This window comes from Cupressus sempervirens, chromosome 4, assembly GCF_028749045.1.
Source record: "Cupressus sempervirens isolate cs-2001-9-10 chromosome 4, ASM2874904v1, whole genome shotgun sequence".
Classification (NCBI taxonomy): Eukaryota; Viridiplantae; Streptophyta; class Pinopsida; order Cupressales; family Cupressaceae; genus Cupressus; species Cupressus sempervirens.
The window spans coordinates 514,059,199-514,203,377 of NC_143121.1; the positions used below are offsets into that span (position 1 = coordinate 514,059,199).

Consider the following 144,179-nt stretch of genomic DNA (forward strand, 5'->3'; position numbering starts at 1 on the left):
TGATAGGAAAAATACGATCAACCACTTGAATTTCCAATCTAAATTTTTTATTTCTTTCAAAAACCCTTCCCGGTTTAATTTTCAATTTTTAAATCTACTAAAAGAGGTTTTTAATGATATTTTTAATCCTCGCGTATACAAAAGAAATCTACATGCATACTAGTAATTTTAAAATAAAATATTGAAAGATTTGTCACAATGAAATTCAAATAAATAATTCACAGTCACAAAGAAGACAAGAATATTAAATAACATAATTAACTGGGTGAACAAAACATAAGAATCTACCTAGCTCTGATGCTAAATTTGCAAACACCCAAAGATTGTGAAAGAAATATTTTCTCTCAAAACCTTCTCTTTGAAAATTTCTTTTCTCCAAAATTCATGGTCCCTAGAAAATGGACCCTCAAATGCTGATAAGAAGTTCTCTCCTAAATTCAAGGCACTGATTATGCGATCACCTGAGTTAACTCCTTGATCACAACCTTTTAACTCTTTATTATCTTTTTTGAAACTTCATGCATACTTTATGCAATTTTAAATATCTTTTATAAATTGATTTTTTTTTCACTCTTTAATTTATTTTCAAAGTGTTAATTGATAAAATATTTATTAACTTAAGTAATAATAATATTTAGTATTTATTTAAAATGATCTCCTAAATATATTATTATTAAATTAAATAAATATTATTACGCTCTAAAATAAGACTATAATTTTCTCTTTAAATGTAATTTTTTTATTTAATTAATTTCCCAATTAATTAATTATAATTAAATATTGAAAATGTCATAATAATTTTCCATTAAATTAAATCATTAATTTAATCTTTTAACTTGACTTAATTAATAGAAAAATCACCAAAAACCTATAGGATGAAATACGAAAACCCATCATAAAATACCACATGCAAGATCAAACTCAAGGGTTATAATCATGAATTTACATCATACGACGCATTCAGAAGGGTAAAAATCACAGATACTTGTCCTAATTTTCTTGGACAATTGGTTTCAAGGTTAGGATTTGGACTCAAGAATTTATCTCCCCTCTCTTACCATTGAGATAATGCGATAAGATATGCTCATCCTAGAAATTTAGAGAAGTCGATACCTGGTACTTGCAATCTACATAAAATCGACAAATGTACAAGCACATATATTCTAAACTAAACAAGCAATGGCAAGAAGTGGTGCATTATGTAGATCCTGACTAGCAAGTGACTACGACTCCCTTCCTTAACCACATCAGAAATGTCATACATAAAGAAAATATACATGCACACCATACACATGCAATATGGGGTAAGTATCCATAAGAAAACACGTATAATAAACCATCTAACTAATCATTATCAAATAGTTGAAATCACTGTAATAATCATCATCAAGGTATAACTATGCATACATGAAGTAAATAGTACTGAGTAGTCTCATCATAAAATCAACCAAGTGTGAAACAATATTTGATAATCTGAAAGATAATGCTACTAATCATCAAGCATAAACTAGCCTAAAAGAGTTTGGCAATAATAACAAAATGTAAACTAGGGGTAGGCACTATAGGATTACCACACAATTCTATCACTAACTAGGATGAGTTAGGGGAGGATTATGCAATCATTTCAAAGATAAAAGTGATTGCCTATCACTTTTAGAACAACTAACTACCATCAAGAGAGCACCCCATGAATATATGATAGATTTTAATTATAGATTTCAAAAAACATGGGACAAAATACATGTTGCAATGAAGCCTACTCCTGGTAATGCTTTCTTACATTATCTTAGAGCTTTTAATAGTGGTATTACTACCATAGTACAAACCGTGTGAGGGGATACCTTTCTAGCTACATACAAAATTTCTATAAGAGCATAAAACATCTTGATATAAGGACAAAAACTAGCTCCAAGACCTCCAATGCCTTTCTTCCTGACATACCTAATCATCAACCTATAGTAGCCCCTATTCCTACCATATCTACATGTTAATCTCTTTCCATAACCCCAATAGCCTCTACATCCTCGAATGAGATAGATAGGACCAAGACCACAATTCAAAGGATGATGCAAAATATGGAAAAGAAGCTGCAAGATCAAAGTTCCAATCTATTGGAGGACAACTTCTTAGTGGTGCAAAAGATGAACAATGAATTGATGACTCTGAAGAGACAAAAAGCTCGAGGTAGCAAGCCTTTTTAGACCAACTATCAAAATCCTCCGCCCAATAGGCCTCCAAATTAGGGTCAAGGTTATGTACCATTGCATCAAAACAAACCTATGGATAATACCCCAATTGCAAATACAAGCACAAATCCAGTAAGGACATTAGTTCCTCAAAATAACCTTGCTCAGGAGCAGGATTTTTGTCCTTCTTACAACTATTCTTATGGGTGTTGTATGTGTCATAGGGCAGAATCATCTCAAGCACTAGCCACACAAGATCAAGCAACAAGACAACAATATAGTGCTAGCCAACCTATCGACGTCTCTCATCTACAATAGTAGGGTGATTGTTCTTTCATGAACCATCAGCCAAAAGAATACTGCCATGCTTATCATGATAACTATGATGTCATTGCCTATAACACCAAAATCAAAAGGAGAGCTATTGAAAATGCCACACCTTCTCCACCAAACCAAGCTTCAACTTCAGGTATTGCCTCACCTAATCTAGTTACAAGTGCACAATCAAAAAGAAGAAGCCTACTGAATCTCAGACTTTCCAATGCTAGTCATCAATCCCTATAGCTCCTAAGACTCCAGTCAAGACAGTTGGCACTCCTCTCAACATCATAGATCAAATGAAGAGGACCAATGTCAGTGTTCCTATGTCGGATGTTGTTACCACTATGTCATCACAATTGGAGCTACTACAACAAGAGTTGGAGAGTATAAAGATGAAAAATTAGTTAGTCAGAGAGGATGGTACAACAAGTCTAGTGTAGCCAATAAAATAAGGAGAAACAAGTAAGAAAAGCATACCTCCTTTTTATGTTTCTTTGATCATAGGGGATAAGCTAGTTCATAATTGCATAATTGATTTAGGGGCTAGTAGTTTTGTAATGCCCAGGTGTATAGTTGACCTCCTGGGAATCAAATATAAGCCAATGGTTATGGATGTTCTCCAGTCAGATGGTAGCTCTATCATGACAGAAGGAATCCTTAAAAATGTGAAGATGGTGTTGCATGCATGTCCTAGTTGTACTGTCACACAAGACATATTAGTAGCTGAGGTTGAGCCATATTTTGTTATCTACCTTTCTATGGATTTCACTACACAAGTAGGTGGCTATATTGCATCTAACTTGTCCTACATGTTTTTTAGAATGAAATATCGAACAAAAGCCTCCCTAAGAGCAAAGCCTTTAGCCCTCAACCATATAGAAACTTATACACCTAGTCCCATAAGCATGAATTACACAATCTGGGAAGAAGATGAGAAATGCATAACTCATGAGCATGTCACTTCTCTAGTAGAGATGCCTAATTATCTTTTGGATGAGTGGGTCACTACTTATCAATTTGATCCAATGCAAGAGGTTAAGGATATAGGTCTTGGAACTTATGGTATATTGGAAAGGGATACTCTTATCCCCAATCTCATAAAAACAAAAGGAGATAAAGGAGGATTGTGGGGCATTTTCTTTGATGGCTCAAGGAATAAAAATGGTTCAGGTGCTAGTGTAATGCTTGTTTCCCTTGATTTGGAGAAATACTACTTTTCATATAGACTCCAATTCAGCTGCACTAAATAATGTGGAGAGTACAAAGCCCTAATCCAAGGTCTCCAACTTCCACAAGGGAGAGGTATTAAGCTCTTGAAAGTATTTGGGGATAGTGAGTTGGTTGTGAATCAAATTAGAAATTAGATTTTCACAAAGAACAACCTTCTCAAGTCATACAAACATAGAGTTTGGGATCTTCTTAAAGGTTTCCAAGCATTCAACTTTTAGATTGTCCCTAGAAATAAAAATAAACATGTTGATAGGCTTGCAACCATTGGTGCTTATCATGATATACCAAAGCATGTTGCTAATGAGAAGGAACAATAGATCAGAATTGTTATAAGGCCTACTATCCCAAATAATTGCACTAATTGACAAGTATCTGATTCTATTTTGCAAATTGTTAATTTCTTACAAAATGAAGTGGAGTTCTCTGCTAGAAATTAGTCTAAGCTACAAAGTCAGTATTTGGATTAGATTGTGAACCTTAATTCCAAAAAATTGTCTAAAGGCCTAGTCACTTTGGAAGGAATATTCAATTATAATGATTAATCAAGAAGCAAAGGTTTAAACTTGACTGCAAAGAGGGATGACTGCACACATGTCACCATTGCTGATGGAAAGACTCTCAACTTGGGAAAGGTATGCACTGAGATTGAACAAGATTTTTTCATTAATTTATATCAATAATTCAATGATTTTATTGCTTGGACATATGAAGAATTAAAAGGTTTTGACCCAAGCTTATTTCAGGATACTATAGATTTAAATCATGATGTAAAGCCTATTAGACAAAAGCAAAGGCCAATTAACCCTGAGATTGAACCATGAATGAGAAAAGAACTATCCAAGCTCATAAAGGCTAATATCATTTTCCTTATTAAACACTCCTCCTGGGTGGTTAATCTTGTTCTTGTTAGAAAGAAGAATGGAGAAATTAGGCCATGTGTAGATTTTAGGGACCTTAATAAGGCTGCTCTTAAAGATCACCATCCCCTTCCTTCTATGGAACAAATCTTGTCCAAGGTTAGTGGTTCAAAATGGTTTTCTTTCTTGGATGGTTTATCAAGCTATAGTCAAGTGTTAGTCCAATATTTAGACCGATATAAGACAACCTTCACCACCAAATTGGGTACCTATGCCTATTGTAAAATGCCATTTGTACTAACTAATGCAGGTGTCACATTTCAAAAGGCAATGGAGATGGCCTTCAGGGGCATGTTGGAGAATTTTTTACTGGTGTATCTTAATGATATAACTATCTTTTCAAAACACACAATAGATCACTTCAATCATTTGAGACATGTATTCATTAGATGTAGAGAGTATGGTGTGTCTCTGAATCCAAAAATGTGTATTTTCCACTAGTCAAGGAAAGCTCCTAGGACACATTATATCAAGAGATGGACTAGCCATAGATCTAGAAAGTGTAGTAGAAATTCTCTCTCTCCCACTTCCTAACCCCAAGAAAGGATCGTAGATCTTTCTTGGTAGGATCAACTTCATAAGAAGGTTCATCCTTGATCTTGCTTCCATGGTGAAACCCCTCACAACTATGTTAAAAAGGAATCTAATTTTCTAATTTTCACTTGGACTAAGGAAGGGAAGGCTAGTTTCGAGGAGATCAAGAAATCAATTAAATCAGCTCCCACTCTCGTCAACCCCAATTTTGACAAGGATTGCATCCTCTACTCTCTTAGAGGGGAGTCAAGTATATCAACTATTCTAACAAGGCTAAATGATGAGAATTTGGAGCCGCCCATTGCTTTCTTTAGCGAAGGGCTTAAAGATTAAGAGGGTAGATATATCTATGTAGGGAAGAAAGTCCTTGCTATTGTAAGGGCTCTAAAAAAGCTTAGATATCTTTTGTCTCATAACAAGGTCTGGCTCTTGGTCCCACATGCAAGTATGAAGGAGTTCTTGTTGAACAAGGATATCAATGAAAAGAGAGTTGGATGGATTACCAAAGTCATGGAGTATGACATCGATATTAAGATCACCAAGCTTGTAAGGGGCAAGGGATTGTGTGAGTAGATGGCCTCATCATTTGAGATACCTAAAGAGGTTTCCCTCTTAATACAAGGTGAGTAACCAATAGAGAATGAGGATCAGAATGATTGGTTGCATGAGATGACTACCTTCTTGATGGAAGGAAGATATCCCCAAGGCCTAGACAGAGCCAAGAGAAGACAATTTAGATTTCAATATATCCCTTATGTCTTGGTGGATGGGATCTATTTACAAAGGATTATGATGGAGTCCTATTAAGGTGTGTCTAAACTGATCAAATATGTAGGTTATTGAAAGAGTTCCATGATGATGGCCCTGTTGGTGGTCATTTCTTAGCTAGGATCATAGTAATGAAGATAATGAGGGCCAGTTACTATTGGCCAACCTTATTCAATGACTATCATAAGTGGGTGAGGAAATGTGAGAAATGTGCATTCTTCTCAGGAAGGAAAAGATTGGTTACCCTTCCTCTCCACCCTATTCAAGTTGATCAACCCTTTGCACAATGGGGTTTGGATTCCATTGGTCTAATAAATCTAGTTCTAGCCACAAGTCGATCTTAGCTGCAACAGATTACTTCACAAGGTGGACAGAAGCAGTGGCTTTGAGAGGTGCAATAGAAGCTTCAGTGGTCAAGTTCCTTGATGAAATTATGACTAGATTTGGTGTTCCATCAATTGTCATATCAGATAAAGCTAAATCTTTTATTGGAAATCACTCTTGGGCTCTATAACATGGAATATATTTGAGCACTTCCTCAAACTATTATCCCCAAGGAAATGGCCTGGCCAAATCTTCTAACAAGAATCTCATCAGGATAATAAAGAGGATAGTTGAAGACAGCCAGAGATGTTGGCATGCCAAGTTAAAGACTACCCTCTAGGCTAATAGAATCATGCCCAAGAGAGAAATTAGGAACTCACCATTTATGCTAGTCTATGGATAGGAAGCAAGGCTTCCTATTTCACTTGAATTCCCCTCTCTTGAACTAACTCACCAATTGGAGCTAATAGAAAATGATGCCATGATAGTTAGGCTAGTAGAGCTGATGGAATTAGAAGAGAAGAGACAACAAGCTATGCATACACTTGAGGCACATCGACAATAGGTCCAAAAAAAAATTGACAAGAAGATTGCAACCAAAGATTTCAAAGAAGGGGACCTTGTTCTCAAGTGGGATGCAAATAGAGCTAAACCTGGAAAACACTCCAAATTTGATGCTACGTGGAGTGGACCATATGTTATCACCAGTTGTAAGGAGACCAACACTTTTTATCTATCCAGGCCTGATGGTGATGTTCTGCCAAATCTAGTTAATGAAATTCACCTTAAACTTTGCTTGTAAAGGAGATTAAGGTTTCCAGTATATACTAAGTAGTTTCTTGTTTTCGATAAGTGCTCAAGCACAGGTTTTTCTCTATGGGATGGCAAGATTTGAAATTTTGTAGTTGCAAAAGAGGCAGATTTTTGTGAAGATTCAGGCAACACACATGGTTCATTTTTTATGACTCCATCCCAATGGATTGCTCAAGTCCAATAGTCCATGTCGAGCAAGTAAGCATCCCCTCTAAGTCACCAAAAATATTCATCATTTCTAAACCTCCTAGAATATTCAAATATCTAGGGTGACAACCATGTCCACATCCATTAACTATTCATTTACTTCCTTGAAAGCCAATAGGGATACACCAAAACTTTGAATTTTCCTTTTATATATCCCTCAGTCCCTTTAAAAACTTTCACATCTTCTAAAGCATTTTAGTTGCGACGATGCGATTAACCCTCTTCACATGGTCGTAGCAAGTTAGAGCTTAAACATCAAGGTGATTGCAAAGGTGCAACACAATTATCTCAACAGTCAACACGACTTCATAGCTTAGAAGGCTAGCATCTAGTTCTAGGTTGCAATGATGCAATTAGCTTGAATCACATGATCACAAGCAACTTTAGATTCAGGGGATTCAAGCTGTGATTGTGCAAAGTTAACCATAATATTCTATTTTATGTGCTTTCGTAACATCACAAGTGGTCAAGACTTACCCCGTGTTAGAGTTACGATGATAAGAAATGCTCTTTTCACTCATTTGAGAGGTTAAAAGATGGGTTAATAGTTTAAGTTGCGACAACGTGATGATGGTTTCTGATGGTTTTGCATGATCATAATGGTTAGATGGAAGAAGCAAGAGACAATCATGACAGAGCGATCATGGTTAAGGGAAATCTTCACAAGGTTGCAGGTGTCCAAAATATAATCAAGCTTTAAGCTATGATCACGTGAAAGGCAACACAAGTGGTGAGGTTTACTTTGCTCACAAGGTTGCAGATATTTAATGCCAACTTGAGTTTCAAGATGTGAAAGGGCAACAAAGGAAAGATAATTGATTTCACATCACCACACGGTTAGAAGATTGTTAAGTCTAAACTGTGGCAATGGTGTGAAGATCCAATCTCATATCAAGCACAAGGTCATAACTGTTAAGGGGATAAAGTAAAAATGAGCAGCGATAACCATAAAACAAAGATGATCGCAATTTCGTGGGAATCAAATAGCTAACAGAGAAAATAAGTTGCGAGGTCACAAACAGATGAATGTGGGGTCAACATAACAATTAGACTACTAGGCAAGGTGGCAAAATGTTTCAAGAGTATGGAGCCATGAGGCACAAGAAATGATTGACTTTAGTTGACTTGTTGATTTGGCTAATCTAGCACAATGTAAAGGAAATGCATGCAATAGTTAAAAAAGAATGGAGAAATGATTTGATTCATCTGCAACCATTTCTTGATATCCTCAATATCACTACACCCCATGCTTCTTAAATGCATCTCATGATCAATTCTGATTGGATTTGATCTCTTACGACCAAATGCATGCCTTCCTTTGTTATGTCTATCATTTCTCGTGAACATTTTCACTTCATAATCAGATTTCTTCTAGATTCTCAATTATCGCTCTCATTTGTAAGCCATTCTATGGTGGAGAGAGTTCAAACTCAAGGTTGTATATGGATTATGTCTATACCCTATAAAGGAAAGTTTTTTTGTTGATGAAACAATCTCTCTTTTCTAGTCTTTTGCAGATGCTCTTTGTAATTGTTTTGCCTCTTATTCAATAGATATCACCTCTGTCATATCCATTCTCACTCAATTAAAGCTTGTGCAATCTATTATGTCTCACTTCTTCTAAATGTATTTTGACAATTGTAATACCATATGATTATGTTCATTCTAGTTAACTAATCTATTAAGTGAATCTATCATATTCCTTGTATGGTTATGTTATCTTCTTAACTTGTCTATGATATTGAGATTGAAGAAATGCAGATAGTGGTGTATCTTGTGAATTCTATTGGATTTTACTGTAGTTATTAGAAAGAAGTAGATCAAAAATACTATTTGGTGTATCACCCCCCACTCTCTAGATTAGAATAGGTAGTTTTGTTTTATGCACTCCTTCTCCCTTTTCCTCTCAAGAAATAGTTAGTTGCACCCTGATAGTAAGGAAGTCGATCTTCTCCAAAGATTTAATCTCTAAATTCGAAGTCCCAAACTTTTGAGATTGTTTCCATGTTACACGATGTTGCCTTTAGGTAAAATCTTTTGGCAAGGCTGCAAACTTTCGTGTCAACATTACTTTGACAGAATGGATAAAGGTAGGTTATGAAGGGTAGGTAAGTATTCTATGTATTTCTAATTCTTTAATACATGTACAATGTAATAGTAAGAAAATCAAAGAGTTTTTACTGAATGATTCTCAATATTTTCTTAAAGGATATAGTGTAACCTATTGTAATTGGTTCCCCAACTTTGATGAAATGTGCATTAGTAAAATAAATAAACCAAATCAGATAATAATAATTAAAATATTCTAGTGGAGCTAAATAATATCCAAATACTTAAAGGATTGATAACTCTATAGGTGATTTTATAGGATTGCAATCTAGTTTTTCAGATCATAGCAATGTCAAAATTCTGGTAAACATTAAGAATGAAATTTAGGAATTAGAATCAATTAAAATTATAACTAATAGATCAATATATAATTTATATCCTAGGATATACTGGAAAAAATCAAGAAAATATGTTGTTTGATTCAAAATTTAAGCAAAACAATTACAATTTCTACTCAATTTTACAACCTACAACTGATTTGCAATATTTGTTTCATAATAATAACAAATAATAAAGTCTGTTAGTAAAGAAACTAGGGGAAAGGGTAGTGAAATTATAGAAGATTTAGAATGGATAGGTAATCATCCAGTAAGTATTATCCGACCTATAGATTTAGATATTGAAAGATGAGAGATAGTGGAGGAGAACTTAAAACTAAGTTTGGAGACTAATCCAGAGCAAAATAATTTAGATACTAGTAAACTAGGAGAGGATTATTTAATAAAGGAAAATGAAAATGGTAATTCCAATGTCAACAAGATCAGTGACTTAATAGAGAAGGACAAAGATTCATCTAAAAATGATAAAAGGTCCTTAGTTAACACAAATCTTGTTCATATGGTGAAAAAGATGGAATCATGTGAAATATGTAAAAATCAAAATCTCTTAATTGAAGATATAAGAGATTTATTAGATGCATAGTTAATTGATGGAGGATATAATGTTAAAACATAATGACATTTGTGACCTACTTACCTTATGAGATAAGGCTCATAATTTTCATATAGATGGGAAAGAACAATCCTTGGGCAATGCCACTAGGTTAAATCTAGAAACATCTTTACTAGGGGTAATTTTGAGGATAGCCAAAAGATAGAAGATGTCCAAATAGAATTTGATCTAAACAATGAGATAGATAATTACTTATAATTTTAATATAATCAAATGAATAGTGAGATTCTATCTAAAACTTTGAAGCAAAACTTGATTAACAATTCTGAATCTAACATTGAACCAAGAAAGATTAAGGATTTAGCTTATTATCCTCCTCTTTCAAAGGAAAATACTTCAAATCAAGATAATGGTATTACCTATGATTTAAATTAATCTAAATATTGGGATGAACAAGGAGGAACAAAAGTAAATAAATCAATGAAAAGTAAAAATATAGTTGTGTTAAGTATATAAGGGGGAAGATGAGTAAGAAATAGTTGTAAAAAGACAAAAAAGAAAAAAAAAAAAAACATCACAAGGGAAAAGAGTAGGAAATTCACACTAAGGACTTCAATTCTATAAAGGAAAATAAAGAAGCAGATAATATAAATGAACTTAAGAATCAAAATATCCCAACAATTCTGGAAATTGGACGGATGACAAATAAAGAAAATTATGATATAAATAAAGAAAAATAAAAAAAGAAATGAAATTTATACAAGCTTTGGCAAACACCAATAGGAAATAAATTTTCTATTGAAGAAGATAATATGTTTTATTCTCAATTATGAGGACAAGAGGATCAAAAGGCATCTTCTAATAGTCAACTTGAAAAGGGAGTAACTGATACAAAAGATTAATTGATCTAAAAAATAGAAAATAATTAAACAAATTCATTTTTAACATCACCGAATATAGAAAACTCTTTAGATAGAATAATAGGCCCTATAATTAGGGAAAAATTTGATGAAAGTAAAAAGGAGTATTTTGAGGATGTTAATGATGAATAGGAGGAAGAAAGTGAAGAAGAAAGAAAAAGAAAAAGTTGGTTAATAGAAAGGACAATGAAAATGGATAAGGAAGATTTTGAAATAGATAAGATAGAGGTTCATAAATCTAAATACAATTTAGAAGAATTTACAATAAATAATGAATCAATATTAAATAATAGCACTAACTTAGGAACCTTTATATGAATAAGGGATGATAATAATTCAAATACATTATCAATAAAAGAGACTAATATGGATAGAAGTAACGAAACTTTTTTTTTTTTCACAAAATAAATTAATGAACGGTGGAAGAAAATGTGTATGTCTTCCTATAGAAGTAGATTTTTTTAAGAATCTGAATTGATAAGTCAAGAACAGAGTTAAGACAATGAGATTTTAGTTAATTATAATAGGATTAAAGTAGAAATGACTCAAAATTGGGAGGAGTTCAGAGTAAAGGAATAAGAAGAATTTTACCTTGACGTAGACTCAATTAAGGTAGGAAATAAACAAATAAATAAATAAAGATTCGAACAAGGTAGACAAAGAAATCAACAACATAATAATAAGAGAGCTTGAAAAAGAACATTTAGACAAGGAGGTAGATGAATCTATTTCTAAAATTATAAAGAATGCTAGCAAAAAAATTAGATAATCTTGGTATTATGGAAAAATTGCAAGGTATAGCTCATCTATTATGTGTAAGATGAAGTAGAAAAAGAGGAAGAAAAATCTCTAGCTAAACTTAGCGAAGCTATAGGACTGGCTGGAAACCAAAAAAAGATTAACTTTCTTATAAATGCAGGGAAGAGGAAGTGCCTTCCCTCAGACAAATGAAGCAACATCTTGGGATGTTTGGGGCTTAAATGCTCCTAACAAAAAGTTCTTATTCAAGTGTAATTTAACTTTATTCGAATCAAATGTAGTTGTAATACAAGAAATTAAACTTAATTAAGAAGAAGGAGAGAAATTCAGTAGAAAATTGGGAGCTTGGAAAATGGAATTGGTTGTGTCAACAACAAACTCAGGAGGGGTTGGTACCATTTGTGATCCAAGGAGGTTGGACTTTACTCCACTTGTATCCAATAGTAATTGGATGGGAGATATATTAAAAAGTTTTAAAAGTGAAATGTATTTCTTACTTTTAATGTTCATGGACCAACACCAACAATAAATAAAAAGAAATCTAGAATGAGATTAGTAATTTCTTAGAGCTAAATCCTCCAGATAATACAATTAATGGGGGAGATTTTGATGCATTTCTAGATCCAGGAGAAAAAGTAGGTGGGTCTATTACCATTACCTAGGTAATGCTAGATTTTAGAGAATAGTTTGCCAAAGATAATCTTATTGATATTCCTTTTGCTAACGGGACTTATACATAGAGTAATAGGCAAGCGAGCTTTTGAAATATAGTGGAGAAATTAGATAGATTTATATTTAAAGGAAATTGAATAACTTTTAATTATCCTTTAAATTTAGTTATCCTCCCTAATGCAAGATCTAACCATTATATGTTTAAGCTTGAGATAGGTGATCCTAAAAAACCATCATGAAATCCATTCAAATGCAAAAAAATGTGGTTTCAAGATCAAGATTTTCTAAAGAAATTACATAAATGGTGGGATGAAGAGAAATTTTAAGGATCAAAAATGTTTTTCTTCATAGAAAAACTAAAATCACTAAAAGGAAAAATTACGAAATGGAATAAGGATCCTTTTAATAACATATTTAAAGAAAAAATAGAGATTGAAAAAAGAATTGAAAAATTTATATGAAGAAATCATTAAAATAGGATTGGAGAATGACAAATATATCAAAGAAAAAGAACTCCTAAGTAAACAAGAAATATCCTAGCTAAAGAAGAAATATTTTGGAAACAAGAATCAAGAGATTCATGGTTGTTAGAAGGCAATATAAATACTTTTTTTTTTAATAATAGTAATATAAATAGAAGAAATATTAATAGAATAGTAAAGATTAAGCATAATACAGGAAGGGAAGTTGAAAATCCAAATGAGATAGCGAAAACCTTCATTAGATATTATTTAGATATTTTAAATAATTTTGAATTATCTAATTTAATTTCCTAGAAGGAGATGTTAGAAGCTATTCCTAAAATAATAACTGTAGAAGACAATAAAATCTACCATAAAACAAATTAAAGAGGCCCTCTTTCAACTTAATTTGAATAAATCTTCAAGCCCTGATGGGTTTAAGGCTTTTTTCTTTCAAATATATTGGAACATTCAAGGACATGACCCATAGGAGGCAATTGAGGCAACTACGAATTCTAGATCCCTTTTAACTAAAATTAATAATGCTTTCCTAGCCTTAATTCGAAAGAAAACATACCATATGGAACTAGGAAACTTTACACCCTTATCTTTATGTAACACTATACATAAAAATCTTTCAAAAGCCTTAGCTAATAGACTTAAAAAATTTATTACCAAAGCTAATCTCTGAGGAGCAAACATATTTTATTCCTAATAGGTTAATTATGGATGGTATCATTATTATCCAAGGATTAATTCATTTGGTGCAAATTAAAAAAGAATCTTGTATGCTATTAATTGGTGTTTTAACTCCAATTTTTGAACTTCATAACTTGGTCCCCTTGATGAATTTTTCATATTTAACTTTTCAGTCTCCTCTAATTCGTATTGAAAAATGCTTTGTGGAGTCTTATTTTACAATGACAATGTTCAGGTTAATTATCATATCAATAAATCAAAGGATATATGTGCTAAAGTTCAAATAGGTTTGGATGATACAAAGTGGTACTGAATCACTTCATACCTATTGAACTAGTTCAGTAGTTCAAAGGTTTAACTAGTTCAGATTGATTCCATAAGATTCATGGTTCAAAGATGAAATTTCAAGTTTAGAGTTTGAGTTTGTAGAGCCCAAGTTAAAGTTTTAGTTTTAGATATCTGACATTGTCAAAGTTTGAATTACAAATGTAGATTCAATGGTTCAAGAGAAATGTAGATTTTGATTTTCAAATTTTGGCTCAAAGCATGAAAGTTCAGAGACTATTAGTTCAAGAATTTGGCTTGAAGGTTCAATCCAGAGAAGTGCAGTTCTAGAATTTGGTGGTGCAGACCCAAAAGTATAAATTCTCATGAGCTCATTGGTCATGTCTAAACTCACTCTTATAATGACAAAATTTAAACATGGATTCTAGATATAGAGAATGATATTGAAGATTATGTTCATAGTTTCATTCCAAAATATGCTCTTGATAAGGTTTGTGGAGCTCATCCGGATGTGTGGCAATTCAAATCTAATGAGACATGCTATTTACAAATGAGAATTGTGCCATTATGGACATTCATGTTACAGAAGGGCTCTTTGACACTAACAATAGGTCAAGGTTCACATTAAGTCAGTCTTGGTGCCCCAAAAACACAACTTCCAATTATAGGCTCTCCCAATCCACATGATTGGGTATGAATATGAAGCCATAGATTGGACATAATGGCTTGAACCGGACAAAAAATCAATGATTATTAATACATTGAAAGAGAAATGGGCTACAATGAGTGTTTTCTTTCCAAAAGTCAAGCACTTGAGCATAGAGTCACAATAGATCATCTATATTTTTATCCATAGATAATCTAAGTAGGACAATTATACAACTTGAAGAATCATCAGTATGGATGGTATAGATAGTGTATGTGCCAAGCTTGGGTTTGAAGATGGATTTACACCAGATACAATGGAGAACTGATGGAAGTCATAAGAACTCATGTTCAATTGATAATTTTAAAGTGGTGATTGAAATGTGGAAGACATGGATGCTCTTCGTTGCTAGGTGTACTTGGTTGTAGAAGTGTACAAGTTATTTGACAAAATGTCAGTATGCATGTAGACATAAAGAGTTGGAGTTGAAAAGGATTTGTACCATTGAAGTCATTGACCTTGGCATGAATCTAACCCTTGCAAGTTCATTGATTGATCAAAATCTCAATACAGGCATCAAAGGTTCATATTGGACTGTGGTTTCAAAGAGACATTTTTTTTTTTTGAAAGTCATAGACTCGACGAGTCAAAAATTCATAGCCTAAAATCATAAATATAATGCCTCAATGGTCCATAAAACACATGGTACACCAAAAGCTTAGGGTGCTTCTGAGTGATTTGAGTGATCCATTCCTTGTCTTCCTTGAGGAAGATCGTGGGTCTGCCATGGTTGAGCATGCTCCACATGAGGTTGTCATAGCCAAGGCTAAAGATGGGTATATTTTAGGGGCTTCTCATCTCAAGCACTCCCACAGAAATGTTGATTTCCCTCATAGTCAAATGGGATGAAATTCGATACCAAAATCCAACTTCACCATTTCTGCAAGGCATAATCATGTCCACTAATGGTATTACATCATACTTATAATGTTTGAGCCTTGCATCAGAGTAGCAAAATTTAACAAGTCTCAACCCAACAAATACCCTCTTCTCTCAAGATACAAATATAGGTGTAATGCAAGAGCACATGGTCAATCTAGCATATGTCTAAAGATATGTATTAAACATAATGTCTAAAATCCATCTAGTAATAGTGCAAATAGAATCAAAATGAGAAGTGATTTTTGAGCCCTCCAACTAATAATGTTTGTGTAGTCATAGATGGAGTTTGGCGAATGCATTCAAAAATCGATGCTCATACATACAACAAGATCATGATGACATTTGAATCATAGCTAGTCAATGGTCGTAACAATCAAGAGGAATCTTATAGATAACTATTTGAATTCAAATAAGTGAACACACAAGGGAAGCATTCAAACTTCTTGATAGAATGCTCAGATGGCAAAAGGTAAATGATTTGTTTCAAAAGCCCAATCAATCAAGTGTATTATTTGGTAGACTGAATCACATTCATAGTAAAGCATCAAAGCCGCATAAATGTTTGACAAAATGGCCTACTTTGTATGATTCAAGAAACATGTGAGAGAGCTTGAGGACTTTATGGAAACCACAAAATTGGAGGTTTTTTGATCAAAACTTAAAGTCATTGGATAGGTGTCATGTATAGAGCAACATGTACTTCCAAATAAATACAAGTGTTATAGAGATCCTGGGCCAGAATCAGAAGGCAATTGTTGACTTGTGAGTTTGAAGGAAATGCATGTTCATGACACCTGTGGCTTGCTGCAAAGAAGTAAACATCATATTAGGTCCAAATCATTTTGATGATCGTGTAGACAAGGGGTCGGGTCACCACGAGAAAATTCTGACTATGAAAGTGAATCAACACTAAATATCTCTGCACCAAGCATATGCCTTCAAGTGAGGATTTTTTGAAGATGTCAAGCAGGAGTATATGTGGCTCAAAGGTCATGATTAAAACTCCCACCTAAGTGATGAGATGAAACCTAATTAAAATCATGTGCCAGTTATCTTCATTATAATTTTTATAGACAATGTTTATAAACTTTGGATCATATAAAGGGGAGGATGATGTAATTAAAGAAGTGAGCGCAACTCTTCTAGAATTAGTTATTTCTCCATAACAAAAATTACGGGAATGGTCAAGTGTTAAATAGGTGAGAGAAAGAAGAGAGAGAGGTTCTTGTTTTTTCGAAGGAGGCAGACTATGGGTTGTACGTGAGGGGAATGTAGAATGTTTAGGCAGGGAGCATTTTTTGATGGTGATCAGAGATGTCCTTTTTAATTTAGTTTTCTTCTCTAGGTTTCTGCAAGTATTTTTATTGTCAATAGTATTCAAAAATAGTATTATTTTTGGTTTGAATGATAACTCTATCATTTAGAAGATTGTCTGCTTCAGATTATTCTCATTCTTGGTTTAGTTGTGAATCAAGACTGAGTAATGGAATTAAATTCTACTATTATATTCATTTATTGCAAGGGTTTTTCCTTTTTGTTTAATCTTTCTATTTCTTTTAGAGTGCATGTATGGGTGGGAAGATTATATGTTTCCATCGCTATAGTTTGTCTTTTCTTTTTATTTCAGTTATAATAAATTTCCCCCTATCCAAGAATAGTGTGGGTAGCCTTCACTTTCAGGTTAAAAGTATTTCTTAAATTGCATTCTTTGTATATTCAATCGGGGAGCTATATCCTGCAAAATTTAGAGGACACTTTCACAATCCTATTGCAGTGTGATCCAACCATTGGTTCTCTTTTGTCTTCAAGTTCGCTCATCTTTGAGTCATTTTGCAAGCTTTTTGTGTGAAGACAAATCTGTTTACCAACATATGCTAATGAAACTAAAGATTTTGAAAAAGTCTATTATAAAGTAGATTGGAGATTCTTATGTAAAACATTATAAGTATTTAAATTTCACGACAATGGATCAATTTAATATTTAATTATATTTTGACACCAAAAATTTATCTCCTCGTTAATGGAACTCTTGAAGGGTTTTTCAATATATCTAGGGGCATCACCTTTTTTATTTATTATTAGGTAGAGGCTTTCAATAGAGCTATAACAAAGGCTAAATATGAAATAAAAATGAGAGGAATCATAGTAATAGAGGAAGTTCCTAAAGTAACACGTCAACAAATCACGAATGATACTATTTTACCAATAGAAAGTACTATGGAAGAAATTCATAATTTTAAATAAATAATAAATAATTATATGGAAGTGTCAAGCCAAAAAGTAAATGCTAACAAGTTAGAGATATTCTCTATGAATACCAAAGAGGAAGTAGAAAGAGAAATTCGTAGAATTATGGAATATAGAAAATGAACTTTTCCATGTAAATATCTTGGAATTTAACTTGAAAAGGGTATTAGAGAAGGAAAAATATGGGATCTAATTCTAGAGAAAGTAGATAGAAAATTAGGTAGTTGGAAAAGAAATGGTTAACAAAAGTAGGAAGAATGACTCTGATTAAATCAATTCTTACAGCTATCCCTACATATCATATGTCATGTCTTCCTTTACCTAAAGGTGTAAAAAGGAAATTAGACACAAAACTCAAAAAATTATTCTAGCAAGGCACATAAGAAAAGAAAAAATGATCTTTAATGAAATGGGAAAATATTTGTAAACCAAAAGTATTCGGAGTGTTAGGTATCAAAAATCTAACTTGGCAAAATGAAGCTCTAGGGGCAAAACTTATTTGGAGAATGTTCATAGAATATAATATTAAATGGGCCAAAATTTTATATCATAAATATTTAAACAATCATGATCATTTTTCATTGTTTAGAACTATAAACTCACCAAAAGGATCCAAAATTTTAAACTTTGTGTTGAATTGTCATCCTTTAATAACAAAGAATTTAACTTGGGATATTGGTTTAGGGCAGGATGCTTTATTTTGAGAAGATTCATGGGATGGACTTCCTCCCCCAGATAGTGATAATATGCAAATTAACATAACAAATACTCTCTCAACTCACTGGGGTCCAAATCTAAGTGACTATAAAATTAAAATTAACAATAATGAGTATGGAGGATGACAATGGTCCACAGATGAAAATTCTCTTTCGTCTAAGGAAAATATTGTTCTTAATTAATTCTTAAATAGCAAGTAGGTAAATCATAGAGTTAGGAGAGATAGGTTAATATGGGGAGATTTGAAGGATGGAAATTACAAATTCAAATTAGGGTACAAAAATATTATTAATTCTCAAAATTGAGATAAGATTAACATTCCTCTTAACTTATGTTAGGATACGACATGTCTTCCAAAAGAAGGAATTTTCCTTTGGGATGTTCTTGAAAAGAGAATTCTAACAGTAGACAGGTTTACCAAAATGAGTTATGAGGGACCATAAAAATTCCCATTATGTGAAAAAGAATCTAAAACTTCTAAACATTTGCTTTCAGAGTGTCCTTTTGCCAAGAACTAATTGTAGTGGTTGTCCAAGAAATTAATCTAGCAAACTCCATTCCTAGAAAATCTATTAAATTTAGTAAGAAGTTGTTAGAAACATGATTGTTCCAAGGTTTATAGTTATCTTTGGAAAATAACCCCTTCTTTAATCCCATGGTAATTATGGAAAGAAAGAAATAGAAGATTTTTTTGCAATGAGAAAAATTATCAAACATCCTTTTCTAAACAAAGTGGAGGCATGTATTATTGAGGTAACTAATAATAATCTAAAAATAACTTAGAAGGAGGAAGGTTAAATTTCAGACTAGGATATAGTGCGTAAATCTAGTTTAATTTAATCAATCCACCTATGATTTACACAAAATAGAATAAGATTGCTAGGAAAGAATGTAAATGGGAACCGACACCAATAGGATGGTCAAAATTAAACTTTGATGGGGCCTCTAGGGGTAATCTAGGATCAACATGATCAGATATACTATCCATTCAAAAAATGGAACATGTCTAACCAAATGTGCTAAACCGTTAGGATTTATGTCTAATAATTTAGCAGAACTAGAGGCTCTTATTGAAGGATTAAACCTAAGTAGGGAGATATTTATTGATAAATTAGTTATAGAAGAAGATTCCAAATTATTTTAAATGCAATACGAAAAAGAGAAACCCCAAATTGGATCCTAAATTCTAAAGTTGAATATGGGTTAATCTTACTAGATAAATTTGATGAGACAATTATTAATAGAGAAGTAGATAACCTCACAAATAGGGGAGCAAATGGTGAAGAGATTCCAATTACATAAATCAACTAGGAAAACATTAGATACTAAATTGACTTAACTTTAATCTATGGAGCCTTATAGGTATAAAATTTCCATTATAAAGAAGCAAAGGTCTAACCTTTAGCAAACAAGTTGGAAGTTTATACTGTAAAAATTATTTATTAAAGAATTAGTAATTTTCCAAAGTGAAAACTTTTTGCAAAAAAGATTAGGATTAGATATTAATTTTCTACAAGAAATAGGAAATCCTATATAAATGAAAGGACTTGTTGTTTAAAATATTCTTATAAGTAGAAAGGTACAAACTTAAAGGTATTAATGGATAATCTTAACATAGTTTTTGATTAAGTAAAATAGGTTTTAACGGGTGCCTGAAACCCAATAGTAAACAAAAGAAACCAACATAATGTCCTAAGCATGAAGCAATTCAACAGGAAGCAACATGCCAAAGAAGGCCATGAGAACTTGATAGAACAAAACACGACATCTGAAAGAGCAGGCAAGCCTAGCAAACAAAAAACTAAAGGAAAAACAGAAAAGCCAAGGGAACCATTTAGAACACCATATTTTTGACCATCTATATAGCCTTGAGCTCTAGAATTTCCATGGTCTCTGTTGCTTCACTCATCAACTATATGTCATCAGGAGAGCCATCCATGTCCCTCTTCTTCTTGTTCAATCTTGTTTGATTGCTTGAGCTCTCAACAAGGGGGTTGACATCCTCTTTTGTTTCCCTATTGTCCTTGTTAATCATGTCAATTTTCACCATTGTGCTAAGCTCCTTCATAGTATGCAGTTGTTTGATACTATCATTTAAGCCTCTGACAATATTGAAGCTCTAGTTAGTAGTGCAATGGAGAGAGCTCTCCATCCTTTCCATTATCTTTTCCACCTCAGTAACCCTAATATCCAAATTGTTGATTCTGTCAATCCTGTCTTCCCCTTACTTCCTTTCCAGACCCTGCAACTTGTTCTTTATCTCCTATGTTTCATGAGAAATCCACTTGATAGATTGGAAGCTATCTACCATGATTTATCGAGCATTGTTGAGGAGATTCATCTCCACCTCCCTAGCATTGTCACTGTGAATCACCATGGTCATATCAATAAGTTCCTCCAAATGAATTCTACCATCATTGCCCTCCAAGACCTTGGGCTAGTTAGTTTCTCTCATAATGCCCATTTTCATAGTCTGAGTTTCAAAGTTTCTCTAGACCATTTTCCTACCCTTAGAGCCAAATGTATAGGTGGTTTTTTCTATGCCATAATCCTCATTTATCTCCTCCTAGGCATGGAGAGGAGTCTCCTATCCCTTACTAGAATCTTGATCTACATCCATTCCATTGCCCATTCTCCTTTTAGCTAGGATTTCCACCTTGCCATGAACCAGGACCTTGCTAGTACCCTCATCTTTCACATTATTCTCCTCCTCCATTTCAAATTTTACCCACCGATCCTTTCCCAATCTTGATTATATTCTTTTTGGGTTCACTTTTCTTCTTGTTTTTACCCAAATCCTTTATAATATTGGCCACCTCCTCTTCATCATCTAAATGAAGCCTAACACTATCCTTAGTGCTAGATGGAAGATAGGAGCTTTCCATGTCCTTCAAGGACTCCACTTTCTGGGCTATGGATCTACTAGAGGTTTGAGCCTTAAACTTCTCATAAATCAGTAACAATAGGCCCTCATGGAAAGTTGTGCGAGCATAAAATTTCTTCTTATATCCCATGCTATTCTTATTTATAGAGAAGAAGATGTAGTAGGGGATGGAGATCTTAGTGTATATGAGCAATGTTAGTATGCTAATAGAAACCAAATTTAAATAAAGCTTCCACAAACTAAACAAAATTCATAAACTTCAAGATAGACTAAGATGAGCTCTCAATTGAGAATATGAGCCATTAATGGACTCTCTCAATGAGAAGCTCTCTTGTTGGGTGGCTTTGTCTAAATAGATAGGATGTATGCTCAAACTTATGCTTCAAAAAGGGCTTCAAATGGAGTTGGAATTTGGGTGTGAGTGTATGGTTTTGATGTAAAATGGCTTCTTAAAATGGCATTATGACTTTACTTCATGGATTGTGTTATTTTGCAAAGGGGAAGGATCCAATTTATAGGCAAGAGGCTTGAGGGATTGAGGGCTAAGATGCAAGGATGGGGAAAAGCTCATGGAGGGCTCAGATTGCATGAGAGGAGAGCACATGGATTGTGCTTCCTTACAGCCAATCAGGGAGTGACACATGTCACAGGGTGAGAGGATGGAGGAAAGGGGAAGGATGAGTCAACAAAGGAGGCTCAAGGGATAAAATCTTCATAAAGACCCTCATAATGGCTTGTAAGAGCAATAAAAGGGCTTGGAAGAGTCATTTATGGTCTAGTGGGCTTCATACAGTTTTATGGTTGGGATATTTTGAAGGAGATGAGAGGAATTTCGACTTGGGCTTGATTAGGAAGGTTTTAAGCTTGCTTAGGATTGTGAAAATGATTAGAGGATGGATTAGGATGGTTTAGGATTAGCTTAGGGATAGGCAAGTGGATGGCATTTAATGAGGGTGGGTGAAGGAGGAGATATTTGTTAACTTTGGCTTGGGTTAGTAAGTCTTAACCCATGTTTAGAGAATGTGACAAGGTTAGGAGGGGATTAGGATTAGGTTTAAAGACATCTTCTAGAAGAGTCTAGACTTTGGATAAGGATAAAGACTTTCTAGAATAGTCTAGAATTTCCTAGGATGAGGATGAAGACTTTCTAGAAGAGTCTAGAACTTCTTAGGATGAGGATAAATTAGATTTTTAGGAAATAAATAAAGTTTTATTTATTTCAAGGGTTTGGGTTGAGGAGATATTTATTAAAACTTTTTTAATAAACATGAGGATTAATATTTAATCTTAATTAAATATTTTGAGTTGGGATTAGGGGTAGGAAATGATGGGATTAGCCTTTAATCAAAATTAAAGAAGGATTAGAAGATTTTGGAAGAGGTTAGTGGTCTTAAGGAAATTGGCCAAGTTTTGGGCAAAAAATAAATTTTTTATTTATTTTGGGTTTTTTGGTCAATTTATTAATTAAATAATTAATAAATAAGGAAATAATGTTTAAATAAGATTTAAACATTTTTGGGAGGGATTCCTTAATTAAATATTTTTAATTAAGATAAAGGGATTTAATGGCATAAAAATAAATAAATTAATTAAATAATTAATTAATTAATAAATGATGATGTCATTAGGAATTTTTCAGAAAATAAAAATACTTAATTTTCTAAAGGTTTTTAGGTGTCTACACTTAGTGCCATATTTGAAGTGGTTAAGGATGACAAAGTGATGGGTATGGAATCCATCATACCTTGTGTCGAGCATAATGTAAGAGATAATCGCCCTAAGAACAAACCTCCATAGTTTTTTATTGAAGTTGGTTCTTAGTATGCTCTCGTCTTCACCAAATCCTTCATCTCCTTGACATTCTTGGCAAAGCCTTTAACAACATTGAGGGAAACATTCTTATACCTAAAGAATTTGATGTCCTCAGAAGGGGAGTCAATAACCTCCGCTATAACACCTTCATTAACTTGGAAATCAATTTTTTCAATATTAATTTTCCCTTCTCTCCAAGATGTGACCATAAGTTTAGTAACCTTAGGGTTCTAGCCATGCAATTTCTCAATGTAATTTGAAATGCCACCTTCACTTAGCTTCTCCCAAACCTTCAACCTCCTTTTTCATTTTGCTACTTCATCCTCTAGCTCTCTACAATGCATTTCTCCCATCATAGTGCTATTAACAGTAGGGAAAATTCTCTGCAAACTCTGAGGGTGAAGAACAAACCTTTGATACATGTCACTGAAACAAAAATTTCTTTTGTCCTTGGGAATACAAGAGCAATTAAGATTACAAAACACCCAGAAAGCGTGCCAAAAAGCCACCAAATTTTCCTTGTGTTTGGCCCAGTCTTAGATTTCAATGAGTTATATGTGGAACTGACAACATTATCTTTCGTCATTACCCTTTATACTACCTGTGCTTCCCTGGATTCTTTTAATCTCAATCATGCTTTTAACTATCATTGGGAGCCCATCACCATTGCTCCACCTATATGATGTGTCCCTTTTAACTGTCTTGCTAGCCATCCAGTCAGCTACCGAATTTGCCTCTCTATATTCAGGTGACACATAGACCCTCTCAAAAGTGAGCAAGATTTGTTTGGTTTCTTCCACCAAGTTCTTAATAGACCAAGAAGGAGGATGTTCATCTTTGAGGCACTTTATGATGTTATTAGAATCCACCTCAAGCCAAAGGCATTTAATGCTAATATCTTTTTCCAACTTAGTTGTCTGAAGGGAAAAACACGCCTCAACAAAGTGGTTAGTTTGATGCCCTAGAGAGAAGGTGACAACTACTATGCCATAACCAAAGCTATTTCTAATCACCCCACCACTGTTAGCTTCACTCAGATTACCTTTTACTGCTCCATCAAAATTCTCTTTGTGCCTTCCATCTGGGGGCAACAACCATTGGCATTCTTTTCTTCTATTATGTGTGTCATCACCTCTTCTGGTGTCTCCTACAAATGGGTTAGATCCTTTGCAAAACATACAATTTTCCATTAGGGTATTTAGAATTTTACCTAACACAATCTTGGCAGGAAGGTTGGCATCCCTAAAGATATGATTATTGTGTTCTTTCCATATTCCCCAACCAATGCAGGGAAGAGTCCATTTGTTGATTGCATAAAGACCTGCACCCTTCCAAGAATTGTCCCATTACCTAAAGAAGTCTGTAGTTGAGGCAAGGGTACACCAGTCCAAACCAAAACCTTTACTAAAACTAAAATAAACCTCTATTAAAAAAGTGCAATGAATAAACAAGTGGTCCACAGACTTAGCCTAGTTTTTGCATAGAACACATTTGTTAGGAATATAGAGTCCCCTTTTGCTGAGATTATCAATAGTTAGAACCCTATTCTGGAGGAAAAGCCAAAAGAAGATGTTGATTTTAGGAATAAGGTCGATGTACCAAGAATTCACTCATAAAGGTTTGGAATCCTGAATCATCAGAGCTTGGTACCTAGAAGTCACCGAGTAAATGCCACTAGAAGTATTCTCCCACACTAACCGGTCCTGATCAACATTCAAAATCACTAAGTGGAGGATAGTCATCAAAGGTTTTAGATCCTCAGAGATTAAAGAAAGGCCTCTCCACTCTTGGCCTAATCTATAGTCACTGACTTTACTACCAAACCTTTGAATGCAAGTATTAGCCTATCTATCAAAAGTAAGAAAATTGATGAGAGGACTCTGAAACAACTAATTGTCCTTCCAAAAAAGAAACTCATTACCATTTCTCACTCTTCACTTCACCTTACATTTGGCAGTATCTTTGAATTTGAACATGCCATTCCAAATATTTGAGCCATTGGGAATGGTTTCTTCATTGAAAAAGTATCTAATGGAAGTTCTCTAAAGGTCTTTATCCTCCATGAAATCTTGCCTATACCGCTTGCTGGAAAAGATTCTCCAAATATATTTAGCTTGAAGAGCTTTATTGAAAGTCTTAGTTTTCTAATACCCAAACTCCCATAGTGTTTAGGGAGGCACACATTATCCCAAGCAATGAGAGGAAATCTCTTGTAGTCTTCTGAACTAGACTATAGAAAATTCCTTTGAATTTTCTCCATAAGGTCAACAAACTTGTTGGGAATCCCATAAAGACTCAATGCATAGGTTGGAAGATTTTGAAGCATGGATTTGACCAATTGAATTTTGCTTGCTTGGCTTAGGGTGATACCCTTCCAACCAGACAATTTCTTATTAAACCTATCAATAAGACTGATCTAGAAATAATCAAGGGGTTTGAGGCCCATAGGAAGGCCCAAATAGGTTGAGAGAAGGCTACCTATGCCACATCCTAGAATATCAGCCATCTTCCTCTGTCTCACAACTGGAGTATTGATGAAGAAGACAAGGCTCTTATTCCAATTGATAAGTTGGCCCAATCCTCTAGTGTAAGAGATCAAAATCTTTTCAACCACCTTGGCTTCCCCAACCAAAGCTTCACCCCCCATAGTGGTGTCATCCACAAATTTTTGATGACAAAAGACTAGGGGACTAGAAGAAGGTTTGATTCCTTTCAAAGCCCCTAAAATTCTATTGGTTGAAATCATCCTTCCCAAACACTTAGCCAAAATGATAAAGAGAATGGGCAATAGGGGGTCCCATTGCCTTAACCGCTTTGACGGTTTGAAGAACATTGAATGAGAAACATTGACCAAAATAGCCAAAGAGGAAGTCAAAATTAGCTGGTTTATAAGCTTGCAAACCTTAGAATTGAACCCAAAGGCAATAAGAACCTTGAAGAGAAAAGACCAATCTACTTGATCATAAGCCTTGGACATGTCAAGCTTAAGGAGAAAGACTTCTCTCTTGCCTTCTTCCAAAGAGTGGATGAATTTATGAACAATCATGATAGAATCTAGGATTTTCCTCCCCAGAACAAAACTAGACTATCGAGGAGTAATAATAATAGGGAGGATCTTGATAATCCTATTAGCCAGGACTTTATAAATAATCTTGTAGAAAGAGTTGCAGAGGCTGATAGGTCTGAAAAGATCTATAACATCTGCCCCTAAAACTTTAGGGATAAGCATAAAGAATGTTGTGTTTAACCTCCTTAAGCTAACTTTTAGCTCTGAAAAGCTCTTGGACCCCTTTGATAACATATTATTGAACCACTTCCCAAAATAATTGGAGATTTGTTCGTAGGGAGGGAGAATATTGCTTGCTCGTTTTCTAGAGGGGAAGGAATAGCCTCAATCATAGAGTTGTGTTCTGGCTTGATCAAATCTAAGATGTTATAGATAATATCCTATTGATCATCTTCCAAAAGATTAAGATCTATAGTCAAAATATTAGAGAAGCAAGAGATGGCCTTTGCAGCTATATCTTTTTCTTCCTCCAAAACAACAACCCCTTCTTTTATTCTACTAATTTTGTTATAGACTTTGTGTTTCAAAGTAGAGATATGTAAAAATCTAGTATTTTGGTCCCCCTCTTTTAACCAAATAGCTCTTGATCTTTGTTTCCAGTAAGCTTCATCTTGACCAATAATATTGTGAAGCTCGAAAAAAATAAAATTTTCCTCCTCCAGCATCTCCTCATTATATCCCTCCTTCTAAATAACACCCTAAATGATGCTGAGGTCCTCAGAGATCTTTGCTTTGAATAGGAATATGTTACCAAATCTGACTTATTCCACTTCTTGATTTTGTTCTTGATATGTTTCAATTTCTTGGCCACCTTAAACATTGTAGTGCCTTATATGTGAATATTCCACACTTCAAGATACAAAGAGAGATATCTAGGAGGGAATTCCAATTTTTTTTGAATCTGAAGGGGAAGTTACGTTTATGGCAATGGGGTCAATAGTGAGATAAAAAGGAGAGTGACCTGAACCATTGCAAGCCAGTAAAGCAAATTGTAGTTGTTGGAATTCATCCAATCTAAAGATACGAGAGCCTTGTCCAGTCGCACTTGGATGCAATCTCTTTTGACTCTTCTATTAGACCAGCTGAAGAATCCTCCTTGAAGATCAACATCTAGCAAAGCCAAATCATTGATGAAGTTTGAAAGGTCTTGCCTACTATCTAGATTCAGAGCCAAACCACCGTATTTCTCATCATCCCTTAAGGGGGTATTAAAGTCCCCCATAATGATACAATTTCCCATTTGGAATCTAGATAAAATATTTCTAATATTTACCCAATAGTTCCTCCTACCAATCTTAGAATCAGGAGCATATACATTCAAAAGATACCAACTTTCATAATTTTTGATATTAAGTACTTGAATGCGAAGAATATTACCTTCACCGTATAAGACTTGAGGCTTGAAAATGTTAAAGTTGTAGAGGGTAAGTAGACCCCCCAAGGCCCCATCATAACTCGTAGCAAACCACTCCAAACTACTACTAAAAGATATTCTCTCCAAAGACTCCTTTTTTATTTTGGTTTCTCGAATAAGCATAAAATCTAGTCTATGACCCCTAATCATATTCCTAATTACCTCTTGTTTGTGAGCTCCATTTAGCCCACATATATTCTAGGATATGACCTTCATCTCTTCTTTGCAAGGCAGGACTCTTGGATGGTCTTTTGACTCCCATATGTTAGATTCCTTCTAGTTTCCTCTTTCTTATTCAGGCTATGATTCCTTCTAGGGGTTTTAGGTTTTGCTCCAACATTAGCTTTCACTCTACTCTTGGTAGCAGCTACGAAAATTGGAGAAGCGTCTCTACTTTTCTTTTTCTTTTTAACTGTAGTCCACTCCCCCTGTCGTTCATTGCACAACTTGCAAAAAGATCCTTCATTCTTGTTAATTTGCCTGGTGATGAAGATCTAACCATTTCCATCACTCTTGAAACCTTGCTGGGGGATACTACCTCCAGGCTAAGGTTGATAATAGATTCCCTAGGGGAGGATCTACTCTTTTGAGCAGCATCCACCCGCCCTTCAAGAGCCTGGGAGTCGGGAACTTGTGATATGATAATCTTGACATAGTTAACATAAGACTTACTAATTAATTTTCAATATTTTAGTGTTTATGTCTTTCATTTTTAACAACTTGATCTCATCTCAGTGTAATTGACAGGTTCATTTAGAAGAATAGCTAAAAAATAGAATAACAAATGTGGAAGTTAAAAGCTAGGGATAAATGATCAAACTATCAAAGAGAATTATGTAAAGGTTAAATGGAGGATGAATTCACATCTCTATGTCTAATTGAGAAGGACATCTAATTTATTTTTAGAAATGGGTCTTTTGGCCTTTTACTTGTATAAAAAAAATTGAACTATGTTGGTTATCTCTGCAAGGGTGAAGCTTTGCCACTTCACCAAGGGTAAAGGTAAGTATTGCTCTATTGTTGACACAATAGAGAACACCCCTGTGATGATTGAACCTTGTTTTTTTGCTCAATGTACAAGAATCCTCAAGCTTGCTTTTTCCATCTTTTATAATAATCAAAGCTATTTAGTTTATTTAGTTATTTCCTTTTTAAAACTACTTCTAAAGTAAATAAAAACATTTATTAATATTATCATGCACAATTAAATAATTTTTAAAATTATTTAATTATAATTAAGCTTTATATAGACACCTTTGTAACGATTATTCACTATTAGTTTAATTCATCAACTAATTGTGTTCATCTTAGTCATGTAGTCATTTATCTATAAATTGGTCTTGTCATCTCTTCAATTCACCCATTCCTTCTAAATTTAGCATTCAATTCTACCTTGTTTTCATAAACATCAATACGTATTGTCTAATCTTGTCTATCCAATATCAATCTAAGTCTTTTAATCTCAACCATTTGTTGAAGTCCTGAAATCTTGTTGTCGAAATTGAGAGCCAACATTACAACACAAACATGAGAAGAACAATGAAGAATTTGTGAATTTGTTTGTGTATGATATCTATTGATTTCCTTGCTTGCTTTGAATTTAAATATTTATTTCCATACTCTCATTGATACAATATGATTTATTTCTTTGAGAGATAAGTTTTATGGCTACCTTTGTTATTCTCATTACAGGTCTTTGATTATACCTAATTTTCCCATATCTCATAAACCTTTAAGCAAGAATTTAACAATTTCTTGGGTCTTCCTATCTTTTGAGATCTATGTCCTAATTTCCTTTCTCTCCTTTGTGGGACCAATGAACCAACAAAGCACACCCAATTCCTCTAGCATAACCATGTCTCTTATGACCTCTTGTTTGATATCAATGGTTTGCACTTCAAAATAACCTTTTATTGTGTAGTTTTCCATGTTTCTTGAACGAGTTTTTCCCTTGTATTATATATTTGTACCTTCCCCATTCTACCCTCACTTTAACTTCTACTTGTTAACAATTTTTTTCCTTTCGTCAACCAAAATCTACATCTTGAAACATTATATGGTTTTTAGTTTTCCATAAAAAAAATGAATTGTGGTTGTTAGCCCTACTAGGGTGAAGCTTTTCTACTTCACCAAAGGTCAAGATAAGTGACCCTCTATTGTTGATGTGATAAACCCCGTAAGGATTCAACCTTAGTTTTTGGCTCTATGCACAAGAAGGCCCAACCTTGGTTTTTGAATCTTCTATAATAATAAAATCTATAAAATGTGTTTAATTGTATCTTAATTAAATAAGCACAATTTTTTATATCCTCTCAATGCATATTTAATAATTATTTAATGATAATTACATCTTCTACTTCTACTTTTTACAACGATTACTCACTATCAATCTATTTTATCTGCCAATTCTGTTTATCTTAGTCATGTATAAATTGGTTTGGTCATCTTTTCAGTTCACCCGATCCTTCTAGATTTGGTATTCAATTCTACCTTGTTTTCATAAGTACAAATAAGTATCGTCCAATCTTTCGTATCCAATATCAATCAAAGTATTTTAATCTTAACCATTTGCTAAATTCTTGAAGCCTTGGTGTCTTACAACATAGATATAAGAATAATGATGGAGAATTCATTAAGTTGCTTAGATATGATGTCTATCGATTTCATTACTTGCTTTGTATTCAAATTTTGATTTCCATTAGTATTATATGATTTATTGATTTGACAGATAAGTTGTATGGCTACCATTATTCTCATTGTAGGTCTTTGATTATGCCTAACTTTTGTATATCTCATGACACTTTAGGCACAAATTTAGCAGTTTCTTGGGTCTTCCAATTTTTTGAGATCTGTGTCTCAATTTACTTTCTCTCCTTTGTGAGACCAATGAACCAACATAGAAAAATTAATTCCTCTAGCATAACAATGTCTCACATGACCCCTTGTTTGATATTAATGTTTCACTCTCCAAAATGTCTTTACCTATGTGAGCATCTTCTAGATCCAATGAGTGCTAAGTGTTCCATGTAATCTCATGAGAGATAGATTCATGTTGCAAAACTGATAATTGAACCATAATAGTAAATATTAAACTAAATTTAAATGCGATTTTTTTAGTTATATTTTGAATGGAAAAAAAAGAAGTTGAAGATGCTAAAAATTGGTTCATTATGGTTTTTAATTTTTATTTCTTGGACTGAAGATGTTAAAAATTGATTCATTATGAATTTGATTTTTTATTTCTTGTCTAATTAAGTGTTTTAAAATCTACTGATTGCATGTATTTAAATCTAGCTCATCCATATATATATATATATATAAATTTTTAAGATTGAATTTATATAAATTGACATATAATATGTTTGAATATATCTTTTGATGTAGAAATTCGAGTAAAGATCAATGGTGTTTACAAATAAATTAATATATGCTTTTAAATACAATTAATTTAATGACCCAGAAATCAACACAAATATATTCTATATTATATTGAATCCTAATGTCTAGAAAAGGGAAATAAATGGTATGTAATTTGAATTGTACGAGAGAAAATTTCAATAATAATATAGAAACAAATTCTAATAATTGGAGAAATATAGATCCATGTAGTTGGTGACGAGTCAGCAGCAGCAATTGAAAAGGTCGGCCATGGAATCGAGGTCAAAGAGTGCCGTTTGAAGTTTGAGGTTCAAACTTTTGAGAGAACGGAGTCGTGACTAACGGAGCGAGAGACATTCTCAATTTTCAATAAAAACTTGGAAGCCCTTCTCTCCACCCGTTACGTCCCGTTCCGTTAAAGCTGCAGCAGCCGGAGGCTGGAGTGACATGGACACATAAAGGCTTACTACTCCAGCTGAATCACACGGCCATTCGTCCTCCACGACGGGGCCAATGAAGCACAGCATTTAAGCGGACAATCTTCTTTCGCAGCTCTATTGCCAAGTGATGATCACATTATATTCTTCATTGACTGGTTTCTAAATGCTCGCAGATCGATCCATGGAGAAGACCTAGCAGAGCCCTGAACCTGTCATTTTTTATGCCAATTTGTTTAGCTCTTTAACAATTTTTGCGATTTATAGTGGCCTGCGGAGGTGTATAGCTGCTTGCTCTAATCTAGGGCTGGATACTTTGCGCTAGCTTAGAGTTGCTGCTCTTATGTGTTCGCGCAGCACCCTCAAAGGACATATCTGGAACGCTTGAAGTGGATCTGAGATTAGACAATGTAGGAGCTCGGAGTGGGACAGTGGAAGAGGAAATGGCCAGTGCCATTGCGAAAAGTAAACGGGGAAATGGAGCCTCTACCTCCTCTCTTTCCCTCTCAGACAGCGGCGACAGCTCTGCATTCGATAAATTGCCTCCTGTACACGGGTGAGTTCATCTTTCTTATTTAAATGCTAGCATATGACGGATTCCTAAAAATGCCAGAAACAATATTATAAACTCTGTTGTACTTTTGTAGTAAACAGCAGATTGCACATAATCATGTCGATTGGGAAAACCAACTGTTACGCATCTTGACCCAGATTGGGCCTGGGACAGAGCAGTTCCTTGGAAGTTCCTGTGTCTCACCCCTATGAGCTCGGTTGGGTGGCACTAATGTTAATCGGACCATTCATCCAAATTAGAGACGGCTTCATGACATCTGAGTTCATGAAGATCGACTCAACATTAATCAATCCCAGTGAAACATCAAATAACAATGAACAGAAAAATGTCAGAATGGCAAGGCTTTAACTGCATTATCTCGAACCAGGGCTTTCATTCTGTACAGTTCTGTTCACAAAACTCAATAACTAATTGGAATTTAATGAATCGACGATCAAGAGTCGATGCAGACTGTTTTGTGAAAGCACAAGCTAAAGTCACTAAAACATAGTTTCCCGTAACAATTTTCCAACCAGGAAAACATGTATTATTGCATAAAATCTGTGGATTATCTGGAAAAAGTTTCTAAATGGAAGAAGGGTTGAAATAATAAGTTATCTGTGAACAAGCTTCTGGAAATTGTGATGAAACGAAACAAGATATGACCAGGATGGGCCATGGCATACACATAAGAACACACAAGAAGTGAGTGTGGTAGTTACACACAACATCATACAAGTACTGCCACAGTGGCTTATCTAGATAAAATAAGATATGAGGTACAGTGACATACACTATTGCATTCCCTACACCAAACGTTATACAAGAACTAACCGGAATCTCCTTACATAAAATAAGAAATGAGATGTGGTAGCATCCACTATGGCACTGCCCTACATGTATTGTTAGAATGGGAGTGGAGAGATTGTGGCATTACATTAATGCCTTGCAACAGAGAAATTTATCATTTTTGGAAGTTTAAAAAGAAAAGTCCGCCGTTGTGAATTTTATTTCAATATTGTGAAGAGATGATTACATGGTTTGAGAGGCCTATAATGCTATGGGAATTTGAAATAGCTGTTTTCCACTAAAAAATAATTACCTATACTAAATCTAATATTATGAAATGAATCCCGGTAAAGCTTATAGCAATGAAGAGTAACATGTCAGAATGGCAATGCTTTAACTGCATTTTCTCGAACATGAACTTTCATTCTTCATAATGCTGTTCATAAATGCGATACCTAATTGAATGTTAATGAATTGGTGATCAAGAGTCAATGCAGACTGTTGTGTGAATCCACAAGCTAAAATTACTAAATCAAGAGTAAAGCATATAACAATGAAGAGTAACATGTCAATGGCAATGCTTTATCTGCATTTTCTCGAACATTAACTTTCATTCTCCATATTTCTTTTCACAAATGCAACACCTAATTGAAAGTTAGTGAACTGGTGATCAAGAGTCAATGCAGATTATTGTGTGAATCCACAAGCTAAAATCACTAATTCATAGTTTCTCTTGATAATTTGTCAACCCAGAAAATAAATACGAGTGTATAAAGTCTGTGGATTATCTGGAGAAGGCTTCTATGTGGAAGAAGGGGTGAAATATTAAGTCATCTGCATAAAGTTTCCAGAAATTGTGATGGAAGTTTGGAACGAAACAAGATATGACCAGGATGACCTACATACAAGAACTGCTTGTGGTAGCTACACACAACATCATACAAGTACTGCCACAGTGACTTACTACATACAATAAGATATGAGGTGTAGTGACATATACACCATAGGATTCCCTATGCCCAATATTATACAACTCCAGCGACCTCCTTACATGCAATAAGATATGAGTTGTGGTAGCATCAACTATGAGACTTCCCTACATGTATTGTTAGGATGGGATTGGAGAGAATGTGGCTCTGCAGTAATGACTCACAAAATTGAAATTTATCATATCTGGAAGTTTAATAAAGGAAGTCCATAGTTGTGAACATTATTCCAATGTCATCAAGAGATGATTACATGGTATTAGAGGTCCATGATTTTAGTGGGCATTTAAAATAGCTGTTCTTTGCCAGAAAATAATTATCCATATTAAATATAATAATTACTATTTATGGATTCAATAGAAAATATTAAACTGCATAAATATTTGACTGAGTAGTGTTAAGTTTTTGAGCTCAGAAATCAATGATGATAAACAGTAATAAGAGAGCCAAAACTGAAACAATAAACACTAGAAATATCCTGAGAAAACCCTTTTAGAATGAAGGGAAAGACCCAACCACACAACATAAAGATCATTTTATTGATCAGAAAAGTTCAAGTGTACAATATCCTTCACTTGATGTGATATATCTAACAGTAGGAGAGACTCTTCGTATTACCACCGAAGGTCTCTTGAGTTTCTCAAAATATAATTCGTTAAAATACAACTCTATGAATTTCCATGCTTCAATGCATATTGAATGACACATGTCATTAAATCAAATATTACAATTTAATCATAAGTGTCCTCTTTAGCTGAAGGTGACAATAACGACAATAATATCCTTATTTCCAGAGATAAAGATCTCTATCGTAGCTGCAATCTTCAACACTCTCTTTTAGTCAGAGAGAGATCTTTAGCTGATCAATCACACAAGGCTGCAACCAAAATGTCAATAAAATCTAATCACATGGATCTTATAAAACTTCATGGAATCACTCAACATAAAAGCCCTGCAGAAAACACAAACATTTTTCATAGAATCTCTCAGCATGACACCAAAAGAACAATTTACTCATTGTTAATAATCATGGAATCACTCAACATAAAAACCCTATAGAAAATACAAATAGTTTTCATGGAATCCCTCAACATGACACTAAGAGAACAATTTACTCATTGTTAATAATCATGAAATCACTCAACATGACAGATTTGTAAGACTCACAGCTAAGCCTTTAATCACAAACTCTCTCAACTTGAACTGTCATGGAATCTCTTAACATGACATCCAACTTCCATCATAGAATCTCTCAATGTGATGACATCATAGACTCTCTCAACATGATGTTCACTATTGCACAATGAAAGAGTTATCATAGCTGATCTTACAATCTCATTTATTCACACAAGAATAGAAATAGGCATAACAAATAACACTTAGTTCCATTTAAGTCTCAAATTTTACAATTACCACAAGCATTACAAGAATTGTATGAGAATGATGGGGATTCCATAAGGACTCCATAAACGCCGCCTAAATCTCCTGATTCCCTCTGTTGACTTCAACCACAACGATATACAATTGCAATCCTCATATTGAGTTATGCAAAATCGAAAGTCCATATTTCTATCATCTGTGAGACTGACGATATCCGAGCATGCAATGGCCAAAAGATTTCCAATCTTACTATACTTTGTAGAGGAGGAGAAAGGGAGATATCAGTCACAAGGAATTGAACAATAATGCTCATACCAGCACAACTCGACAGGTCAAAAGATATGAAATGGAAAATTTATAGTTGTCGTCCATGTCACAAGATTCGACAAGAAAATGAATCAAGCAATAAACGACAGGTTTTCATCAAAGAGGCAAAACGGCGATGAATCAAAGATCCCTGCGAACTCCTATTCGCATCATAATAGCAATAATTATTTGACTAAATTTCAATGCTTTTGGCAATACTTAATAATCAAATTGCGACCACCGCGGCAAGTGTTCTACAGAGTCCATGAACTTACAATCATTGATGACTTTGTGATCCCGAGAATGTCTTCAATATTGGAGATTAAAAGAAAACAAAAAATTGCCAACATCTTTCATATAGAAATTAGATTTGCTAACTAAGGAAACCTGTGTGATAAAAAAAATAAAAAATGAATATCAAATACTTTTGAGACCCTTAATATTTGACATATTCTCCCATAATGACATTGAGAGATACTCAAGGAAGATCCAAGGAAAACTATTACAAAGCCCAAACAACATCCTCATTGAATCTGGATAAAAGAAACATGAATTGACAACACCTCTAGAGCATAATCGATAAATTGACATAATGTTCGATATCATATCCATGACCCATGGCATAATATTTAAGATTCTCGTCATGGTTTCACAAGTATGACAAAGGATACAACCCACGATTATAATCGATACCCAAATAGAATTGTGCCCCAAGAAGAAAATAAATCTAGTAGCCAAAATATATACACATAGAGAAAATAGCTTTATTACTGTTATCAACCTGTCTTTGATACCATGTTAAGTTTTTGAGCCCATAAATCGATGATGATAAACAAGAATAAGAAAGAGCCAAAACTGAAACAATAAACACCAGAAATATCTTGGGAAAACCCTTCTAGAATGAAGGAAAAAACTCATCCACACAACAAAAATATCATTTGATTGATCATAAAAGTTCAAGTAAACAATATCCTTTGCTTGATGTGATATATATAACAATAGGAGAGACTCTTTGTATTACCATCGAAGGTCTCTTAAGTTTGTCAAAATATAATTCTTTAAAATACAACTATACAAATTTACATGCTTCAACGCATATTGAATGACATTTCATTAAATTTAATATTACAATTTAATCATAAGCGTCCTCTTCAGCTAAAGGTGACTAACGGTAATAACGTCCATGCTTCCAGAGATAAAGATCTCTATCTCAACTACTATCTTCAACAAGTAGAAGACTCATTGTTCATTGGCACTATGATTGTACCGGTTTTATGCAATTTTGTGTGATTGTTTTGCTTGCAAATGTGTTAGCTATTAAGAAGGATGAAAGCCCTGTATCATGAATGATGGAACATTTCTTTCAGTAGAAAAAGGGAAGCTTCTTTTTTGTATTTTTGGTTTCGAAAAGGAAATTGGGAGATGAAAAAAACAATAATTTCTGTAGATGTTTGTGGCCAAAATGTTTTGATAGTATATGTATGGACGGTTGAGAAAGCACCCACGTTTCGGGGTTGTGGGCCACAAATTAAGATGTTTCGAGTTAAGTAGAAAAATGCATTGTATTGTTTATGTCTTCTTAAAATAGTTCCAGGACTTTGTGAGTCAGAGCAAGACTCTCCGAGTCCGAGCTAGAGTCCATCAAAACGAGGCAGATTGCCTTTGCTCTCGGACTCGGCAGAGTCACCATGGACTCGCCGCGTCAACGGACTCTCCCGACTCGCAGAGTCTTGAGCTCTGGATTCACCAGCAATAGGACTCATAAAGTGCAAAAATAATAAAATAAAAGGGTAAAGTGAATTGTTTGTGCTTTGTATAACAATTATTTGATCTAAAATGGTCATTCCATCCTTTGCTAATGCTTTTGATAGAGAGAAAAGAGTTAGAGAAGAGTATTGGGGTTTTGAGAGAGAAACTAGCAAACTAGTTGGCTCTCCCATATCGATTACTGATTGTTTGTGCAACTTTGTAGCTTGCATTTAAGTATTGAGAGGAGCTAAATGAAGCATGTGGAGGGGGCTTCTACAAACTTACTTGCATTTCCATTGTTTGTGTAGAAATTGAATGATCTTGTCTTTGTTCATTACAACCTTCGCCTTTGCCATGGACATATCCATGGCACTGACATATCACCAATTGTATTAGAGACTATTGATCCACATGCCGAGTGGAACGTAGAGATTGCTGATCCTATCTTCAATGATGAAGATGTGGAGTGGGATGATAAGGTGGATTGGGAGGCAGAGGCAGTAGCGATGGCAGTTGAGGAGGCCACAATGCAAGGAGACCGAGTGTAGGACCCTGAGGCTAGGAGTGATGGATCTAAGTCTAATGATGAAGATCAATGATTTTTTAGTGGCGAATCTTTGCCAATTAGCGATTGTGTCTTTTCAAGAAATCGCAATTTGGCGAATAGAACCTATATATGGGGTCAACCATGTCGCCAAGATATTAAATAATTTGGGTCCAAAGCCTGGGCTAATCACCCATTAGTTTACACATAATTGGTCCCGAATCCTGGTCCAATCACCAATGTAATCTACATTTAGGACAGTTATTTTAAATTTTTTGCCATCATTTACCTAATGGTTTCTTATTGGACAATTTTATTTCGCCCTTAGAATAAAAATATATTTTCCTTGGGGTCGAGTGTCGCCTACCATTTTATCGACGTGTGTCTCCAACTACCCCCATTTAGCCAACTATTTTATATTTTGGGATTTGGGACATGTGTCTTGATTTTGGGAAGAATAAGAATTTATGTTATACGTTTAAGATTAGGCTCGAAATAGAGTTGAGGCCGTTGATACATCTTACATCGACGGTCGAGGTGAAAGGGGTCCAGGTTAATTCCTTTCACCATAACAATGATAACTTGCAAAGTGACGATGGCCAAGTTGGCAACAAAAAATGACACATTATTAATTGAATCTTAATGGATTAGAAGACTACGAGTACATTGTACAATGTACACTTGGCATGTGGGCCATAGCCCACCTATGACTATGTAAATTCACCAAAAAATAAAATAATCTCTCTATAGCAACCGACAAATTAGCCAACTATATTAATTTTTTGTTCCATGTGAAACAATTAATTTGCCTATGTTTATTTACATGCCAATTTTTTTTCCCAAATTCGGTACAATTATCATTAAATTTTGATACGAAAAGGAAAATTTTGCCAATAAAAAATTATTTTCTCCCTTGCCTCGAACAAAAAAATTGCCCTCAATTAGAAATTTTCCCTACACATTAAATGTTAAATTCACCATCATTTTACATATTTTTATTAGGAGAGGTTTCCTAAAGTTATTCCTGATGAAGATTATGTGGGTGAGGATGAGGATGAGGATGCCCCTGATGTTCAGCCTCAAACACAAGGAGACAAGATGGCTCTAGAGTCTTCCATGACTTATCTTAGGCGTATTCGTAGGAGGACATAGACTACTATGAGCCTTGATCTTCGACACTCTAGCTGTTATTTTGATATATGTTTTGAACTTTTGATTCCATGGATTTCATAATCCATGAATATTGTAGACATGTGACAGTGACACTATGTTTAACTTTATATTATGTTATTCAGTTTTTTTCCTTTAGAAATTCGCTTTTATACTTATGCGATCTATACAAAATTCTGTGTGCGTTAAGTAGCTTCTATTTATCTCAATTATTGTGTATTTGATGTTAATTGACTAAAAGATGCATGAAAAAATCTTTAAATTTCATGAGTTTTTCGCTTTTCCAAGTCCTTGCTGAGTCTTGGCCGAGACCGTCCGCCAAATCCAAGTCTCGTAACACTGCTTCTTATATATGATGCTGATAGCTGACTAAAAGTTTGAGTTTGTATTGAATATTGAATTCTAGTTTTTTTATCATAGAAAGAGGATAAAATGAAATTGCAATAAACAACTGGAAAAATCTACATGTTTTAGTATATCTAAAAAATCCTTAGGTGCAATTTTTTTGTCAAAAGTTTGGCCTGACGCTTTACAGTGAATATGTGCATTTCACAGCATTAATTTTATACTCAGTAATAGATGTCTGCAGAAATCAAGAGTATTAATTTTCAAACAATTCTCTATGGAATTGCTGAATTAGATGTGGCAATCAAATGTCATGTTTTTAACTTCTGTGTTGGTACATTTTCATCATGAAGCTTCAAGTTTGTTTAATTAATGAAGCTTCTGGATGTTAGAACTTGGGTTAGTTTGGTGGATGCATAAATTGAGTCTTTTGAATGCAATGGTAGAATATTTGAGTCTGTTTCTGACACAGATTGCACTAGTTTGTATAGTTCTACTGGTTTATGAGACTTTCGTAGTCCAGCATCATTCACAAGTCAGGTCTTGCCAATGTTCTCATGGCTTGTAATGGTTGTGTTCTCCTGATTCAAAAAGTTATATGGGGTTAGTCATTTTATCTTTTTATTACCTGAAGGTTCAAAAGCGTCTTTGGGGAGCAGGTCAATCAACTAACTTCTCCACATTAAAAATCACAGGCTTGTCTGATGTTCCTTTGTTTAGTGATGTGACATAAGCATTTGTGAACCGTTGGGACCCAAGTCAAGATTCTTTACAAAGTCATCAAATTGGTCAGCTCTCATGTTATTTAAAAATAATTGCTTTTAAAAACAGTTTAAATATTTCAAAATTTGCATTTGTTTCAATATAATTGTTTTTACTCATCCTGCACTCTTTGGACAAATATTACAATATCTGTACTATTTACAATATCTGCACTCTATTTTAAACAAAATGTCTTTATAAGCTAATTATATCTCATTTCTGAAAACCAACTGTGGTAAACGAATAGCAAAAAGAAAAGAAAAGAATAAGCAGTTAAAAGTAGAAACCTTTTATGTGGCTTTTGCCTATGATCTTTTAATTCCTCAAAATATGTTATATGACCATGTTTTTTTGCCTGAGATACTTAGGGTTAGGGGACTCAAGACTGGGAAACATTGTTGGCTGGGATGCAATTCCACTTCATGCTATGTAATTCATATAAAATATTATCTTCATTTAGGTAGGTTGTACTTGTTTACAGAGGTCTTTTGTGTAAAGTGTGTAATAATCCTAACCCGTGGAATAATAGATACAATGTATCAAATATAAAAACAGTAACGAGAGTGGTAATTGGAGTCACATTTGATAGCTAATAGTAATTCATATGAAATATTATCTTCATTTAGGTCGGTTGGTACTTGTTTACAGAGGTCTTTTGTGTGAAGTATCTAATAATCCAAACCCGTGGAATAATAGATACAACGTATCAAATATAAAAACAGTAACGAGAGTGGTGCAATTAAAACCAAATAAGTGTTCCCACGTTATACCAGTGACAATATGCAAATATCCGAATATTTGGAAATTTCATGCAATGTATTAAAAACCTGATCAGCAAATACAACTTCTTAATACAAACAAGGTGCAAGGTACAAATTGATAAGTAGAACCTGTTTGTACGTGCAGATTTCCTTTGCTGTCCACCGTTGACTGTTAATACACTCAGTCCTTGTGATCGAACTGGTCTCAAATCTGGTGACTGCAGGTCCGAGTGAATTAGTTCATAGTCTCCTTGGTCCTGGTTAGTTGCTTAGTATGTATTGGCACACCATGGAACTGAACCACCAGTTGTAGAGATGAAACGTTGTCCTTCGAAGACAAATCGCAGGTCCTGTTAGGATATCACGATTCAAGATACCTGGATGCGAGCCTTGCAAAAGACACTTGCGGCTGTTAACTAACCACCACGCTGATGAAGTTGACTTGCGGACCAAGACTATGAGGTTTCATACTCTCGTCAATCAATCACCGTGAGAAGCCATGGACTGTTGCAACCACCCGTAATCTTCCAGGGTAACTTGTGATATCATACCCGAGTTCCTTCCATGATTACTAATGGCTCCTGTCTTTCATTATCTCTGCGGTGAAGAGCAGAAGTCCCAGTGGCACTATCTTCAAAGCTACAGTTTGCATTACTTCCTTCCAAACGGACTTCTATTTGTAAAAACAAACTCCACCATGCCCATACCTGTTTAGCGGAGGTTCTCTTGATGCAGACCCAATATGAGCAATATCTTTCCATACTTATTCTTATCAGAAATAAATCTCCAAGAGCAGCTGGGCCTACGTCCAACTCCTCACACTTGCCTTTAAGGGGTTTCGTCCTTAAGAGCGACTAATCACATTTAAGCAACTGAGATTGTCTTCAAGATATTGATATATTTCATGGTGTCAATCCCAATGTAGCTCCACACTTTTATAACCTTGATATGAGGGGAAATATAAACAACTAGGCAATGTGGGATAAGAGCCACTTTCGTCTTTTAGTCACTTAAGTTACTTTTGTCATAAAGTGACTTTAAGTCATAAAGTAACTTTATAAATCAACTTTATAAAATAAAGTGACTTAACTATAGGAAGCTCCACACTTAAATATTTCCCCAATGAAACCAAATAGAATCCTGTGATTGGCTGGCATCCTCAAAATAAATGTCGTTAGCCTATTTGGATGGAAAGATAGACCAACAAGGCGCCATAAGGCCTAGCGCAGAGAAGGGGACATTACAAACTGTCATTTGATTATGTGTTCAATGTTAAAACTTAAATAGATACGTTTCTCATTATTGTTGAGAAGGTTTAGTTTTATGATTTTCCTCTGTAGAAATTTGCTGAGGCCCCAATGGACATGAACACAAATTACTCATTGCCAGTGCTCTTCTGTTTTTACTACATTACTTTTTGATGTTACGGTCTGTTCTGTACATGGCCAACTTCCTCTGTAGATGAGCCCTTATATTCCTTATGCTCCAAGAGAATTTCTGAATTTGTTTGAATCTGCTCATAATGGAGGACAAAAGCTACCCATTATTAACTTGAAAAGGTTGAATGAGGATATCTACAAGTTTTAGAAGGACTCTGCTAATCAGTCAGTCAAATTAAATCATAGGCTGGAACTTTAAATGTTACTCTCTTACAGGTTTGACACAATTTTTTTGAGAAGTTAAATATAGTCTTCTTTCTCATATCCATCCAAACAATCCTTGAATTTTGATATGACACTCTTCCTCCCTGTTAATGACAGTATAGAGCTATAGATATTTGTTTTTCAAAGTTTTGGTTGCTTCCAGAAGGATTACATGAGTGCCCCATCTGTTGAGAGCCCTTATCAATCAAGTAAATCAAACAAGCACAGTCTTTCTGTTGAAAAGTTTTTACAAGCTTTGATGCAACATATTTTAGTCACTGCCAAATAAGGTATTGTTTTGTGTCTCTTAGGAGAAGTTATGTAATTCTCAGACAATATTCTCGCAGTTGTCATCTCACAGATTGGTTCTAGAAATAAAAATAAAAAATATATACATTAGAGGATCTGCATCTGCTATATCACAGCTGTAACACGGCTGTCCATTCTTTTTCAGACCTTGCAGTTATCTGCAAATTTAAATGGAAACTGCCTGATGCATGGATCCTTGAAAGTTAGATGATCAACTGGTGGAGTATTTAGAGATGTGTCAAGTGTATCTACTTATGAAATATTTCTGTCAAGTGTACTCTTGAGGTCAACTACTTTGATGATTAGTCTGTGATCTGTCCAGAATTTTTGAAATAAGCAAGAAAATTACAAATTTGTTACTACGGCTTCTTGAAAAAACTATATTAAGATTTTTGAGATTGTGTTTTCAGTGCTGTATTTTAGTAGTTACTCCTAATATACCCATATCAAATCTTTTTCTCCATCTCCAATGTTTTGAGCCACACCTTTGGATTCATCACAAGGGATTGAAATTAAACTGTAAAAGAACTATTCGTTTAGTTCTGGTTTTCATGTAGGTTATGATAAGGTACTAAACCTAACGTGTTGGGTTTGCTTATCATGGGTAGTTTGTCCTGAAAAGAAACACATTGCATATAATTTTGTAGAGGAGACAGGATTCCTACCTTTATAATTTAGTATTTGTAATTGTCATAGTAAATTTTTTATTGATTACATTTTTGAAAATGAAATAATTAAGTACATTCCAAACACTTTTATTCTTTTTGATGGTTTGATAAGGTGTAAAATCTAGCATGTCAAGTTGGCTTGTCTCGGGTAGTTGTCCTGAAAAGAAAGGCATTGCTTATAATTTGTTGAGGAGACATAATTTAAAATTTTTACTTTGGTAATCTAACACTTATAATTGTTACAGTAAAAATATGTTTGATTATATTTTTGAATATAGAATAATTCAGCATATTTTAAATACTTTTATTCATCTCTTCTCAAGTTTATCAAACCTAGCAACATGTTAACCAGGTCAAAATGCAGGTTAAAATGTCCTATTGTAACTAGGCATAATATTTTGGCTTTTAATAGGCATGTAACAGAACTTTTATAGGCATAAATTCTAAACAAGTTGGATTTTTGACTTGCTAGGCGGACAAGCGGTCCTACAAGGCGTTCATCTAAGGGGGGCTGGACACCAGAAGAGGTAGTTGACAAAATGTGTTATGAAAGCATTTTAATTTGTTTGCCTTCTTGTGAAGCATGCATTATAGGCCATGAAATTGCAGGATCGAATGCATGATGTTTGTTGTCCCTAATTGAATCAGTTTTGTCAAAGCCTCAGTCTCATAATATATTTGCAAACCTGAACTGCATTTCATTTTAAAATCTTTCCAAAGGAGTTTAATGAGCCTTATTTGTAATTATATTCAAGATCAATGTGTAAATAGCTGCTGTATTTTCTATATTAAACTAACGATTTGGGCTCAAAATTTGGTGTAGTGGGCAGTTTTATGAAGTGTCTGAACTTATGTCCATATATTCTTTTTGCGGCAACAGGCTTCCTTTGTCACTTTTAATGTTTCCATCATCCCTTTCATCCACTTGTGGCTTTTTGGTTGTGGTTTCTAGATGTCAAGGTTGATCTAGCTTTTCTTTGCTCTGAATTGTATTTCAGGATGAGATTTTGAGGAGAGCTGTACAGTCTTACAAGGGAAAGAATTGGAAGAAAATAGGTATTGTTCTATTTCCAATGGCTTTTATCTTAATACTTTCATATTCGATAGACTACACTTGTATCTCTTTCTTGCTTATTTCAATTTAATTTGTGAATATCTCGGAATAAATCAAAAAACTCTTTTTAATAAAGATTTGTCATCTAGACAACTGATAATATTATAGTGGGGTAATATGAGATAGGGATACAGATGATAGATTATGTTATATACTTTTTGGCTTTTCTTTCACTCTAGACCACCTATTGCTAGAAAATAAATTGGTGAAAATATAGAATGGCAGTCTCCAAATTTGTTATGTCATAGCTGAAGCAAATGCAAAAAATAAAAATAGAATCCAAAATAGACCATTAAAAATTTCTCAGTAGAATAACTAGGTAATTTTGATTTTGAAATGCTTGTCTGACTTGGGATGATGTGTTTACAATAGGAGTCTGGCTTGTAGAAAGTGCAATAAAATTCATCTCGTTTACCACTACAAAGATCTGTCAGGATTTAAATGTAATATGACTCTTTTCTATGTATTATTGATCAAGTATAGGTTTCATAGCCACATAAATATGTATCAGATAAATGATTTGGTCTGCAACTGCAATATACCTACTGTTTATATGCATGATAAATATTTAACAAATTCATATTGAATATAAATATAAATGTTATATTATATATAAGAATAGACAGGTGTGGATGAGTGAATAGTGTGGTATGTTAATTTAAATTCATTAAGGGACGTGTTTGATATGACTTGTACCTTCAAGGTGGGAATTCATGTTACTTTGTAGCAGTGGTTAAGAACTGTTCAGGATAAGACTAGGCATATAACATATTCTTCTGGATTGGAATGGCTTAAACCCCTTAGAGCACTTGTAGAATATGATAACCCCTTAAAGAACTTGCACTTGTAGTTCTTATAACGTATTCTTCTGGATTGGAATGGCTTAAATACTGTAGAGCACTTGTAGAATATGATAACCCCTTAGAGCACTTGTGGTTCTTACAACATATTCTTCTGGATTAGAATGGCTTAAACCCCCTAGAGCACTTGTAGAATATGATAACCAATATGATGCGATAAATCCTGACAATATCTACACATAATCAAACCATTGGGATCAATCTATATCGGAATTACATAGTCTCACGATCTGACTTTTGGATTCTACATAAAGTGACCCAGTATTCGACATCAAACCTAGTTTTGGATACTATATTTGGAAGAATAACCCATCTAGTGAGAGCCAAGTAATGTTGTCTTGAAACATATCTGGACCATTCTATGGTGAAAATAACAACATCATTTGGGTTTTTCCCATCATGTAGCTAACTTCTGTTCAAATATACGTAATTAATTTAAAGCTTAACGCTAGTCAACGTTATCGTTTGTTTCTAATAATCACTTATGTTGTGAATGGAAGATGGAAATATATTTTTTTAAATATTAATTTTTTCTCACTTTTGACTTCATTTTTAGACTTTTATCAATGAACTTCCCTTTATTTTTAAGGATTTTTCCTAAGCTTTATTTTATTTTTTAACAACTTCATTTTGTTTCCTTGTGCTTAAATTACATTTTTCAAATTTATTTTCATTAATTTGGAATGTAAAAATTGTCATTCTACGAAGGAACTTGGAAAATGATGGAAAATGTGTGGGAAGAAGATGGGGAAGGTTGGGTGGTGGAGAGGCCTGGAGGGTGAGAGATGTTTCTTTAATTATTTTATTTTATAGAATGTAGGTATGTGATCCCTGAACACTCGTATGATAGTCTCCATAAGATCAGCAGACAGATATCAGATTGTCAACCAAACAAATTTTTAACCACCTTGAGAGGATGCATTATGCAGAACCATATGTTCAACATGATGTAATTGCAATGGAAGTAGGAAAACTGAGCATAAAGTTGCAAGGACACTTACACATACACCTGATACACAGATAACTTGGAGAAAACCTAAAAGATTAAAAATCCAGCAAGAGTGAGCATTGTGCTGCTCATAACACTATCCCATTGAATTATACAATTACACTACCATTATGGTTATTGGGAACCTTACAACATGTATAATGCTTCACAACTGCTAGGAAACCTTGCAACTCAGAAATCCTTTCTTTGACACTTGCAATCTCACAAAGAAGATGAGAAAATAATATTCTGACATGAGCAAACCTGTACAAGTTTGATTTTTCACATTAGATGCTATTCCTTCATTCTCCCATTATGCCAAAATGAAGAACAAACGCTGAATGAAACAGTTGAAGTGTCGAAACCCTTAGTATTCCACTCTTTGCTTGCATGGTAACATTTTTGCCACTTTTGACACTTGCAATCTCAATTCCACCATGATAGCTGGGTGTTGGCTATGTTAGATGATGTTTTTGCCAATTGTATACACTGGTGATTCCCCATTGTTGTTTTTTACTCGGGATACAAGCTTGCATTATGCTATAGAGATTCCTGATGTGCTTTGTGTCACCTCAGAGTCCTGCTTGCCCATTCTCATCTCCAATTTGCTAGTCACCTCCTTGACTGAAATTGTTGAAACATTAAAAAACAGAATTAGTGGAAAAACAGAATGATTATTGTATCAACAATGATCAACCTGCTCTAAAACCATGAAACTTTTAAAAAACAGAATTAATGGAAAAATGGAATGATTATTGTATTGTATGGAACGATAATGTTGATTATTGTATTAACAATGAACTCTTAAATAGAGGTTACAAATGCTAATAATAGCGTGGACAAAAAAAGAAAAGTTGTCTAAATAAAGACATCTAAATAAAGCAACCTAAATAAGAGAGCCTAAATGACCATTAACAAAGGTTCTAGAAGGATGAGCTCTAACAAGATTCTAAAAATATTAAAAATACTCTAATAGTTCCCCACAACCCTGCTGCTACAGCATGATTAGACTTGATTTTTGGATTGTCATCGCTAGAAGGGGTTAGAAAAATCGTATTTTCAAACCTAATTTTTTGAATTACCCAAATGTATTTTTTTTTCTTGTTTTTATAAAATTGTTTGTGGTCTTTTGTTTTTGGTTTGGTCAATAATATGAAGGGTTAGGGTCCTATATTGTATTTATAGTTTATCCAAAAACATATCAAGTTGGCTAAGAGGATGCTGACTTTCACAAAGAGGAATCTAGAGGCTTTGCAAAAGAAAGTATCGTAGATTAAGAAACTTGCTAAAAGCTAATAATCCAGAAAAGCTGAAAGCAAACAAAGACTAAGCAGTCCTGTGAAATAATTCAAATCCTTGATATCCAATCCCAATTGAAAGACTATGTTGCTTGTACCAAAACTAATTGACAGAAATTCTCTAGTTCTTCTTGGTGAATCGGACGCAAACCCGGTTCAACTCTGTCGTGGATTTGAGATGGAATTCACACTGCACTTTCAGGTTCTCTCTTGAATTTCAAATCTGATTGTAATACTTTTTAAGATTGGATTTTACACATGTTGTATTGCTGGGTTATAATACAATAGAAAATCTGAAGTTGTGTTAAACTGAGTATTTAAGTGAGCATCTATTGGTTCATTTGCTGGTTCTGTTGTGTTCCAAAATATGTTGTGAGATAAATTTGAAAATATCCATCCGGGATATTATAGTGGTATTAGAGCATCAAACCTGTCATCCTGTTGGGTATAGCCAGAGGTTACATTAGAGCTTAGTTGTAGATAAAGAGATGGAGTAATGGGGTATTTACAGTTTTAAAAACATTATTAGAATCAATCTTTGCAAAAAACCTATTCGGATTTATTATTATTTAAAAACAAAAATCAATGTCACCAATTATGCTTGCAATATTTGAAGCAGAGAACATTAGAAATGGGTGTTTGATATATAATGTAATGCCCTGCCCAAAGATCCTTGGAACAAGGATAAATAAAGGCCAAGATATATATATATATATATATATATATATATATATATATAAACAAGTATGAAAGCATACAACAACATCATACAGGGCTCACGAACATTGCAACGGAAGACTTAAGCACCATACCGACATCCAACAAATCTCCAAACACCACAACCAAATTGACACGCTCAATAGAAAGACGAAAGCCAAAGATGACAATAGAACGTATAATCTTAAATCTGTCAAAGCATGGAAACACTAGCATTCCTAAAAGGTACTCAAAAGCCCAAATTGCGTTCCTCGAAAAACAATGGAGATGTCCCCTGTTTTTCGTGTGAGAGAAATCACAATTGACAGTCTCGCACGAGGAAGTACCTCTTCGTGCGAGAAAGTACATTGAACCACGCGAGGAAAACACCATCTTGCACGAGGAAGTGTTGGGTTTAGTAGCTAGAAGCATTGCTCTGGTGCTGAGGTTTGCGGGAGGAAGTGCCAGGAGCCATGCGAGGAAATGTAAGGCCTTGCAAGAAACTTCCACAATCTCGTGCGATGAAGTATAATCTTGCTCGAGGAAGTTCAATCTTGCGTGAGGAACCACAACAACACACCAAAAAAAAAGAGGATAAAAAACTAGAAAAGAAGATTTCTCCACATCAGGGAGTACGAGGTCCACAATCGAGGCAAGACACTCGAATCATAACTACTAAACGACGAAAGTTGAATCTAACCATCTAAACATGGTAGTGAAGGAAATGGACTGAAAGCAACATTGCAATATACTGAAACAAAGAACTAAGTGCGTGGTTCCTCCCAACCATAATAGCATCATGAGACCTCAAAGGTCCTAGCAATGTAACATCCCAAACTACCAACTAGAGAGTCGGAGCTGTCTTATGAGGACATCACTGCTAATGTGTAATAACATCATAAGAACAAGAAATCTAACATGCTAAACCAATAAGCAATAGATACTCCAACTAAGCAAATAACATCATCTAATCATATGCTAAACATCATAATAAGGAAATGTGTCAAATAAACTAACATCATCTAAACATGATATCTAAAAATTCCAATGAAAGCATAAATCACAAGAAAGCATACTTTGGAACCTAAAGTATCAAGTGAAAACATCAAGCAATGGTCGCACTGGAACAATAGACTGTCTTTGTACACCGGTCCCCAACAGTGGTATAGGTAGCTATGCCTCCCAACCATGTGAAAGCTGTAGGTCCACTACCGCAGTGCTGATGGAGATAATGATCCAACCACAAACACACATAAAACAAACGTCCATGGCTCACACTCACGCTAGACAGTAATGAGAACTGAAACCAAGATCATGAGACAATGCATATACAACAGGTCCTGTTTAGACACTCTATGGGTAACTATGTAGGGACTATACTAGAGAGTAATACACCTTGTACTCCCAAGCTAAATCAAATGTGAAAACACTCTCAAGGGACTCCCCTGGAGGCCATCACACTAATGCAAACACTGACTCAAGGGACTCCCTTGAAGGCCAATGCACAATATCCTCAGAATCAAACCGAAGGACAAAACCTTTTTATTATCTTAGTTTTATTACCTAGTAATATAATTAGTTATCACTTGTTTAAAAACTCCTTCACACTAACCCTTTGGGAAATGGTCACCAAGGCTGCCAGAGAAGCCCCTCCATTGCCTACCCTACATACCTATGCTCATCACACGATGAGTGCCTGTAGGCATGCATATTCCCAACCCAACCCCAATGAACATAACTCCACCGAAATACATTCGAGAGTTCAGGTCTCGCAAGTCACCCGATAAATGCATGTGCACATGTGCTCGTGTGTGGTGCACCACCATCACAAAGATCATAAAACAAGGGTTGGATGAGAACACAAGCAAAATAACACTCAACTGAATTTAAGATCGGGAGTGTGGATTCTACACGAATCCCAAAGAACAATAAAAACCATACATCATGAACGAACTCAACTGACCTCAATCCGGGAGTATGGATTCTATAGGAATCCTAATGATGCAACAAAACCAAACATCATGAACTCATTCAACCGGCCTCAATCCAGGAGTATGGATTCTACAGGAATCCTAGTGTCTGTGAAATAACAACAAAAGTTCAAAAGAAACACTAACACTAGGTATAAAATCACTCAACTGAATACAATGTCGGGAGTATGGATGCGACATGCATCCCAATGCAACATAAAAGTGCAACAATGGTCTGACTGACATCCTACGGATAATCCAAGTCCATGACCAACATCATGCCAAGAAAATCTAAGAAAACTGGGCGGCACACAAATTGAGGCAAAAACCTCAAAAACCCAACGTTGACAAAAATCAACGAAAATAAAACCCATTCACCCCAAGGATGAGTAAGCCACAAAAATCCAGTAAAATTTGGGTTCAGACACTTTATGCAAAAATGGCCAACATAACGGTGTGAAACCTCAAACCCTCATTTCGAAAATCAGTGAAAAACTCATACCTGCCCAACTAGGTAGAGCTAACATATAGAAATGGAGGGGAACACTAGTTCTCAACCTCCTAACAAATGGCTACCAAAAACAGAGCTGAAACAATAAAACGGGAGAGCCCTACTTCGTAGCCAAAAGGGGCAAAATGAGAATTTGAACAATAAAATAAAAATCCTATAGAAGTGGTTGAAAATCACAGCAATCCAAGGTCTCCCTGAGCTGGATCCAACGAGAACGATCTCGTGACGATGCCACGCCCGTAGCTGCCACAACGAACAAAACAGTAATTCCTCATGAAGAGGATTTTGGGTTTTACTCTCAAACATTCTAATTCAAAAGTGAGTGAGGAATTAAATTCCCTTTTGGATACTTATTCACTTTTCGAGTGAATAATCAATTAGGGTAAATAACCAGGTAACCTAGTTAAATCCTACTTCAACCCAAACAAAAACAAGCTATTACAAGTAATTGGAATTCATCTACGATAAAGCTGCTAGGAATTAAAATTAATTAAAATAAAGTCTGAAAATCGCTTAAACCAAAAATCACAGAATTACTTAATAACTTTCGTGATAGATGCGAAACTCTAAATACACGGACACGCTCACAGGTCTAATCACATAATGCAAATGAGTCCAGATTTATCAAATCACTAGAAGGTTTAATTTAAACATTTAAGTAAGATACATCGGCCATATAGGGACGACATTGGTAAATATGAATAGCTGAATCACTAACTCCATGTGCCACAGCCAGGGACTTAAATCTTGCTCACTAAAACACATGATCAAGTGCAATTGCACATAATAACATAGCCGAAGTAATAAATACATTAAATACTTAATTTAACCATTTATTTAATTATACTGAAATAATCTATTTACATCACTCACTTTCACATAAAGCATCACAAAGCAAGAATGAAGTAAATAAAAATCCACATCCAACATAATTAGAGATATGTCCAAATACCGGAAAACTAGATATCATCATAAAACATATTGTCATCTCAAAAGAAAACATCATCATGTAGATATGATCCACTGAACAACCCAGTAATCTAACATGGACAATTCATTTCTAATTATTTAAGCATTTAATAATGGTTGTTTAAACAACAAGAAAAGGCACTTAAAACTCGTAAGTGAACACAGTCAAATACATGACTATTTACTGCTACAGGAACCTAGTCTAGTGTAGCAGGTTAATAGTACACAGTGCAATCTCTGCACACTTCTCAGGGTAATCATGTAAGAACATCATGATACCACATCGATCCTGATAACCACAGACACAAACCTTAGCAAACCATCTAACACATCATAATCTCATAAATCAGCCATAAGCATAATCAAAGTAACTGACGCAGTAACATAAATCAAATCATTTCAAGGGTGTAGACCACTCATGGTCCCAATCATGATCACTCACCAAGCAAGATCATCAAGGTTGCATCCATCAGGATGACTTACATAAATCAAATGGGAGAGGTACTACATTTCCCCCCCCAGAGACTAGGCTTACTCTTGGAAGCCTTCAATCCAAGAAAAGAAAACCAACACACCAAGTGCAAAAATCAAAACCGAGCAATAGGAATGACTCAACAACCTCTCCCTAAGTCAAACCCAAATCACTCCAACATTCTCAAACCATCTCGTCAACCCCCAGATAGGTTAATCGCAAGAGAATAGGTGTCACATTGACACAAGGTCCTCCAACTAGGAACTTCCTATGCACTAGGAAACCCATCTAGCCATAAAGTCAACAATACAAGGTAAGGAAAAAGCCACTCTACCTTGCCCAGAGGTGCCCAACTACAACTTGCACCTATCACAGGACCACAAAACAAGGTCAAAACACTACGCAATTCCAACCAGAGTTGGAATTATGGGGAATAGCCATCCCAAAATTCCCAAGACTACTATCATGCCTCACATGAGCATCCTTGAATCCATGAAAACTCAACCTTTGAACATAGAGGATGATGGTTTACTAACAAAAGCGCACACTCCAAAGGACACTCTCCACAACTAACCACTAAGTGTAGGAGCGCATAGTCTCTATGGTACAAAAGCTCAATTATCACTGGGAACTCGGGTTACATAACCCAACCAGACAAGATATCACCTTTCCACAAGGTTGCAAATAATTTCATTAGTAGACAAAATCATGTAATGTCTTCATACCAACTCAAAAGATGGTAACATGTGTCCAATGATACCATGTCCCTCCAACAACATGCTGGGAATACCACGCCTCACCTATAGCTAAACTCAATCTCCAGCCTTAAGTCAACTGTCAATGAGCAACTTGACTGAGACAGTCCTCTTGAGGATATAAGATTAGGGAGAAAGAAATTATAGAGTATAAGGACTAAGAGGGAGTCTCTCTCAACCTTTGCACTAAATCAGCCCAAGATGCGTTAGGAAACTCACAATTCCACCAACCATCAAAATACTCATCCAACACTAACTGAGCTAGTGGCATAACCAGGCTAGCCTACTTCCTCAAGAGAGGCAAGGATACAGAGATGCGCCAAAGTCAATGTCCAAAGGGAGGATCTAGACTCACCAAAATACTGAGTCACCCTCCAATGACAAGGCAACATCAACCTTAAGCAAGGAATGCTAACAGTCCACATTTCTTCTCACAAAGGTGGGACGGTGCTATAGGGAACACACAAACCTAAGCATGAATCCTAACAAGTAACTAGTAGATTATAAAGGCTTGTTAACTCCTCCTTTAAGAATAACTTGAAGGGTTAAACTTCTCCAACGACCATAAATGTGATATGTCATGATTGAATTGGCCTCTACTTGATAAAGGGTACTCGGAACATCGATCTGCACCTTTTGAAGTGCGAAAGGATGCTTATGATTCTCCCGGTGACATTCGACATTAGCACACTCTCGCGTGAGGTTTCTCACCAAACCAGGCAAGATAATGCAAAGAACCTGGCGAGAAAAAGCACAACCAGTTGTTTCTTGTGCGAAATTTCAAAACAACACAAAAATTGCCTTCACTCCGGAGGCCATAACTTTCGCGTCCAAACTCCGATTGACTCCGTTCGAAAAGCGTTAGAAAGATATTGACGAGTCCATAGCATGATGGAGCTTAGAGAGCTCTAAGACCTAAGAGTTTGAATCATCACTCAAGATAAAACATCATAGGCAAACTCAACCCATCTCGGTTACCAATACAAGCAACGGACGAAACGCCCAAAACAACCTAAGAACACACATGTCCAAAACGACATAAGACATGAAATGAAAGGTAATTCACACAATGGTAACATCATTACTTCTCTTTCATAATTTCATCAATTAATCATAACACAAGTATTAATGCACAATGAAACTGAAAGGTTTTCAAAGCAAGGGTTCAAGAGTTACTTACCATAAATCAAGTATATATCTTTTCAATTTTTCCTTCAAGAATAACATTATGTTTAATCATCATTTAAACTATCCAATTATAATAACTTTACATCATGACAAACATGCTAGTATGTTCTCTATGATTTTATCCCTTGTATGTACTACCAGAGGTTCGAGATGAATGTGATAGAGTCCCAACACACAACTGGGCAGCAGTAAAACACATTCAGAATAGTCATCATGAACCAAAACAAAAGCCCAAATGGGGAAATTGTCAACTCCAACAGTAAGTCATAAAAGAGCTCATTTCAACAATAATTGAAGTGTGAGAACAACCACAAAGAGAGCGATAGAGAAAATTTGATGACTATTCCAAGAAAGGAAAATACTGAAAACCAATGCTAGCACAACAACATGAGGAAAGTACCTCCAGCCAATTAAAATAAGATATCAATCAAATCACATTACATTTGATGACTGAGAACAGTCATTGGAGACTATTGTGAGTTGTGGTGAATATTTGGAGCTCTAAAGTAATAGAATTGGTTTTTTGCTAAATTACAGGCAGCTTTCATTGGTTCATGGCCAGATGGTCGTGCAACTATGGAGTATGCTGGAAAAATAAATTCAAGACCAATAGTATGCAAGCTCGAATATTTCATCTTGTTATTGGTTAATCGAGCATTGAAGCTCACAATAATTCAAGTGGAGATAACTGGCTTTTTGGGACCAGTAGCCGAGACGTACATTAAGAGAAAGCATTCACATTACCTTGAGTTGCAGGAATGTTTAATAATTGAATCGCAAATATGTTAAGTCAGACTTCAACGTGATTATACGCAGGAGGCCAAATGGTGGCATACATGGAAATACTGGACAATTATGAATTAGCACAACTATAAGTCTAGTGGCTCAATTTTGAGAAAGGCAATATTGGAAAAGTATTACCACTGGCTTGTTGGGAACTGAGTATTTGTTTTAGCTCGTGTCCAGTTTTCTGTACACATGGTGATGACGCCGTGCACATTCTTTGGGAGTGCCGTTACTACTAGGAACATTTCTGTCATCATCATGAAATTTTCCAAATAACGAGAGTTGCTCTATGCGATTCAGTCTGAATTGGCATTGAGTGAGCCATGCACCTAGATTCTCTGGAGTATTGCAGTCTCTCAACAAGAGAGAGAAAATGCCTGTGTCATTACAAATATGTATTTAGAGAATGGATAGATAAGAAAATCATTGGTCCTGTACATTCGCCAATGGGATTCTAATTACCTAAACATTGTATGTCATTTCTGCAATATGAGGAAAAAAAAATGTTAAGGTTGTAGATTAATTTATTTTCCTTTGACGGTTTCCTTTGGATGGGAACTTTCATGGGACCAGGATGTTGTTTGATTAAGTTCCAAGATTATTTTATTGTGATTATAGGCGTGCTAATCTTTAACACATAATCACACATACTCTTTCGTGAATGATTGTATAGCTGAGGTTGGCGTTTTATTAAGTGCGTGATCCCAAATTATATGTGTGAGTTTCCAACTAGGGTTGGTATCTTAAATTTTCATCTGCTCTCATATAATATCGGACTATGTCAGTATGACAGAGTATGGAGTACTAAGTTGGGAAAAACACGCCTTTGCAGTTATAGGTCTTGTTAATGGCATCTAGTTGGCAAAATCTGGAAAACGTAGATTAATTTGGGTTGAGTTTACAATCAATGAATTTCCTCTGGCTTGGAAGGACTACTGTAGTGTCAGTGTCCTTCAGTTATTGCCATCTTCAAGCTTTGAAGACAACTCACAGGATAGCCATTCACGATTTTTCTGAAAATTTGCAAGGAAACTAAATGCATATCAAAGGTTCTTAACGACACCTACAACATAGATAATTAGATATTTCGTGGAAGGCAGATCAAGCATCATATTGTCAGGTCAAAAAAATGTATTCATAAAGATGCCTTGAGACTTATTCAGCTGTGGGAAGACTACGAAAGTACCAAATTTGAAAATAATTTATTTCGCAAACAGACTTCTTGTATTGCAGTGGTGCCTGTACATTTACTGGGATTTTCAAAAGAAAAACAACTGGTTATCTTACCATTGTGAAAAATACCAAGTTGTGGTGTTGGAGCTTCAAATAATGTTTTTATTCCATCATGAAGTTTTAGTAGCTCAGGGAGGGAGATAATTTGTAGATTGGAAGATACTCATGTATTTTGAAAACTGTTTGACTGGAGATTAATAGGGCTGCTACCGCCAATTGGAATCTGAAGTCCTCTCAAAAACAGGTTACAGAGATTATTGTTAATTCAAACACTGAGACGGTACTGGTTCTGGGAAGATAGTTGATGGCTAGCCAAACAACTGGGGAAGAAGAGCAATCTAGTGATATGGTCACAGATCAAATTAAAGATTAATTGATGAGTTAGAAAGCGTACATCTGAAAAAAATTTATTCTTACTCTAGAGTCTGATCTGAATAGTGGCTTGGTAAGAAATCTTAAGGAAATCAACAACCTTTGTTTGTTAAGGTCTCCAGTGAACAATCAGGTCCAAACTTCATAACGTTGTTGCATATCTGTAACTATTTAGCCCCAAAATTTCAGCAAACAGTGCCTTAAATTTACAACAGTAATGTCAAATCTATGATTGATACTATCACAATTTTCCAACTTTTTCTAAAACAGAAGTAGTAGGGGAAGTCAAAGGTGTGAAATCTTAGTGGCATCGGATTAACAAATTCCAAGATGGCATCAAATGACAGTTTGGCCAAGACACTCTATGAAACAGGTAGCAAGTTGGATTTGGAATCACAAACAAGGGGACATATTCTCATCACTTTGATTAATTTAGAAGGTTGTTAAAGTATGGTTGAGCAATCACCCCCTGGTCTGCTACAGATTGCCTTTGTTCCTACAATAACGACATTGAATCAAGACAAGTGGCTGAACGTTTGGATGGCGAGGTTAAAGTACTGGTTACTTCTTGTTTGATGGAGGTTACAAGAATTTGAGCCCCTCAAGAACCTTACGAGGAAGACATAATGAAGGAGGTACATAAGTTAATCATTGATAGTTTTCAAAACCTTGGGGACATCAGCAGTTTCTAGAAGGGTTGCCATGCTTAAATTATTTGTAGAAATCAAATTGTGTCATCCACTGCTTGACTTGGGTTTGCATGATTTAATCCATACCATGTTCCAACATCTATTGGGCACAATAGGGGAAGAACACAATGGTGCATTTTCGCAGCCATGAAAAATGTTATGGTTATGAGAATTAATGAGAGTGATGCTCATTTCCAGCTACTACTACAAATGTTGTTCACAATCTCAAATAGAGAACAAAAGGCTTCAAGAACTACTTATAAATTGTTCAAAAAGGTTCTTAAACAATGGGAGCCAAAAATTGAAAGTACAAACAACAAAAGGTTAAAGAAACAACTTTGAATATATCTCTTGGTATGAGGAAAGCAGACTGATTGTTGATTTCGTACTAGCCGAGGATGAATCCATAACTACAAATGAGTGGTATTCTAAGTTCTTAATTGATGAAATACCAAAACTAGTGAAAGGGAGAAAACCATTGATGAATCCATATATGAACATGAGGCTATTCCATTAACACCTCAAGATGAGTGCATGACATCAGCTGTAGGAACAATGAGGTATGATGATTATATTGCTCCTACAGTTGAAGATAAATCAGAAAATGTGTCACATGACAACCCTTACTCCCTAGGTGAATTTGAACACAAACCTTTATTGCTGGAAGATTTGATGGACATGTTACTAGTTTCGAAAGAAAAGCTTGTACAAGTGTTAACAATGATAGATAACTACCACAAATTCATTGAAGAGCTTGTGTGGAAAACTCAAAGTAATGAAAGACAAAAGGGGTTATCATATGGAGTCATTAGTATGCAACTACAAACAACCAAAGAAGCATTCAAAATGCTAAAATCAAATTACTTGCAGCTCTTATAGGATAGGGAACTCACTATCAAATTTGGTGAAGACAAGGGAAAAAAAGGTGGATGAGGTTTGTCTTCAGCTAAGTATGACACATTACTCTTTACATCAGGCTGAAAATCAGTCTCCTATGACAGCCACTCACAAAGACGATGATTTTAGTCCCAGGGCCAAGAAAATCATACCAATGATAGAAGGGATCCACACTCTTGGTGAGAACGAAGGTGAAAATGAAGGTATTTTTCACTATTCCCTGTCCAAGTGAGACATTCTCTGCTGAAGAAGACCTTAAGGGCCATCAAAATGTCAACCACATGAATTCTGATTTTTATATCAGCAACTATGCATCGTCACCATATCACGAGGACAATGTTGGATCAAGTGATATTAGTTTAGAAGTTTCCTATGATGGTGATCATTTCATTAATGGAGATGTTGATTTGAGTGATGATACTTATGGTGATTCTGAGAATTCAGTATTGTCCTTAACATGTGTAAAGACCCTGGTCTGGTTTCTACTGCAACAGTTTTGATCCAATGATGTTTTTTTTTTGGTTTTTGATGTTTTTCCAATTTTTTTTGGTGTTTTCTGGTTATATATTTTTTTGAGATATATATATATATATATATATATATATATAGAGAGAGAGAGAGAGAGAGAGAGAGAGAGAGAGAGAGAGAGAGAGAGAGAGGCCAAAAAAATAACAAGAACAATTCTTATTTCTGCAAATTTAATTGATGGAAATAAAGATAGTACTTAAATGAACTTGTTCCAAATTTAAATGGTTTACAAGGAACCTATTATCCTGTTGGTATGAATTTAAAACTTGTCCAGTCTCAACGTACAGCTCCAGAATTGAATAAGCTGGTTGTAGACTCCTTCAAACCCAATCGCAGGGCTCCCAATTATGTTCGCAGCCCTCAGGCAGACCTAAACCAATTTGCAGGCCACCTCCTTGCTAATGCTGGCCTCTGTAATGAATTACAGGCCCTGATGCAAATGCAGGCCCAACAGTAAATAGCAAGGCCAAAAGAAAGTTCACAGGCCAAAAGAAAGTTCACAGGCCAAAAAATTGTAATGCAGGGCCCTAATAAGTGATTGCAGCCTAACTTAGACTGGGCGCATGCCTCCCAGGTGGAATCACCGCCCAAGAAAATGTCAATTTGCTGCCTTAAAAAGTGAAATGGCTGCACTCCAATGCAGGTTGAACCTTTGACACATGAAACATAGGTATGAATAATCTCACAACAGACAATATACTCTCTCCAACATTGACATTTTCTTCAGCTTAGATCAACTTCTTAGGTACAATAGACACAATAGAGAAACAAGACAAATTGCTATACCACAGCAGCAATTTGTTATGTAATTGCTAGAGCTATTCTGAGAACTCAAACCCTCAACAACAACGAAAGCAAATACATTCAATAGGATATAAATTCTCAAAATGAGAGCCATATTGATAATCTCTTTTGTGCAACTTAGCTTTGACAGTACACCTTTCATTAAAGAGGCTTCAATTTCTCAATGTAACTTTATAACATTAAGTGCATTAATAATTATAAAACCTCATAACTAATGTAATAAATATGACTCCATCGTTAAATAACCTCATCCTGAGTAGAAGACTGAATAAATGACAATCACCACTGTGCAACCTCCGCCCTAACAAAAATAGCAATTGGCTAACATTAAACTTACTCTAAATCCTACCCTCAACTCACGAGGGCCGCGATGATGAGTTGACCAACTTGGCCTCCTAGAACTTGCTAAATTGCGGACATTACAGTCCTCCCTCCCCAAGATTGTTTGTCCTGAAGCAATTGTAGTCTGGGGTGTTGAAGAATATCCTCTGGCTCCCAAGTGGCATCCTATCTGGTAGACCTTTTCACTTGACCAAAAACTCTCTGATAGTCCTCGAATTGTCTCTCCCCGATATCAAGAATTGCCTCATGGATCAATTCAAGTCTTCCTCATTGTCTAATGGTGGCATCACAGGAGATGGGACCACTTGTTTTCCTAAAGCCTTCTTGAGGCACGAAACATGAAACACATTATGTATTGCACTATCATTTGGCATATCCAGCTTATGAACCACCTCACCAACACCCCTCACTACAAGGAAGGGACCATGATATTGAGGCTTGAGCTTCTCAAGTCCACTCTTTTTGATGGATCGTACCCTCGTGAATGATCAAATTGTTGCAAGGGTATAACTGCTGTCTGGAGTATTGCCATCAACAATACCAACAACCAATTGATCCCCAACATACTAAGCTATGATCAAGTGGCTCCAGACCTCAACAATTTGAATAACCAAGCATAAGTGTGGTCTCCGAGAAAGGTAATCAGCAACAACATTCTAAGTACCCTTGATGTAGAAGGTATCAAAATCATAAGACTGCAACTTGGTAACCCACTTCTATTGTCTCTCATTCAGGTCTCATTGACCCAAAAAATGCTTCAAGTTGTAATGATTTGTCTTTATACAAAATTTATTGCCAACCAAATACTACCTGATCTTGGCCATAGCATGCATAATGGCCAACACCTCCTTGTCATAGATGTTGAATGATCTCTCAGGACCTTGTAACTTCCTTCTCTCGAATGCTATGGGATGTTGATCTTGGGATAATATTGCTCCAATACCCACCCAAGGCATAGTAATGCAAGTCAAACGATCTCATGAGATCTGGCAAAGCTAGTATAGTAATGCAAGTCAACCAATCTCGTGAGATCTAACAAAGCTAGTATAGGGCATGAAGTCATAATCACCTTGAACTTCTCGAAGCACTCCTGTGCCAGAGGAGCACATTGGAAAGCACCCTTACGCGTCATATCCATAAGGGGAGTTGCATGTCTCAAAAATCTCGCCACAAATCTACGGTAGAATACACGAAGTCCAACGAACCCTCTCAACTGTGCCAAGTTCTCCAGTGTAGGCCACTCAAGAGTAGCACAAACCTTATCAGGGTCCATATGAATTAATATTAATATTGATTATGAAGGACTTAATAGAGTTTTAAAAGTCAATTAAATATTAAAGAAAGGGTTAATAAGAGAGGAATTGGCCAAAGGACACGTACATGATTAAGGAAGTTGAAGAGTCACAGGCTGGTTCCTTAAAAGGTGAAGGAGTTCACTTTTGGATATGCTTGATTTTGGATTTTGATTTCAGATATCTCTTGGTGAGATTTTGGGAAGCTTCAGCTTCTATTCAGGATAGGAGGACGAAAGTCCTCAAGTTCTTCTTGGTGAATCAAACGCAAACCTGGTTCAGCTCTGAGGTGGATTCGAGACAGAATCCACAGTGCATTTACAGGTTCTTTCTTGAATTTCCAATCTGATTGTAATACTGATTTTAAGATTGGATTTTACGCATATTGTTGCATTACTGGTTTATAATACAATAGCAAATCTGAAGTTGTGTTCAATTGAGTATTCAAATGACCATCTACTGGTTCATTTGCTGGTTTTGTTTGCGTGAGCTATTTGTTGTGCTCTGAAATCTGTAATGAGATAAATTTGGGAAAATATCCATCCGGGATATTACAGATTCAAATGCTCATGGGACCCGGAATTGCTTTTATAATAGATCCCTACCCCTTAAACCCTCTAAAATTTTCTGCACTTAGACCCTACCTTTTCATATGAATTTTATTTTATTTTCTAAATGGAATGGTTCACCATGGTAATTTATAGATGTTTCTATTATTTGCCAATATTTGTCAAATTCTATTTCAAAATTTTAGTAGTGTAAAAAAGTGCCAATAAAATTAATACCTTTTTAATCAAAATGAAGCAAGAATTTGCCAATAGAAGCTAATGTTTGTTTCTAAAAGAAACTAAACCTTCTCCAGTATTTTACTTCTAGTTTTTGAGGGGCTTTTTTGAATATATAACTATTTTAATAAACAGATAGAGGATATTTTTTATTACTTTAAAAGCAATAAAATAAACTAAATTTAAATTAAAAAAATTAGATTTTTTTGACTATTAATAAAAATAACAATTGAAAAAACTAAAGACCAAATTCAATAGTAATCAATCTTTACTTTTCTTATATACCTAGTCAAACTTAAAAAAAATGAATTAAAGTTGCTTGTGACCTATTAGGTTGCTAATTACATTTCCTGCTTGTGATTAGAGCTTCAATTAGATGTTTACAATTACTACTTGGCATAAATTTTCAATTCCAAATCCTACATCCATGAAATTCTCTAATTTATGTCTGTAAAATATTTATTGTGTGTGTAAGCTTTTGCACATTTATCTGTTTCATGACCCTGTATTTGATAATCCTTAGACATCTATATGCGTAGACAAGAAGTGTAATCTCTGAAATTTGAGCTAATTTTAAGTCAGATTAAGATATTTTAGAAACTTTCGATAAAATCTTCACTTTTAAGGAATTTATTTGTCAAGGATTTTATATATAGTTCTTTTTTGTAAGTGACATTAATTTCATAAAAAAGGTGTATGTTGTGCAAGCTGCTCAAGTTCTCATGTTATCTTGTTTTGGAGTTTATATTTATTTTAGCCTCAATTGAGCATTAATATTTTTATTCAATATTTCCACAGCTGAATTTTTCCCAGATCGTACAGATGTACAATGCTTGCATAGGTGGCAAAAGGTTCTTAATCCAGATCTTATCAAGGGTCCTTGGACAAAAGAGGTAGTTTATGCAGTGAACTTTGGATAATAGGAAACTAGATTGTCATAACACACCAGGATGCTGAATTTTCTATGACTTATTTTTTGTTGCCCATTGCTATCAATCAGGAAGATGATAAGATTATAGAACTTGTAAAGAAGCACGGATCAAAAAAGTGGTCAGTCATATCTCAATCTTTGCCAGGCCGCATTGGAAAACAATGTCGAGAAAGGTATACACTCTAGTTTGTGACAGTATGCAGCTATTTATTTGCATTCCCTCAGTAAAGAAAGGTTAATTCTGACTTATAATCTGTACTTACTATGTGCTGAAGGAAGCCATGTATATGTGTGTGTGTGTTTTGTTGTCCTAAAGGTTCAGATCTGATTTTGTGTCAATCCATATATTGAAGGAACGGCTCAGGAAATGTGCTTTAGTTTCTATATCTGCTATAAAACTTATGTTCATATTTTAGGCTTGCTGGTTAGAGGCATAATCATGTTTGACTTTAGACAAATAAATGTATTTATGATGTGGAAATCAGATAATGTCTAATTGGAAGATTGTATCTAAACTGTATTCAAGTTTCATAGTAAAGACTACATTTTGACAGAAGCTAACTATTGTAGAACTGCAGGAAAATGAGGTGAGCAACACTGTTCTTGACAGCATAATATAACCAATAAACTTCTTGGCAAAGATCCAAAAATTAGCGTGAGTTTGAGTGAATACTATGCAGTTTCAAATTTGAGAGGTTGCTTTAAGATGAACTAAAACTGTCACAATATAATTCTTGACAGTGAAAACTGAGCTAAGGTGAACTAAGAATATCATGCTATAATTCTTGATAAAGTAAAATGATTATATATTAAGAAAACTGAAAGAAAATACTGAATGTTTTGTCATTTTTTAGCATTAAAAGCCTTGTTTGAAAAACAAGCCTATAGACCTATCAATCTGGCGAGGTTAGATAAAGGAGGGGAGTTTGCTCCAATGAGTTCAAGAAATTTTGTAAGGAGAATGACACAAGCAATTCGCTACTCCACACACTCCATAATTAAGCGGAGTTGTGGAATGAGGGAACAAGATAGTTGTGGATGTGCAAGGTGTATGATGGACAATTAGAATGTGCCATGTTATATTGGCTGGAAGCTGTAAGTACAATTGTTTACATCCCTAACAGGAGTCTTTGTAAGGTGTGGTAGGATATCGTTCCCAAGGAAGCATGGCCAAGGGGATATTGGTAACTGAAGTGCCTTGTGTATTTGTAATTGCGCTGTTTTTGCATTAATTACTGAGCAAAGTAGAAGTAAATTAGATGCAAAAAGTAGACAATATTTTTTTTTGGCCATGGTGAGTTGTCAAAGGCATATGGATTATGTGATCTCCATACAAATAATATTGTGAGTAGTAGAAATGTGACTATAGATGAGATCATCCTTTTCTGAGATGATGATAAATCTACAAATAGTCTTGTATTGGAAATTGCAATGATAATTTTGGCATGAAAATTGAAGAAGGCCCATAAGTAAGCATAGAGTCAAGAACATCAAGGAGGTGTAGTTTGGATGATGTCAACTAAAATGGCATTACAATGATGTTTATGATTTTGGGAGGATGAAGAAAAGTTAAGGATTAATCTGATACCTAGACTTCATAGCAAGCTCAAGTGAATGAGAAATGAAGATTGATGTGTTATCATACTAAATTTAAGGATGAAATGACAAATTCAATGAAGGCTACATGATGGAGTAAACAATTTGTGCAAGGTGGTGAGCATGTTAAATCTCCTCTTATGTTTGTTCTTTTGTAGGTACGGTGAATGAATGATGAGGGGAAGGACAAACCTAAGTGGGAGGATCCAACGAAGATGGAATATTAGACCTTGTCGTGGGACAAGAGTTAGTGGTTCTTTGAAGTACCTCAATGGAAGAAGAGCATCGGTTTCAAGTGGCTATTTAAGTTCAAATGTAAATCAGATATTTTTTTTGGATCAGACTAAACTAGGCTTGTTATATTAGGATATGCTTAATAGGGAGGATTGGACGCAGGATAATTTTCTCTTATTGCATAGACGGTAATCTTTTGATTAGTAATCTATATCACTGCTCTATTCGACTTAAGATGGATAGCCAGCTAAGTGGATATCAACGTTGCCTTCATGAACATAGATTTAGTGGAGGTATCTATGGTGTCCACAAGATTTTCAAGTTCAAAGCAAATATCATTTAATTTATAGGTTGGTTTAATCCTAGTATGAACATAAGTAGGTTCCTAGTAGCTGTTCTGAACCATATATCTATGTTAAAACCAATTGTGATGGCTTTATGACACTAGTTGTTCATTTTGTTTATATTTCCATCGTTGACAGTGGAGCCAAGTCAATCTAAAATGCAAAACCTTGCATTATTCCTATTCGAAACTATTGTTTTTGGGCTTCTACACTCTTCTAATGGAAATTGGGATAAAACTGTCAAGTATTAAACTTACCCTCATTCAACACAAATCAATGATTTTATGCATTGTTAACTTGTGGTTGGTGTGATTTTATTGTTAACCACTTGGTCAAATACATGTTTTTCTGCAAGCTGGCTTTCCGAACTTACAAAACACGTCATTTAATATTTCAAAGGAACACTTACCTTTAGCATTCTTTATTAATGCTATGTCAATTTAAAATGTGAAATTTGACCTTTGTTCTATTTGAAATGACTAATCTTGTGCTCCTATGTTATTTTTTAGGTCTATAGTTTTGATGACTGGAGGATGCTATATTGTGTCAAAAATAAGTATGCCAGAGTTGTTATGAAAATTTCAAGATGTTTGGATTGTAATATATGTGCTCTTGTGGAAATTGGGATAAAATTGTCAAGTTCTCAACCAACTTTGATTCACCATCTGCTGATGAGTTGTGTATTGTTAACTTGTGGTTAGTTTGATTATTCTTAGTACCACTTGGTTAGACTCGTGTTTTGCACTAGGTTGCCTTTTCCATTCATGTCTTGCAGAACATTGGAAGCTACAAAATGTGTTCTTTGATATCTAAGTTGCTGATTGGGATTGGGTATGAGCATGTGCTGATGGGTGTTTAATAACCACACCAACATCGAATACAAGTGCCAAAGGACACTATGTCCTCTCTTTAGAAGAGATCCCTCGTATTTTCTTCCTTCCCTAGACTTGCTGGGGATTTTACCTTGTTGAAATTGATTGGGCTAACTTGTCAACAATCTTGTCATTCTTGAAGTCTTTCGCTCTTGAACTTTCTGACTTTTGATTGTGGAAATCCTAGATGTTGCATTCTTCCTATTTGTACTTGTAGTGCGATTTTTTGAATCATGAGTTCTTGAACTTATTTTCCTTGAATTGGATTGTTTGGAATTGGAATTGTAGAATTTGAGCTAGATTTCTCATATTGCACTTATTCTTAGATTGGATTTCTTCATTCTAGATCTTCCTTGTATTGATGTATTTGATCCTCTAATTTGTCAAGACACCATATTTCATTGAAGTATCACCTTAAACATTAACTTCCAAGCCTAATGTCATTTCTCCACCTTGGTGCATATGAGATATGGGGAAGAAATTTCAACTTCTCTTCAATGTGATCCATGTTTTGAATGCTTGAGTGGGTATTAGGGGGAGATGAAGAATATTTTCATACTTAGAGCCAATTTTTAAAAATTTTTTCATGCCATTTGAATGCTTGGGCACACTTTGGGGGTGAATGAAGATTTTTAATTTGAAGAAGAATTCGTTGCACGTGGAGAATTCCTTTTCCTTGGCACATTTTTGGGGTGCAAGAATTTTCCATTGAAGAAAAATTCATGGCACATGGAGAATTCCCTTTCCTTGGCACATTTTTGGGGTGCAGGAATTTCCTGTTGAAGAAGAATTCACGGCACATGGAGAATTCCCTTTCCTTGGCACATTTTTGGGGTAAAGGAGAATATTTCCTTTGAAGAAGAATTCCTTGTATGTGGAGAAGTCCTTTACTTTTGCACTATTTGGGGGTGGAGGATGTTTCCTTTGAAGAAGAATTCCTTGCACATGAAGAATTCCCTTTCCTTGGCGTAGTTTTGAAGGTCAATGAAGATTTTTAGACTTTGTCAAAATTTCGTCATCTAATGCACACTTGTTGCCAACAACGGAAGACACAATGAAATATTAAGTTTGTCCAAACTCAAAATTATGCCAAATGGAGACACAATGAAACTTACTAAAAATAGACTTACTAAGAATAGAAACTACTGAAAATAACAAATTCAACCAACTTAAAATTAGGGCAACTAGAGACATAGTAAAACTTACTAAAATATTATTTGCCTGAAACACTCAAAAACATCATTGGTAGGCCTCTTGAAAGAGTTTTTCCTTCTCCAAAGTCAAATTCACCTTCAAAACCCTAATCACAAGTGCAAATCCCCAATGTAATTTGAGGGTCTGGAGATGACACTGACTGCAAAATGTCTTGAATTACACATTGAAAAGAGGGGGGCCCCATTTGCATTGGGGCGATATGAGAATAGGTCACTATAATGTTGGATGCGGGGACGTAGGTATGACAATTATTTTTCCTTGGGTTTGGGTACGGTTCTTTCAGATACACACACATATATGTATATTATAATTTTATTAATTACATTAAATTAATAAATATAAAGAGAGGAGTGATTCTCATAAATCCATGATTCCATACTGACTAAGGCTCTTAGTAGTGATAATATTCATCATACTCATAGATATGATTGGATTTGTATCTGATTTAGTTATGAACGCGGGGTTTCAATAAACTATGGATTAAACAAGGCATATAACATTGATTTCATGTTGGCTTTTAAACTAGCTCTTAAATTAGGAGTATTATTATTACTTTGTTGTTGAGATTTGTTAATTTTCTTTTGTACGTTGTTTCACAGATAGCCAACTTGATTTCCCTTTGTAAAGTATATTTAATGGGTACAATTACAATGAGAACACATCTCTTTTTGGTGGATTTCGTTCTACTCAAGGTTTTTTCTATAATAGAGAATTGTGATAAAGGGTTAAGTGGGAAGTTTAGAAGTGGGCCCTTCTTCTGTGCGACATTCAAGTTAAGATTTAAATTTTATGGCCATCTCATTGTGATGCAGGAGCATACCGCCAAGGTGCTACAATAATATTTTTCTACAGCTGTGTCTTGTCTAAATCTAGAAAACAAAATAGCTTTCACTCTTAATTTCTTTAAACAGTTTCAGCATTAATGTGAAGTAATGGGTGGTGGCTTGCCTAATAAGCTTTGGGCAGTTTTATAACAGTTGGCAGCTATGAATGATTGAGGCATTCTCTGAGGAGCTGTGGGAGTCCTTAGTGGAGGTTTACTAGATTTAGAACCAAATGCTCATTTAAATGGACGGTAAAAACAGTTGCTAAGAGGAGAGGGAATAAAGAAATAAACAAGGATATACTGGGTTAGGAGAAAGGAGATAGTAGAAAAGCCATGTGGTACATAGTTGGAGAGTAAAATGCTAATTATCCTGTAATTTGTGGGCATAGATTTTCTGTAAAAATTATAATTTGTGGGGTTGTGGCTGTTGCAATCCATGGAAAATGATGAGCAGAAGAAAAAAACTGTCCCATGAGCAGAAATAGCCAAAAACCAAAAACCCAGTCCATAAAACTGTTCTGTTGAAAACAAATACAGGAAACCTTTGCAGACTAGGAAAAAATGCCCTGCAGACGTGAACAGTGAAAATGGCGCACAATTCTCTGTAGATGTGGGCAGTGGTCTCAAGCTTTGCAAAAAGTAAAGCTCTGCAATAAGAAACTTCAAAGCGTGAACAAAAAAACGGGACCTACAAAAACTTGCAGATAAACTGAAACACGGGTGGAAACACCTGACACAGCACAAAATGGCACACTTATAGATGCAGCTCGCAAAAAACTTCCTCCCAAAATCTTCTAAATTTTTTTTTAGAGACTAAGTCGCCGATTCGGGTCCAGGGACGGATTCGGGTTCGGGGTTCAGGTTCGTGGGTTCGGGCAATTTTTTTTTCCCCATTTGGGTTTGTGAGTGTGTGTATATATATATGCAAAAAAAAAAACTCACATAGTTGTAAAAGTAAAACTAAGTCATTCCATAGTATGAATATATCAATGTTACTTGATTATTGATCAATGCCAAATGTCAAAGATAAACATTAAATACTCACTCATTAATCTAGGTTAATGTTGTAAATAAAATCATACATTGAATTACTAAAATGCAAAATGGAATTTCAAAACATAGACTACTTCATCAGATTGATAGATAATAAATTATGACTTAATAAAGTTTGAAACATGGTGATAAATCATAAATGACTCAATGAGTCAATGACAATTGTTTAAACATAGTTTATCAAAGATGCAAATGCCCTTCAAGAGTCAAATGGGTCATCAAAATATGAGGGATCAATGGCTTCATCCTCATCTATATGATTGACATTTTCCTCATCATTGGAATCCAATCCGGTTCCACTAGCCCTAGATGCAGCCACATCCTCCTCCTCGTCCTCCTCAACATCTAGCAAGGCAATTTTAGATATATCTTGGACAATCATATCCAAGTCAGAAGTCTCAGGTAGTACATGCCACGACTTCTCTGGTCCCTTCTTATATCCTAGATCCTTGCGTGATAGGAGGTGTCAGTTGTTGTGAATAAATACCAAGTCCTTTGCTTTCTTCGAACCCAACTGGTTATGCTTCACTGAGTGGATAAAGGAGTATGTACTCCAATTTCGCTCAGCAGCAGAAGACCTCGCAACCTAGAGAGACAACCAACAAATTTAAAAAAATTAGCTAAGTAATTTTACAATACAATAGGAATTTAAGAGTGCTAATTCGACAAGCTAAGTGGCCATAAGAAAAGGAAAAAAACTTAAATACATACTTGTGACAAGATCTTAATGGCAAGAGGTTGGAGGTACATGTAACTTTCCCCATGTAAGTACCACCATCCAATGGCATCCAATCTACTTTGGTCATTGATTGCATCAGGTTTTGCATTTTTGCTTGAGACAAAATCTACAAACTCTCTCCTAACATTTGATGCCACATCAGGATCACTAAAGAGCCTGTTAAGTGCCTTCTTATACCTAGTAGCAACTTCAGGATCTCTATATGGTGCCACTCTACCAGGAATAGCAAGTATCTCACTGCTATAATATCTAGGAGAAAGTGCATATGCTAGGAGGTGTAAAGGTGTAGTCATCTTGTTCCAACGATGTAGAACAATTTTCTCCACCTTACTGTACAAGGTATTAGGATCCTGCTCTCTCCTCTGAATGACTTGGGATGTCAAATAATGTACATGTAATTTTTTTTGATGTAGTGTTAATAACTTAATTAAAATAAAAAATAAAAATCTCTCAATAAACAAGGATAAAGTATTGTATAAAAATTTAAACTTATTGATTTCATTCTTTCTAGCATGGAGTCCATGGCATCATATATGTTCCCCAAACAAGGCTCATTCGTGTCGGCATACCGAAGCATAGACATGATGGGCTCGGTGAGTTCTAATGCATATTCCACCCTATTCCAAAAATCATCACTCAAGATCAAATCCTTTACAGTTTTGGCCTTTTTTGTATCAACTTACTTCCATCCATCCCATTTGTTGCTAATAACCATTTGACACAATGCCTCTTTCACCCTCACAAGTCGTCTAAGGATGATTGTGTGTGAAGCAAACCTTGTTTTAGCAACCTATTACCATGTTAATTCAAATTGTAAGTTAATATGATAAGTTCATAAAACAAAAATTTAAGAATATGTATTAAATTTTGTAAAGTATGACACAAAAATTAAAATGATAAATGAAGCTAAATAAAGTTTAAAATTTACCTTCAATAATTCCAAGCGGGAGAAACTTCTGAAAATTGGTTGTGACATATGGTGGTTTGTCACAAACATTTGGATCTGCTCACCCTCCTCATACACATTTTTCATCCATTCAATTGGCTGCCAATTGTTTTCATCACCTAGTTCAAGGTGTGGACAGTGCATGGTGTCCAAAAGATATGCTCATATCGTGCTTCTACCAAAGCACCTACAGCCTTACAAACTTTAGCATTGTCCGTTATTACTTGGACAACATTGTCAGCTCCCACGGACTCTATGGATTCAATGAGAAGTTGGGCAATAAAATTTGCATCCTTTACTTGCCCTTCACAATCAACCGCCTTCAAAAACACAATCACATTTATTAATGGACGGTTTTTGCAATCTTTCCATCCATCAGAGACAATGCTCACCCCCATTTGGATCCAAGAATCTCTTATTGGTTTGAGGAGGTTTTCTACATTCTTTCTCTCCTTATGCAATATGGTGGTTCTCAACTTTTCATATCTAGGGGATCGGTAACCATGAGGTGCATCATTTATTGCTTTCACCATCTCTCTCCAATAAGGTGATCTCACTAGATTGAATGAAACACCATTTGTAATGAGGCAATGCCCAATCTTTATGTCAACAATTTATCTCTTGTCATTTTCAAATGCCGTATCTAATGGGCCTCTCTTGCGAGATGGGGGTGTTTCTATTTCATCTTCATCCACAAATGGGGTAGGTAAGAAGGGATGTGGTCTATTGGTTGTTTGAGAGGGTGGTGTTGGTGGTTTTTGCTTTGACTTATCTTTTTTTTCCTTTGACACTAACCTATTAGCCTCTTGTTGTTCTTTTAACATGCCTGCTATTTGAGCAGCCAACAACCCTTTTTTACCTCCCTCTGGGGGCCCCTCACACATGGAAATCTCTTGACCTGGTGGACCTATCAAATGATGTTTAACCCGGTAATAGGAGCTTCTATATTGGTTTTGGCAAAAATTGCATTTCCATATATACCCTCCCCCTCCAACACATTGCTCAATTCTTGTTGTATACTTCCACAAAGGAGAGCCTCTATCAATTTTAAATCTTTGGGATCCCACCCCACCCACTGGACCCTGACTACTCATTCTTGGATTCTTGCAATCTATAAAAGCAAATTTAAAAAAATATTTTAGAACTTATACAAAACTTGATAAAAATTTAGAGCAAAAAAAAAAAAAAAAACTAAAAACAAACTATGAAAGAAGCAAAAAGAAGGATCAAATGCATACCTGGAACACTCAACACTGATTATTTGAAGGATTTGAGACTCCACAAACAATCTCTATAACCTTCTCTTCAAAGTTGCAAATTGGCCACACCAAAATGACAAAGCAAATGAGAGATTAGATGAATGAAATGCATCTAATAGGCCTTACTTTAGGGTTTGGCAAATAAAAATAAGAAAAAAACATAATTTTAATGCTTTTTTGCCGCGGGTCCACCCGGATTCACTCGGGTCCGCGATGGGTCCGTATTTTGCCCTGTGGGTCCGCCCAGGTCCGTGCTCTGTAGTGTTCGTATTTTGCTCTACAGGTCCGCCCGGGTCCATGCTTGAGCACGGACCCGGGCGGACTTAGGGAAAAATACGGACCCTGCTCGGACTCGTCATGGACCCGGGCTCGAATTTGGACCCGGACCCGAACTCCAGGGTCCGAATTTGGCAACTTAGTTTAGACTCTAGAGATCTAAAAATCTCGACCTTCTAAAAAAAAGCTTTGATTTTAATTTAAAAAATGAGGAAACAATTTCTTTTGAAAGAAACCCTCAATAAATTTTCAAAGAAAAAGCGAACAAGAAATTATGCGAATTTACAGAATGAAACCCACAATATTTTAATAAAAAATCAATTCATAAAAACTATTGGAAATAAATTCCAAGTAAAAGCAATGATTTTTTTTCCAAAGAAAATTTGATAAAAAACTTAATCCGCTGTGATTCTATGAAATGATAATTGATAACTTGATATTTAACAAAGGAGCCAAAGGCGCCTTAAATAGAGAGTACAGACAACTGGAATAGATACATGAAGAAACTTCCTCAACAATCTATAGACAATTAAGATGACGATTATAAAAATACTCTAATATTTTAATATGTTAAAGCTATGTTGATGATTTTGATTTGAAAAAATGAAGTTTAAACTTTATATAGATACTAACAAATAAAGTTTATAATAGCTTGTTTAAGTTGTTCTATACTCTTTCACTGTAACTTACAACTATCCATATTTACAGGCATGCCTGTTTAATTGTATTTGTTGAATTTTTGTTGCACTTTATGTTTATCAACCATTCAAATAAAAGTTCTGTATCTATAAGTAAAATTGATCAATATTGAATATATTTGCAGGTGGCACAATCATCTAAATCCAGATATAAAGAAAGATGCATGGAGTCAGCAGGAGGAGTTGGCGCTAATTCGTTCTCACCAAATTTATGGAAACAAGTGGGCAGAAATTGCAAAGTTTTTGCCTGGGAGGTATAGTTTAAAATTGGAGACAACTTGTTTATTATTAGATCAGGGTCTAATTAACCGGGATGCAGATAACAAAAATGTTGTCTGAAATAGATACTGAGGTCTCTCAGTAGATTACCTAGATAGCAGGATATCAAATGAAGTTATCTCTCTCTGTCTCTGTCAGTCCTTGCCTGTCTGTCTGTCAGTGGGCTTCTCTATTTATATATCAAGTTATATCCAACAGAACCAGACATATAGGAACTTGTTTCCTTGTCCCTAAAACTTAGAGAAATTTTTGTGAGGTAATCAGTGCAATGATTGTTCATCTTTTAAATCGTCTCTAAACCACAATCACTATCATTATATAAGTAATCTATATTCTTATAGATAATATCAATTGGGTGCTTTAATTGTCAAGAGACGATTAAAACAATATATTCATCTCCATGTGTGAAGCAAGATGATAGATCTCACCAACCTAAAACCCCCCAAAAAGAAATTAATCATCACACAGCCAAAATTATCCTGATATCATGATTTTATTGTTTATTATCACAAGTATGGTGAGATTTTATTGAAAAAGTTATGATGGTTTTTTGTTACTGTGTGTTGGGAAGTTTTGTCCGTTATTACTTGCCCAAAAAAATTCTTGGCAAGTACTTGCCAAGTTTTATGACTATGGGTTTTTCATAGGCACATGAACAAAAGGCCTATAGACAAAACACTGATGTGCAAGAGAGGCTATTCACCTATCCAGAGTTCCCAAGGGGTCTTATCAACAAGAGGAATATTGGGAGACCTGTTTATTAGACAACAAATAGTACTGGCAGCCTCAAACCAATCTTTTTGATCTTGCTTTTTCCATCATTGGGCTGTTCATTTTTCTTAATATCACAATTTTTCGATGGTACATATGAAGTTGTTTTTGTTCAATTTTTCTGTTTTGTTTGCAAAATCATTCAAAATATTTAGGATAAAACTTGCCTCCATTGTCAATTGTCAATTTTTTTTTATCTTCCTGTCTTTATAATTTTCAAGCATCTCAAATTCTTTAACCAAAGCTGTGGTTTAAGAAGCAAACCCAAGTTCTTTGCAAGAGATGATCTATGAAGGAAACATAATAAATGTTTTTGTTAAGAGATGGTGTCCAAAACCTTAGTTGCTCTAGTACTACTAGATTTTTTTTTCATCTGTAACGTTTGCTAGACACACAACGCTCACATATAATCGAAGTTAAGAATGATCAGCAAGACCCTCAAACATATCTTTTACATTGCCAGTTCTCTGATGCTATGACATTGAGTTTTCAACAACTGCATGTGCAGGAGGCACAACATAATTACCCAACACACTAGCAATCATCTTAAATTATGTCTTTTTTACCAAATATCCATGATGAAATCAACCCTTCGTCATATTTCAATGATCTTTGTCCAAAATGATATTTCCATTACACACGAGGCAACGATTTTGTTCCATAGGGCCTTTGTAGTGTTTCAACCTTAAGGCTCAAACATTTAGCAAGATTGAATAAGAAATATGCAACCTGCTCCCTCTTCTTGCCTTTTTGTCAAGTATGCCTCATGCATCTTGATCCATTCCTGTAGGTATAGTGCCCTCTTCTTGCCTTTTTGTCAAGTATGCCTCATGCATCTTGATCCATTCCTGTAGGTATAGTGCTGGGTATAGCAGTTGCCACTATCCATTGATCTATTCCTACTAAGATATCTTCCATCTGCAGTTTCCACAATTCAAAGATTTGCTCATCAAACACTCAAGTTCCCTGGAGGTGCTGGCCATGACTTCTTTTCAGATTAGAATTTGAATCCAAGGTTCCCATTGGAAACAAAGAAAACAACAAAAAGAATGACATTTCTTCCTTTATAGAATCAAGCTGAACGAAGCTTTGATAGTGTTTATTCTTAATTTAGGAACAATGAAATGACCTAAAAATTTACTAATCTAAAATACAAATTTGACAGAAATAAAATTAAGCAAGAGTCTAAGAAGAAATGGAGATAGATAAGAAGAGAGACAACAACGAAAATTATCTTGAGAATACCCTTTTGGGTGAAACATGCGGCCTCAAATGTATAACAAATTAGCTTCCACATGTCTTACAACTGTGTCACAGGATTCGGCGAACTTCATGCATGAAGTTCGAAATTTTCCGAATTTCAGCATAATCTAAAAAATTCGTTTAAATTCGTCCTCTAATTCGTACAGAGCCATTCACCGGCTTTTCATTTTAATCGTTCCATAGTTTAAAAAAATAAAGTCCAGCTAGGGCAGTCCATCGATAGAAAAGTGTTCACAGCAAATGATCCAGTATCATGGCGACTGTTGAGCTCCTGCCCTCGAATAAATTGCCGCCGAATACCTGCTTATCGCTAGTGTTCAACATTTGACATTTAAGTTTTTGTTTAATGTTTAATTTTATAATTTTGCATTTTGTTTTGTTTTAATTTTTAATTTGTGTCTTATAATTTTTTAATTTTTTTAGTAATATGAAAGAAAATTTATTATTTTTCAAGTGTATAATTTTTTTATTAAAATATTAATTTTTTTTTAATAGTTATTTATTGTTTATGTGTAATCTTAAATGTAGTAAATCAAAGTATTTTTTAATTTTTAATTTTGTTTAGAAAAATTAAAATAAAATATCAATATATTTTGAATTTATGTTATAAAATGATAAAGTTAAATTACTATAATTTGTTCTATAAGTTTAATGTTTTAAAAATTATAAACTACTTGTATTTGTATTTATTTTCAAAATGTGATTCTTTTATAAAGATTTCAAATTTATGTTGTAATGTTAAACTATCTTGATAATTTATTGGACATACTTATATTGTTTAAAATACTAAAAAAATTCTATAAAGCGAATTTAAAGTCGATTTTTTTTCGATTTTTTTGGCCTTGTCGAATTTCATCCGAATTTTATAGTCGTCGAACTCGAACTCGAACTCGAACCTTGTGACTTAGTCTTACAATGAATTGAGAAGATCCACAAATGATGCAGCCTGTGTCCACACACTGCAGTTTCTCTATAGTGAGCCCCAAAATCAAAATTTGCTAAGCCTTACAATACAATTCACATTGCCGTTCCTATGAATGTATTTTCAGAGTTTTTAGAGTTTTCCTTTCGAAAAACTACTTATGGTTTCTCCAAAATTATTAGTTTTTATAAGGGGTGTCCAATTTATTGCCAAGAGGAGACATTCAAACCCAAGTGTCACTGTCCAGGCTGCAAGTGAAACCTCTATTGTTTGACTAGTCAATTAGTCGAACTTGGTTTTCCACTTTGAAAGTATATCTTATCTTCCAAGATGCACTACACACTGCCATAAGTAGATGCCTTTTCAAGTCTACTTTGTAGCCCCTATATGTAAATATTTCGTACACTCATCATAACACATTTCTTAAGTGTCAAATTATGTCTTACATGGAATCTTGAGATTCTCTCCATGTGTAGTGGCCCATTTAAGAAGTTCCAATATCATAACATATGATTTTTTTTAGATTTACAATTATCCTAAGATTTTGCAAGGTGGTAGGACACCTAATCCTAACATGGAGAATGCTAAATTAAAAATCTTATAATCTTTCCTATTTCAAAGACGTAGATCTCAATTTTTTGTCAAAGATAACTTGTTACATACATATCTTATTTTTAGTGGAAAACATTGCTCAACTATTATTCTATAAATGCATTAAATTTTCACCCTTAAAAGATTTTCCCTGCGCTCCTTAATTGTCTGTCCAGATTGCATAGCTGTCAATAGTTTAGCTGGGTGTTGTCTCACAGGTTTAAGCTTGTAAATTTCAACAATTCAAGTTACCATGGAACCAGCCACAAATATTTTTGAGTCTGTGTTTGGAAATACAAATTTACAGATAAGATATCTCTGTATATTAGTAGAAACTTCTCAAACAAGAATGAATAGGGGAAATCAGTACATTGCTTTTTTTGAATTTTATTCATTAAAATGTGAGGAACATGTTTAAAGGTCTTATTGATTTGATTACTATAGGCCAACTCATAATGGATTGCAACAGATATCACAATGCATTTGTCAGTTTTAATTTTTTTGTATTATACTTGAATGGGTTGCCTAACTTAGCAAAGCATTTATGCTATCAGGACAGACAATGCGATAAAAAATCACTGGAATAGCTCAATAAAGAAGAAGCTAGACTCATATTTGGCATCAGGGCTTCCAGTTCAGCTGCCAGATTTGCCTGCGATCCAGGAAAACATGACACCCGTGTTCAGTACAGCCACAGAAATGTCCACTGATACAGCCTTTACAGGAACAGTGAGTGATCAGCTGTTTGCATGTAGTCAAGATTCTGTTTCTAAAAGTGGTAATCAATCAGGTTCTATGGAGATGGCTTCTACAAGTTCCTTCAAGCTTAGCAAAGAAAATTCAGAAATGCAAAAAGAAACACACAAGAGTTTGGTTGGTGAAACAAAGGATTCAACTAACCATTCTTACCCACATTGCTTTCAGCCAAATAGAGATACTATTGTAACAAGAAACGAAATGACTGATTTTTCTGATGATGGAAGGCGTGAAGTTGCAACAACTGTGCCATCTTATCAAATGAATGATTATTTGGATTCTGTTGTTACAAGCAAAAATTTCTCTGTTGGAAGTCCTGGGGAAGTTTCTAATACTGTTAATGTGACGAATTGTGGTCCACCTACCATGAATTGTGTTCAATCTACCAGCATGGACTTTCAACTGGGAGAACACAACTATGACGAAGAGAACAAATCTTTATGTTCACGTTTGTACACAAATCAGTTTTCAAGCTCTAGTTATGTGGCTGTGGATTGCACTGCAGTGTGTTTACCAGCATTCTCAGCTTCATTGTCGCCACTTTGTTCTAGAACTCCTCATACACATCTCACCGGTCTCATTGGTAATAAAACAGCAGTTTGCTCACCTGAAAAGCCCATTGCTACACTTGATAACTATATTTATGACTCTTACGAGACTGGACACAGCAATGAACTGTTACAAATCTGCTTGCCTCTTGATCAGAATTTTAAACGTGATAATGAGGGTGAAACATCTGGTTCAGCTGTGCAATCTCTGACGTCTAATGTAAATATCAAGACTGGTTTAGACATCAAGGCTGGTAATTCTGACACTCCTCAAAATCCAGATTGTGAGGCTTTGTTTTATGAGCCACCACGTCTTTCAAATTGGGATATGCCCTTTGTTAATTGTGATCTTGTAAATTCTTGTGGCTTTTTTCAACAAGCATATAGTCCTCTTGGGGTGCGCCAAATGATAATGTCCTCAGTTAATTGTTTCACTCCTCCCTGCTACCCTTGGGCGTCTACTATTAATGAGAAAAGCCCCGAATCTATTTTAAAAAGTGCTGCAAAAAGTTTTACAAATACCCCCTCTATTCTGAGAAAACGACCACGGGATGCTTCAACTCCTGTACAAACAAAACAGATTGAAAAAATGGACGATAGAATAAAAGGTCAAGACAAAAATTATACACCTGGCTCTATGGTTAAAAAACATGGCGACTTGCTTAGCTCTCCTGATGATGTGTCATGTGATTGCTGTACAAAGGATGGTGTGACCAGACCTGGACAATGCCTAAAGAAAAGGTCAGTTCTGGTCTCACCTCAGTATTGCTTAAAATCTAAACATTCAGCAGCTGTAAAGTCCATGGAGAAACAGTTGGAATATGCATCCAATCCCAGAAAAGAAGCTGAATCTGTTTATAAAATTGGCACATCTACGAAGAAAGATATTAGTGGCTCTGAAAGTGAATCTCAGAATACTAATAGAGGACTAGATGCTACTGGCTCTAAAGGTTTGAATAGAGATTGTACTGCAAGGAATGTTGATGCTATTTGCAAGACTGAACATGGAGCAAAATTGCATAATGTAAGTGACCTATGTTGCCTTCATTATTTATTGTTATCTACTTGGAGATGAACAGAACTTCCCCTACTGTGCAGGATAGCATGACTTTCTATGCTCACACATGCTTTTCAACTTTTTTTTCCTGTTAAATCTATGCCAACATTCTTTGCATTGTTGTCTTTGCGACGTGTTAATGCATCTCCAACATTTTGATATGTTATACAATGCAATACTGGATGTCTGGACTCTGATAATGCTGAAATTACAAATTCTCAGTTCTTTTTATCCATGTGTATATCTGTTCTTAACTTCTTGGTAGCTCCAAAATAGGAAAAATTTATTTGAGAAAAGTTGTAAAATTGTTCCACAAGATTATCTATTGTGAGTTTAATTTCCCAAAATATGAAGCCATGTCTTCTTTCCAAAAAATATGTACATTTCAGTTAGAGTTTTGGCTGTGTAAAGTTTAAACAATGCAGTATATATCTTTTGATGCTTCTTATGGACTTCAACAGCCTTCTGCTTTTGCAGATGCAAAGCTTTGGAGTCCTTGTTGAGCAGAATTTGAATGGTCGGCAGTCGTATCCAACAAACCTGGACAATCCTTTAAGAGTTGGCAGCTATAATGGCTCTAGTGTGATTTCAAAATCTCTTGACAGCAGAAGTATGGAGTTATGCGGGAAAATAAGAGTTTCTGAAGCTGACAACGAAATTTGCACAGCAGGATTTGCCTCTTCAAACTGTAATATATCAGATAATGATAAGATGATAACGGACAATAATGGAAGTTCTGCCATGGCATTTCCAAATCCGGTTCATCACAGATTCGATATAGATTGGCTTAGCAACATATCCGATATAGACAACCTGAGCATGTATGTTATGTTTTCAATCTTTTTATGGTTTCTATACTTTTGGCATTTTAATGGGGAGTTTATAATGTTAAATTACGTGTTTTTTTGACTGTGGGTTGCCTATTGCCTTTATGTGCAGAAACATATGAAAACTAAAAGCTTTGGAATGACTAGTTTTTGATTTTATGTGTTCAATAGAAATTTATTGTGCATGTTGATGCATGTATTGGGGCTTCATTCTTCTTGGACATATTGCTTCACGTGAAAGCAACTGTAAGAGAAATAAACAGAAACAAAGTTGGGATTTTAATAAACTTTCTGTTTGTCATTTGAAAATATTTAATTTTTTCATGGAATAACCCTTCAATCCCCAAATCAGCCATGGAGATTAAGCCATCAACTCAGCATAACTAACAGCTTAGAGGCATAATCAAATAACAATCAACCATATGAACGTATGATATTTTTTTGGAAATATTAAATTTGCAACATTTAGCAGGGTAAGCATTAATCTCTGTAAGTTTATATGCATATAATAAAGTCTTAAGGAATTGCTGGGGAAGTTGGAGAAAGAACCAGCCAATGGGTTGACACATTGGTGGTTTATTGTTGGTATCCTTGGTGCAAACGATGATGAAGGTAGTGCCATCTACATCATATGAAGATGCCTATAATTGTGTATTAGACATGAGAGTGAGAACAAAACATTTATTTGGTTGAGAATTATATGTGATGTTTTTGATGCAAGTGATGATGATGAACTACATTTGTGGAGTTGCTCATAAATGACATGCTAAGGGTGAAGCTTTTTGGGCATACTAGTGAATATGTTCCCAAGAAGAGTTTTGAGGTGCCTTTTACAATGCCTAAAAGCCAAAATGGCTAGATTAGTGAAGGTCAAACCTCAACTTTTATAGAAGTCAGAGAAACATCAATAACAGATAGGAAGACAATAACAATCAACAGTTCATTCTTTTAAGATTCTTTGGGTCAGCCAATAGCACAATGTTCTAATTGCAATAAATGGGGTATTTGGCACAAGATTAGTGCCAATGATGATGGCTAGGATAATACAATGATGTGCATTGTTAGTAGCAATTCTTGGAAAGAATGTCTATATGATTGACATGGTAGAGGACAAAATCTTGGCAATAATGCTATTGCTTAAGTTCTAACATAAAAATAGGAGGGATTGGTTGAAGCAAGAGTACAATTACAAACACATGCATATGTGAGTAAATTGATTAGGCTGATTGATTACGGCAAGGAGTATTTAAAGCATTGGGAAAGAGAACAATTTATTGAAAGGGTGTACATACATACATACATACATACATACATATATATATAAATTAACATTCTACCATTTCTTGATCATCTACTGACTAGTTATTAACATTAATAATAGATTATATTATAATCTTTAATAAACATTCCTCTTGTGGAAAACAATGCTAGAGATGAATATTATGTTGATAAACATGCTCACAAATATAATGATGTTGAAGTTCAATGTGTTTGGTTTGCTTGTTAAAGATTGGATTGTCGCAAACCAAAATAAGTTAATACCTCTTGATTGTTGCAAAGCAAAATTGTAGGTTGTTCTCAGGTATGCTCATTCTTGTCAATAGTGAAATAACCATATGCTTTAGAATCAACTTGTTTACCGTGTGATATTCTACTTTGGTTGAAGTTTGAATGATAGTGGTTTGCTTCTTACTTCTCTATGATATGAGAACAAATCCCAACAGAGAATATTGTTTGTCGTCATTTTAGATAAGAAAATATTTTATTTATCAATGTCCAACAAAAGACCACAAAAGAGGTCAAACGGACTGGGAGAAGGCGAGAACAACAAAAGGCGAGAACCATATCAAGGTGCCTGATCTCTATGTTAGAAACATTATCTAGAGGAGACGAGACGTGAGATGGAAATGCATGAGCTAACTCTCTGACAAAACTGGTACTTCATCTTTCCTTTGGATTTTGTGGATGAGGGCATAACTTGTGCTATAACATCAAAATTCCAAAATGTGATCACATCATCAAAGGACATTGATTCCATAAAGATGTCGATTCTTGATTGGCAACAATGGATCTATGAGGGGCAATATGCTTAGAGTATGGATTCAAAGGTCTTGTGCAATGGCTGCAAATGGAAATGGTAAGCATATGCAAAGGGTGTAACATCCGGATTTCCCGGGTCTAATTTATCATTCAACTTACTCAAGGAATACAGTTACTTCTTCATTTCATAGGAGGCCAGTTACATCATTCATGTTCAAGTGAAGAAGATTTACCGTTAAAGTTAGTTAAACAATTTTTTTTTTAACTAAATGCTTGAAATACCTTTTAATGAAATTACTTCAGAAATTGAAATCACATACCTCGGAAAACTGAGACTAAAAATCATCTAAGTATGCTTCTGCAACCACTGGGGTTAGTCCACAAATACACTATAACAATTTCTCAAATCGAGTGCTATCTCAAAATCATTTAATGATTACAACTATAATTTAAATTAGGGCATCACATATCATCTTACCAATTAGGGCATCAATCACCATCGATTTATTTAGGGCTTCTGATACCGCTTTACCACTTAGGGCTTCCGTAACCACGGATTCAACTAGGGCTTTCGATACCACAGATTTAGTTAGGGCTTCCAATACCACTGTATCAATTAAGGGTCCAGCTGTCACACAATCAATTAGGGCTTTTGGATTTCTTTTCCTTCGATTGCTTATCTCTGACAGTTTCTCAAGATTAGATAAATACTTATATTCAGTATTTGTTTATATGAAAGTAAAATGATGATAACAATGAAATGCTTCAATTAAATCTTACCTCATCATAATAAGAATGATAATACTTGCTTCTGATAAATGATTGAATGCGTAGCTTACTTCTGTCTGACTCATATCCAACATCTTGAGTGAGATGAAACATTGTCAGGGGCTTTACCACCCAGCCTCGGACCAAATATTTTCTCCACACGATCTCAATCGAGAAAGGCCCTCCCTACCCGAAATTGACAGGGAACATCTTACCATCCACTAAACTTCAAGATATAAACACGCCATATGACTTGGCAACAGATGATCATCATAACAGGAATATGCATGAGCTATTGATTAAATTCTTTTAAAATGGTAAATATTAAAATCTCTTTAATTGATACTGATTCATATTAATGATGAATCCTTTTTCTTACCTCATCACCCATCATCTTGGTTTTACAGCCAGGTGGGTTCCAGGTATTTGGGATTCTTAGATCAGACAACTCTCTTTCATTTATTCAAAAAGATTACATACAACTATTATTTCATATTTTAAGATTATGTTTTTAAGAGATCTCAAAATATCAACAATCTTGTATTTCTTTTTAACAGGTTCATCTACACCTACTCACCATAAGTAGGCTGTTAGGCCGGTGACTCCTTGGTGCCTAAACAATTAACTTTTACTGATATGTCTTGTACCTCTTTCACCTTATTCCGGCTCTTAGCCCGGAAAATTTCCTTGGTACTATGTTTTGATATTCAATTCAGATTTAAACAATATTCCATACTGTATATTATCTTTTATCGAGATAGAAAGTCATTCAAAGAAGATCTACAAAATAATACATATTCAAATATTATGGTGAAAACAATCCTATAACTGGATCAATGCTATGGTAGTCGTTTTAAACTTGAATATGTATAAATTTGGAATGATTGTAGTCAGCTTTATCTAATACTTCCATTAAAAATAAAGTAGAAAGGCTGAATAGAAAATGTATGGCTTCATACCTTCAATAATAATGTAAAAAGTATGTCAACTTGGCATAAGTTTAAACTTATGACCGACTTAGCATCGTGTTAAAGTTCAGAAGAGAAACATTACTGGACTCAATGGCTCCTTCAAATTCTACGGATAACAACTATTTATGGATGCAAGGACGTTTTTAATCTGGATGCAAAGACGTATAAACACTGATTGCAAGGACATTTAAATTCTGAATGCGAAGACCATTTAACTCTCTGAATACGAAGACGTGTATATTCTAATGCTTTCGTAACAGAGAAAGGTATTAAGGAAAGCGCCGGATATCTCTCAGACCACCCAGTACAATGCCAAACAAGAGCGTGACCTGCGGCTTGGAAATAACCTGTTCACCTGCAACACATTGGTTGAGCCCCATCCTTTCTCTCATAGCAAAAATTATATGTTGGGATTCACAGAAGTAGGTTAAAGATGCTTGCAAAAATTCGAATGCATAATAGGTAGATACTCAACCATATGGAAAGTATACACCTTGTATCCCCCTCATAGAATTCAAGAGGCACCTTATAAACAAACCCGACCATGGCTCTTAAAAGTTGAAACCAAAACTTCTTGACTTCCACACATTATCAAGAAAACTATACGCTTTCCAAACTTTAATTCAATGTAAATCAATTAAAAACAAGAGTATAATATAGAAGATTATAATCGTTTCAAATTTCCAAGTTCCAAATTTCCAAGCATGCCTCTACGTCTTCCTACAGTTACAAGATTCATTACGAATTCCCAAAAGTCCAAATGAATATAAATACTATTAAAAATGCCAAATAATAATCGGTTGAAATAACGAAGAGAATAGAATTAGAAAATTAAAAATTCGAAGATTATAATAATATAATTATTATAATCCGAACATTATTATAATATGCAACTTTTAAATTATTAAATGATAATGGTGCCAAATTATTGGATATTATTTAAATGAACATTTATAAACAATTATTAAAAGTACTATGACAAAAGATAAATTAAAACCCTTTAAGATACGTTTTATATTTTAATTCAATTATTTTATCTAAATTATTTATTAAATAACTCATGCAATTCCATGGGTGTATCCTGTTTCAAATTACTAGGTCCTTTATCCGTTTCCCAGTGATGGTGATGCCTTGCCTAATTCTTTTCTGACAATGCTTCCACCCCTTCAACATGCTCCCTGCAAGGAATTTCTCCGTAATTAAATTATAAATTATAAATAATCATATCAGTTAACCTTTCATCTTAGTTCCATGAATTTGCGATTAACGATCAACTAATATGTCATGATAACAACTAACTATCTTACCATTTTGCCAAATTATATCAAATTAAACTACCAACTGACTTCATGTGAACCTCAACAGCTATATTTCAAGCTAGGTCAAAAATTGGGATGTAACAAAGGGCTGAAATGAGTTTCAGAGAAATGGAATGCATGTGGGTAAGGGACGGGTTCTTATATAAATGCTTTTGGAGGTGTAGGCTAAACAATTGGTAATAAGTGCAAATGATAACTTTTGGCTTTTGAAGAGTGACCTTTAACCAAAATCGGGTTCTCCGGATATAATTACATGTCACTTTACATGTAATAGTTGTTTTTGATGTAAACATGCAATTAGTTTCGGAGGATGGAAATGCATGTAAATGGGAATAGAGAATGAGGTTACATGTAAGTGCGGATGAAAGATGGGAATACATGCAAACCCATATGAATAGTGAGATGCAATGTGCTTTGGCATGTGATGATGGATGTGAAGTGAAAATATGCACTTGCATGAAAATATAGAAATTCGAATGAAGGAAAATGATCTCATGTTCTTGGGAAATAACTTGCAACTTCTTTGAAAAGAAGAAAAACAAAACACAAAGCAAACCATCAACAAAACTAAACACAAAACAAAAACATACCTTTGGTCTTTGACTCAAACATGACAAGAACAAAGTTACTCGCTTTTACAAATTCAAATTTAGAATTTGGGAAAATTCTAAACGCTCAAAAATGGAAGTTCTCATCTTATTTAAAGAAAAATTGCACCTAACATAGTACATCCTGGGACAAATGTACAAGGATGAATGAAAAGATGCAATGAAATAGCAAGGAATTGAAAACTTCAACTTACTTGGTGATCAAAGAACCAAATGTGGAGAATTGATAGATTTGAAGAAATTTTCTCTTCCAAATTCGAATCCACAAACAACTATATTGACTTCTTCAACTTTGCAAGTGATGGACATTAATGAATAATCAATAAGTTGTTTTTTTCAAAATACCAAGTAGAGGGAAGTTTTTGACGAAAAACGTGGTCTCTAGCTGCCACTACATGAATTGTTTTTGACAATGAATGGAAAAAACGTGTTGATTGATGGCAAATATAAGGCTAGAAAGTTCAAAATGATTTCAACTTAGACAAAAACGTGATCAAAATGCCCCAAATCTGGGCTTTTTAAACCAAAACGTTCCCACAAAATATCACAAAATGCATTGTTTTTTGCATGGATTTCAACGCCTAATGCATGGGAATGCATAAGGAGGCAAGAACGACCCTAGTTGGAGAGATTCCAAGTCATGAAATGGGCAGATCTGAAGTTTTCTAGCAAAAACGTGTTCTTGATATGCATGAACATGGACGTTTTTTGCCCTCTTTTGCAAAATCGTGGTCTTAAGATGTATTTGCATTTTTTTCTATAAGCAAATCGCACTCTATTAGGGAGTTTGCATATTTTAAAATGTATGCATATGGAAGCAAGAGACAAATCTCACTTTATAAGCCTCATTACATGTTTTAAAATGCATAGGAATTGGTCTCTTATGCAAATCACACTCTTGAATTGCATTTGCATGTTTTAAAATGCATGCATTCAGATTCTAGATGCAAATCCCATTTTAGAAGGGGTATTGCATGTTTTTAAACTTGTCAAAACCAAGCATATAGTGCAAAATCCCACTCTCCAAGGGTTATTGCATATTTTAAAAACAATGCATTTTCGTGTTTTTGAGCCTTTAGATGCAAATCACATTCTAGGAGACCTATTGGATGTTTTAAATTACATGCATTTACATGATTAAGTATTTCAAAATAACTCTCTAGTGCAAAATCACATTCTCTAGAAACATGTAAATGGGTTGGAAAACACGTATATGCACACCTTAAGTGATCAGTTAAGCACATGTCTAATTGATTTTTGAGGAAATATCACTTTATTAGGTCAAAAATAATATTTACACCATATAATTAATATATTATGTGCAAATACCATTTCAAAAAACACTATTTAACTTAGACGTTTTAAATTTAAATAAAAGATAAAGTAAATCAAACTATATAGTTTTAAATTTAAAAACAGCTCATCATGAAAATATAACATAAAGTGCTCTCTAGTCACTTAAGTGATAAAGTAACTTAGAAATATAACATAAAGTGAATTTATGTTATATTTTTCAAAAAGTGAATATCAACCTTAAAACATAACATGATATTTTAAATCATGCGATTGCATCTGGAGAGTCCACCTTTTGGGCACTTATTTGATCATATCTTTTGATTGCCAAGTCCGATTAAGCCCTAAGATATACCGAATCAATGGGAAAACCAAAAGCAATGATTTAAGAAAAACCAAAAGTCCAAAACATACAAACACATGCTAAAAAATGAGAAAAAGGATGATGAAGGCTTCAAAAATCAAGCTTAGGCTCAACAAACAGAAAAACTAAAAGGAGTTGACGAGAGTCTTCAGTAAAAGGAATCATTATATCAATTGGGGTCATTTGGTTGATCAATGTCGGCCAATTGAATAATGAACTAACTTATAGAAAAACGAAACCAAGTTGAGAAAGTTTTGTACTGTTACCTACATTTTTGTGGTGACAAAACACAAGACAACATATTCTAAGCCACATTTCAATGGACCTTAGATGTACCTCAGCACTCATTTTGCAGTTACAATTCCCTGGCTCTTGCAATGTGTTTTCCCAAGACAATGGATAGAAACAGAAGGAATGGCAAAGCAATTCATAGTAGTAAAGCTTGCAGAGCACATGCAGATAACAATTACAACTATTGTTGTTCATTTGATTCAATTTGTAAACAAATAATTATTAAAAAACCACAATTACAATAATGATAATTTGTGGATATCACTTTATTAGCCAATAGGCTTTTTCACCGGGACATCAGGCCACTGGAATCGTTTCACGCAACCAGACAACGGTCCCGGTTTTTATATGTCATTGTGCAAATTTTTTCAAAAAAGGGTGCAGCCGCTTTGCCAGCTGCCTGGACGACATGTGTTAGCTGAGTATGCATCTCCTAGGTTACAAAATCAGTGTCTTTCCTATGCATGGGCAGTGAAAGAGGGATCAGAGGCAGTTTCAAACTCTGTACTTGCTGGTTGTAAGACTGTTACATCTATTGATGCTGTTTATCCCTAAAAAGTGAGGGAAAGTCCCTTCATGAGTTGGCTGTATCAAGTAAATACATATCGCGGCGGGTGTAGAACCAGATTCACCAACTTTTCCAGCACCTTTTTGCCTAAGCCAATATGAATGCCTTGGAACAGAGTATGGAGGATTTTTTGTGGTTCTAACAGATTTGGAAGAAAAATTTGGGAACATAGTAAAGGCACAAAAATTGTTCAACTGTATACTGAAAACATATGTGTGATCTCCTGGACGCAATTTGTGTAAAATACACAAATTGGATTTGTTGATAAGGCTTTAGAAAATTTTAAGTCATTTCAATCGGCAGATCATCTCACACTTGATAAACGCAAATTCTTTCAGCAAAGAGGGAGAACATGTTTTCCTTCTCAGGCAATCAAATTCAACTAAAATATGAACAGAAAAAAATAGAAATGACCTTACATATAGAAGATCAGATTAAAATTGTGACTAAAAACATTATATAACAAATCATTATAGCTGGTTAGAAAGATAAATTGAAAGTTTTTTCCTCTTGCCCATTCCGAAATTGATGCTAAATCCAAGAGAATAGTTACATGTCTCATTTCATTTGGTGAACAGTATGCAAATGTGAAATAGATATGTATACATATTTTCTATTTAAAATGTTAAATTAATTCAAAAGCCTAATGAGGCAGGCACAGTGTGCAAGAGCTGCAATAAATGTTAAAAATCGGTTTGTGCTGGCATCTCTGCAGATGCAGGCAGGAAATGTGTATGGATTGTTTCATACAAATTGAGGGCTTTTGAAGAGGAATATATTAAGGGTAATATATCAGAGATGAAAAAAACAACAGTAAAGGTTAGAGAAACTAGATACGTTGAAATCCATTGTTGAAACCAGTATTCTATTGAATATAGAAGAGATGGGCTCTTTAAAATGTGTGGGGACAGTAAGAAAGTGGGGGTTGCTGAGCTCAAAATTAGCACCTTGACTGAGAAGATTGCAATCAGATTTTTTTGGAATGTGTAATTGCAGCTGCCAACATAATTTTATCTTTTGTAAGATGTTCAATGGTTGACGACTATTGGCTACACTCTTGTACCTGTTTTGGGTACAAGTGTTAGTAATTATATGCTTACTGAAGGGATACTATTTTTCAACTGTCTTGAAATGATTGATGTTGAAGTTGTTTCTGCTTTGATTTTTTTAGAAAGTAAGACATTTTGCTCGTGTCTTCCTATCATCAAATTTACATGGCACAAAGTGTCCAACTCCCAGAAGATGTTAAAAAATAATAATTTACTCTTGTGGAAGGAAGATTTAATAAGTAGCAGAAGAAGACAGAATCCCCAGCAAAATTAATCAAGCAATAAAATTTGTTTGGATTCTTATTATTATTCTATGTAATTATTCTCCCAAACCAAACCTTTGTTGGCCACATCAAGAGGGACTATGCATTCATTAGATGCATTTCTATTGAGATAGCGTTAATAATTATGTGAAATTGTTAACTTGTGTTTGAATAAATATTATATATGTTAGAACTATGAAGTGATTACAGCTTCATATGTTTGAACTTTGTGACATTTTTTTTGTAGAGGTGGCAGTGGCATTGATCTTGACAAAAGTTTTAGTTCACCTGATGGATTGAAGTCATTGTGGAATCATAATCAATCTTTATCAGTGCCAAGAAATGCCGCAGATGTAATTTTTGAGGTACAAGTCAAATCTCTTTTGCCTCTGGTGAAGATAATAGCTTGTAATTCTTTGAAAATGGAAAATATGTTGACACCTAGTGTGCTTCTGAAATTAACTTAATTTTCTAACAGGTACACGTAATGTTTGTCTCTCCAGAGCTTTTTTACTCACTGATCTTTTGTATTTCATTTTGCATATTTGTCTTTTATAAAGAATATCAATGTCCTATTTGATTTTAATGAACACAGTAACTACATCTCTAGATGGCCCTGTTAATATTTTTGTTATCCAGTGTAGCTTCTGTTATTCGACATCGCATGATGCTGAATGGAATAACTGTCAAAAACAATCATTGTTCCTTCAGCCTGCATTGGAATAAAATAAGTGACCTTGGATAAGTGTTTTCTACATATTGTCCTTGGTTTATTGATTTTAGTCACTTTTATCCTATGAGAACCGTATTCCTTGTTCAGTTGAGTGCTTAGCTATCCTCTAGAAGTGATCAAAATAGTTTTTCAAGTGGTAATCATTTTATATTTTGAACAGTTCTGATGTGACAATTGGTTTGTTTACAGTTTCATTTTTCTGATCTCTTATATAATAAGCCATTCATCTCCTTTGGTTACCAATAAGATTTTGGAACTGTGCCCATCTCATCTAGAACAACTAATAAATTTATATACAATGCCAATATACTTTGTTATCATCAGTACTGGAAATAGATGTTATTTGTTCTCTTGGGGATCCAAGTGCCCAGATTTGAAAATATTACTGGACGACCTTTCTAGCATGTTTATTATTTTTACCTTGTGTAATGTCAAAACTATTCTTATATTTCTTTGTTGATTATTCGAATGAGACAGTTCTTTTTCCTTTCCCAGTTATATTGCAATACAATAACTGTAATGTTTAGTTTTTGGAACAAATAGTCTAGGCGATTCCAAATCAATGATTCAGTTCAAGCTTCCCACCTTGGTAGATTGGGCCAGCCTTGTGACTGCTCTCCTATAAGGCACAATGACCTTTTGTCAGTCATTGGGTCTTGGAGAGTGAGAGCGCTTCTAGCCAATTGTTGCCTCTCAGCCTCTATGATGCTCACACAAAATGTCACCATGCAAATCATTGAGCTGCATTGTCACCATTCAGCCACAGCCAGTCAACAACACCTTTTGCAAAATGCAACACCAGCAACTCACTACTTTCATGCCACAAATTGTCACTGTTAGCCAAAATTCCTGCTCCGCAACTTGAGCTCCATATGGACATCACAGGACTGAAAAAACAAAAAAGTCGATGAATATCCTTTTTCAAGTATTAGAGAGCAGGCAAAACTTAAGAAGCAAATTTGAAGGGTCATCAAAATGGGAAAAGGTACAAAAAAATGCCCTAAACAATTTAATGCAAAAATTTCAGATGTGTAAATGATAACTGAAATTTTTGCATGTAGTTCCTAAAATTTTTGTAATAAGGCATATCTGAAAACTCTAAATAAGGCAATTACTCTTAAATCCTTATGAGCAAGAACTCATTGTTTGAATCATGCAATATGGTTGAAATCTTAAAGTTTGGTGTTCTTATTTCCTAGCTTTATTTGCTAATGTCAAGAGTGAACATTTTCTAGAGGAAGTCTAGGAAAGATTAGTAGCTTTGCTGATATAACACTAACTTATCATTGTCAATAAACTTTTTCCAAAGAAGATTCTCTCATATATTCAGTCCCACTGGCTTTAGGACAGAAGACTATTGTATAATATATTGTCTATATGATGAGGTTTATGGCTATACATGCATACATTTGTAAATACATTTGTAAATATAAAATGATGTTGATGTGTATGCATAATGATTTGGACATTGTTGAGAGATTAGGAGGTCTTCCTGAGTTAGCCCAGCCATAAGAGGAAATTGATAAATATTAGCAAAATGCTGTTGGGTCTCCTGATAATAAAATAGGCATGTTAGATATCATGGGAAAGCTATTGATATTCATTATTGAATAATATGAGGGACTTTTGTTGTGCAATTTGGAAATAGAACATTTATTTGGCATAGGTACCAAACTAATGCAATTGGTTTGAACTTTGAACATATCAATAAGTGCCAATATGCCTATGCAATTGCTTTGCCTCATCAAAGTCCTTGAGTCTAGCCTTGAAAAAAGATGATCCAATGTTGTGTCTAATGTGGCTTCATTGCCTTTTTTTGTAAATAGGCTTGAGCTTTAAGAGGTCACAAGGCATGATGGGGTGACATTTGGTGGACTCTTTTTGCAAACCTTCACATCATGCCCTAACTCATTTGCAAATGCCATTTGAAGAAAGAAATTCTTCCATTCCACACAGGGTTCTCTCAATTAACACAATGACTAGATTTGTAGGCTAATTAGGGTTTAGGCTATTGAATGTTTTAAGGTTTGCAAAAAAATCATAAAATCTTTAGTGCTTTAGTTTGATCATCTTTGCCTTTCAATATACCTACATCTTCAATGCTAAATTGTACAATATAGGTATGTCAAAAAGTGGTAGCAAAAATAAGACATTCTCTCGAGTCTCAATAAAGCAAACTTTTTAATGTATCGAACCTTCCAATATATCTTGTCTTGTATCCAAGTAGAGTGGTATGTTTGAGTGTAGTGGCATAAAAAGAGGTGGTATGGGAGATCTCAAGTCTATCTAATGGCTTGTTATTTAACCCACAACTAATAGCTCCTAGAAAAATGTTATATAATCCATATCCATTAGCTCCTACTAGAAAAGTGTTACTCATCTGCATGGTTACTAGGAGGTGGGGACTAGTACTAGTATGGGAATGGGGATAGGTATTGGTATGCCATTTTCATATGTGATGACAAAAATAGTAGTAGGGGACTCCCATTATTTTAAAAACATAGAATTGGAAAACTCGGAGATGACTATATTGTCAATCATTTGATAAAATTTCAATTGTGTACACCTCATAAGCCTTATTATTATTTTGCTTCATATTCTTAACTCTTAGGTATTCAACAAGCATATTTTCTACCACCAAAACCATTTGTAGGCTTTATGACAGTGTTACCCCGGCGCGGGGGGACGTCGAGACGAGTTTCGAGTGTAGGAAAAAAATGGCCTCAACTTGGGTATGGCGGGGGAGCGGAGGGAGGGTGGAGGGGGGGCGGGGGGGGGGGGAGTGGGAGGAGGAGGTTGCATAGTATATATATAATATATATGATTGAAAATGCTAATTATGAAATGATACTTCAATATATTACATAACATTAACATACCAAATATAGTTGAATACAATGAATAGAGAAAATTGAAATGCGATTCACCAACCATAAGTTCAAACTTGAAACTTGAAACTTCATAACCATTACTAATGACCATTTAGCAAATTAACTTAGTTCAAGATGCAAGACTCAAAATTCATTGTTTAAATATGATTCTATGAATATCATATATCATAAAGATGCTCATAATGACAATGAACCGAATAGCATGAAACAGTGAAATAATAATAATGTATCATAGCTATATCAAAGTGAGTACAATCAACAAAATGACAAAATGTTAATAATGAGAATGGAACCATCTCAAGTGCTCTCTAATCATCCCTTATACCGGAGTCCTCATCACTAGAACTACTAGACTCCTCATGGGTAAGATCCTGATCCTCTAAAGGAACACCAACTAGCCCTACATTGGCTTCTACTACATCATCATCCTCATCAATCTAAGCTGGATCCGCTGGCTCCACATCCCATCGTGTTGCAGGGCTCTCCTTGTACTCACGTGTCTTGCGATCTTTGAGCTGCAAGTAACCATGTACAACAACCAACTTCTCCGCTCTCTTAGAGGTAAGTCTGTTCCTCTTAACAGAGTGAATGAAGCTATAGGTGGACCAATTTTTCTCTGTAGTTGAGGAGCTAGACACCTGAGATAATAGAGTTGAAAGTTACAACTTACAAGTTACAAACAAATGTTCATACAATTTGTAACACATGATAAGTGGTAAATCAATGATTAATAATTATTGAATCAATGAATCATAAATTAAAATCAGTAAAGTAAAACTCTTAAAGTTAAGATTATAAAGGGCTGGAATTAGCAGTTAGTATTATAAACCTGAGAAAGTAGTCGGATGGCTAGTGAGGTGATCTTTGACTTTTGTGACCCATGACATTTCCACCACAAAATGGGATTCTTTTGTGCTGTGGTTTTGAGATCCACCTTTGCAATATCTGAGTATCCTACAAGTTACAAGTTTTAATGTTTATAACATAATATTAAAATAACTTAAATAAAGTTATAACTTATAAGTAACAATTAATTATTAAAAGAACTTATAATTATAAAGAGTTTAGAGCACTGAATCCTCCAAACTCTTTTGCTCACTTAGCTCCTTGCTGCTCCAAAACAATGAAATGAAATGGTGAAATGAAAATGAGGTCTATTGGTCTTATTAAACCTTGAAATAGACCACATGGGACCCACACACAATTAGGGTTAGCATGCCTAAAAAACAAAAATAAATAAATGCAAAAATACTTTTTATTTTTGACTTTTTCTAGCCATCTTCTTGGAGCACCCCGCGAGCACTCGGGAAGCACCCTAGGAGCACCTGCGCACCCAAGCACCTGCCACGCACCCGAGCACTGCGTCCCACCCGGGTGCTCGACCAGTGCGGTAGCGGAAAGTCTCCCGGCAGGGCTACTTGGGTGCATGATGCACCCGCACCAGGTGCGCCGGGGTTTTGACTCGAGTGCGCACACCCAGGTTATGCTGCTTTATGAAAATAATAGGAAACTAAAAGTCTATTATTGCATTTGTTTAGTTCTTCTAACTTTTGTCAGCCACCCATCAACACTTTATGAAAGTCATTCCCATGTAATTTATGTGATATATTTGAGAAACCTTGTTTGGAAGTCTCTCTTATTTTCAAGGGATGTTAATAGGTGATATAAATAAACATCATTTGAAGTTTCCCAATGTTTGGATAAGTTTCCATATAGTCTTCTAGTCAAGGACATGTTTCTGATATTGGAGGTGAGCACCGAGGGTTAGTATGAGTCTCTTGGAAACTATGCCTATCCACCAGTACTTGTGACAAGGCATCAAGTAAACACATACTAAATTTGTATGCCTTTCACATGATAAACTAATCATATATTTGAAGTGGAAACTGATTAGTCAACACCCATCTCGATATCTATTATTGAAATCCTCGATTCATTGATCTTCTGAATATTGGCGTAGGTTGAATCACTAGTTAACAATTAAACAATGTACTTTATCTGAACAATAATTTCATCTAAATAAATCTTATAACCTTATGGTAGAATAATCCCATGATACTCTTTATAAGTTGCGGTAGAATCAAGGGTAACAATTTAGAAAATGGAATGTCATGTAGCTAATAGATATTGTCCTTTAAGGGCTATAATGAGACTTTTGGAAAATTTTAAAGATTTTTTTGATTTAAAGTCTTCCATTAAACTTGTACGGTAGGCCTATTCTCAACGATTTAGTAGACATAAAACATGGTGTTAGTTTCTATTTCCCAAAATCTTATGAAGTACCAATGTACCAAAAACTTGTAATTTAATATTAAGCAAAGAAACCATTTATCATTTGATATACACCCACAAAAACCTTAGAAAAACAGGTACTCGTTCCTCCCCCCCCCCTTGGAGCCCCCTCAGAGCCTTGTGTTTTTGAGACGAGGACTTGGGTCATGGGATGGGGCGCAACCGCTACTAGGATGTCGAGGTTTTGGAATGCCATAGAAATCTTAATGATTGGAAATTGTCACACAACACCCAATTGGAAATGAAGCATGCAACACTCTATTGATCTCTAGATGACACCACTCAAATGGCTAGGTGGTTTTGTCCTAGAAACTATCTTGCAAAAGGATTTTTGTCCTCAAGCAAGCTAACTCTTGTTCATTTATAGAAGAAATTCATAAATTGAGCAAGCAACACTTTCTCGACAAAACCTCATTTTCCAACTTTTCATGGGAAAATGATATTTTATCTAATTTATGTATTTCTTTTTACTTTTTCCTCAAAGTTGTAAAATAATATACTATTCCTCTTTACCAACATTTAGGAACTTTTGTCTAGCCACATTTTGATTATTCATCATATGGACCTTTTTTAAATATAAAAATATAAGTCATCTTTTAATATAAGGTTTGGCGGGTCTACAATGTGTTATCATGTAAAAATAGTAAAGGAGAATCATGTAAAAATAGTAAAGGAGAATCGAAAAGTGATTTAGTGAGCTTTGTCTTCTTTGTCAAAGACTGTACAATCAACTCTTTTCTGTTCCTTAGGTTATAGATTGTATTGCATAGGTCATAGTAGAGGATGAAAAAGCTTATTGTGCTTTAGTGAGACTAGGAGATGTGCCATTATTTGTGAGCTTTATGATGTTTTTCTTCTTGTCATTTTAATTCCATTGGTAGGAGCCTCGCAAACTTTTTGCATTGTCCAATAAGCGTGTTAGAGTGGGGTTGCCGTTGCACCAAAAGACCGATCTGTCAATGGTCTATACAACCACTCAACTTATAGTACATAGGAAGTGGTTAAGCCCTTGTCACAAATCCCAAGGGGAGTGCTGAACAAATTTCCAAGAATCTCCCCCTCAGCGTTACCCAAGGGTTTGAGGATTCGAACCTGTTGCCAAGCTCTGATACCACTTGTTAGAGTGGGGTTGCCATTGCACCAAAAGACTGATCTGTCAATGCCTGATACAACCACTCAACTTATAGTACATAGGAGGCGGTTAAGCCCTTGTCACGAATCCCAAGGGGGGTGCTGAACAAATTTCCAACAAAGCATGGTTTAGCAATTTGTGCTTATTGAAATCAATTGCTAGTGGCAAAAAAGGTGAAGAGGTCATCGTGCTTTGATGGGACTAGGAGATATGGAAATGTGTGCGAGCTCTACAATGTTTAGCTTTTGGTTATTGCTTGCATAGGAGAGTGGATGTCATTTTGGTTTTGTTGCCATGATCCTCTTGAACATTTGTGAGCTTTATGATGTTTTTCTCTATGTCATTTTGATTCCATTGATAGGAGCCTGCCAAACTTTTTGCATTACCCTATAAGCATGGTTTGGCAATTTGTGCTACTGACATCAATTGCTAGTGGGACAAAAGGTAAAGAGGTCATCGTGCCTTGATGAGACTAGGAGATATGCAAATGTATGTGAGCTCTATAGTGTTTAGCTTTGGGTCATTGCTTGCATAGGAGAGTGGATGCCATTTTGATTTTGTTGCCTGAACCCCTTCAAATGTTTTTGAGTTGTTTTGGTAATATTTGCTTATTGACATTAATTTCTAGTGGATGCAAAGTGTTGATGAGTTTGTTTATAAAGAGATCTTTGTAGGTGGCAAAATCTGATAGTGGTACATAGAACTTTTTAACTAATTAACAAATAATTGGCTGGCTTGGGCACTGGGTGGAGTAGAGGATTACATAGCATCAAGTTCAAGTAGAGTGTATGAATGAGAAGGCCACATGCTTGGATCAATTGTACATGATGTGGACTCATTTTGTGGATGCACATAAAATGCCCCATGGATGGCAATATTACACAATTTTCTGTTTAACATACAACTTAGGCAATAATGTGTTTCAAATATTTCTCTCACCACTAGATGAAATTGCTAGTTGAAAATCATGTCAGAAAGCTTCCTATGGAGTAGTCACCCCTTGTGCAAAAGAGTGCATGAGGAAAGGGTGATCGGTTCATGGTAGAGGATTTATAAAATGTAGACATGGAAGAAAACAGTTCACAAGTGAAATACTTAGAACATAGATAGAAGTGGAATGAAATAAGGGAAGTAACTGTTAGATCATAAAAACATTCTAACAACAAAAAAAGTTGAAAATTGTAATCAAAGCGTCATGAATCACGATCATAGCATCATATACTTCAAGTTCAGCATCAAATATTCAAAACATTAAAAATTAAATCATAACATCTGTTCAAGTATCATTGTTTCAAGTTCAACTAATGGATAAATTTTTTATGATATTCTTCTTTAGTTGACTCACAAATAGAGCCAAGGCCATTGGGATCAAATTGCACCAATAATAGTACTGGCATCAAAGCCTTCAATTCATCAAGTGCATGCTGAGAAGTGGAAGCATCCAAGTACGGAATCGCTGCATTTATATCCCACCTCTTCACCTTGCTTCATTGTATTCTTTACTCGTGTGAGACGAGTCTCAAGTTGTAATGCACAAATACCAAGTACTCCACTCTTCTTCAATGCAACCTATGGCGCTTAACTGATTTCTCCACTCTTTTTGATTTCAACCTATTGTAACCTATGAAGACAAGACAAAGTAAACAATTAAGATAAAATTTATTAATCTTATAAAAAAAAACTACAAATTTATGAAAACAAAGTAAATTAATTTAAAAAAAAAACTTGTGATATAACGCTGATTGCAAGGGTCTGCAACATTTGGAGGCTTTGGCCGTGGAGGTATCGCCAACTATGAGCATAAACCGATGACGAAGAGCATCATTACTTAGACCTCTTGCATTCACAAACTCTATGAACTCATCCATAATCAAATCTCCCATATAAGCATCACTAAAGAGTCTTTCAAATGCTGCCTTGTATCCATCAGATACTCCTAAATCTCTATTGGGTGGCAGCCTTCCTGCTCGGTCATTATATTGAGTGCTATAGTATTGGGCATCAATGCATAGGCAAGCAGATGTAGAGGAGTGGTCATTTTGTTCCATCATTCTACAATAATTGCTTGTAATTCTCTTAAGGTCTCTTGGGGATCTTGCTGTTTTTCGTTACAATTTGCTTGATTTTCTCAAGCTTTGAGTCTATGCCATCATAGATCTCTCCAAAGCAATGCCTATCTATGTTAGTGTACCTAAGCATGCTCATATTGGGCTCAATTAACTTAATGTGATAATTTGCACATTCTCACCATAAGTCCTCCAATATTACAATATTGCAAAGTGCCTCTTTCACTTGCACAAGTTATATCAAGATGATTACATTTGATGCAAAACAAGTCTCAACAACCCGTGACATAAATTAGAGCCAAAAAAATGCAACTATTAGATACATACTTTTAAAAAGAATAGGTAACACAACCAAAATATGAAAATAAAAAATTGTAAGATACTATTTAAAAATAATTAAATTACCAACTTGAGTTCAAGTTCACTTACCTTCAGTAGTTGCCAATGTAAGAAATTTTGTAAATGTTCCTTGAGTCATGTGGTGGTTTGTGATGAACATCTTGATGCCTCAGCCTTTGCATACACCTCTTTAAGCCACCCAATTTTGTTCCTGATATTTTGTAGCATAAGATTGAGTGAATGGACGGTACAAGGTGTTTAAAAGATACGCTGATCTTGCTCTTTAACCAACAAACCAACATCTGTACAATTCCTTGCATTGCCTGTTATGATTTGGATAACATTTCTACCATCCACTTGTTCAATAACAAAGATGAGAATATTAGCAGTAAATGACCCATCTTTTACTCGCCCGTCACAATCCATAGATTTCAAAAACATTGCTCCTTTAAAGGACACTGCCAAGACATTGATCAACGATGATTTGTTGCAACTTCCCACCCATTTGAAACAATTGATATGTCTATCTCAATCCATGAATCCTTTATGGGATTCAATTGATCATAAATCCCCTTAACCTCTTGACCCCGTACTCTCTCATAACTGGGGCCCTTATACCCTATGGAGCTTCATTGACACTTTTCAACATCTTCCAATATGTATTGCGTACAATGGTAAAAAGCAGCCCATTGCAAACAAGCATCTTACCACATCAATGTCAACAATTTCTTGGCTCTGATTTTGGAATGCAATTTCTAGTGGTCCCTTTCTTTTGTGTATAAGAGGTGCTTTTCTTTCAGTATCAAGGCTAGTTGAGGTAGTATAGAAGGGGTGGTCTTCTATGACAACATTTATAGAGAGGGTTGCATTCCCTTTGCTTTTTTAAACTTTTATTGTTAATAGTTGTATTTCACCTATGTTCTTCTCTCTTCTGTTGCCTCATGCTTTGTAAAATAATTTTATAATAATGTTCTATTTTCTATAGGCGCACCTTTTTCCCTAGGGCATTTCTTGACTCTTCTTCTAGTGTATCCATACAAATGGCCTACCACATGAAAATGTGAATTATTCTTTTCTACATCACAACCCGACATTTCCAGCGACATGTACCATCTCTTGGAAGGGGGGTCTTACAATTGCAACATACTTCTACAAAGGACAAACATAATAGGGTTCTATTCTTTGTTCGGTATAGCCACTCCAGCAAAAATGTCTTTTATTGATTATAAAAATATTCAAGTACATGGCTTTCCACTTGATTGAGTTACAATACACCAAGAAATCACATAAATAGATTGCTTAAGACTCTTCCATCTCTCACACGAAGAACTCTTTGAGTCTGAAAAATAAGACCCTTCATTTTTCCACATATTCAACACTTCATATTTCCATATACAGGCCTCTCTACATGACACATGCCCTTTTACATAATATTAACTTAAATATAATCATACCAAGAAGCACCAGAATCTATATACAAGGCAGGAGATTTCACATGATTTGCAAGTGTTTTAGCCATGAAGGCATGAAAGGTAGAGTCTGTTTGCTTCGCATACTCAACAACATTGGCTTTAGGTTGAGACCCTCCCTGCTTCCATTGTTGGGAAGCCAAATGATTGCAACAATCCTTGAGTAGACATCCATATTTATGAAAATATGTATAGTCGACCTCCTTCTTTGAACCCTTCTCATGAGATGAGTAAGATTTTCCTTTATCCTTGTGAAAAGGTTTAGCTGCAAAGGTTTGGCCTGAGGAGGACGAAGTGGCACTGCTACCAAAATGTTGTTTCAAACGATCTTGCTATTGGAGTTTGATGCACAAACTAGAAATTTCAGATCAACATTAGTTGAAGTAATGGTGAGAGTTTCTATAAAGTGCTCATAAGATTTAGGTAGACTCTTTAGGGTGATGACTACCATATCTTCTTCCTCCATTTTCTAATCAATAGCTTCGAGTTGATCTCGGGTATCCTTAATCTTTGTGAGATGCTCTTGTAAGGAATACATTCTGATATAGGAGCATCTTGCATGGTTGGAGGTATTTTGGCTAGTGTTGTGGATTCGCTCACCAAATAGTGGTGCTCGGTCGCTGAAGGGTCTAGTTTTAGCTGAGGAGCTCGACATTCATTGTATTGCTCGGCATGCTTTGGGAGCTCGACATACACTGTATTACTTGGCAATGCTTGGGAATTTGTTGATGCTCGGCTTGGTTTTTCTCTAGCACTCGGCTTGGTCTTGGTTCTTGTTGGTGCCGAGTTGTTTGTGAGCCGACTTTTGGTATTTAATTTATGTAGGGGTATTTAATTTGTGTTGTAGCCGACTTGTGGCTCAACATATACTTAATGTAAGGGATTTAATTTAGTTTGTAATGAACTGGGCCGACTTGTGGCTTAGTTGAGTATAAGTAGGGGGTCTTGTAGAGTCTTTAGGCATTATTATTGAGGTGATCCGTCTTGGAGAAGAGGATGCGAACTTTGAAGTGCTAGTAGTTGCGGCTTGAGAACCAGAGGATTTGCTTGGTGGATTTGAGGGTACAAGTGTGGTTCTTCTTGGTGTTCTTATCTAGTTGTGGATTTGGACTAGTTGGGATTGGGATTGTAAGTTGGATCTTGTGGGATCTTGCAGAACTGATATTGTAATTGCTGTTTGTATTTGGCTCTAACTTGGAAGGGCTTACAGCCAGGCATATTGCATGTAATCAGTTATTTTTATGAGGAAAGAGTTGCGATTTGGTATCGGATCTTGCATCATTGTTACTTCTTGTTGTGTTTCCGTTGTGTGGTTATTTTTTGGGGGTTTGGACATCTCCTTTGGCATTTCTCCTGCCTTGCACTATGTCACATTCATCCGTCATGATGGAGAACAACTTGTTTTTCAGGAAGTATGCTTGAGCCTTGTCTGATGTCTAATGCAACTCCTTTAAAATGCCTCTAGATTTCTGATGCTAACTTGCCATAAAGAATCTGAGGCAACTAATCATCTATGACGGAGAGCTTGAGAAGCATGACGACTGCTTGATTCTTGTCATCAAACTTGTCCTGGTCTGATCCATCTGTGGTAGGATGAGTCTCTCTTCCCAAAAAAACGATCATCAAGGCAATTATTTTCGAATATTGTTAGCATGTGCTGTTTCTAGGTGTTATAATTTTTGACATTAAATCTCTGATTGCCTTCCAATATAATAATATTATGTTGGTCAATGATGCCATCTTGCATGTCTCCTAACACATATAAAACTAAAAATAAAGAAGAGACAGTAGAACAAATCTGAAACACAAATTTCAAAGAAAACAATTGTGGCATATGCAGGTATAAACTTCAAAACAATGAAGTACAACTGGCACGTATTCTGCGAAAACGTTTCCTGTTGACCCTCAAAAATCTGTCAGACCCAGAAGAGCTCTCAAAAAACCTACAAAGAATCCACAATTAGAATCTGAAATGATTAAATCAAACTGAGGTGAGGAAAGAAACCTTAGGTGGCTGTGGAAGAGTGAAGGCATTTCTACAGATAGCAGAGAAAATACAAAAAAACCTTAGCCATGTGGAACATAGAGGCTGATAAAATAATGCAGGCGTCATAAATAAACATAAATCATCTTGCAAATAATGTAGAAGCACGTTTTTATAGACGCAATAATGAAAATAAACCATATCATGTGGTAAAGTCAGAGAAAAATACAGTCAAGATGGTTATGTGGGCTGGTTTGGAAGCTAAAACGACCATGTTAATGGTTGATTTGAATCAGAAAAGGCAATATCAGAGCTACCAGAGACACCGGAAGAGCCTGTGACGGAAATACAGAGAGAAATGAGCCACAAAAAAGAGCAGCGTGGGCAATATAACCATTCCTGGGCTCCTGAAATAGGATGAAAAATATACAGGTACGTACAGATAGATCTGCGAAAAATTTGTCACAAATGATGAAGAACACAACCCAGAGAAGATTTGAAACTATTAGACCAAATAATTTCAATGAAGAAATTAGGTTTATTTGAAAAAATCTAATCAGCTCTGATATCATACTACTGAGAAGTAATTAGCAAATGATCAGAAAGATCTTTATATAGAATTTACAAGAATACAAAATGGGCAAGTTTTTAATAAGAAACCAAAGAAGATTGAATAAACGATCTTATCTACAAATTTTGCATACTATACAAAGATGACCATCAAATAGTAATGAAATTATGTTCTAATAATTGCATGGAATAATAAAATTTGGTTCTGATGAAAGAGAATTCCGAGTCTCAATAACCTCATCTTCATTGTCAGTAGTAAATGAATTTAGTTGATGATGAAAAAAGGTTGTACTTTTGCGTGTGCAACCAAGTGGAGCCAGTATAAATGCATTTGGATTTGTTGCAGCTATCATGGCTTCTTTTGTTTTTCCCCTTTCCCTCTTTATGCAAGTCATATTTAGCAAGAAGTGCCTCCATGTGTCTAATAATCTCTGGATTTGTCATGGTACAGTCTTCCGCACCATGTCCAGATATTCTAGCAAGGTGGCATTTTAATCTATTCACTTTACCTGTCATCCATTTGCCATATTCCGTGCAATTCACCTCTCCCTTTTTATTCCTCCTTATTCCACACTTCCATGCCTCATATTTTTTTTCCTGATTTTAGGACTGCCTTTCCCTTTTTATTTGAAGTTGACATAGCTGTTATAACATGAAAAAAATAAAAAACAATCAATAGGGTTTTATGGAAAAACAGCCAAATATTGATAATGAATCATTTGATAACAATAGGATTAAAAAACAAGATACAAATGCAAGGAAATAAGTCAAAAAGGGAAGTAGAAATCAATTTGCTAGCATTTCCCCTCGTTTTTCAAGATTTTCTTGATTAGTAATGGAAGGGGAAAAAAATTCTTTACTTGGAAGTATCCTGCTGATTTCATGTTGATTCTTCAACCTTTCCACACCCTAAAACCCTGTTATGTTCAAGAGCAAAGAGCAAATGAGAGTTAAAAAAAAACTATTTTATTGCAAGGCTGGGTGTGTTGACTGGGTGACGCGAGGCCAGGTGACTCATGAATCCTGATTTAGGATTCGTGCAAGTCCATGACAAAATATTGCGAGTCAGTTTGCAGTGACTTGGCTTGTGAGTTCATGGCATGTCAACTTTGTTCGCCATTGGACTCATTAGTTCGCGAGGAGACCTGCGACTTTTTGAACTATGGCTTGTCCTTTCATGTGCTTACATGAGAGTATAATTGAGTTGTAGGAGCTGTTGCAACTAACTTTCATGACACACAAGTGGAATCAGTGGAGTGTGTCCAGGATAGAGTATGAGTTAAGGGTGAGGGAAATGGTGAATAATGTTACTTTTTGGGTTGACACCAAATACAAATCCTCTGTCATATCCCTAGTTTTAATGCTTAGTTACCGATTCTCTGCTGAAATGACTGGATGCTGGTTCTGATGCGTCTGAATGCTTGGGTGCGTTAGGATGCTGCACAAATTCTCCCTGAAAGTGCATCCTGGGACTGTGGGTTCTTGGAGGATACACTGCATCACATCCAACAAGAATCCACACGTCTAGGATGTGCTTCCTAGGAGAATCCGGAAAGCATCCATGCCCATCTAGAAAGCACCTGCAAAAAAAACGCCTTTTAGATGTCAATTTTAGCATGTATTTAATTGATGATGATGAGAATAGGGATTTTTTTGAGAATCCTTATGATTCTGAATGACTGAATTTGATTGGTGAACGTGAAGCTGAACCATCAATGGTGAAGCATCATGCTATGGAATGGTTTATTTTTGTATATTTCTTGCATTTCTTTGCATACATAAATTTTAGTACATATATACAATATACTATCAATAGATTTTTTGATCTTCAGCACACCATGAACATATATATACATATATGCGCTGCAGCTGCATCAGCATCAGCATCAGCATCAGAATCAGCATCGGTAACTTAGTTTTAATGGTCTGTTAGACTTCTTCCCGTAGATGGGAAAGTTCTTTAGTCATATACTTGGAGATTCCTTTTCACGTGGCTATCTATGCCTTGAACCAAGGTCTATTAGACTTCTTCCCATACATGAGGAAAGGATGAGGAGGGGCTTCATGAAGGCTATTCAATATATGTATTTTGCAAAGGATGTGGCTTTAATCTGCTTAGAGTGGATAAAATTTACCAAACTTTGGGTTACATGAGGTTGAGAAAGATAGACAGGGAAATGCAAGCGAACTCAATGACTTGGTGGTGGTTTTATGGGTCTCCATCAATTATTATCTACGTCTTCCATTTGGATCTAGTGGTTTGTGGCTTCTTTGTTCATAAGAGGAACTGGTCTACAGACAACTTCATTTAGTCAAAAGTAATTCACTTACTTCTAGGAGATTAGAGATACCTGTGGTTGAGCACAAATGCCTTATGGCTCATAGATCGCAAGATGATTGATTACAAGGATTTCCCAACAACACATTAAGATGTAAAGCTCGAGGAACTTATGCAAATCAATGAGGATTAGGATGGACATTAAGGTTGGTCTTGGTTCTGTTGCAGGAACCAGGCAAGTCTACCAGTTCCAATTGTGAGGAGCATTCCATGGCCTTTGCATCAAAAGAAGAGCTGAGTTAGTTATTGTATTGTGTAGTTTTATACTTTGTAAATTGAACTTGAAAAGTTCCTATAAATTTTACTTATTTTTACATTAGTTGCTGACTTAGAGAGATTGTTTTTTGTAATTTTTTATTAGAAGTTTAGACTGTTATAAAATCTTTTAACACCAACTCCCTTTACCTGCAAACTCCGAATTTTATATGCCATTGAGAAAACTGCATTCACTCATTACCGAATCCAGTGAAACAAAATATTATTTTGTAAACATAGTTTAGGACATGTAGTTATCAGTAGCATTTCAGATATACTCACCTTTGAGGTTCTTTTTCTTTGCAAGATATGCAAGAATCCAAGTTGGCCTTTGACATGGAGGGGGAAAGGTTGTGCCAAATTTTGAAGATTGGAACCTTCCTCACACTCATCGCACCATAACCCATCCACATGTCACCTTGTGTAATGGGGTATTTATCGTATTTCTGTGAGGGGATTTTAGCTCTCATCATGCTACTTATGAGTTCTCTATTACTAGTAAACCTTAACCTCTTTGACGATCTTTTGGCAAGTATATCCTTGGATTTCTAGTTCCTTTATCAGTTGAGTACCTAAAAGTTCTTACCATCTTCTGATTCTCTGTCAAAAGTGAGCCCCTTGACTTCGCACCTTATGGAACAATTAGCCTGAAATAAAAGAGGCATCCGCTCAAGCTATGAATTTTAGAATATGCCGGGAACAAAATGGAGTGACTGGGAAATGCTTCTGACATTTAATACTAAATCCCAGAGCATCATATTTCTTGCAGTGGTTTGTCTAATAATCTTGAAACAAACAGTGTTACAATTAAGTTATTAATAAAATGGCCATCATAAACTATTTAGTGGGGATTAGCCCATGATGCTTTTTTCTGGCTGCACTGCGGTAAATTTTTATTCTTCACTGCTTAAGATATCAAGGATCTGAAATAAATAAACTGATAATGCAAACAGTTGGCTGCATGTATTGATATAGAGTTTAAGAACTAATGTGATTTGGACAGCATGCTTTTGATTGAAATAAGGATGTAGCATAGCAGGTTATTTTTTCGAATCAGCAAGCCATGTTAGAAAACTAGTCTGTGTGGTAAGGATAACTTCATATTTTCAATGTTACTTTTAATCCATACATTTTTCTGCCTCTTCATACAAACGTTAAGATTGTATTACTATTGAGTTTTTTTTGCATGCTATTTGTGATTGTAATTTTTAAAGATCGCTTTGCTGGCTGTTCATATTATATTATTATGATTGTTTGGGGAGTGATAGAAGCATCTAATATTTGACTTGGCATTGCAGGAGATGGGAATATTTGTAAACCAGGATGATGATGCCCTTGGATTGATCAAACATCTTAATGAGCAAACATCTTCTGCTTTTTTGGAAGCAGAAGAGATTTTGAGTATTGATCCTGCTAAAGATCCTCTTTTGAAAAATAATCAGACGTTTCCAAATGTTAAAGACATGGTTGCTGAGGATGAATCAAGCTATAAAGAAAATATGTTTTCTTTGGATGGTAATTTTGGAGGAGAGAGCATATCTCCATTTCCAACTTGCTTTTCGGTATGTAATACATATTACACTGCTCATTTTATGGTTTATATATATCTGAGTATTTCTTGCTTTGCATATATTGTTCATTAAAATTGATTTTGTTTTTGCTCAGAGCTATAATTTTTGGCTTATCTGCTTGATGCCTATAATTTGATGAGATAATTATACCTTTGTTAACTTAGATTAAAATCAATTGTAGTCAGCCATTTCCAATTGTTTGATGTTTGAAAAAATGATTTTTTTTAGCCTTATTCTGGAATTTAACTGCTGGTTGACCTTTTATATTATAGACTTGCTTTGGGTCATAAATGTCTTAAAGAGAATTTGAACTCCCTATTAGAACAAATTAATTTCTGCTAATGGTTTAAAGGGGCTAGACTATGATATGAAGAAAATAGATCGTGTAAATTTGCTTGAACTATTGACATTATTCAGTGCTAAGTTATGGATTGATTACTTGATTGCAGTTTTCTTGCACGTTGTGCTTTCTTATTTTATGTCTTTTTAACCTATTTCATCTCTGATGTGAATGATATCAAAGGTGCTATTTCAGGTAATTTATACCTCTTAGAAACTTGGCACCACAAAACCATCTGAATTGCTTTGTTTCTACCAATGGATTTTTTGTGGCCTTGAAATATTTGAATTTAAAAACGTTTATGACATAGAAGGCAGAGTTAAGAATTTGACGAGTATGGAAGTACCAATAAAATGAAAGGTAACAATACAATAGGAAAATGATAAAAACCAGTAGGAAAAGAACGGTTTTAAAGTTTATCTTTTTTAAGGTTTTAAATTTAGAATTCATAAGAAGAAAAAAATCTTGAAGAATGAAGAAGAGAAATAAAGACTAAGAGAAGGAAGTTGGGGCTATTTAAAACAAAGACAATCCCATTTATCAGCTCTTTTTATGCAACTGAATTACCATGTTTAAAGGAAGATTTTTCTCTTTGTTGCTTTGAATTTTTTAGAACTTCATAATTTACATAATAGAGAGGGAGTAGACAATATTAGGGTTTACCTAGGAATCTAAGACAGAAATAACAAGAAAAAAGTTCAAATAAAATGCTAGGTCAAACAAAGGAAGTAGATAGATATCATAATATGGTTGTTATCATTCTACCATTTTGATTTTCAATTTTGCAATCTTTGAACATATAAATCTTGAAGGAATGAGAGAAATAAAGATGGAAGTGTTTAGGCTTTTCACTTTTACCTCTTCCACATGTTCAAAAATCTGTTAAAAGGGAAGTCAACCACTTATATCAGTTCCTTTTGTGCACACAATCACCATTTTTTAAAGCACATTTAACCCTTGGAAATGAACAATTTCACCCTCTACTATGGCAAAATCAAAACAAAAGTGGAATTTTAGAGATTAAAAAATAGAATGAGCAATTGTAAATATGTTTTAAAACTGAGTTGCAGATTTGGGTACCGGTACAGGTTTGGGTATGTGGGTATGGCAATTTTTTTTCCTTTGGGTACGAGTTTGGGTTCCTCAATATAAATATATTGATCGTTATGTGTTGTATAAATTTTGGCCGACAAGTGACTTATGGTAGATAACTCTTGCACATTGAGACAAAATCATGTGGGATTGTCCTACAACATAACGCTACCACTTCAGAGGGTTCAGTATCCAAGGTATGCAATTTTTGTTGAAGTCTAGAATTCAAACTTTCTATTTGTTAGAAAAGTTGCTTTTCTTTATGATTGGTAAAAGACTCAGGTCAATTTGTTTTATTAATATGAATAGATGTACAACCCAGCTCAAAAGGGAAACCGGTAGGAAAGGATCGGGTTAAGAAAACCTCCAGTCTTGCTCCAAAAAATAAAATAAAAGGACTCTCATGTTTACAATGTTGTACATACATTCCATTATTGTAGACCAGGATAGTGTAGAGGATTATGACTTTCCATCATTTATAGATGCTATGAATATAATACAATGTTTCTGCATTTCTTTCCAAATTTAGAATCTTTTTAGTAAGCAAGCCTGCCTTCAATCTTTTGCGAGGACCTTCTAATCCTCTGCCAGAATAAACTTTGGCTTTTTGTTACCTGCAAAATACTCAAGGACATTCTCCATAATTCTTGACATTGTTTATAAAACCAGGACATTAGAACCATCCCATGCATTCATATTTCTTAATTTGATATTTAGTATTTAGCTGCTACTTTAACATTTAAACACTGCTAGAGTACAGAGAACAATTATATTACCATAAAATGTTTATCTGATTTAATAATCAGAGAGACTAATTCTTCATAAAAAACCTTGTTAATATTTGTTCCTGCTATAACTACTGATTCAAGCAGTTCTGAAAAGTGGAATGGATGCTATTATTGGAAGTATACCTTCCATACTCATATTCTATCTATTAAAATATATAGTTATGGAAGATATACTTCCTCGAGATCATGCTGTCCTTTATTACACCCAGAACCAACTCGTTGCCTTCATGGTATTGGACTAAAATAGTATCTTCAATCCAAATTTAAAATCAAGTATGCTGGAACCACAAACAAGGATCTTTGTTTATCGCAATAAGATAAAAGCAAAGACTAAGCCAATCTAATATCAAAATGCATAAGATAAATTTCTTTTTCCCAACACTCTTTACCATCCATTACGAGAAAGAAGACTGCAGATATGACATTATAGTACATTCCATAGACGGAAGATCTTGTCTTCCTCCCATGATATCCACTAGGCTGTCACACCTCCTTCTATCATCCACTTAGCAGACAGGTTGAAGTATCATTAATAGCCGTATTCTGGAGGCATTATCTTTATACCAAGGCTGGAGTTCAACTGTTCAAGCATAATACGCAGGGTTCCAAGCTGATATATGTATTTTCTATAAATTTTGTATTCCATCACTGTATAGGAAATACATGCATACTATAAATGATGAAAATCAAATCTTACACATTAAGTAGCAAAAGATACACTAAAGTATCTGTATTATCCTGAGCCGAGATAACCAAGATAAAGGACTTTGCAGAGATAACCTTCTACATGTGAATCTGAGAGATAATATTATTAACTAATACGGAATACCTCTTTACTGAAAGGGCCAAATATGAAGAGACCCACAATAGTAAGATCAGTCAGATGCTCCATTACCATTGACTGTTTATAAGAAAATCCAAGTTTCAGGCCAACTGTAATCTGCTTAAAATCATAATAGTGCAGGCGTAAGGCAGGGTATCCCTGTTCATATCACAAATAAAAGTCAAAGCCACTTCACTTTTGTTTCTAATCTTTACATGGATAACCAACCTCTGTCTCACACAAGGTCATCTACAAAAGAATCAAAGATTTAATCTATGATTGACAAATCAAGCCACTAAAGTCCAGCTACCCAGCTACTTAGTAAAACTGAAGACTAATGCATATGAAAAAAAAACATAGCATTCTGACTGTAGAAAAGTTGCTTTTTGCCTTTTCATTGTCTTGAATTTAGGACATAGGCATGAAAATTAGAAATTTCTATTTTTATATGGCTGTTTTTTTCTTCTATTAGGCTGAAAAGAATAGATGGCAATTGCAAAAGGTCAATGATGGATATTCATGCTTAATCAGGTGAAAATGGTATGATGAGGTAGTAAAATGATATAAAAATCATTGAAATTAGAGGTTTTTATGGTCAAGAGTTTGATAACGGAAAGATGGAGCAATTTTAATGAAAGAGTTACACGTTTCTTAAATCAATTAAAAACTCATCAAAGTCCACCCCAAGCACTAAGGGCTTGTCCATAGTGGGTGTCCATATAATTAAATCCGTCATGAGAATCACAGTAAAATAAAAAAAGAAATACTTGGCTTATTTTGGACAAACAAATAACACATATTTCTTGCAATAACAAAGGTAGAAACAATGAAAACTAGCATTCTGTAATGCTCCTTTTTGTAAATGCACTAGTTTTTGCTCTATACCAAAATTCCAAGTACAAGAAGAAGTATAATAGAATTAGAAACATACATGTACCTAGTTGAGATTCTGCAACATGATCCACAAAATAGATCTTCCTAATTAGAAACATTAAAAGCATATATCATTTCAACTAGGGTTAGGAACATTAATTTAATTATAAGATATATATACTTTATTGATGGAGCTCAACCATAGGAGCTAGGATAAGGGGCATATTAGGGTCCCTTGAGCAATCCTTTACAATCATCTACCGTAGGCGCAGGAGCGGCTATCATCCCTCTTGGCCATCATTGGCCTCTTTGACATCCATATGAGGGGGTGTTTCTAATGAGGAAAAGTCGTTTACAATCCTATACCCTAGGGCCAAGAGTGGATACCATCCCCCTTGACCATCATGTGGCTCTTTGCCATCCATACGAGAGGGAAGGACACTCTAGACACCCTATTGTAGTTTCCTCAAACTCTTACCTTGGTTGACAACTATCATATTATGTTAATGGACTAATCATGACAAGCCCTTGGCTATGAAAGAGATTTTGCTTATTTATTTTATTCTTCTGAAACCCACCAAATAATAGATTGTATAGTGTTCATGTTAGTGGGTTTGTTATTCTTTTAGATTTTAGAGTCGATTAAAATTTGGGTGCTTCCCTTGCAAATTTGAAGGTTACTTTGGGAACATATGTCAAACCCTATTGATTTAACCTGGCATCTTACTAATTGTAGGATGTCTCCTAGACCTAGAAGAGGATGTTTATGTGTCTACACATTTGAGATGGCATATTTGAGCTATACATTCATAGCCTCAGTCGTCAAACCCTGCACATAGGAGCCACCACCAAATCTTAAGACTACAAGATCTTTAGGTGCCTCAATAGTTGATTGATCTACTTTAGGTTACACTACCACCTGTAGTAAAGTCTTCTCTTGTAGATCATTCTCAAGTTCTATGGAGTATAGAGAATGGAACAATATCATCCACATTTAGAGCTTAGACGAGGTTGGCATTTGGCCCAACTTGATCCATTGCCTTGTGTATGATAACAAGATGTGGGGGCATGGGGAGGGTTTTTGGAGATACACAAGACTAGACTAAAGAGTTGAAGAGTTGTTATCTTTGTATCTTCCTACCTTTCAGGATCTATGGCTGGTGCAGTCTGCTTTTCATGGCTCATTGTTCTCGATAATGCTTTAGGTTTCACCCTTATGAGAGCAATCTAAAGGCCTGTTTTACAATCCACTTCTTTCAGGCATTGTGTCTACTTGGTGGCATAAGGAGTGAAAGAATCATCATGTGTTGGACTCATTAACTTGGGATGGCTTTTTAGAATGAATAAGTGATTGATACTTGGCAAAGCATTTCCATCAATGACCAATAAATGAGAGACATGATCTCTAGCAAAGAGGGCTTATAGTGGCATATTACGAGAGTCACTTTCCAGAGGTTCTATAGTATGTGGATTTTTGTTAGGTTAAAAAGGTTCTCATTAACATATTTGTTAGAGGTTTAACCTCAATATAGTAGATTCTATTTATATGAGTATTGCATGTTGTTATGGAGAAATCCTACGTGATAGAAGAAACTAGAGAGGGGACTCGGGAGGCTTGTGAGTTTGTGACTATGCATGAAATTGTAATTAGCATGAGTAAACTCATGGTTTTCACAAGCCCCACCACCTGCAAATAGGAGGTTTAGGATGTTGTTGCCTCTTAGATCTTCACAACTATTCCAGTAATAGGGTTAGAGATCTAGACATTAGCAAGGATCATAGTTTCTAAAGCACAATAAATGCATGGCTATCATTGGGATCATTTACCATTGACACTGTGCCAGCTCACACAACAATCTCTTATGGGTGGAAAGTCAATTTCAGTAGGCTTCACGAGCAATCTAGCAGGGCATGCGCAACACGGATGCAAGATGGAGTGCATGATGGTGCAAGACACTTAGCTAGGGAGTGCCCATTGAGATTTGTAGCATTTGGTACTTCAAAATGAACCATATGAGACGTGGGTATGTCCCACAGGGTCTTTGTATTGGTTGAGAAGTGCTAGGATAAGCATTGCGTCACTGTCATAGAAGCCAAAGGTTTTATTAGTGGTATTTTACTTACTCATTAGCTTGCACACAACAATCTCTTAGGGGTGGAAAGTCAATTTCAGTAGGCTTCACAAGCAATCTAGCAGGGCATGACCAACACAGATGCAAGATAGAGTGCATGATGGTGCAAGAAACTTAGCTAGGGAGTGTCCATTGGGATTTGTAGCATTTGGTGTTCAGTGTGTAGGTGCTTCAACAAAAACCATAGGAGATGTGGGCATGTCCCATAGGGTCTTTGTAGTGGCGGAGACTTGCTAAGATAAGCATCATGTCATTGTCATAGAAGCCAAAGGTTTTATTAGTGGTATTTTACTTACTATTTGATTTGATTCTAAGACATTAGATTCCTTAGCCTCCCATCTTTAGTGGATCATTAAAGGCTAGTGGAAGTTAGGTGGAATAATAGGTGAGAGGTTGAATTAGCTTTAAGGGCTGGATTGGCAGTAGATTCCAATCATTCCATAATTAGGGATTGTGAGCTGGGACTTGGAACCTTCACTACATGGATCTTCGAAGTATTTCCTTGGTTACGTATGGGGTGTTGTTGGGCATTACTTAGCTTGATACCCATTTAGTTAAGATAAATTATTGTTGAAAGGCAAGTGAATGTGGGTGGTCATGATTTTGGAGCTAAGACCGGAGGAGCACAGAGACCTTTTTCCATTTGAATGATTTCTATATGTAACTAAGTGATTTATGTGAAAGGGGAGTTAGTTGCCAATTCAGTTAGTGCCAAATTAGAGAATGGGTTAGAGAGTAATCTTGATGATCATCCTATTCTTAGGGACTCTGTTTATGCCTATCCATCAGTTGCTAAAGATTCCACCTCGGTGAGAGACAAATTTTCACATATATCTCGTGTCAAGAGCCGAGCTTGTATAATGAGCACTTTATAGGCTGACCACCCATAGCTTAGTGGGCTCAAGCTATTTTAGAGTTGGAGAAGGGTCACATTCATGTTAGTATTTTTCATTGGGTGGAGAAATCATCTTGGTCTTTGCCCTTTGCTTGGACTATATACAGCTGAACAAAGTAATGATGAAGAATCAATACACATAGCTGAGGATTGATGTCTCGTTTGATCAAGTGTAGCATGTTGGGCTGTTCTCTAAGATAGAATTGATGTCTAAATATCATAAGCTTAGGATTGCAGAGCCAAGGATTCATAGGACAACTTTTTGGACTTAATATAGTCACAATGGTAACATTTGGTTTGATGAATACACTTTTAATGCTAATGAGCCTCAAGAATGGTCAATTTTCTACATTCTTAGTTGTTTTTGGATGACATTTTAATTTACTCATAGGCAGAGGAGCATTTGCATCAAATTCTTACAATGTTTGAGAGAGAACCAACTTTATAGAACTTGACATAATTGATCAAGTTAGAATCTGGTTAATGAAATTTGTCTCAACTTTGTATGACATGGAGTCAAATACTAGCTTTGAATGTTCTGAGATAATTCGATGATTTCATCTTATTTTTTTTTAGGTGTTATTATTATGTGTTTGTTTTCTTTTTAGATCAAATTATAGTTGATACAATTCGAAGAATTTTTATTTTAATCTTTTATGTTTTAATTGTCATAAGTTGTGAAAATTCATTGGTGAGAATAGGAGTTCTGCAAAGTCTCATGCTCTAGACTTGAGAGCAAAACATATAGGAAAAGTTTTCTTATTTATTTTATCCTTAAAGATTGTATTGTGTTCATATTAGTAGGCTTGTTTTTGTTTAAGATTCTGAAAAAGATTAAATCAGAGAGCTTTCCTTGCAAATTTGAAGACAGGATTTTTTCAATGCCTGTCTAGTTTTTTGTTGTCGTGAAAATGGCATTTTAAAGCACTATCAGATAGTTTCAAGCCTCAGCTACACTGAAGTGAAAAATAAACACTATCAGATAGTTTCAAGCCTCAGCTACACTGAAGTGAAAAATATTCTAGGAACTTTGAGGGAAAGTAAAATCGGAGCTATTCCGTTTATTGTACTCTGCATGTTAAAAACTATTTTGGGGTGAGATTGTAGAGGGTACCAAGGTTGCATGGGTACGTGGGTATGGGAACGGGAACGGGTACGCATATTTTTCAAAATAGGGGACGGGGGTACGTGTGTATGCCTAATTTTTTCTATATAATTAATATTTTATAGAAAATATAAAAATCAAAATATATGTCATGAGTCATGACATTGAGCATCAAAACAAGAAATTTGAAAATATGAGCCATAAGTCAAATATATATATATATATATATATATATATATATATGCTATTGCTGAATGTTTAAAGTATTTTTCATAATAGGGGACGGAGGTACTTGGGTATGTCAAACTTATTTAAAAATTATACTTTTATATTTGTAAAAAATCTGAAATTATGAGTCATGACAATGTTTTTTCAAAACAAGAACAGTGATAAAGTTTGCCAATGTAATATATTGTTTTCAGTTTCAGATTTGCTATATGTTTGAAATAATAATACATGATAAATGCTTAGATGCATAACAAAGAAGGCAGACTTTAAACATGAATAAGAAGATCCTAAATCATATGACAATGACATATTGCAAATGATAAACTTATGACTTGAACATTGATAAAGTTTATTGTTAATGAGTATCAAAGTTTCAAACTGATTTGGTATTGAATTAAGTTTGATAAGCAACAAGCTAATATAAAAATAAAAAACCAAAAAAGAACATCAGAATCTTAATCAAGGTCCTTAGCTATGATGCTCTCCACCAAGTACCCAGTACGTGAGATACGTGTACCCAGTATTTGGGTACGTGGGTACGAGTACCAGGGGTGTGGGTACGAGTACCCATGCAACCTTGGTACCAACTCTTATCTCCACAATGTAATGCTGTGACAGACCTATCCATACATTTCATGATCATTTGTGATGTAATCTGTCTATTTACTTTCTAATCTTGCATAATTTAATTTGAAGTCTGTTTTTTATAAGTTTGTAGTTAATTTTGTAGATTGTGCATACAGAAGGTTATGTCTACAGGTCTTGTAAGAAAGAAATGTATAAATTAACCATGTTTGGTGTTTCTATATTAGATGCTATATGACACTGGCAATACTCAAAAGCACCTCTATGAAGTACGAATTTTGCATTTTAAAGATAAAGCAAATGTTCTAGAATTCAATTTCATTTCTTGCATGGATTTCATTAAAATTATGCATCAGAACTGCTCTTTCTTAGTGTCGGATAATCTATGTATATAGAAATCTACATATAATATTTGAAAGTAAACCTGTATGAAACTGATGTTTTAATATCATTACCAATATTTGCCCTCTTTTTTTGAGATCTTAATCAGGCAAGAACTTTGCTCTAGAGTCTATATGGCATCACTAATATTGAGAAAGTTGAGAATGGAAATTGATGTGCATAGTTAATCCTACATGGGACAGTCACATATTGTTATTTTGTGGCACAATTACTGACAAAGTATGGGAATAGATGTTTTCAATAACCATTGTTAAAAAAGAATTTCGTTCTGAATCAGGCAAGAACTTTGCTCCAGAGTCTATATGGCATGACTAATATTGAGAAAGTTGAGAATGGAAATTGATGTGCATAGTTAATCCTACATGGGACAGTCACATATTGTTATTGTGTCACACAATGACTGACAAAGTATGGGAATAGATGTTTTCGATAACCATTGTTAAAAAAGAATTTCGTTCTGAAGAAAACTACATTTTTTATTGTTTTGACTGCACTAGTAACAGACTCTTAACACAAGCACTGTGAACTCTTCTCTTTTTGTACCTTATATGGAGGCTTCTGTGTTAGCAATTCTATTTGTAAACTACATGCTTTGGGTTATTTCCTTGCAAAAGACTACAATCTCATTTTTTATCCGAACTGCTTGTGCTATCACAATCAAGGTGAATTGCTTGTGGGAGGTAATAGTTTTGTATTGCGATTGTATTTATGATTTTATCCATAGTCTCATGATTCTTTTCTTTGAATTTTTTTGTAGCCCTTGGAGTTTTCGCTTTCAGATATTAGATTCTTCAGCACTCCTGGTCGAAGTGGAGGCCTTAATGGTGAAGCAGAAATGAACCAGACTTCTGTCCCGAGCCCAACTATGAATGACTTTTCTAGCCCATCACTATATCTGCGGAAGGAATTCCGTTAATTTGTACAGTTCCTTTTTTGGGAAGATCAATTGTATGTTTAGTTTTCAGCAAAGGCAGCATTTTCATGCCATTGTTGTTGTAATCTAATTAAGATATAATTGCAGCTCATTTAATTCTTGCAGAAGAGAGAATGGAGGCACTTTCCTGCATAATTTATTTATTGAATTAATATTGCGGAGATTCTTTAGAGTTTATTGATGTCTATAGGTTCTATGCAACCAGTGAAATAGTGCAGTAAGATTCACATATCAATGACAGATGTACTTACTGCTGATAATGACTTGTGTATTGCTCTCGAAATAAGCTATGCTCAGCATTTTATCAGAAAATCTTTTGTGATTTCTTCACATGCATTTTTATTGCTCTTGAGAATTCTTAATTTCTTTGGGTTATTCTTAATTTTCTAGCCAGGCTTTACAAAATATTTTTTCCATTTGTTTTCGAGTATATATATCATAATTGAGAAACCCATCAAATATTTTCATAACATGTAACTGGCTTTAAAATTCACAGCTGAAAATGTCAAAGAACTCAAAAAACCATCAATTAGTTGCCAAAAAAATTGCAAATTCTGTAAAAAGCTTTCCTGTGGTTTCATGATGCAATTATGTACAAAATGTGTCATGCATTGTTTTGGAGTCATTGTTTTGAGCAGCAGTGAGTTTCAGCTTGCATGCACTGTAGAACAACATATCGACTCTTATCAGTGCTTATTTGGCATTACTTAGTCGCATTATCAACATTTGATCCCAATTTCATTGATCCATACTCAGATTGGGTTGCAGAGGATGTGGATATGTTGTTCATTGATGATGATTTGGCTATGTCAGAGAGAGAGGCAGTGGAAAGTGAAGTAGAATTTGATAGGGCAGAGAAGACGAGGATGGCAAACCATCAGGGGGGTTTCATCATATTCACAACACGATCCTATGATGAGGCTTTGAGGCCCCAACTGAAGATGATGCCGTCTTATAATCTAGTTGAAGGACATCCACACAGTGGCAACAAATTTTTATGAGCTTCAATCGTAGAAGAAATTTGCGTGCACTTATACTGAAATTTGACATGCATTGAACTTATTCTTTGGTCTTTGAATTCTATGGAATTCTAAATTGAGCTGTATATGGACATTAGTAATATGTTGGCTAGATAGATAGTAATTGGCATGTGTTTGAAAAATACCCAAAGTATTTGTCGTGTCCAAGTTCTTAAATTATTTGGGTCAGTCAAGTGTCTGTTGAGCTTGAGTTTTCTCTATTCTTCTGCGTGAGTCAAGTTATTGCTGATTGAGTTTTTCAACCATGATTTATATTATAGATTTAGTTATCTAGGTACATTTGTTAGAAAATACGCACAACAACCATTGTTGAAATATAAACTAGTATAATGTGTGTTTTTACAAGGATAGCAGCCTGGATTGAGTAGTCAGTTTGTCTGTAGGAATGAATGACACTTCAAGACTTTCCTTGCAGTGTCATTTATAGTGTTTTGAAATGAGAAATGCAAGTAACAAATAATTGATCACAAACTACTACATAGACAAATTGTTAGGAGATTGATGGTATTTGAAATAAATGTGCATTGTTATTTGTATTGTAAATAGTACATCTTTAGTGTTTTTGGGAATGCAATGACACTTGAAGACTTTCCTTCTAGTGTCAGTTTTAGTGTTTGGAAATGTGAAATGCTAGTAAGGAATAATCAATCACAAATTACAAGATAGACTAAATTGTGCATTGTTATTTGTGTTGTCCAGCATTTTGTCACTACAAAATGTAGGTAATAGTACAAAACTATTTTAACTTAGTTTCACATTTCTTTGAGTGTAGTTCATTATTTTATTGGCTAACATTGATCAATTAGTCAACCTCAATTCACATAATGAACTCTTTACTTTAAGCTTTCGTCTAGTCTTTTTCATTTTTCATTTTTGTAGTCTATGCTTGATTTTTTAAGCCTTCAACATCCTTTTTCACATTTTTTAGTGTTTATTTGTTTGCTTTTGGTCTTTTGGTTTTATTCAATCAATTGTTTTCGATCTTCCCTTTGATTTTGTATATTTGAGGGCTTAATCAGATTTGACAGTCAAAATATATGATCATTTTAGTGCTCAAAAGGTGGACTCTCTAGATGCAATTGTATGATTAAAAAAATCATGTTATATTTTAATCTTGACATTCACTTTTTGAAAAATATAACATAAATTCACTTTATGTTATGCTTTTAAGCTATTTTATCACTTAAATGTATTAGCTAAGTAATTATAGAGCACTTTATATTATATTTTTAAGTTTTTTCACTTAAGTGACTTTATTAACTATATAGTTTGATTTATTTTGAGTAACTTTATGTTTTATTTAAAATATCATAGTTAAATATTGCTTTTTGCGATAATGTTTGCACATGATATATTAATTGTATAATGCTAATGTTTTTGATTAAGGAAAACAAGTTTTGAAGGGAGCCTGAAACCCTTATACAAATTGAATAATTTTCAATGAGTTTCAATTCAAACTAAACTATAAACCAAAGGTGAAACAGTTAACCAACCAGAATAAGGTGACCAGAGTGGCAACATAGATAACACAATACAACTCAGCCACAAAAATAGGGTTTGACCGGACACTTAAAACCCCATGGTTAAAAAAAGATATATAATAAGTCCCTAACCATGTAAAACTACAACGGACAACATGCCAAAAAAGCCATGAGAGCCAAAACGGGACATGGACTCAAGATTTCCCTTTCGGTCCCATTTTTTGAGAACATAATGCCATATCAAACGTTGGAGTGGGGGGCTTAACCTTTTTTCCTTTTACAGTTGTCCATCCATCCTCCACCAAATCAGCAACCTTTTGCCATGCAAAGTTAGCAACACCACAACCAACCCCCAAAACCCCTGCGGCCTGAGAAGGACTCTGGACTGCAGTAAAAATAACATCCAGAGACGGAGCCACAAGAGGGGCAACCATTGAATCACCAGAGACCGAATCTGAAGGAGGGAGAACAAGAGAGGTCACCATCGTTGGGGGCAACATTCGAACCATCACCAGTAATTGAATCCGCCACCAAAGTGTCTTGAGACGAGCTACAATCCCCAACAAGGGGGGCTTTTTGAACAGTGTAGTGATCATCTGGAACCCCCTTCCACCAAGAGGGAGACTTCTTCGGTTTAGATTTTTCAGAAGAGCAGCGGGCGGCAAGGTGGCCAGTCTTGTGGCATTTCCTGCAATGGAATGGGATACCCTCTTAATCAAGCATCTAAATCCAAGAGCCAAGAGGGGAAACTAACTTAATCTTTTTAGGGAGTCCCTTGGAGATGTCAATCTCCACAAGAATGCGAGCACACGTCGTCTAAAACACATTGGATAGTGCTGTATCAACAAGTAAGAAATCCCCGAGGGCCTCCCCTACCCCCTCAAAGATTGAATTTAACCATAGGTGAAGGGGGAGATTCGATAACCTAACCCATAGTGAGATTTCAGTGAAGGATTTTGTCAACGGGTCAAAATCCTTATACCAAGGTTTGGCCATCAAGGGGAACTTCTCCCCTCACGAGAAACCACAATGCAAGGTGGCATTTCAATCATCAGTAGTAGCAAATTTCACAATGAAAAAACCCCTTGCCATAGGGTAAATTTGGGCTATTTTCGAAATGAGGGGCTCCTAAACTCGGAGGATCTAGGTGTGCAAATCCTACAGAGAGGGCCTAAAACCCTTACAATGGAATATAGCAACGGTGGACGAGAAGTCATCCACATAAGTGCAGATCTCATCAACGATATTAGGCTCTAAATCAATCATAATCGAGTGACTTATAGCGACAGGCACATCATCACAGAGCTTCGAATGCAAAACTTGGCCACCAAAGTGACCACCAATGTCGACCTCATAAGCTACAACATCAACATAAGAGATAGCTGATCTGCCTGTAGTACCATGAGGCGAAGAAGCCTTCTCAACAAGAACAAATGCAGAGGGGCCGCCAAAACTAGACCCATAAGCAATGGTAGGAGAAGACAGGATTTGAACCCCATCTAGGGCATCGTGGAAAATAGAATTTGGAGCAGTGGAAGCAAAAACTTGAGGCATTGAGTCAAACCCAGCCACCCCCATGCCCAAGAAAGAGGCTCGTACGTATGCCCATGTAGCGGCGGAAACAACAAACATGGGAGTAGGCACAACATACAGAGTCACAGATGGAGACACAGATGTGAGCAACATCAGGAAACCATACCTAACAATGTCTTAGATTTTTGTATCCAAATTTTGATGCAATCTCCATAGTTAATCTGCAACACCACAAGATAGTTGTGGCTTAGAATGTTATTTTAACCTAATTAAGTAATATTTCTTCAAAAAATAATTAGACATGTGCTTAATTGATTACTTAAGTTGTGCAATTACATGTATTCCAAACCTTTTATATGTTTACATGTAAATGCCTTGAGAGAATGATATTTTACACTAGAAACACATGTAATGGACTTCCTAGAGTCCACTTTGCAAGAAAAACCTCCTTTACATGTTTACATGTAAATGCCTTGAGAGAATGATATTTTACACTAGAAACACATGTAATGGACTTCCTAGAGTCCACTTTGCAAGAAAAACCTCCTTTACATGTAATTTACTTTACATGCAATTGCATCTTGAGTGTGATTTGCACTATTAAAGTCATTTTTATGGACTTCGACAAATAAAAGCTAAGTTTTTAAAAATATGCAAAGGGTCTCCAAGGGTGCGACTTGCATGGAAATAACCATTTACATATTAAAGTGAAACATGTAATGAGGGTCCAAGAGCATGACTTGCATGGAAATAACCATTTACATGTTAAAGTGAAATATGTAATGACAGTCCAAGAGTGGGATTTGCATTGCTTGCTCATGTTGCAAGTTTTAAAACATGTAATGAAGCCAAGAGAGTGCAATTTGCATTGTTTTACACTTATATGCATCTTAAAACATGTAAAACTTCCAAGAGAGTGCGATTTGCCTTTTGTTTCCATATACATGCATTTAAAAAAATGCAAACTCTTCGAGAGAGTGCAATTTGCCTCTTGTTTCCATAGACATGCATTTTAAAATATGCAAACCCTCCAAGAGAGTGCAATTTGACATTTTAATTCATGCACATGCATTTGGAGACCATGATTTTGCATCTTGAAGTAAGAAATGTTTCAAATACATGCATTTTTAGGGCATGTTTCTACCAAAAACGCCCAAAAATTTGGATTTTTATCAACATATTTGCATTTTGAAGCAACATTTCTGCATTTGGATTCATGTTTTATCATTAGGTGAAGACATTTTTGCATTCACAAGTAAAAATAATCAATATATATGCATTTTTGAGCCACGCTTTTGCAAAAATGACCTAGATTTTTGCATGAAAAGGACACATCTTTGTTAAAAACACCTAGAAAATGGCATTTCCAACCCATACATTTGGATCAATAGGGGGCGTTTTTGAGTTTTAATGCTTGCCAGTGCCTTTTTGAATCATGTTTTTGGGTTTCCTTGCAAAAACAATTCATGTTATTACTGCAAGAGATCATGTTTTTGCTCAAAAAACGTCCAAATACATGTGTTCTTCAAAAATGTTTCCATGATGAAGTTTTGAGATAACGTTTTTGGGCCTTTACATAAAAAAATGTTTCATACAAATCCATCATTTGCAAGCATTGAAAATGTCAGAGTTTGTTGGAAATTTGAAATTAGAGGAGAAACTTTCTTTCAAACCTATCAATCGTTCACATTTGGCTTTTAAGGCTCCTAGTAAGTTGAAGTTTTCAATCCTTTGCTATTTCATTGCATATTTTTATTCATCCTTGTACATTTGTCCAAAGATATGACATGTATTATGCAATTTTACTTTAAATAAGATGAGAACTTTCATTTTCAAGTGCTTGGAATTTCTCCAAATTCTAATTTCGAATTTGCATAGAAAAGCAACTTGGCATTTGCCATGTTTGAGTAAAAGGTCAAAAGCATGTTTTTTTTGTTTTGTGCATGTTGTTTGCTTGATTTTTTGATTTCCTTTTTTCAAAAAGGTTAGGGATTCTTTTCGAAGAATGCAAGAGCATATCACACCTTTTCACTTTCCACCTTTCCATACAAATGCCTCACATCACTTCATATTACCTCAATCGCTCTATGAAATGTTATATGCAATAAATGAGGAGGATTTTGATGATAGTGATGCTGAGCTGGTCCAGGTAGAGTGACAACTATAGCGGCTTCTTAACTTCAAGTTCTAACTTGTGCGTGAGTCAAGTAGTAGGCTAGTAGCTCTGATCTAAGACTCTATCTATTAATTAATTATGTTTGTAGAAGTTAATTTATAGCCTTCATTCACTGTCCTTTTATAGATGCTTAATTTTTTAAAAAACATGTTGATGTTACAAACTTACACATTGAGATTTTCATTGAAACTAGTTTTTACTTTTAGAGTCTATACATGTTGAGATTTTCATTGATTGTATTTTTTAAACATGTTGAGATTTTCATCGATTGTATTTTTTAAACATGTTGAGATTGTTATTAATTCTTGTTTTAAACAATAGTACGTGTTGAACTTGAGATTTTCATTCATTCTAGTTTTTAGACATTTTTACTTTTAGATTTTCATTGATTCTAGTTTCTTTAAGAAATTGTAAAATAATGCATTTAACAAAATAATCTTTATTTAAAAAAAATTGTATTATAATTTATAATTTTAAATAAGCTTGCAACATAATACATTTAACAATTACAAACAATTACAACCCTTTACAAATGACTTAATGTCAAATGACCCTGAATTCCCTTTTATAGATACAAGGGAGCAAAAATAGTTGTAGGTTAGTTTGTAATTGTATATATAATCAGATTATTGCTACATAATACATTATGTGTGTACAATCACATTGCCAATTTGCCACATTGCCAATTGTAAAAAAATTTCGAGTAGGAGTAGGAATTTTTTTTCCATATGCTCTATGTAGTAATAGTATGCCAGTGCCTGGCTGTCCAACTATCTTGATATGCTAGCTCTTGATTCCTATAACAATTAACATTAAAAAAGTTGAAGTTAAATCCAAAATTTGAAATTAAAGAGCAAGAAGTAACAAAATGATTATAGTACTATCACTTACTAAGTTGTTACTTCTTAGTGCTATCAGCTATGACTGTTAGTGGCAACAACAATAATAGTTTGAGAAGTAACCCAACTCCAATGATGTTCTTTAGGGCACTCCATTCTGCATCATTTGGAAGCTCTATTTTTTAAGGTTGTAGCTAAATAGTTGTAACCTCGCCAATAATGAATACTTCAAAGAGATATTTTCACATGAATCAAAGAATTTATCTATAATTGCATTCATTGTTGATAGTTGTTTGATGCAACTTGCAATTCTTCTTGGAGTGGTTTCCTCAGGCAAGTTGTCTAAATCAGAATTCATGGTGTTCAACAATTTTTTCATGTAATCTTCTTTTCCAATGAATTTGGCGTCTAAGTAAGTTGGATTTGGCAATCCAACATTTAGCAAGTTCAGTATGTTGTGATTCATTTTCATCAAGTCTTTGGAAGCAGGTTTGAGAGCTTGATCTATTTCCATTACTTGTTCACAATTATGACAGACAACAAAGGTAATTACAGAGACATCCAAGTGGTTGTTTATTCCTTGGTTTGCCAAATCCCTATTATTGGATCTCTATACTTTATTCAATTTTTTTCTAGCAAGATTTTTTAAGGAATTGGTGAAGGTACTTCTTTTACCCTCAACATCTTTTTTAAAATTTTCAAAGACAAGTCTAAGATTGCTATTTAAATCAAGCCATTCAAACAAGCTATCACTGTTCTTCATTATTTTGTCCCAATTTTCTTATTTGATAAGCTTAACCATGTTTATTATAGTATCCTTGGTATTGATGGTCTTGGAAAGATGTCGTTATATTTTGTGCAATTACATTGTCCATATTTTTCTTCATTTCAGACATCTCTATTTCATTATTTTTCTATATTTTCTCTACTTGCCCTTGCCAATTAGTTTCTCTCTTCCTCTCATCCTCCAATTTCTTTTTCAATTTTTGGATTGTCTTTGCAATAGTTACCTCTTTTTTCTTCTCATCCTCGAGTTCCCTTTTCAAATCATGGTTTATCTTTACAGTAGACTCCTTTTTCTTCGCATTGTCCAACTCCTTCTTCAAATCATGGAGTGTTTGAGTAGACTCCTCTTTCTTCGGGTTCTCCAATTCCTTCTTCAAATCCAGGATTTTCTTTGCAGTTGACTCCTCTTTTTTCTTTGCATTCTCCAATTCCTTTTTCATATGGTGGAGTGTGTTATTGTTTGTAGTAGCACTAGACTCTATTTTCTTTGCATTCTTCAATTTCTTCTTCAAATCAAGGATTATTTTTGTAGTTGACTCCTCTTTTTTCTTCATATTCTCCAATTGCTTCTTCAAATTATAGATTGTGTTTGCACTAGAATCCTCTTTTTTCTTCTCATTCCCCAATTCTTTCTGCAAATAATTATTTATCCTTGTCTTAGACTGTTCTTTTTTCTTTTCGTTCTCCAATTCAATCTTCAAATTATTATTTTCCTTGACAGTAGAGTCCAGGTCAGTTTTCAATTTATTGTTGACATGTGCACTACTCTCTACAGACTTGAGCAACTATGTAGCAAAGGCTTTTTCATGCTGAATTCTTTTTTTGCACTCATCCAATTCTTTAGTTAATTTTTTTAGTTGTTCATTCATCTTTTCTTGCTAGACACTTGCCTCTATAGGAGAAGAATTCTTTATCCTATTTTGCAATTCTTTGAACCTATTATCTGCTGCTTTCTCCTTGGCCTTCACATTATCAAGGTTTACCTGTAACTTTTCTATTTTCTTTGTAAGCCTTTTGTTTTCCCTCTCTGATTTCGAAAGTGTAGAGTAGACCATTTTGTTGCTCTCTTTTGATATATTGATTTTGCCAATATTTTTCACTTTTGACAAATCCATTTGAAGATTGGTAACTTGTACATCATTACGATTTATTACATTTTCTGGTGGGTTATTATCTCTAGCTAGGGGTATAACAACCATGAAGTTCATCTTTTCGGTGTTTGGATCATATGTTGGAAACATACTATTAATAGATCCTTGACATTTAGCAACTACATCACTTTTCAAAGTTTTCATAATTTACCTATTTCTTTTACTTGTTTGATCAAACTTTAATGCAAACTCCTTCAAACTTAAATTTGGGTTTGCTGACACAATTGAGTGTTTGAAAGGTGAATTATTAGTTGCATTATTGTATGCTCCTCCAACTCCACTTAAACTTATTTCACCTACAATTGTATTTTGAGGATTTTCAACATACTAAAGATGGCCCATTCCAAATCTTGGCATTTTAGGACTATTTTCAGGGTTTTGTACAAAAGCTACTAGTGCATACATTGGTGAAGTAACTGCTGACATTGCTTGCATTGTAATTGTCATAACTTTTTTCTTTTTGCACAAGGTTCATCCATGCTAGTGCTAGTGGGATCAAATACGATTAGATTTGAAGATTTAACAAATAATGTGTTGGGATGACCTTCAGAAGAAGAAGTATAATGATTTTTTCCCTTTCTAGATAGATCATCTTCAATCTCATCGGAGAGTCCAATGATTGGTTTACTTCCTCTTTTGGGTGGGTCCAGTAGTGGAACTGGATTCCAAATCCCTTCACCACTTGCACCAATGGGCCCTATACCTGCATAACCCATTTTTTGTATCATAGTTGCCCCTTTAGTATATGATTGTTTAATAGAATCACTGATTTGAAGATTAACAATATGTCTGCCCTTGGTTGACCCAGAATCTTGAATACCTTGAATATCTCTATTAAGCTCAAGGTCCTTTTGTCTTTGAATATCATTGTTACTGCAATTGCCAAAGTCATATAGTACAGTTGGATGCTTTTTATTCCAATAATTATTAAAAAGTTCATCCTCCTCAATTTCCTCAAAATCTGCTAATGTCATAGGTTCACCCAAATTTTGCCTCATTTTCCAAAACTCAATCATCTTGGTTGGACACCATAATTCAGATGTGCATGCCTCTTTAATTGCTTTTGACATAGACCTCTTAGAAGGTTGAGATGCTTTCTTGTAGAAATTTAAGTATGTTAGAGGCTTTGATTTGTGTGACTCTGATATGTGCAATGTCATAATTTGGGATAATTATTACATCGGAATATTATTCTTTGTTGCGTGTTTCTCCATCTCTTTCTTAACCTCATTCCATGAATCCTTGTTTTTTTAACTTTTCTATCAATGGCATATCCTGATGTTGATATTTGCTCACAGAGTTCCCATTGGTAATAAGTCTTTCTTTTATTATGTTTAGTGGATCATAATTCCAATGACTAACAAAATCAAAGCCAAAAAAATGTTACCAATTCATTTTCCACTTTGAAAACCTTTCTCTCAAATTTGAGGCCTCCAATTGCGAAAGGCAAGGAAGGAAATATCATTTTCTTTTGTTTTATAGTGAAAAGTTCACTTGTGCTCTCCATTTGCTGTACATATCCTAGTGCAAAAACCCTTTCTGTAACATGCATTGGAAGTTTGCACGGTTCAACTGCTGAACTGTAAAACCTTAAGACAATGTACTCTTTCATGAAGAACCAGTCAGCCAATTGAATTTGACTTCCAGTTGAATGCAATTTTTACAAGACATAGACAATATAGGCATTGAATTGCTTGTGATTTTTTGGTAAATAGGTGCCAAAAAGAAGTCTACAAAATGGTTGTAGTTATTATTGTTAGTAGCCATCCTCATCTTATGTGTCCATTCATATATTGGACTTGGAGTCTGTGATTTCTTTTGAGTTTTCTCATCAAACTTATAGACCTCAATATCAAGCTTGTTGTTGTCTGTCTCAAATATTGGGCAATGCTTTGCTAAAAGAAGGTAGCACAAGTAACTTGTGAACTTAAATGTCTTCATCTTTCCTATAGTTGTACTTTGTTTAATCCTTAATAATTATTGTTGCATAGATTCAACAATGTGCTAAACAAAATTATATCTTACATGTACCTTCTCAACTGACTAACCTTGACAATGGATATTATAAATTATTTCAAGAACACTGGCCTCCACTTCCTTGTTACTATCCAATCCTAGAAAAATTGATAACAAAGAAATAGTATTCTAAACCCATGGCACAAAAATATCATACTGATAAGGAGGCTTACAGTCTATGTCCAATGTAACAGTAACACTAGTAGATGACTTTGAGTTTGTTAAACCCTTAATATATGAATCTTGAAAAACTCTTTCTAGTTTGTCATAAACCTGTGCTATTTTATCCAAGTCAATGCACTCGTTAAATCTTTCTAGTTTAAACCCTAGCCCTAGGTTTAACAGAGTGAAAAATTCACTCTCAATTATGGATACAATTTCCTCTTGAGTGTTTTGGTTTACAATTGCCTTTCTATTTTCATCATAATTCTGAGTGCATATTATTACAATTTCAGGGCAAGGGAATACTTTAGGTACAATGAGGTTTGCTAATCCAGTAACCAAAGCAACTAGTTTATTTGTATGTGCACGAATACTATTGTTATATTTGTAATAATTTCTCCCCTTTTGTAGATCTTTCCACTTATTAAATAATGAATGTCTAATTTCTATGATTCCCAAATCTCCATGGATAATAGGATAAAAAATATCATGACATTCATCGGTGAAACCTAGGGTTTATAGCACTTGCCTGAGTTCTAAAATATCTTTCTTTTCCTTTATGCTTGCACTCATACTAGAGGTTTTTGACTTCGTTTTCCCCATGCCTGCTACTAGTTATTACACAAAATTCTTCTTCAAGCCCTATTTAAAAAAAATTGTAAAGTGTAAACCTGAGACAATAAAAATCAAGATTTCTATTGCTACAAATTGCAATGAAAAAATAAAAATAAAATTTAAATACCTGGAATTGAGAATCAAGATTCAACAATACTGGTGCTAGCAAATACTCAAATAATTGGTGTTGTCTTGTGATATTCAAGTTTCACACTTTCGGTCTTTAGAACACGAAATGGAATTCAACCAGTCTTTGAAAAGTTAAAATTTGAAAACCCTATCATATCGAACTCTCGAGTTGGACAACTTTGAACTTCATACTCTAAAAGCATAAAAGATAAATAGTTAAAAGTTAAAATGTAAGTATTAAGTAATTAATGATTTTAGGTACTTTACTAATACTATGTACAATGTACATGTGAATGACATAAAGACTCAAATTTTAATAATGTACATAACTATAATAATAAAAAAGTAAAAATTTATTACATTAATATACATTTGAATTTTGAAATTTGTTCATTTTAAATAAATAAATTAATAAAAATCAAACTTAATAATCAATATGATTTTTGGGTCAATTTGTGGAATGCTATTGCTGTTGTCAAGAGTCATCCAAAATCATGACACTTGTCAAGGACACATGTCACAGTTCCAAATGTTTCTCGACAACAATGATAGCATTCCCAAAATTTACCTGAAACTCATCCCGGGCCGTTGATCTGTCTTTTACTTAACAATTGCGGCATCGCTGAGTCGGGATTAAGTAATAATTTTTTAAAAGACTAAACATAATTATTATTAATATTAACTGAGCCTTGATAGTTAATTGAGCTTTGTAATGATCGAACACGTGGCATGATTCTAGATGAATCTAGGCACATGGGAAAATATTCTCCAAATTGGCCCGAAATTCATCTCGGACCATCGATCTTTCTTTTAGTCAACAGTCAGGAGTCAGACATAACTATAACTTATAAGAAAGAATCTTCGACTACACGTGTCTTGATTTCAGGTAGAAATATAATTTAGCTTGAATCTTTTAAAATTTGACCCAAAATAGAGCCGTGGTCGTTGATCTATCGTTCATTGAATGGTCCCGATCAGATCATGAATCGGTAAAACTTAAACCTTTCGCATAACTAATATTAATTATTTAAACAAGGTTGCATAGCAACTAAGTTCATGCCAAAAAAATGATAGAATTAATGAAAAAAATGATTTAAAAAAAATATTAGCATGAAAAGAATTTAAATAGCATATTAATTAATATAGAGAAAAATATTGAAATGAATATTGTTTAAAAATAAATTGTTATTAATTATTATTATTTTATATTTAATTTTGAGCATGTCAAAATCATGATGTTGACTTAATTATTTATATAAAATATTATATATATCATATAATTTATAATAATTATTATAATAGTTATAATATAATATAAATAAAGGATTTTTTTTTTCTATTATAGAAATGATTTTTTTTCTATCATGAATTTTTTTTATAAAGATGATATGAAAAATTCAATGAAGATATATTAAATTTTATAAAATAAAATTGATGCAAGATATGGAATAATAATGACAACAGTTTAATTTAAATAAAATAATTTAAATTAAAAAATATAATTGCAAATACTATATTTTAATTCATATTTATTAATTAGTTTCAAAATTAAAATTTAATATAGTTTAATTATCTATAAATTATTAATATATATTGAAAATGTGCATGTGATAATTGTTGATAAACTATTCTTCACCATTTAAAATATTTCATAATGAAAAAAAGTTAGGTGACAAGATAGGTATGAAATAAAAAATTGACACATAAATTATCAAAATTTTATTTAATTATGTTAAGGTTTTAATCTTTTAGTTTTCCTTGAAATCCGCTCTTATCGCTCCATTTGTTTTAACCAATCAGATTAAAGATAAATAGTTTTAGAAATTACAAAACTTAAAAATTGTGCATTTTACTTTATCAAGTATTAAAATTTGATATGTAGATGAAAAATTATGAAAATTGATTGGTTGATGTTCAATAGTTTAATCAATAGTTATTTAAAAAGTCGATGCTTATAGTTCTATAGCCTACGACACGAACTAATTATGATCACCCTATTGTGAACATAGAGTCCAATCTTCGAACACATTTTACTATTATACTATATATTATAAATAATTGAACTATTTGTACATATAAAAAAATCCAAATGTTGATAAAAATATACCAATATTTGAACACATGAAAAGTAATAAATGTTATAAAAAATAAATAACATTTTGTCTCAAATAAAAATAAAAATATCATAGCTATTTCATATATGTGCGTCACTCAAAACATAATATACTCAATTAAATAAACATTGATATTTAGTAATAGAGTACAAATACTACTCTTATGTGTACAACTATTGGGGTAGTAATGTATATGCATAGAGTAAATCATATCAATAATATGTCTCACAAATATAAAAGGTGAATACTAATAAATGTTTTGTATTTTCTTATGAAATGTGTGAGTTTGTCAAAAAAAATTAGTGTTCAACTAATAGTCCCTTTGTGTTGGTTATATGTTGTATTTTATATAATAATGTGTTATTTTTATAACAACAAATAATTTTTTGTTGTTGAAGTATTTGTCATTTTGTGTTATATATCAAAATTATATATAACAAATATTTGTGATTAATAATAACTATGTGGTCCATTTAAGTTACATATATGTTACATTTCATATAATTATACAATATTCAATTAACAACAAATAATAATTTTAAATTTAATTATTAGATATTTTTAGATTAAGCTTTGGTCAAATGTTTAAAAAGTGATTTTTTGACACATCTCACTAGGTGCACTATTTTAATGAGTTGTGTGACAAGTCACAACTTCAAACCTTAGTTGTATCCTATAGGTAGTTCAATGTCCATTTTATATTTCTAAAAAAATTGAAGGTCTTATGATATCCCATCACCATGTAGTGGCTACATGTTGACGAAGTTAGCCCTCACGACTACTGGTTCCTCTCCCCTATCTTATTGTTGCACAATGCAAATTAAAACTTAAATCACAAAGTGCAGTAAATAGTTGCAAACATACCAATTATTGAAGCTCTTGACAATTTCCAAAATCCATGATTTGGATGAATAAAATTAAACACGTAAAATTAATGAAACATCGAATTTTCAAAGTATAAAATTATAATTTGTAAATTGTAATCAATTATCATTCATCGATCATTAATTTCTTGATAATGATAACTTGATTTAATAATCATAGTATTTTTACTTAATTAAAATTGATTCAGATTATAATCAATATTTGCTAAATTGCTTCAACTTGATAATGATAAGTGATAACTTAATTTAAATTTAAATAACTGTGACATTTTTCATTTAATTCAAAATATGATACAAAGTTAAAAATATTATGATGATCATGATATTTAAATAAATTTACATTTCAAAATAGGAAGAAATGAATAAATAAATTAATATTCAATATTTTATATGAACATTTATATATAAGTTATACTTTGAACTTTTTATTTTCAAATCAAATTTCAATATTATCTATACAATTTAAATTGCATGGTCATTGATTAGAATTCAAGATTTAGGATTTGTGATTCATGATTCATGATGTTACATGTATCATAAGTTTAACTTTAACAAACTATTTATTTATTTATTTAATATTTTAAAATAAATTAATAATAGTTAAAACTATTAAAACTAATAACTATTAACTTGTATGGCCCTGGCCCTTGCGTTCATATATTATCAAATTTTACAGGTTTTGAATTTAAAGGACATACATATACATATTACAAATTTACAAATTTTTATTGGATAGTTTTCAATTGAATAATTTTTTACTACAAATTATTAATCAAATGTGAAACCATAGAGGGATTGTTGAAACCCTTTTTTTTGTTTCTAACTTTATATAACTATTAACAGTTAATTTTTTTTAGAACAAAGTCATAGACTAACATTTCAACAGTGCATTGAGATGCCAAAAACAAAGTCCTAGGCTAATAGGAATAACGATTTGAGAAGCCAAAATCTATTATTTTCATTGATAATATTTTAGTGTGTACAATGTACATAATACTGATTCATAGCATAGATATTCAAAATAGCTGATTAAATCAACCTAGTTTTACTATTTCATAATTTACATTAAAGGGCAAGGCCTAATCCAAAGAGAAAACAAATATCTTAAAAATAATTTTTTTACCCAAAGGGCAAAGGTTAAGGAAACAAGATTCAAGAAACAAGGAATAGGGAGGCTAGAAGCATCAATGGGCTGAGGGGTTGAGGGCTTGAAGCCTTCAATCAAAAAGGTCTTCAAGTCCCTCCGTGAGGAATCTTTTGGAGAAGATGATGTCGCTCAACTCATCTAGCCATGTGAAGTCAGTCTCACTGACATTGTCCAACAACAACCACTTCTGTATAAAATCCCTTTTGAGCTGCGCACACTTCCAATGGCGAGTCAATTGCCATTTATTCATGTCGAGTAGGAAGGAATGCTTCTGTACAATGCTCCCTATGCCTTGCTCCCAACACTTCACTGCTACGTCTACAAAAGGGATGCCAATGCCCGACCTTGGTACCTACTTGACCAGTACAATAATTTTGATGTTGTCTTCTAAAAATATTTCCTTCAAAATGTTACGCAAAAGTATCAAAATGTCTACTTGATTCCCTCCAAGGTTGAGAAGAGACATGAGGAAGCGGGAGGTAATATCTATCGACACATAATACCTCTTATCATTTCTTAAGAATTCATGGTTGAGGACCATGACTAAAGCATGATAGATAAAAGGACCTAGAAAGTCTTGCTTGCAAACCATGGCAAGGACATCATGAGGAATCATACCCAAAAAGGGCTTTTGCAGAGCTATTATAGTGCATTTTAGGTGAATTGGCATATCCATGACTAAGATTCAAGAAACTTTGCAAACCAAATTTAGAATCAAGAATTTGACAAATGATAATGAAAGAGGAATTGAAGAGGCTATTTAATGGTAGTTGCATTAAATTTTTTGTTTTTCACAATCTTTCATATCTTATTTTTTTTTATTCCTATTAATTTTCAAGTGTGTGAAATGTAGTCACATTAATGTCAGATATTTGAAAGTGCTACCAAGGTGGTTGTAAATGAAATGTAATGATTGTAATTGTTAGTACCACATTTACAATTTTAATCTTGATGTGATGTTCACTACATTGAATACATTCTAGTTAATGGTTTCTGTACAAAACTTTCCATGTGTCTCCATTCCAAATAAATTTATGCGACTCCAAGTCTTTTCAAGTGACTAGCCCCAAAATGCATCTTCTGTTGTTGATCTCTAATTAATCAACAACCGATAAAACTATTGTATTAACAATAAGAAAGTGATGATAGCCAACTTGGTAATAGTAACACTGACGTAACAACATTATGACATTATTAATAATAGACCTAAGACAATACACAAGTTGAAACTTGAAGTGACTACTCAGTAGTCAGTACAGTCACTAGCCAATACATGTGTAAATTCACATTTAGATTAAATAATTTTTAGTTTACCATTAAAGATTAGCCAAGATCGGAAAGCAAGTAATTCGCCTCTGACATTATTAATTCATTTTTGGCAAGGGAAAAAATAGCCATCATTTGTTTATTTGTTAGCAAGAAAAAATATTAGTTTGCCACATTTAAAATGATTTTTGCCAGGGAAAGAAAAAATTGCCAACATATAATATTTTATTTCCCTATATGGAACAAAAAATTGCTCTCGACATTTAAATTTTCCTGCCCACAAAATGTTGGATTCACCAACATTTTAGGTATTTTTTCAAGAGGGTTTCTTAAAGTTATCACTGGTATGATGAATATTTTCTTTATTTAATTGATTATTAGAAACTCAAAATTAGAAATTAGAATTGTGGTTTACATTGATTAACAATTACTTTGCATCATGATTATATAATTATAACTAAACAAATGATAAATGAATTAAAATTATATAACATAATTTGGCTGTTGATTAGAAATTATGATTTTAGAGTTAATATCAATTGATGAAAGTTTCAGTGCATTGAGTTATTGGCAAGATCAAAAGCAAGAATGTATCCCAAGAAGAGGAGGTTAGCAATCTTGCAGTGGCATGAATGAGAGAATGTGACACTGTCATAGTTAGTTTTCTTGAATGTCCATTTTAAATGGTCTTTCTTTTGGTCAAACAATAATGTGTTTTTGGATAAATGGCCAAAGTCAATAGTTGTTATTATTAAAATATAATAAGTTACAAAAAAAAAAATGTTCAAGTTCAGCTGACTACTATCTTCAAAGAGGTCTAAATAATCAAAAGAAAAGGACAAATGGTCCCAACTACAACTTTGGGATTATCTATGCTTAAGATATCTAACAAAATCCCAAGCTAAGATTATGAAATGTAGGAATGAACTCAAAAAAGAGCTAGTAAAGGCCATATCTACTAACTCCTATTAGAAGATGAACAAGAGCAACATGTGTCCTCTTGATCTAGCTCTTCTGCTTTCTCAACTACCTCTTCTTCCTCTTCACAATCCTTTGGCTCAACTTCCTCAATATCCTCCTAAACTCCCTTCTACCTCTTCATCATTACCACATCCTCTTTATTTTTAGCCTTTGAGAAATCCTTTTTGCTAAGGCCCTCTAGATTTTCATCATACTTGTATTTGAAAATCAACTCTGAATCTTCATCCAAATCATCATCGTATGAGGCCTCCAATCCAACAATCCAAGGAATTTTATAATGAAGGAAACTCCACTTCTAATCATGTTTCATCTCACCCCCATGTCCTTGGAATGATAAATAATGTGGCTTGTTGCATCATCACGCTATATTCTTTATTCCTAGAGCTGAATTTACCATCCTAAAACATGTTTGGCTTTTTTTTTTCTAATTGGATGAAATAAGGTTTAATTCTATTGAGCTACATGTCTCTTTAATGCCTCTTGTGATTATTTTTTATTAAGTAAAATAGGTTTTGTTGGGGCCTTGAAATCCTACGCTAAGTAGGTTTTAAACAAAGGGACCTAAAACCCACACCAAAAAATATACAATGAGCTTCACATATGGAAACAAAACAAGGAAAAAACATGACCTATACGAAGAAGGGGGGAGCAAAACAACTCACAACCCCAACAGACACAAACTAATGGTCATGAAAATTGTTGGCGTAAATAAGTATTTACTTATTACACTTGCTTAAGTTTTACTTAGGTTAATGCATTATTTAATTATTTTACATTATTTTATTATTATTTTAGGTGAGACACTTAGGAGTTTGTGTACTCTTATTGAGTTACACAACTCTAATTATGCACATGGTGTCTACAACACAGGAGTATGCATCATTCACTGAGTTGTCATGTTGACAACATAGTTATCAACACTCCTCATTTAGCACATGTTGTCTACATGACCACTGATTTGCGTGCTACACCATTGTAGGCTTATCCTCACATCATCGCACTCAATCCCATGCTTAATGGAGGATAACCCATATCTGGTGGACATGTGCCTGGTTATATGACATATCATGATGCTAACTTCTATGCATTCTAGAAGCTCTCCTGAGGCCTTTATATTCAGGCACTCCTAGTGTACTCTTGAATCTAGTTATTGAATGAATATCATCATTCTGATCATACTCTGTCTATTTTGGTCTACTGTTTTCTTGTGTTGAGTTCTTTAGTTCTTGGGTGAATTCTGGCCTAAGCCAAATTCTTACATGGTATCAGATCCAAGGAGGATTCTCATCATGTAGTCGTTCGAGACTGTTCATGCTTTAGCACCTCGAATCAAATCTGAAGGATCCACAAAAATTGGGAGTGTCTAGAGCCAGATTTGACCTCACCGTTGCATTTAGAGCGTCGATTCGATGAAAATCGACTATAAATTTTCCTATATTGGGTGAAAGTTGATCGTGAGGCAAATTTTTTTTGCAAATCAGAACCCAGAGGCACCAATTTGCAATTCGGGTATGGTCATTTCATTGATCTGATTGATTGATTTTCAGATCTGAATATTATTTCCTCTTTGCAATTTATTTTCCTATTGAGTATTTTTCAAATTTTTATTTTCAAAATTTTTTACCCTAGCAGAGAAAATTGTTTTGGCCGAACCGGGCAGTGACACCCCGGCTCGACACTATATTTTTGATGGTATTATTTTACATATTTCACAGGGTTCATTGAAATATTTTTGCGGGCCGTACAACATTTATTCCCACCATAGTCGAAACCACTAACACCGGCGACCTTTAAACAACCGATGAGAATCCTTTCCCCGGCCGCCCGTTTCCCTTCAACTGCGCAGGCCTTCTCATTTAAACATCACATAAATTGTTTCCCCACGAATGTGGGATAATTCCAAAAGAATCCAACATCACTAACGATAATCCGATGTTGCATAATCAAAAGAAGGAAATGGCTTTCAAAACCTGGCATAGATACCTCTGACGCGTAGTCCAATCTCTACCTCCACGTGGCTTGCGAAAGGAGACTCCACGAGGACAGAGAACTACCAAACCACATAGCACACGTGGCTTTTTTTTGTTCATTGCTGCAGTCATTCCACTGCACATGCGGACCTTCCACCTCATCTACCAGTGGAGTGCCCTGTCAGCAACAGGCGTCAGCAGAGTCTACTCACCCGCCAACCCACGTCAGTGCTTTCCTGGGAAGGCAGTCAGCATCCCAGTCTGATCTGACTCATTTGACACATGTAATCCAACTTGGTGCCACGTCAGGATCATACTCTGACACATTAGAAAATTTCATACAGTACAAAATTGTCACGTAGACAACTGACATCATCCTCGGCTTGAAGGTGTGCTGACGTCATCCTTTTGCAAGACTAAAATTGACGCTTGTCTAGATGTCATTCTAGGCCAATTTAAAATTGCTGCGATGGCCGTATGACTATCAAATTTAACCCCATTTTTGTTGGTCCAACCCCTCACCAAATTGATTTTTAGTTTTGCAGTTCAACTTCAAAAGGCCATATCTCACACATTCGGACTCCAAATCAGGTGCAATTTTTTAAAAAATTGGGTAGAATTTCCTAAATTTTTCAGTGGCGTAGCTATTTTCTGGTTTTGGTGCATGGATCATTCAGAAATTGTGTTTTTTTGTGACTGTACCTAGATAATCCTACATTTTGCAACTTCCAACGCTCCATACAGGCACATTTGGAGTCGAAAATAGGTTCTGTTTTCTTTGAAAGTGTGTATTTTTTTTGTGTATTTTCTAGATCTGGCATCAGATTGTAGTCTTGTGTGGACAAAATTGTCACTTTCAGCAATAGGGCCTTTCTTTGCTTTGTATTGCTTCAGAATTGTAGCACATTGTAAAGTTTTAGATTTGTACTCTATTTAGAGGTTGTAACAAGAAAAATCAGAAGTCCACAAAGGCCAAAATTGGCAAGTGGCCCATTGTAATCGCACTACTGATAAAGTGCCCAAAGCATCTATTTTGGGGGGGTTTCTTGATTTAGTGAAAAGGGGGGGTGTTATTGGTGTTGTGTTCTCTTTTTTCTACACATTTCTTTCATTTTCTGCATTATGGGCAACTTTAAGTTTCCTAAATTAACTCCTCATAACTATGCTTCATGGTCAATCAAAATGTTGTATCACTTAATGCATAATGGAGTTTCACAATATGTAGATGGTACTCTTCCAAAACCAACAAGTGATAATGTATTTGTAAGTGATATTTCAAATTGGGTAATCATGGATAGGAAAGCCCTAGGTGATATATGTTTGGGGGTAGATGATAAAATCATGTATCAAATCAAGAAATGTACTACATCCAAGGAAGCTTGGGATACGCTTGAAAGCCTTTATGGTAAAGTGTCTGAAGAGGATGTGTTCAAAATTGAAGATGAGCTTGTTTCCTTAGATCCTAAGTCATATGACTCAATCCAAGACTTCATCATTAAGGTGAATGAATTAAGGATAAAGCTTACTAATTGTGGGAGTTCTATAAAAGATGATAGACTAATCTATCTCATTCATAACAAGCTACCATCAGAATATTCCACATTTGTATCTTCTTTTAACACCTCAAAGACTACCTTAGGGTCTGCCTACAATAAAGTCACATTTGATGAATATGCAAAATTGTTGGATGATGAAGAAAAGAAGTTGAAATCAATGGGGATTCTCAAATCACCTCAGTCCAAATCATTGGTGGAAATTGAGGGTTCTCAACATTCAACTGGATAGTCTTCAAATAAAGGAAAGGGTAAGAAGAAATGGAAGAAGGACAAATCTAAGGATGCAAAAAAGGCAACACCACAATCCAATCAACAAGGCAAGTCCTTGAATTCCAACAAGAAAGGGACAATAATAAGGAGAAGAAGAAGTGCGCTTATTGCAAGAAATTGGGTCATGAAGAGCATGAGTGTTATATTAAAAAGATTGATGAATTGACAAACATCATGAAGAAACATAATGTTCCATTGCCTAATGATTCAAAGGGCAAAGGGAAAGCACTCATGGCTAATTCAAACTCTTCAAAGGAATGGAGATTTGACTCAGGTGCCTCATATCACATGGGTTCTTCAAGGGAGGATTTTTCTTCATTGAATCACTCAAAGGTACCGCACATCTTCATGGGGAATGATAGCAAAATGGAAGTTGAAGGAAAAGGAAATGTGGAGATAGAAAATGGAGAGTTTCAAGATGTTTTCTATGTTCCATACCTAAGTTCAAATCTCCTATCAATCTACCAAGTCACTCACTTTGGAGATGGACATAGAGTTGAGTTCCTTCTTGACTCAGTTCAAGTGCACAATCTTAAAGATAATTCCTTGGTTGTAGTGGAGAAAGTGAATGATCACAAGAGGTTGTACTCTTTCTTTCATTTTGTGCCCAAGTCTTCTTCAAAAGCCTTGTTATCTCAATCACATTCAAACATGCAATTATGGCATGAGTGGTATGGTCATCTTGACTACTGCTAACTTTGCACATACCACATGGTCAAAGGTCTACCTCAAATCAACTTTTCTAAGGGTGAATGTTCAACAGATTCAGTGGATATGCATCTAGAGGGGAAGTTACAAAGAGGGAACTCTTCTAGAGCAACAAGTGTTCTACAAATGGTTCACATGGTATTAGCATGTCCTTTTGCATTCAGATAGTGTCGCTATATACTCACCTTTGTTGATGAATTTTCAAGGTTCACTTGGGTCTACTTTCTACATAATATGAATGAAGTGTTGGACAAGTTTCTAGACTTCAAGGCTCATGTAGAATGAAAATCCAGAAAGGCCATCAAAGTACTTTGCATGGATAATGGAACAATGTATGTGAACATAAGACTTAAGGACTTTTGCAGACATGAGGGAATTGATCTTCAGACTCCTTCAACATTCAGTCCACATAAGATAGATATTGTAGCTTTGAGGATTCACACTCTTAAGTCTATGGCAAGTTGCACGATTCATGCCAAGTCTCTCGATCCATCATTAGAAGTCAAAGCAATCTTAAGTGTCACTCACATTCTTAATCGTTCTCCTCATCCAACCTTAGATGGAAAAACTCTTTTTGAGGCATGGTGCGGCAGAAAACCTATTGCGACACACTTCAGAGTCTTCGGTTGTCCTGCATGGGCAATGAGATCTTCTAGGGGATGCAAGGCACAATCATCTCGGCCTTGTACTTTCATTGGTTATGAAGACAGTGTGAAGGCATATAGACTTCTAGATCCAGAGACACATCAGATATTTGTGGAGAAGGATGTATATTTTTAGGAAAGTTCTCCAAGCATGTCCTCTACTCCTCTTCGCAGATCATACAGTGTGGAAACTGATAGTGACACCAGCAATAGTGCTTCAATAGATTCAGACATGTGGGGTTCTATTGATAGATATAGTGAGAGGTCACTTCATTAGTTCAGTCCGCATGCATACATTGCCATAGTGATAGGTCCAGAACAACAGGGTACATCTAGTCTTCTAGATACAGGTTCAGTGATAGATTTGGGAGATAGTATTCATGATCTACCCCTTCTTCTTGATTCAGAATTACCTTCTTCAGTTGTCATGAGGGTTCTTGACTCTCTTGTTCATTCTCTACATGATCAATCCTCACAGGTTGAAGTGATTGTGGATACTTATGATTAGCAGTTGCAGTAGGGTTCTTCATCAGTTGTAGAGACAGACAGTTCTTTGGGATAGGTTCTTCAGCTAGTTGAGCAGGTTTTAGAGACATCACTTATCCATGGGATTCTTTCAATGCACATCGAAAGTGTCTCATTTGTACCCTTGGCATTGTTTCTTCCTAAGGGGAGGAACACCATTCTGCAATCTTGGATCAGCTTCTTCATTAGAGCAGTCACTGTTTGACATTCTTCTTTAGGGGGGGGGGAGCATATCCTATCTCTCTTCCTCATCTCATCATTCTCTTATGTATATACTAGATGTATGTCATAATGGGGGGGTCTTGATTACTCCATCCATACATGCATCCTTATTTATCTCTCTTTTTGGGGGAGGGTTTTTTCCATGAGGTTTTCCCTCTTTCCTCGTTTTATGGGAGATTGCATATCTTTATGTACATGGGTACCTAATATGCCCTAGTAGCCGGGACCCATATTGCATTTCATCCTAGATTTTGTAAGCTTAAGGGCATTCCCCTAACTTGCACTTAAGGGGGGGTGTTGGTGTAAATAAGTATTTACTTATTAGACTTACTTAAGTTTTACGTAGGTTTATGCATTATTTAATTATTTTGCATTATTTTATTATTATTTTAGGTGAGACACTTAGGAGTTTGTGTACTCTTATTGAGTTACACAACTCTAATTATGCACATGGTGTCTACAACACATGAGTATGCATCATTCACAAAGTTTTCATATTGACAACACAGTTATCAACACTCCTCATTTAGCACATGTTGTCTACACCACTGATTTGCATGTGACACCATTGTAGGCTTATCCTCACATCATCACACTTAATCCCGTGCTTAATGGAGGATAACCCATATCTGGTGGACATGTGTCTGGTTGTATGACATATCATGATGCTAACTTCTATGCATTATAGAATCTCTCCTGAGGCATTTATATTCAGGCACTCCTAGTGTACTCTTGAATCTAGTTATTGAATGAATATCATCATTCTGATCATACTCTGTCTATTTTGGTCTACTGTGTGCTTGTGTTGAGTTCTTTAGTTCTTGGGTAAATTCTGGCCTAAGCCAAATTCTTACAAAAATAAAACAACCAAACACCATACTACCCAAGAAGATGAAAAAAGGAACTAAACATATATTTAATATTTCCACTTAACTCCCTTTTTGTGGGAGTTAGGAGAAAAATACAATTGATGAGAGGGAAATTTCTTTGAATGTTTTCCTTTAATCGTAATCTATCCTTCTTCAATCTTGGCCACCATAGAGTGCCTGACCAACGAAACAACGAAATCATTCAAACCAACATAACCAACACCATTAAGGCCATTAGTGAAACCAAGGGAGGAAAAGATAACTGATCCTCCCTTACCAAAACCAATTTGAGTATGGCCAAAACAATTAATATTTCTCACAAGAACCTCATTGCTTTTACATTGATCACATCCAACTAAAATAGAATTAGAAACACCAGTCTTTACTTGATCAACAATGGTAACTAAAGTAACACCAAAAGCTCCTTGAACAGAGCTAGTCAAAAGAGAGATTGAAACAACACCATCCTTATGACTAGACCAACATCCAAAAAATGGTCAAGAGAAGGGACAATATCACCTTTCTATTTTTGATCAACTTCAATAGCATTTGAGGGAACTTCCACATCAGACCCTGTGCAAGATTTTTGACCACTATATAATGTTACATCAAAGCCCTTTTCACCATGTGGAGGGAACCTTAGATTTAATATTTTCAAACTCACACTTTATCATAAAATTCTCATTTTAAAAGTATTTTCTGCATCTAAATGAAAGACCTTTATAATCTAAAGACTAGATCGAAGAGCCAATATGATTACAAAGTTTAATCTCTACTGGAAGGCCTTCAAAATCATCCATGTCAAAAACAATCCATGCATAGGTAGAATTCAATATATTAGAGGAATCCAAATCCACCATTAAGAAATTGCTTGAAGCCTCTTCAATTTCCTTAAGAACAAAGTCATACCAGAGATGCAAAAGGAGATTAGGAAGTCATAGCCAGATAGGAATTTTGTAAAAAGATTTAGTGGTAGGATTAAAATCCTTATCCCAAGGTCTAATCATCAGAGGGAAAGAATTTTCCCATGTGAATACATGATCACATAAAATGGTTCTCTTTCCTCCACATTCTCAATTAAAAAATTTTTTTACTAGAGGAAAGATCTAGATAGAATTAATAAGATGTGGACCCCAATGCTAGAGGTCAAAATCCCCTAAATTGAAAAATAACTACATCCACCTCAAGGCCCTTAGTCATGTGCTCAATCTCTAAAATTTTATCTTTGTCCAAGTTGATTGAAATAGGTCTACAGGTAGGAAAAGTATTTGATTACAGTTGACTTAGTGACAACTGCCAAAACTCTATTATTTCTCATAGATTGGGCATAAGAGGGCCCTTTCATACCCCCCGAGCCCCCATACAAGACCACACTAGAAAAGAGGGCCCACCTAAAAAAAAGCACCAATTAGTGGCCCTTACCATTAGTAGCCCTTGACCCCAAAGTAACTTCCTTTCATGCCATAACTTCTTACAAAATTTTCTCATCAATTGCATAATGAGAAAGTACAAACATTTCCCCTTCCCAACACCTCTCATCCCAAAATGAGAAAAGACTACCTAGCAC

The 144,179-nt window shown here is 34.7% G+C and overlaps 1 protein-coding gene across 1 annotated transcript; it reads left to right on the forward strand.

The window, feature by feature from the left end:
* The first annotated feature begins 31,452 nt into the window (after positions 1-31,452).
* Positions 31,453-117,840, forward strand: LOC149562189 (transcription factor MYB3R-1-like). Its single transcript, XM_089825733.1, has 11 exons — positions 31,453-32,196; positions 44,078-44,132; positions 44,604-44,661; positions 62,953-63,047; positions 63,155-63,258; positions 73,269-73,397; positions 77,524-79,297; positions 79,808-80,151; positions 89,939-90,056; positions 107,059-107,322; positions 117,352-117,840. The coding sequence occupies exons 1-11, from the start codon at positions 32,084-32,086 to the stop codon at positions 117,508-117,510; spliced, it is 3,213 nt and encodes a 1,070-aa protein (XP_089681859.1). The 5' UTR covers positions 31,453-32,083; the 3' UTR covers positions 117,511-117,840.
* Positions 117,841-144,179: the final 26,339 nt, after the last annotated feature.

Excerpts from the sequence above, each read along its gene's own strand:
- LOC149562189 (XM_089825733.1), top strand. The coding sequence starts at position 32,084 with ATGGCCAGTGCCATTGCGAAAAGTAAACGGGGAAATGGAGCCTCTACC. Across the intron at positions 44,662-62,952 it reads AAAGAATTGGAAGAAAATAG|CTGAATTTTTCCCAGATCGT; the intron begins GTATTGTTCTAT and ends ATATTTCCACAG. Across the intron at positions 63,259-73,268 it reads GGAAAACAATGTCGAGAAAG|GTGGCACAATCATCTAAATC; the intron begins GTATACACTCTA and ends ATATATTTGCAG.